Source organism: Schistocerca americana, chromosome 1, assembly GCF_021461395.2.
Source record: "Schistocerca americana isolate TAMUIC-IGC-003095 chromosome 1, iqSchAmer2.1, whole genome shotgun sequence".
NCBI lineage: Eukaryota > Metazoa > Arthropoda > Insecta > Orthoptera > Acrididae > Schistocerca > Schistocerca americana.
Genome location: NC_060119.1, coordinates 606,368,200 through 606,512,378, shown reverse-complemented (window position 1 = coordinate 606,512,378; position 144,179 = coordinate 606,368,200). Strand labels below are relative to the sequence as shown.

Below are 144,179 nucleotides of genomic sequence, written 5' to 3'. Positions count from 1 at the left end.
ATATTTACCCATACCTGCGAAGAGAGAGTATGCAGCCCTATGGAAGTGACATATCGTTACCAACAAAACCATTTCTGTCGTTTAAGAAGATAATGGGTCCAGGCACGAAGCTGTTTAAAGCTCAGAAGGAGGTCAAGAGATAGATGGTGTTTTTAGCATTGGAGGGCATGATGGCTGTCTTTGATAGCTGCAGCAGTTTCGTGGATCCACCAAGAAACAGTCTTCCACTAGCGAGAACCTGAGGAAGAAGGAATCGTCGAATCCATTGCCAAAAGGATAGCATCGGTCAAACTCTGTACTGACTCTTTAGTGTAATCATGTGGTGAAGTGGCTGAAATAGCAGATAAGGAAAAGGCATTCGAATCAGGATTAGTAATGGCCCACCTGGGAGTTATCCAAATGAGTGGCGCTGGAGAAAAGATAAGATGATCGGAAATGATTGCTGTCACACAAATCGTCATGAACTCTTCGTTGAACAGGGGGCAGTAATCTAGGGCTACATATGGAAAGATCAGTGGGCGAGAAAATGCAGTGTGCCTCACTAAATTGTATGGGGACTCCAGTGTTTAGGAGTTAGAGATCAAGCCTTGGAAGCAGGTATTCAAAAGTCTACCCAATCAGTGATCTCAGAGGATTATGGACATTAAAATCCTCAAGGAGAAGGAAGGGGAAGAGGCACTGAGGAAGATGGGCAAGAAAGACAGGAAGCATAGGAGGCCAGTCTTGGGGGAGATAAAGATTGCATTTCGTTACTGCAGAGTCTAAATTGATCCAAATGGCCACAGCTTCCAGTGAAGTATGAAGAGGAACTCAGGAATTAGCAATGTCTGTGCAGACTGACATAAAGACATGACCAGACGCTCGCAAAGCACCAACCTGGTTCTGACAGAAGGCTTGGAAACCATGAAGAGTTGACAAATAAGTATCCACAAAACGAGATTCCGGTAATACAACACAAGCTACAGAATAGAGAGACAGAAGATACTGGAATTCTGGAAGCGACATTCTACTGGAGGAGAATAGTACAAGAGGACAGATGGACACTGAGTGTCCCAGAATTGGTCGTTGTGCTGTGTCAGTGTCCATTGTCTGTAAGGATGAAGTGACATTCATTAATGTGAGATCAGACCCTGCTTGAGACGGAGAGGCTGGGATGTTGGGTGGACCTCGTCCCGAGACTTACATATAACCTTCTTCTCCTTCAGAGGGCGAGAGGAGGTGTGGTTAGGAAGAGAGAAAGTTGCAGCAGTATCAGGATATGAATGATGATGATGGCCATGAGGCCTACAGAGCGTTATTCATGCATCTGACTCGAAGTAACAGGCTTTTTGTCCTGGAGACTCTGATGACAGGGGATTCCTAGATGGAGCCTCATCCCCAGTGGATGTCAGACAAGAAGATGGTTTATTCTTGAACTGAGGAGAAGGAGTGGTTCCGTGACAGGGGGAAATGGAACTGCCAGGGAGGAGGAAAGGGAAGGGGGACAGGACAGAGGTAAGGAAGAAGAAGGAGGAGGAAAGGGCATAATAAAAGTAAAGGCAGGCCTTAAAGATACTGGGTGGAGACAGTTGAATGTCTGCCATACCTCAGAATACCATACACGATCGAGAGTTTTGAATTCCTGAAACTTTCTGTCCCTTTTATAGATCGGGCAATCCCGCGAGCGAGGAGAATATGGGCAGGAGCAGTTCATGCACTTGGGTGGTGGGACGCAATATCTCCCCACATGGAGAGAAAAGCTGCAGTCGCTGCAAATAGGATTCACCTCACATCGCGAAGACATGTGGCAAACTGGAGACACCGGAAATAGCGCATGGGAGGTGAAATATAGGGCTTCATGTTGCAATGATAAACCATAACTTTGATTTTTCCGGAAGAGTATCAACCTCAGAATCCAGAATGAAAGTACTGGTATCAACAAGATTATTCTTAGTACCTCTCTGAACTCTCTGGACGAAATGAACGCTGTGCCATGTCATATTAGTTTCGTGTTACTCGTCAGATTGAAAGAGGAGGTCCCTGAGGAAGATAATGCCCTGGGTCATATTTAAGGACTCGTGAGCAGTGATGCTCACTGGAATATTTTTTAAGAGTTCGCAAGCACAAAGGAAAGCCGATTGACTGGCAGAAGAGGTATTAATCAATAGGGTACCAGATTGCATCTTAGTGAGTCTACTTCACCAAACTTATTTTCAAGTTGTTCTACAAAAAAAACTGTTGTGGAAGGAAAGTAAGTTCGGGCCACGGCTAGTAATACCAGCAAAATTTGCAGAGGGGATTTCAAAGCAAGCACACGATGACGTGTTATGTGGTCATGGAGTGTGTGGAGCAGAAAACCGTAGAATAACTGAGAGGTGCTGGTGGAGAGAGGGGAAAGCGGATATGGATCAGTATGTGAGGAACTGCACACAGTGTACAGAATCTCACTTGAATCGAAAACGAGTACCGTTGCAAAGGCACCCGAAGCATAAAAACAGTTTTAAATGCTTGAGATGGATTTATTAAAACCATTAAGTTGTACATCAGAAGGAAACCGGTTTTGGTTGACAATAATAGATCACTTTTCTTGGTACAAGGAGATGGGTACTATGCCAAACCAGCAGGTAGTGACAGTCACGCAAGCAATTGTTAACAACTGGATGTTGAAGTTTGGAGTACCAGATACAGTAATTATGGACCAGGATACGAATTTCATGACAGACTTATTGAAGGAGTTATGTTGGTTACCGCATCTGAAGAAGTTAAGAACTAGCCCTGTTGATCCACAGGTCAATGGTAGAACAGAACAATAGGGAAAATGTTAAGTTACTATGTTAATGCACATATTATGGACTGGGATGCATATTTGAGGTATGCCGTGTCAGTGCATAATTCAAAAGACACATGAACACCTGTTTGTCCCCGTATGAGGTGGGCTATGATCGGAAAATGTCATCACCATTCCACTTAATAAAGGTTAAAGGTGAAGAAAGCTGGGGATGCGCTTCATGAGTTAGCAAGTAGCACGAGAAATATGGAAATGAGTGCAGAAGGCGAATATGAATGCATTAGAGAAGCAGGAGGAATCAGCGAGACGTACGATTAGTTTACCACATTATGAGGTGGGGCAATGAGTGATGTTGTCCAGTTACACACGGAAAGGGAAGACAAAAAGTAGTTCATCACAAGGCATCAAGAACCTTATGAGGTTCAAATGGCTCTGAGCACTATGCGACTTAACTCCTGAGTTCATCAGCCCCCTAGGACATAGAACTAATTAAACCTAACTAACCTAAGGACTTCACACACATCCATACCCGAGGCAGCGGTCGCGCGATTCCAGACTGTAGCGCCTAGAACCGCTCGGCCACTCCGGCCGGACCTTATCAGGTAGTGGAGACTAGTTGGCCAGTCAACGTGAAGCTCCGGTTGCCACAAGAGCAACAAAAAAGTACAAGTTGGGCGTCTAAGATCTTTTCAAGCCAGTCCAGAGCCAATTCCAGGAGCATCAAGGAGGAGCCGTAGAAGAATGCAATGAGAAGGAGTTGGAGTACAAGACAAGAAGATGTGGTTGTGCCTGTACACGAAGTGCCGGATGCATTAAGTTCAAGACGATGAGGTGTGTTGTCAATGATTTCTTTGGTTTATATGTTTGCATACGTATAGGATTGCAGTGAATATGTTATGTTAGTATGGAAAAATTTTTCTCTTATTCTATTGTTTGTGAGTAATATCGCTAGTGGCAGCAGCCTTCTGAGGAAGGATAAATAGTGATGGTTGTCCATGTCCTCAGTTTACAGTACATTGAGGGCAAGAATGGAAGGTACACGAGTTATGATATTATCGCATTTTGTCGCCTGGATCGGGAAGGAAGTGTTGTAGAACCGGCACCCGGAAGGAGGAATGAAGCTCTCAAAGCAAGAGGGTGTGATAGTCACCGGCAATCAGTGGATATTGAAAGTGGTTTTTAACGCATGGGAAGTGCGAAATGTGGTGAGGAGGTTGGAAGGAACATTCAGCAAGGAAGTTACAGAAAGCAACGAGCAAGCTTATGCTTGAGTTCAGTCTATTTATGGAACCCAGCAGACAAAACCTACCCTTCTACTACCACATGGCATCAGCAGATGTGAAAACTGACCAACCACGATTGTATACTCTACTTCGATTCCCGTTGAGATGATGACATGAAAAATTTAAGTGCTACGCCATTCACACGTAGCCAGTTAAGTAGGGAATTCTTGGAAAATCCATGCAGGATCCGTGGGGTGTTATTTACTTCGGGAGATGGTATTTGTGACTGCCAAATGGTTACTGCTGTGTGGTTGCTCTTCTAAACAGCAGTCCACACGAGCAAACCAGTTGCGACGTTGCCTGCAGTTACTCGAACTACAGGTACCGGGGCTATGTACAGCTCTGTTAAAAGAGAATGGCACGATGTAGTGGCAGGACGGGGCTGCCCATGGCTACTTTCATGCCCCGCAGCTAATTCGCTGAAAATAATAACCAGTAGCTGTGATCCTGCAGTCAAATAGCCCATATATTGGCTAGAATTGCGAGTTAATAAAACATATAGAAACACAAAATAAACCTTACATGAATAATTTAGTAACAAGGATTCTATTCTAGTGGCTGTAATTGATGTAATCCACAGAGAATTGCGTTGAATAATGTTTATTCAAGAAAGGACATCTTAGATAAACGTGAAGTGGTCCTACGTTTCTCAGTTAAAATACAGACAGATATTGTAGTAAAGTTACGCTGAGAGCATTAAGAGAACGGTAGCAAAATCCCCAAACTAAATAGTCATCAAAGACTCGCGAAAACTAAGCCCATTTCGTAATCACAGTATACGAAATATCTAGCAGCTCAAAACAATTCAGAATTCAACATGATGATTCACAAAGTGACACATGCGATACAATGAACAGCAACTCATACTTCGTCTATCCACAGTTCCGCAAAACAAGCGGCAAAAATTAGTCCTACTATGGATCACATTTAGATCTCTCGAAATATAAAATCCCTTCAGAAGCTAAAGTATAGACTCCAGCACATAGCCAACGGAATCGCACACGTTACTCTAGATAGGTATGCCTTCATCCTGAAGTCGCCAAAAATTGTCCAGAATCGCTCCGTTGGGCGCCACACTCGGAAGTCCCAGTCCCATTTGACTGCAGCAATGTACGCCACTGTCCAAGGCTCATTGGCTGAAGGCCATCGCCACCAAAAATATACCGTTCACAAGCCCTAAAGACATGGTTTCACTCAACGTGACAAGTTCCCAGACTAAACTAGTGTTACAATAATATTTAAATAAAGAAGTATCATGAACACTCGGTTACACTCAAATTATTCGCAATGATTAATAAATAAACGACACTTTTGCGCAAGTGCGCTTACGTTAAATGACAACAGACTGTCGCTGAAAACTGCTTAAACAATTATATATGCCTGCTTGACAGAAGCGTCTTCTGGTCCTCTTTTCAGTTGTGGTGTCCGCTAACAGATGCGACTGGCCACTCTTAACTAGCTTAGTTTCTTATATCACTTACAATCAGCATTTAAAGTTATTGGCACAATAGTAAACTATTCATTAAATAAAAACACAAATATGATAAAATATGCTGCATTCATTTGCTGTGTAAATGTGGAGAATACGATGTTCTGATAAACATTTGCACATTGAAAAAGGTATAAAAGACGTCGTAAATCAGTAAATAAAATTGATACAGATATGTAGCTTTCAGGGATGGTAGCTACAGGTCAACGCTATCATCTGAGATACCGTTTGTTGAAATCGCATGACGTGGTTGAAAGTTGTTAATTCCGACGTTCGCTGTGTAAATGTTTATTCACTGTGAAATATTAACTTCTGCAGTTTTAAAGATACTGAAATATTGTTATGTCTTTAGCCGCAGTGTAAATGAATTAGGTCCTGCAGCTCCGCCATGCCGTTAGTAAAACAGCTACACTACGCGGCAAAACGCCCGCTAGATGTGCTGTCGGCTGACGGGAGAACAGCCAGATCTCGTTGTGTTGCAGGAGCTGTTGGCGTAGTCGGTGCGGGTGACTGGGTAGGCCGGCTTCACTATGTCGATAGTCACAGTGGTACGTTTCCTGTTCAGGAGAATGTCCAGTATGCCATCTCCTCTACTGACAACCTGGTGTATACCAGTGTAGGCAGTCGGATAGCTAGTTTGATGCCGCCACTACGTAGCATCAGGTGAGAGCACTTCTTGTTTTGGAGCTGCTTCTACGAAATCACAGGGCGGTCTCAGCGCTTCCCCATATACTAGCTCGGTCGAGGAACTACCCAAGTTGGGTCTGTATGTGTTTCGAAGTCCGAATAGGACGATTAGTAAAGCCTCAGTCCACCTAGTCGCATGGCACATCAGGGCTACTCTTAGGGTGCGATGACATCGTTCAATTGCTTGCCGGGTGGTATCTAGTTGTCGGAAGGTGGTTCATGCTGCAAGGTACTGACAGTTTTGCGAACAATTGGGACTCGAATTGTCTGCCTCTATCGGTGGTGACGTTGAGCGAGCAGCCAAACCGCGATATCCAATGCGACACAAAGGCATGCGCCAAGGTTTCGGCCGACATATTATCTATTGGTACAGCTTCCGGACAACGTGTGAATCTGTCGAAGAGGGTGATCAGGTAGCGCTGGCCGTTCGAAGGCGGCAGCGGCTCGATGACGTCAACGTGAACGTGAATGAATCGTACTGTGACGTTGGGGAAATTACCTACTGGCGCATGTACGTGTCTGCCGATTTTACTGCGTTGGCGCTGGAGACAACACTTCGTCCACTCTCTACAATCCTTCTTTGTCCCCAGCCACACGAAGCGATCTAGAACCAGACGGAGTGTAGATCTCGTACCTGGGTGGCACAGAATGTGTAGGGATTCGAATGTTTGCCACCGGAGGCAGGTGTGGACGTGGCTTGGCCGTGGACCACAGTTGCACGCCGGCCCCAGGAATGTCTACGGGTTGTAGTTGGAATGATGTTCGTGCATCTTGTAACAGGTCTTGCAGATCTTGGTCTGTGCTTCTGCGAGTGCCGCTTAGTCCACTGTAGAGACCTACCGACGCGAGGGAGACAGTCCACCACGATGTTGTCGATCCTGAAAATGCGTTGAACGTCCTTGGTGAATTGGGCAATGTATAGCAGTTGATTGTGCTGCCTCGGCGAGCAGTTCAGATTATTTTGCCGGAAGGTGAATACCAGCAGCTTGTGATCTGTAAATATTGTGAAGGAGCGAGCATCGACGTGATGACGAAAGTATTTAACAGATTCGTACATCGCCAGCAGTTCGCGGTCGTACGCATTCCATTTCTTCTGCGAGGTGGTCAGCATTTTAGAGAAGAAAGCTAGCGGCTGCCAGGCCTCATCAATGCGTTGTTGAAGCACTCCACCTATCGCTGTCTTGCATCTAATACCACAGCCAACAGTGCATTCGGCTCGGAATGTGCCAACAATGCCGCGTCCGCTATCCCTGACTTTATCTCAAATGCCGCCATCCTGTCGTCCGTCCAGGTAATTGTCGAATTGTCTTCAGCCTTCGAGCCCGCTAGTGCGGCTGTCAGCGGCTCTTGAACTTCAGCTACATGCAACAGATGCCGCCGATTGAAGTTCAACAAGCTTAGGTTGCGTCTTAAGTCCTTGTATGTGGCCGGCTGGGGCTAGCCTCTGTTGTGTCCAGCAATGGTAGCGAGCTTGAAGGAGTAATATGGTGGCCTAGGACGTCAACTTGCGACTGTTCGAAGATACACTTCGTCACGTTCAGCACAGTTTCGTACTCACATAGTCTTCGAAAAATTTCGACGAGATGCTGGGGAAGTTCTTCTGGCGAGGCTAAGAAGACCAAGCCGTCGTCGAGGTAAGCCAAACAGAATGACAGGCCTCGCAACACTGAAACGACGAACCTTTGCCACGTTTGAGCCACATTCCGGAGACCGAAAGTCAAAAATTTGCTCTCAAATAAGCCAAATGGCGTAATAATGGCTGTCATCGATATATCTTCGTCGGCCACCGGAATCAGTGCTTAGGCTTTGGCGCAATCTAGTATAGTGTGTTAACTGTAAGACGGCAGAGTTGTGAGGGGAGTGCGGGGAGAGGAGGAAGCAAGCATTGGCTGGCGAGGGGAGAGGCTGGCGAGGGGAGAGGAGATTTTGGGGGGAGGACAAGGCACGCCTACCAGTTGCAGTGCTGGCACTACAAATTGCGCGTCATGCTTACACGAAAGCAGACGAAAGGCTTGGAAGTAAAACTCGCCTTAAATGTTGTTTGTAAACGAAACTGAAATCGTCATGTACATTAAAATCTATGTATATAAAAATGAATGTATGTATGTTTGTCTACTATGCGCTCACAAACCATTTATAAGAAAATGCCTTCTGCACTGCATGTATTTTTTGGATTTGGAAACGTACTGTAATATGAATGTGTTTCGAAATAATACAGTAACCAGTGGTGTTTCCATACAAAGGAATACGGTAGCAAGGAAAAATGAAATATGAGGTAATTCGGACGAAATATGGGGCTCCTTCAAAGTGATCGCGAACAATCTGAAATGGAAACTCACCTTTTCTTGCCAGGCGTTTGTGGTGATACGCCAGGATGATTCTTGGAAAATTGTTTGAATCTTCCAATGCTACGCATGCTTTGTCCTGTGTATGTAGCAGCTCTCACTGAAGATTTGTAAATGGGGTGAAGCAATTTTTTCTGCTCCCTTTCCCTTTCGCAGCATTCAATCACACGCAATATAATTTTGCGAGCATCGCTACGTAATACTGGTTTCTTTCTAACCGGAGGCCTACCGGTAGGGGTTGTTGGCTACTCCCGAGATGGGCCAGCAACTACCTCTTCACTCATTTTGATAATGTTTAGCACAACTGCACAATAAAAGCACGCAGAACAGTACAGAGTAAAACAATAACGAAGCAGACTACAATGGCTACGTTGTACAACACAGTCAGCTACGTAATGTTGGCAGCAGTTTACCGACTTCTACCGATTCAGGACTAGGGAGAGGTCTGCCATCTAAAAGTTTACACACTGTACACTACCCTGTATACACACAAGCGCCGCCCAACGCTTAGTTGAAGGTAGCCTACTCTACCGCCGGTCCTGGGAGCCGTTCGCGAGGCTTGCATGTGCAAAGAGATACAGAAAACAGAGCAAGCGCTCTCCGGATGTGGATGTGACTGGATACGCCTTGGTTACATTTAGAGACAATTTTACAACACAGAACGATAACTTATGTCGCGGTCGCATGGATGGATCTGACACAAAATCGAAAGAAATGCGAAAACTGATTAGCGCACAGATATAAACTAGCCTAATATAGACCGAAATGCGGTGAAAATGAGAACGTACTTGCTTATCTTCTGGTTCGCAGGGGGGAATTTGTACATGGAGTCAAGTATGCGGCAGCAAGAGGAATGCAAGAAAACGATGACTTCGAAGCGAGCCGAATAAGGAAGGCAGTCAATTTTTTCTCGTTGAGTTCGTATTATAGTGTATGTCTACTGAGGTAGCAGTGATACTCGCGAGTTGAATACTGTATTTGATGCTTTTCAGGAGGACAGAGAATCATTCACGTCTAAACGTACTCACATCTGTGTTAAATCATAACAGAGGGTGTACGGGATGATCGATTGAGACAGAGCTGCAACTAGGTACGATTCAAACGTTGACTCATTTATTCTAGAGAAGGACAAGTTGTTGAAGGTAGATTTTTTTTTCCAGTATTCTATTTGGATGCTTTAGTCACGTGATATAGCCAGCGTTCTAGTCATATGCGGCTACGTGTTTGGTATGTGGTTTAAAGCGCTGTCTACTTGCGATCGTTAACGGTGAACCCATCGGTGATTAGAGGACTTCCCTCTCATGTGTGATGAAGGTTGACACATTCCTCTAAATGCACTTTGATTTACGCGATCCCCACCCTGTCGCATGCTTGGTGTAAAATCGAGACTTCAGCGTCATAACTAAGTTAGCTGTGGGTATTTGTCAGGGCCTGTAATCATTGTGTACACACTTACCCGACAGACGGGTGTTTACAGAGTCGGTGACGGGATGACTTTTAATTTTCACATGTTGGACGCTGCTCTTATATGTGTCTGTTTGCTTGTAGGATGTACCGGCTGCTAATAACTATCATTTTTATATAGACCTGATGGAGTAATAGTATTATTTCTAATAATAATAATAATAATAATAAATGATAATCAATGATAATAAATAATGAATGATAATGAGTGATAATAAATGATAATGAATGATAATGAATGACAATGAATGATAATGAATTATAATAAATGATAATGAATGATAAATAAAAGTAAGGTTTTGCAGCCATTATCATGTTGGAATTTGAATTTGGAGGGAATTTTCTAGTGGAGGCAGGTCAATAATAATAAATGATGATAAATAATGAATGTTAATGAATGATAATCAATAATAATAAAAAGACAAGTACGGTCTTTGCATGCATTATCCTGTTGGAATTGAAACTTCCCGCCTTTTTTTCTTCTGGAGGCTTAGGTTAGTGGACGTAGCACAATTGGACTATTTTCCCCCAAAAATTCAAAATTCCCGCCATTTTTTCTAAATGCACTTTGATTTACGCGACCCCCACCCTGTCGCATGCTTGGTGTAAAATCGAGACTTCAGCGTCATAACTAAGTTAGCTGTGGGTATTTGTGAGGGCCTGTAATCATTGTGTACACACTTACCCAACAGACGGGTGTTTACAGAGTCGATGACGGGATGACTTTTAATTTTCACATGTTGGACGCTGCTGTTATACGTATCTGTTGCTTGTAGGATGTAGCGGCTGCTAATAACTATAATTTTTTATATAGACCTGATGGAGTAATAGTATTATTTCTGACTCGTGATCTGCTGTGATCACTGGACACTAGACGTGTCCGCAGGGCTATATTGGACTCGTATCATAGAAAGGAAAAGTTTTACGATTGGGGTAGAGATAGCTCAGCGTAAGGTGACCGGGGAGAAGGATGCATGTCCGACAGTACGGATAAGTAAGCGATCTAAGGTTGTTGCCCGTTTTTAAGTGCTGAACGTTCTAGTCTTAGGAGTGTGTGTGTGTTTATGTTCTCTCTCTCTCTCTCTCTCTCTCTCTCTCCTACCGGAACCTTCGATGCACCGATCATGGACTCTAGAACAATACTTTACACATGATAGATTGGATGATTTGCTTAAAAATCTATCGAACTACATTGTCTATAAATATCGCTCCGTTCTTGTTCTTCTTAACTGTGTGCTATTAAATTAAGGCACTTTGAGATCTGTTACTATAGATCGATATGGTGTGCTAAGCTCCAAGACTTGGTTACATTTCGAGAAATGTGGTGCACTTGGATGGATTAGGACTAGGAAAGCTCTATTCAGTCAAGAGAGGTGGAGTGTAGCTGTATTCGTCTGCTCGGTTGAGGAATAATTGGGTAGCGATGTTGCGGGGTAGGTAGGTCAATGCCGAGGTGAGGATGGTCTTTTAACGTAAGAGGACTAGATAGCTATGTGATGGCCATACGCAGGGAGACTGATCGAGTACTATGCGCGAGGTCTTAGAAATATGTATAGCGTTGTCTGGTATAATTTGGTCGTCTTTATGTGTTCGAGAATTAAGTGTGAATGGACGTGTTGAGCAATCATCTATGAATGATCGCAATGGTACTTGCAAAGTAGAGGATGTATGGTTTAGAATTAAGTGTGAATGGACGTGTTGAGCAATCATCTATGAATGATCGCAATGGTACTTGCAAAGTAGAGGATGTATGGTTTAGCTATGATACTGAAATTAAGAAAACAAGCTGTCACATGATTGGCCAGTGTTGGACTTACTGTAAAATTTTTCGCCATATTAGCTGTGATGGACAATATTACAGTAAATCGGTGGTGTCTTCTTATCCATCACATCTGTGCATTGGGCAGAACATAATGATTGACTGACAATGCTTGCTTGAGTTGGGGGAGAAATATTGTCATTGATGGACCGCAACTTCCAGGGTTGCTAGCACCGAAAACAGTGATCCTATACTTGTGTGCAAAAATGACCAATCACTAGAAATTGAATGCAGGGTTATAAACTATTCGGTCACTGCGACATATGAGTTTAAATGTAGAGGTGGTCAATCACTTTCGAGGGAAGTGGCTACAACGCCAGCAGGCTCTTCTATTTTACTTGTGTTGTGCGTGTCCGTTATTTAAAATCATTCAATGTTATGCTATCGACTGTAAGAATATGATTTATAAGGTGTAAGGTATAGTTTCCTGTGACAGACCGTGCATCAGTCCGTGTTAATGTCTGTTTAGAATCAGACAATGACTTCGAAGTCGCGGCAGAAAGACGAAATGCTCGGCAGTGTGCAAAAGCGTGTTAGAAAACACTGTTTGAACAAGGGCCAGAGGCAGCTTCTCATTCGCTTAGAGTATGGGTGATCAAACTTTAAAGGGCTCTCTGCAGAGTATGTGTATATTTAATATGATCTTGTTCATATAGGCATTTGTAGTTTGAGGTGTTGGATTTGGTGAGTTGTTAGGAATTCTGGGATGGTTGCACTCTGAGTTATTCCGGGGGGAGTATTGTGAATTCCGTTTGTTCGCACTGGAGGTGGATCGCATTGGTGCCTTCGTGACTTTTTCACTGTTTGATGGTAGAGGATAAAGATGACAGGGTGTTGAGGATCTGTTGTACTTGTACCTAGTTTGAGGCGTACAACATTGCGCGCATTCCTGGCGAATGGTCAAAACAAGGTCCTGTTGTAGTAACTGAGATTGTTCTGTTTATAGACAGGTTGCAGAAGGTAATAGATATGTCTTTCTCCGACTTAAATTGCAGAGGTCAGGGACCGGGCTTTGAATATTGTCGTATGTGCTTGATGCTTTGTATAAAAGTTTGAATCTTTAATTGGGTTTGGTATTTCTGGGTGTGTGTAAAATTAATTTTACTGTTGAAAGTGCGAGAAAGATGAGTTGATTGGTGTTTAGATAGGGGCTACGTTTGTAATTCGAAAAGAGAGGATGAGGATGGTAAATTGATTGATGGGCATGGTTTGTGGGGAGACATATGAGTATCAAGACAGGGTTGAGGACGTTTGCGTATGTTGATGGTGGGACGGGTGTGAGGTTAGGCGTGGTGGGAGGTGTAAGTTAGATCTTATTTTAAAAAAAAAGTTGTAAAGTAGGAATAATATTGAGAAGGTTTTTAGATGGCTGGTCACACGACGAGGTGAGAGCAGGGATGTGTAGTTATGTTTAGTTAAAGGCCTGTGTAATGTCTTGTATGGAGCAATGTGCAGTGTGCTACATGGTCAGAGGAGGTAAAGACATGTGCTGCTATGATGTGTCTAGCGTATGGAGGCTGCGCTTTGGAATTATGCTACGTTGATATAAAGTTGACTTTCACCCGCGTTCGGTGGTCGCGGCTCAGGATCGCGGTCCTGGACGGACGTATGTGTGTGCTTTGACCGCTGACGAGCGCGTTGACCGCGCCAACTCACGCTTGCGGAAGCCGAGCAGGGGCTGTGCGAGGTCTGAAATCAGACTTCACGATCCAGTGGGCAGGGTGCAGAGTGGGTGTACCTGCGCATGTCTGCTGAGTTATTTTGCGAGCGGATCTGCAGACTCTGCTATGTGTTATTGGGATAGTTTACGAGTACTGAGCGTATCTACACATCTGTGTGATGTATTATTTAGTGGCAGTTTGCTATAGTGTGTACTGAAATTATGATTGGGTGCATGTCTGTGGGCTGTGCAACATGGTCCGGGCCCATCTGGGATTGGTGTTTTGTGATAGCGTGATAGATACACTGTATGGTCAAATAAGTTGTTCGAAAAAAATAAATAGTGTTCTCAACGATAACACGTGCCTGCAGCGCAGTTATTTGGTTTTTCCGTCACTATCTCGGTTGCATGCGAGTAGTAAATGTTTTCCCGGCCGTGTTAATCGAGTGTGTCAACGAGCTGTGAGCTATTCTGAGAATAGACGTGAAGGCAGGTCCAGACCTGAGATGCCGGCAGTATACATGAGAAGAACAATGCCGCTTTCACATGTGTCGGCTGTCACGAGCGCTCGAAGGATGAACTTGGCTGGAGAATGCGAATGCGACTGTGTTGAAGTCATGTTTGGGGGAGGCCGAGCAGAGACTTTTTGGTCGGTTTGGCAGCTGGTGGTGTTTCGGCGCGTCTGTTGGACTATTTTGCGAGCATGTCTGTGCACTGTGCGGTGCTTTATTTGGAGAGTTTAAGAGTACAGAGCTCGTCTGCTGATATTGTGTACTGCATTATTTAAGAACTGTTTGGTATTGTGCGGTGAAATTAGGAGCTGTTTACGTGTTTGTGGCCTGTGTCAGATGACCACAGTGGGATCAGTGCGGGTGTTTTGTGACAAATATACTCCACGACTAAATAAAAGGGCTCCAAATAAATAGAGTGCAGCCCTTCCTTACTTTCCCGAGCAGCACAGCGCAGTCCGAGCTGTTTTTGCGCAATAACGGCAATCTGGTCAGAATGTGAGTGAGTAGACAAATAACTGGACAAATTTATCTGTAGAGGAGTTACAGGTCTGGAATGGAATGAATATCTTGATGGGTGTGGTTGTGTTGCCAAGTGTAGTGCACTACTGGAGTTCAGAAACTGCCTTAAATCAGCCTTACATATCGAAACCTATGAGAAGTAAAAGTTTGAAAAAGATATGTAGCAAATAAATAAAGTACACTCGTTCTTCCTTCCATCGGCCTATGCACTAAAATTATTTGCGAAAATTAGCAGTTATTTGGCTATTTGGAGGTAAATGTTTTGCATTATTTACGAGCGGTTCGCATGTCTGTAGGCTGTGCTATGAGTTATTTTTAACTGTTTACAATTAGCAAGCGTGTGTCTAGAACATTATAAATGAGTTATGTAGGAGTGTTTTGCAGGCCTGTATGATGTGGGACAAGTCGGCGTGATACATATACTCCATTCCAAAAATAAAGTAAATTCGTTCCTCGGTCCGTGGACCTAGTGCAAGGTGAGTCCATTTACCAGAAAGGTGTAGGAAGAGGTTGAGTGCTGGTGGCTTAGTTTGAAACAATTTTCTTAGGTTGGTGGCAGAAGCGCAAGTGAGCTTTGTTTACCGGCAGATTTCAAACTTGGCGCTGGTTCCTAGGAGGAGGAGGTGGCGTTCTGGTCCTCGAAAAGTAGTTGATATTAGGGAGTTGAACATGTTTGAATATGTATATGAAATTGTAAATGGAATTATTTAATATAGAGGGTTGTTGAGAGTGAATTAGCGAGCGTTCTCGCGACAAGCAAATGCGCTGTTATATGGTCATGGTGGATTCCGCTATTGGTCAAACTCTGGAGCCAAACGTATCCTTTGTACGGCATGCGGTCGACAGGAAACATCGCGTCCGGTATTAAGTGCTCGCGGGCGCGGCCGACCGTTTGTGGCAGGACCCTCAGGCGCCACTCGCCGCCGCCTACCTGTCGCGCTGGCCGTGGGGGTGTGCTTGACGTCAGCGGGCCAGGGAGCGGGCTCAGCCAGCCGCACGTACGTCAGCTGCGCTCTGGAGTTTCGCTGTGTGAGCATGGAGAGGTCAGTTGGGACACACCTGCATGACCGTAATGTCTGAAATAAAGAGTCATTTTCCAGGTATTTACGGAAGGCTATGTCCGTCGCGTGTATGGAGGGTGTGTGACGTGGAGTGGGGCAGCGGCGCAGCGATTGTACAGTTATTACGCGCGCGCGAGAGCGAGTCAGTTAGCGGGCGTTCTAGTGCGGTCCAATGGTGCTGTTATGTAGACATGGCGGATTCCACTGTCGAGCAAACTTTGCCTCCAAAAGTGTAGCACTGCGTTCTCGCTCGCACAGGGACACATGGCGAATGGCTGTGTGAGGTCGGCATCGACAGGTTTGAACGTGGCGCCGAAAGTGTTGCAGGGAAACGGCCGACCGTTGTGTGATTCAGCTCGGAGGGAGACAATTTTGGCGGGAAACGTGTGGAGGCGACGAATACACGTGGTGAGCGGACAAGGGGCTGCTGTGACGTCAAACTCGACAAGTTCCAAAGTGTCCAGAGAAAACATGTTTACGACGTGGGAGCGATCACTGGGCTCACCCCCCGCCTCACGTGACATGAGTAGCCAGTGTCTCCGCGCGCTGGTCAGGGGGTGGCGAGGATTTGAACTAATTCAGTTGGAGCGCGGACGTCGTGGTGACTGCACTGCGATATCAAAGATGTGTGTGCTGACTGTGTTGGAGAACAAGTGATGACCGTACTGCTTGAAATAGTCTTCAGTCCGTTCCAACCTGCAAAATCAAAGGACGTGAATTACGTTACTATAAGTGCAGTTTATTATTTGACGCGATTATGACAGGCTACCAGTGAAAAAAAAGATAAGTGGCGGAGAAAGCCTGTACATGTGATCAATTATGGTGTTGGGGATTTGAACTTGTGATAGATTTTTGTTATGGATGTAAGGAGAATGGCTTACTTACCGAGAAAATCGGACATCTTGAATAAATAATAAATGATAATAAAACATAGAAGTAAAGTTTTCGAGAGAATATCGTGTTGGAATTTGAATTTGGCGCAATTTTCTAGTGGAGGTAGCCTATAATAATAAATGATAATGAATGATAATAAATGACAATGAATGATAATGAATGTTAATAAATGATAATGAATAATAATAAACAAAAGTAAGGTTTTGCAGCCATTATCGTGTAGGAATTTGAATTTGGAGGGAATTTTGTAGTGGAGGCAGGTCAATAATAATAAATAGTAATAAATGATAATAAATAATAATAAATGATACTGAATGATAATGAATGTTAATGAATGATAGTCAATAATAATAATAAAGACAAGTATGGTGTTTGCATGCATTATCCTGTTGGAATTCAAACTTCCCACCATTTTTTCTTCTGGACACTTAGGTTAGTGGATGTAGCACAATTGTACTATTTTCCCGCCAGAATTCAAACTTCCCGCCATTTTTTCTTGAGGTTAGGTTAGATGAGGTAGCACAATTGGACTATTGTCCCGCCAAAATCCGCCATCTTGGATAACGTCATGTGTTGTTGCCAAGTCTACATGCCGCCATCTTGGATGACGTCATCGCCGCTATCTTGTATAAATTTGGCAACAAGGGAGAGTGCGGCGGCGCGAAGGTTGTCCCCTTACTTAAGTGTGTCTGCAATTTTACGCTGCACGGGATTAGCCGAGCGGTCAAAGGCGCTGCAGTCACGGACTGTGCGGCTGATCCCGGCAGAGGTTCGAGTCCTCCCTCGGGGATGGGTGTCTGTGTTTGTCTTTAGGATAATTTAGGTTAAGTAGTGTGTAAGCTTAGGGACTAATGACCTTAGCAGTTAAGTCCCATAAGATTTCACACACATTTGAACATTTTTTTGCAATTTTACATCTACTCCTTTACTTAGTTTTGCCTAGTGGGAACGTAGGATAGATGTTCTCTTTGTTACATTCGTTGACAGTTTCTTCATTTGTAACTGACATAGGTGATCCAGAATCGATTACTGCTGAAAATATGGATGATTCAGTCTTTACTTCAATAACAGGGTGGGAAATGGTTTTTTGTATAACTGGTTTTTCATGTAAAAGTGTGTCTCGGATGTCGTCAAAAGTAATAACATTTTAGTGAACAACATTCTGTGTATGAAAAGTATTGCTTACGTTGCTGGAAGGTGCAACCTGTACTGTATCTAGTCAAATTCTTTCTGACGTGCTGTTATTTGCGGGAGGATGCTGTGGCGTTTCAATTATCTGTACTGTTCTCTTACTTCGCCCTGACGTATTAGGTTGGGGATGATATCGACTGTCTGGTTCATTCACGATAATCTGTTGTTGTGGATGATTCTGCTGCTGACAAAACCTGGTGTTATTAAATATGCGCTGAAAACTGTGCTCATTACTTTTACATCTGTCGTGATAGTCATTACTATACGGCGCGTTGCAATAGGAGTTGAAATCATAGGTTTTCTGTACGTACTGGTTTCCTTGTTGCTGAGCGTTACTACTCGGCGGAGCCGATGCTGTACATGCAGGCGGCGAAACATTAAAGCTTGCCTGACCTTGTAAACCAGATTGTTGGTTAGGTAGGCTAGCTGGTTGGTTTCGTTGCTGTTGTGGGGAAAAAACCTGGACTGTTGCCAAAATGTGTTTGCGGTTGTTGAAAATTGTGAGGATACTGCTGTTATTAAAATTATGCTGGTAGATCTTGTCATTTCGGGAGATTCCTATGAAAACTGTCACTTTCAGGTAAAACTTGTCATATCAGGTTTTCTTTACTCATTCCTAATCCTAGATAGATCGATAGTTGAAGAGTTGTTTTGATAGATACACTACTGGCCATTAAAATTGCTACTCCAAGAAGAAATGCAGATGATAAACGGGTATTCATTGGACAAATATATTATACTAGAACTGACATGTGATTACATTTTCACGCAATTTGGGTGCATAGATCCTGAGAAATCAGTACCCAGAACAACCACCTCTAGCCGTAATAACGGCCTTGATACGCCTGGGCATTGAGTCAAACGGAGCTTCGATGGCGTGTACAGGTATAGCTGCCCATGCAGCTTCAATACGATACCACAGTTCATCAAGAGTAGTGACTGGCGTATTGTGACGTGGTAGTTGCTCGGCCACCATTGACCAGATGTTTTCAATTGGTGAGAGATCTGGAGAATGTTCTGTCCAGGGCAGCAGTCGAACATTTTCTGTATCCAAGAAGGCCCGTACAGGACCTGCAATATGTGGTCGTGCATTAGCCTGTTGAAATGTAGGGTTTCGCAGGGATCGAATGAAGAGTAGAGCTACGTATCATAACACATCTGAAATGTAACGTCCACTGTTCAAAGTGCCGTTAATGCGAACAAGAGCTGACCGAGACGTGTAACCAATGGCACCCCATACCATCACGCCGGGTGATACGCCAGTATGGCGATGACGAATACACGCTTCCTGCGTGCATTCACCGCGATGTCGCCAAACACGGCTGCGACTATCCTAATGCTGTAAACAGAACCTGGATTCATCCGAAAAAATGACGTTTTGCCATTCGTGCACCCAGGTTCGTCGTTGAGTACACCATCGCAGGCGCTCCTGTCTGTGATGCAGCGTCAAGGGTGACCGCAGCCATGGTCTCCGAGCTGATAGTCCATGCTGCTGCAAACGTCGTCGAACTGTTCGTGCAGATGGTTGTTGTCTTGCAAACGTCCCCATCTGTTGACTCAGAGATCGAGACGTGGCTGCACGATCCGTTACAGCCATGCGGATAAGATGCCTGTCATCTCGACTGCCAGTGATACGAAGCCGTTGGGATCCAGCACGGCGTTCCGTATTACCCCTCCTGAACCCACCGATTCCATATTCTGCTAACAGTCATTGGATCTCGACCAACGCGAGCAGCAATGTCGCGATGCGATAAACAGCAATCGCGATAGGTTACAGTCCGACCTTAATCAAAGTCGGAAACGTGATGGTACGCATTTCTCCTCCTTACACGAGACATCACAACAACGTTTCACCAGGTAACGCCGGTCAACTGCTGTTTGTGTATGAGAAATCGACTGGAATCTTTCTTCGTGTCAGCACGTTGTAGGTGTCGCCACCGGCACCAACCTTGTGTGAATACTCTGAAAATCTAATCATTTGCATATCACAGCATTTTCTTTCTGTCTGTTAAATTTCGCGTCTGTAGCACGTCATCTTCATGGTGTAGCAGTTTTAATGGCCAGTAGTGTATAAAGTATAGTAAATGAGTAGGCAGCAGTGCAGAAAACTAAAGAAGAAATAGCATACTACGGCTCGGGGCCCTTTGCACGCTACGGTACATATTCATCGAAGTGTAATAAATCACCTGAGGTCAAAAGCTGCAAATAAATTTTAGTTTCTGCGTTACAGGCCAAGCCGATGGAAATGCAAAAGCAAATTGTTGTATCCAATCCAAGGGGTGAATCTGTATTCTATCATTTTTGAATACCTAACGGACAGAAAGTGCTTGTAATCAAAATTATGGTCTCTGAATGTCTGAGCAGGTTCAGGATTGTACCAGAATCTGTTTGTCTGTGTCTCTTTGGAATCTAAGTCACGTACTCTCTGTAAATTACCTAAGTTATACTGGCTGTGTGAGTGTGACAAATGTTCAGAATGTGGAGTATGCTCTGACGTGTTAGAGGCTGAAACATTTTTCATTTCTGTCACTTCTTGCTGTAAAGATGACAATTTTCTGCGCAATGTATTATTGGACGTACCTATCTCACTGATTGCCTGCTGTATATTTTGGAATTCGGGTGTTTGACTGAACGAAACTGGTGACGTATCGTCTGATTTGGTGTCATTGTTATTTTCGATAACGTCAATACGACTGGCCAATTCATCAAATTTTAAAGTCAGTGCTTTTACCTGATCGTCATTTTTAGTGTCACAGGCATCAATTTGTTTTTGTATTTTACGTGTGGTTTTGTTTATTTTCTTAATGTCTGCTTTAATGGGATCGGGATCCTGTATTAATTCTAACTGCTCAAGTCTGCTGGTCACTGTCTGAAAGTCTACTGTGTATTTATTTTCCAAATCCTGAATATTAGTGTCTGTTTTTGTTTTTAGATCGAAGATTTCACCATGCAATTCATTGATCAACTGTTTGATAGTATTGATTTCGTCTCAAACTGTAGCAATGTTGGTGTCTACGTATATTTTTGCTTTCGTAAACAACTTCCCTTGTCTTCCTGTCTCTGTGTAGTAATTGTTTCCATGACTTGTTTCTTTACTTTGTTCTGTTCCTGCATGAATTTACGGTAACGCGTTTCACTGTTTTGTAGGTGGTGATTAAAACGTTCGTCAATTTGGCTGTTCTGTTGTTCAAATTTCTTGTCGACTTTCGCATCCAGAGTGCGTGAAAGTTCTGCTGACATTAATTTAAACTCGTCGCGTAACTGTGTTGCGTTTTCTGAACATTGTTTAGCGACTGCACTGATTTCATCTCTAAGTAATTTTGTTGTGGGTGCATGTGTATTGCGTTTTTCTTGTGCAACGGATCTAATTTCTTCACTACTATTCCTAGCATAAGCCTCAATTTTCTCAGTAACTGTTCTTTGGTATCATGTCATTGCACGGAAACGGCTGTAATCTGTTCACTAAGTTGTTTGTAATTGTTATCGTGTTTTTCATTAAGTTGTAGCAATAATGCCACAACTTGATCCATGCCAAAATTAGTGTCTCTATTCTCTTTGATGTATTATGGTGTATCTGCATTTGTCACTTTTTTGTAACCATTTGGTCATTGTCTGATTTATGAAAAGGTATGCTAATTGAATGTGCACGGTTGGTCACTACATCGGAATCAAATAAATCTGACGTATTTTGAGTACATAGTTCATCTTCGTTAGAAACATTTATCTGTTCACTGTGTAAATTTTGCAAATCAGGTGTGTCAAACTGGGCAGCGTTCATTGTAGCGGAACGCGCCGCGTCGTCAATTGTCGTTAAATTTACTGTGGACATAATTGAATTTGCTTGTTCGTCATTTAGATTAAAATCATTACTGGTGGTCGGCACGCACTGATTATCTATAATTGGAGGATTATCATCATGACACTGAATGTCGCTAGTATTATCAGTCAAATTATTCACGTCATCTTTTTCACTCATCACGCATCGCGATGTACTGTTGGCACTCTTTCGTGCCATTTTCACAAGTCAAAAGTAGGCACAAAATCAAACAAAGACAAAGCAAATATGGAACACATACAATAACAACAAGGAGCAATAAATTGTCGATGATCTGTGAAAGAAGAGTGACAAATTAGTAAATGGGTTGCGCCAGATACGAACTACATTTAACATTAGGTAAATAAGAGCAAATTTATAACTGAATACTTTCAGAAACTCACAAAAAATACGATCCTGACAGGCTGTCGACAAGTGCAACCTCCCAACAGATTATTTCCGTAACCTCGCAATAAAAAGGTGACTAACATCCCAATAAATATGTGATTCATATGACATTTCCACCTAAATCTCGTAATATAACCCTTCAATAATTAACTGATATAAGATGAGGAGGATATAAGATGAACATCAACAAAAGCAAAACGAGGATAATGGAATGTAGTCAAATTAAGTCGGGTGATGCTGAGCGAATTAGATTAGGAAATGAGACACTTAAAGTAGTAAAGGAGTTTTACTATTTGGGGAGCAAAATAACTGATGATGGTCGAAGTAGAGAGGATATAAAATGTAGACTGGCAATGGCAAGGAAAGCGTTTCTGAAGAAGAGAAATTTGTTAACATCGAACATAGATTTAAGTGTCAGGAAGTCGTTTCTGAAAATATTTGTATGGAGTGTAGTCATGTATGGAAGTGAAACATGGACGATAAATAGTTTGGACAAGAAGAGAATAGAAGCTTTCGAAATGTGGTGCTACAGAAGAATGTTGAAGATTAGGTGGGTAGATCACGTAACTAATGAGGAGGTATTGAATAGGATTGGGGAGAAGAGAAGTTTGTGGCACAACTTGACTAGAAGAAGGGATCGGTTGGTAGGGCATGTTCTGAGGCATCAAGGGATCACAAATTTAGCATTGGAGGGCAGCGTGGAGGGTAAAAATCGTAGAGGGAGACCAAGAGATGAATACACTAAGCAGATTCAGAAGGATGTAGGCTGCAGTAGGTACTGGGAGATGAAGGAGCTTGCATAGGATAGAGTAGCATGGAGAGCTGCATCAAACCAGTCTCAGGACTGAAGACCACAACAACAACAACCATTAACTGACTGTTAATCTAAACTGGTAAATCTGAACGTCAGCAGTGCTGCGTCATGGCCCCGAAAAATCATTTTGAATAAACTGAAAATTCTTGCCTCAATGATGTCGCCGGATAACGTGTATATACCTGCTCCTATAAGAAATTTTTCTGGCACAGCCCAGTGCAATGCTGGCAACTAGATTTTGTTATGGATGAAAAACAACTGATTTTCTTTACGATACACTGAAGCGCCAAAAAAACTGAAAAAGGCATGCGTATTGAAATAGAGAGATATGAAAACAGGCAGATACGACGCTTCGGTCGGCAACGCCTGTATAACTTTAGGAACGAATACATGGACATGTCTACAGTGTTGATGGTCACACTTTGGAAATTTTACAGGAAGATGAGCTGTATGAAATAAATTCGGGACTTAAGCTTAAGCAAGCTGTCACCGTGACTGCATTAAACTGCTTTACATGAAATTGTGAAACACTTCGACAGAGCAGGAAAGTTATCAATGAAGGAATTGTTAGCAGAGTTTGAGTACTTGTTCAATTCTCGTGAGCTTTTGGCAGCGACCCCACTGACACAGCATAGTATCCAAACTTTAAATGAACTGTCTGCATATCATAAACTGTACAGAATTCCGCATTATCTCCATAAAAAAGAGATGGTACAAAAGTATATCAGTTTTGATGCGATTACAGATATCTCAGTAGTTGTTCAATCTCAGATGCTTTTGCGATTCAAATATAATCGAAACTTTGGGTGATCTAGGACGGTGCAGGTCTTTCTCCACCATGGATCTAAGGAGCCGATATTAACAATTAGAAATAGTACTGAAGGATCAGCCAGAAACAGCATTTATGTTTCTTTCAGAACACTATTAATATCACCAGATCGTTTGTTAGATGGAGTGCTGCAAGGATTGAAAACGAGTGTATGGTAAATTCGGATGTCATAATTGTCTTTGTAGAGGATATGGAAAAACATGTACTATGGCTAAGGGAGGTGTTTTAAGAGGTTGTGCACACATCACCTGACACACATGAAGAAGTCTGGTCAGATCCTAGATTAGTAAAAGCTGAACAAGATTTTCTGAAAATGCATATGGAAAAGGAGTTACAATGTCTTTATGCCTAGAAAATTATTGTAGGAAGTCTGTAGCGACATTTGCAGAGATACCATGACCCGTCATCACCTGCTGAAAAAGGGAATAAAGTTTCATTTGACATCAATGCGCAAACATGGGTTTGATAAATTAAAAGAACTGTTTAAGACTAGTGCAAGGTTGCTTTTTCGAAATTACTAGAAATAATTCTTATCGTCATGAGAGACAAACTATCATGTGCCTTAGCTGTGCATTGAATCAAGTAGTAGACAGCTCAGAGCCTCATGGCAGCTGAATAAAGTGGGAAGTAAGTACTCTACGACAGAGGAGGAAATGCTGAGCCTCATACTGGGTACGTTTCTACAAGTATGATAACTCAAAATATTTTTTTAGACACCTAATATACTTCGATACGGACACCATTAGTGCACGACAGACATCTAATCTGTATTTCATTTCTCTCCAAGTGTTTTGTAGCATTGCAGGCGGAACATTTGCGATAGCTGCAGGAATGTATTGGTACAGATCTGGTAGATAACGAACTGGTGTCTGGTGCACTTGGTTCTTGATAAACGTCACAGAAAAAAAAAAATCAAGTGCTGTGATGTCTAGACTTCTAGGGGGCCAAGCAATCGATGGGCTAGCTCTCTCAGTCCAGTGATTACGTCAATAAAGCAATTATGCACAAGTGCACGTGGTACCAATAGCCAGACGCAAACACAGAAAACATTTTGAGTTGCATACTTGTAAAAACAAACCGCCAATAACTATCTCGATTACGTGCCAAGTTATTACATTTTAAAAAATGGAAAATTTATGATAGAATAAAAACAATGTTATGAAAAACATAGATTGCTACTCACCATATACCGGAGATGTTGTGTCGCAGACAGGCACAACAAAAACGCTGCTATAAATGTGCGCTTTTGGCCAAGAGGCCTTCTTTTAAATGTAGAAAAGACACACACACACACATATTCATACATGCTCCTTTCACATACGAATACACACAACCACTGATTGGCCATTGAGGCCAGACAGAGAGCAACTGTCACTGACGGCAGACAGTCTCGTTTTATATTGTGATATGTGTAACATGGACACACTGTATACAGCGTAACATGCTTTAGATGTTATCTGAACTGGCTGACCTAGGAGGAATGGGCAGTATTCAACAATATGATAGGAACACTCATTTCAAACAAGGAACTTCATATGGACATATACCCTACCACGAATGCTTCCTGCGATAGCACACATTTAATGGACATTTATGTTTGAGCTAATGGGGCACACATATGTTCTTACCTCTTTGACGCTTTATTCTAGCCCAATCTACCTCGCTGCTTTCAACCTCTTTGCTCTGGACGTCTTTCTGCCATTATACTAGTCCATTGAGTGCACATGTATGGTGATGTGTAGTGACGGAAGGAGTGAGAGGTACTGAGAGTCTATCAGAGAGAAGCATAGGTTAGCTGTGATTATCAACACACTGGCTAAGATGCCACACGTCTTCCCTAATGTAGAATATGCAGATGTGGTGTATGTTTACGGCTTCTGCAATGTTAGTGCTCCTGCTACTGTCGAAGAACACCATTGGCGCTCTCCGACATGTCGCTTTCCTGAGCGTAGAATGTTCACCAGACTTTTTAGCACAACGCGTGAAAGAGGTATTGTCCAAGTTCCCATTTTTCATCTGAACGTGTAATTTATGCAGGGATGAAACACAATGTTGAAAGGTGCAGCGTAGACCTACTACCAGCCCAAGGCGACTTTGTCTGTATCAGTGTCCTATGAACACATGGACATGGGCTTCGTTTCATATCTTCCACAGATTAATGATTAACCTGAGTCTTCATTGGTGACTTGTAAACAACAGATCCGGTTGCGAGAAAGGAACGCACCTGCCTCCAAAAGTTGAATGCGAACTTCATATGTTACTCCTCCATTGATTCTGTGCAGTCACATCAAGATAATCACAGCCAATCTGGCTGCTCCTGGTGATCCGTCACCTAAGCAAAGGCACTTCCACCATCCCTTTCCTTCTTCAAAATCTCGTACATACAAATAGTAAGAAATAATACATGACCATTAGAGAACTACACTAAAGCGCTAAAGGAACTGGTATAGGCATGGGCTGTTCCATTCGCTCCAAAGCTTTGGTATTGGCTCGTTCTACCGACTGCCATACTTCCTATATCCTTTTAGCAAATTTCTTAACTGATTCACAGACTGGTCTTAATTTAGGAATCAAGATATCAAAGTGGAGCGAAATTTTCCTACTATACATCACCTAGAAATTCGAAAGAACTGTATTGGTATGCACTTTAGAGTTACACACACAAACTATGTATTGCAAATACGTACCCCCGTCCGCATGAATGCTGCGAACTGCGAGTAATCTGTGAATGGAGCCGGCTTGTTTGTAATTCCAGAATATGTAGTACATGACATAACTGTTTCATCAAACTCAACTCAGTGTATCGTGACGTCGCTGCTGCAGGTCAGTGCCTAAGTTGCCTGCTATGCTGGTGACGGTGGTGGGCGAGGTAAGCGAGGCCGGCAGGATGTAATACAGTGGCGCAGATCGGCTAGTACCTCAGCACTCTCCGTCATGTGGTCCGGGATGTCAGTTGTCGTGGAGATAGGCCTGGTCATCCACATACATCGACCGAGACTGCAGCAGATGTTCACAAGTAGATCAGCAGGATATGTGGATGTGCCTCGCTTGGTCAGTGCGAGAATGCCCGTTTATAGATCAGCTGCGATGACTCAGTGGCAGAGAAGGACTGGCTGCTCACCAGTCTTCTCGTCTGCAGTGGCCTAGTAGGCAGCAATGGGAGGCCACGGTTGTGGTGTGCATCATGTTTGGCTGCAACAGTTTTTAAGTCAGTAACTAGGTAGTAGGCTGATCATCATCGAATAGATATTCGTGATTTTATTGAAACTCATTAGATGGTCAGTCTCTCTACTTCTAACAATGCACAGAATGGCAGCACAACAGAATGTGTCTTGAACTTCGAAAGCTGCGTTATTTATATGACTTCCTGCCAACAGTACAGCGGCTCTGAGTCCAAAAGCGTATTAGTTCCCATTTATTGGACTTGTCAGCACTCCTTGCCTCGCTGTGGCAACTTCACTAATGATTTTAGGTTGTCGAGCTCTGCCTTTCTGTCAATGATTTCTTAGTGGTGCTCAGTCACGGAGTTACATAGTGTTACCTCACAGTGCCGTGCTAAGTACGATAGTGTTTTCATTTCTACCTGTCCTGTTTTAATGTCTACTGCATTGGTGGTATGCCATGTTGAAGTAACGATTGTTACATCACTTCAGCTCTAACCTACCCTGTTCTGAGCTCGTTTGATGGAACCTTAACAAAAATATTTTAAGCCTGCACAATAAAATTATTCTGCTGTGCAACAATACATATTTTTAAATTGATACTTTTTCCACCCCATGTTTGCTAACTCATTTTTATTAACTGCTGTGCATGTGTAAACCTGACAATGTACTGAAAAATACAGAAAATAAATAACAACGGACATTAAACGTGTTTTACTTTGCAATCTGTTCAGAATGGGGCATATGTCCATATGACGTTCTCTGCGTCAAATTATCTTTCCTGTCATATCCCTGAATACTGGCCATTCACCCTGGGACACCATGTATGGTACAAAGTAATAACTGATCATGCAACATTAAAACTGCTATTAGGGTTGGAAGATCCACGAATCAGGTTAAAGTATTTGGCATTAAAACTGATTGAGTTCAGTTCTGAGGCAATCCATCACCCAGGCAGAACACAGGAATGCAAATAGCCTCAGTCAAAAGATTTGTGATCACAAGAAGTGGGTCACACCACTATGGAATGCCTGATTGTGCAAGCTCATGACATAAGGTACTGCAACACAGCCACAGTTTACTATACTCAGCACTCTGTTATACAAGCAAACAAAACTAGGAGCTCATGTTGTGGTTGTTGGCCATGGGGATCGAAGAACCATGGAATGAGATGTAGCTGAACATCGAAGGTGGTGAACATCTATGCAGGATGTAGAACAATATATAAAGATCTGTGTGCCATGTAAACAACAGTTTGAATTGAGCCAGCAGCATATTCCACCACAAACATCACTAGGTGATAGTAAATGATTTGAAAATATTGGAATGGACATCTTAGGTCCTTTTGGTCGGAAATCACTATGTACTGACAATAGATCACTACTTGGGAGAAGTAGCTACCCTGAATCAGCAGAATGACATAGCGGCTCAGGTCACGGTGAATAATTGCTCAGAACCAATCGTGAGGCTTGATGAAACAATTTTGTCATTTATTACATATTCGTAATTTAAAGACAATCATGTTACAACTATAAACAGATGGAAGAACAGGGAGAGTTAATGTAACAAGAAGGCTAATGCGAAAATCAGCCATCATAATGATTATGAGTAGTACTGGAGATGTATGTGTACATTAAATGTAACTTCAGCTTGGGCTCAGGAGTAATGGACAGCAGCTGGTCGATGAAATGTAGTAATACTGTACCGGCAGCAGTTATTTTCATGTTATTTTGTTAGGAAACTGGTTTCAACGTTCAATTATGTCATCTTCATACCTGTCACATGAATGACACTAAGTGCCACTCATGCATTTATAAGGCAAGGCACCAATATCTGTATCTGGTTTCGTAGATATACAAACTTCATAGGTATGTGTGCTCTTCACACATGTAACAGGAGTTGTGTCTGCCAATGAAAATTGAAACCATGTTTATCAAGTTGTGAATCATTCTTTGTGGGTGGAATGTTTAAGAGTTGGAAGAAGTACTTGTATGTACTTCACATCGATCTTAGAAGTTCTTGGGAGGTAACAATCAATATTCAGAAAGTCTACGCTTTGTTACCGATCGAAAAGCGAAAAATAATATGATCTTCTTATTTAACTATTAAAAACAACGTGTCTGGATGGAACGTTGCTTCTCTTATGATGGCCTTAGAAACTGCTATTGCCAATCAGCCAGAAGTTTCTTTCCTGAAACAGAGATTATGGGCTGAAGTTTAAAAAAAAAATGGTTCAAATGGTTCTGAGCACTATGGAACTTACCTTCTGAGGTCATCAGTCCCTAGAATTTAGAACTACTTAAACCTAACTAACCTAAGGACATCACACACATCCATGCCCGAGGCAGGATTCGAAACTGCGACCGTAGCGGTCGCGCGGTTCCAGACTGTAGCGCCTAGAACCGCTCGGCCATTCATTTAATGAATGTTTGTCAAAGAAGTTCAGTGTTGCGGCCATATTCCTCCCTATCAGGAAAACGAAGAAACACATTGTTATTAGGTTGATGCATAAGTTCGTAGCGTTTTTCTTTTGCATCTTGGTATTCCGGTTGCTAAAGGTTTATTTTCATTTTTTATTTGTAGTTTACTGTTGCTATCGGAGTTTACATGTTGCCAATTTGTCTTTTGAAGATAGTGAATGGAGCTGTGCACGCTAGAATATGGAACGCCAAGTGGAGACATCTGACTATTTCAGACGTATTCTTCTGTTTGAGTTCAATAGAGGGGTTACAGCAGCGGAGGCAGCCAGATATAGAGATGCGGCCCCTCCACGCCCGCACCAACGTGGTGACCAAACCAAAAGTTCTACTGTCACCTCCGTCAACATGTTAGTTATCTAGTAAGTGGATCACAGGATGCTGGGCTGTGATATTATCCGTACGTCTGGGTAAGACTACGCATTAACATGGTCCATCAGGTGATAGATAGTGGACGAAACGCGAGTGAGGGTAGCGATTTGAAGAGCAGAGTGAAAAAAGTGCCAAGGCCCGTGCCGTGGGAAAAAAACCTCTGCCACAGTGGGGTGGGTAGTAAGAGCAGTAGTGGCTTACTAGCTGCGATAGTTCATGCAAGGTTGGATTTGTTAGTATGGGTATCATGCATCATTACCGTGGCAAGCGATGGCGATGTATCCCAGTTGCTGCAGTCGCTACATTCTTGGAACAATCAAGATCGTTATACAATAGTGGGAGATCGGCCATAGATCGTCTCACTGTGTGGGGGATGTGTGGAGCTTGTCTGCATGCAGTGTACGGTACGGCTTCCCTGCGTGGTGCCAGTTATTCGGCAGTGTATTCCAGCTGGATATCCAGTAATGGCGTCTGATTAACAGGGGCTTACCTGTACCGTTGTGTTTGGGTGTGCTTGGCCATAGATGTTAGGTCCTTACAAGTATGTCTTTTGGTCTTTTATGTTTCCATCTGTGGTTGTGGTCGTAGTCCCCCAGATTCAGAATAAACGGGTTCTGCGAATGTCTGAAGTTTCTGTACAGTCTTGTGGTGAGTTTGTGGATTACCTCCGTGAGAGTCTCAAGTCGGTATTCCCGGTGAAGGTCCGCGATGCGTGTGTATCGTGGAGCATTGCTTATGATTTTGAGTACTTTGTTTTGTATGAGCTGCAGACGGCGCAGGCGTATCCCCAGACAGGAGCTGCGTACGTCATCACGGGTCGAATAAGTGTCATGTACATGGACCTCGACACCCTTCTGTTCAGTGTGCTACGCCTGCTGAGCATAGGGTAGAGCTGTTTGAGCCTCGCGCTAGCTCGGTTGGTCATGTGTTGTATGTGGTACCCCCTGAGTAATTTCCGGTCCAGCCAGACACCGAGGTATTTGACTTTCTCACGGAAACGTATTGGGCGTGCATGTAGAGTTATTGGTCTGCAGTATCGGTGTTTGCGCAGTTGCTTCGGTCTTCTAGTGAAGAGAACGGCTTCGCACTTGTCGACGTTTACTCTAACACTCCATTTCTCCAACCAAGGCTCAGCCACTCTGAGTGCAGTCTGTAAGCGTGACGTAATGTTTGGCGGTTTCCAATCTTGCGCGAGGATGGCTGTGTCATCCGCGTAGATTGCCATCGTTGTGTTGTGTGTGGTTGGGAGATCGTTTATGTAGAGGATAAACAGTAGGGGCCCTATGATGCTTCCCTGGGTACTCCCGCGTGTATACCGTGTCGTGTTGACTGTTTTCCCTGCACGTCAGTGTTGAAACTACTGTCTGTGAGGTATGAGTGTATTAGACGCAGCAGCCCGTCGGGGAATCCCGCGTCGCTGAGTTTGCGAATGAGGCCGTTGTGCCATAGACGGTCGAAAGCCTTTTCGATGTCCAGGAACACCGCCCCTGTAGCTTTGTTTATGTTGAAGCCATGTGTTAGATGTTCAACGACCCGTAAGAGTTGTTGTGCCAGAAATATTTGCGTCGTGTGTGGGGAGAAAGCCATTGGACAGAGCACGGCAAGAAAATGAGTTTCTCGTTTTAAGCACGATCATTTTGGCATTACCGACTCTCTAGTTCAGGAAGACCTTCAGGATTCGATGTAGATCGTTTAAACGCATTAATCTACAATTATACACGTCAGTGCACTCGAGAACTGGCAAAAGTCGGATGTATGGGTACTGCAACCTCTAAGTGAAAATCTCAAAAAATCAACGAGTGGTCAAATGTGCATCTCTGTTTGCTCGTCATCAATTGGCTCATGAACGGTGCCAAATATTCCTATCCTGTATCGTTACTGGTTACAGGAATTGGTGTCTTTATCCTGACATAAGGAAAAGAAAGGAATGATGAAGTCCACACAAATCACCAACGCCCCGTACAAAGACTTGCGCGCACCTGCAAAAGACAATGTTATGCATCTGGTGGAACAGCGACGGTGTGCTGTACTATGAATTAATTCCTCGATGTGTATCCATCGTTGCTGACATTCACTGTCGACAAACGAAACATCTTGCAGACGCAATCCAAGAACTACGACCAGGAAGACTGCGTGAAATGATACTGCACGATAACATCCATCTGCACTGTTAGACTGACAAAACGTTATACCGATATATAGTCCGATACCCTGTTCTATGAGCCACGCGCACCGTCGAACTTTGAAATCCTCGCATAGGGTAACATTATATGTGGCAATCGTGACAGGACATTCGTTAAAGTCTCACACAAAAAAAAAAATTTTTTTTTACTTTATTGTTAGTTTAAAACCTGTACAACAAGCAGGCTGTCAGCAGCACTCTACGCTGTTCTTCAGCCATAGAATACACAATGAGAAAAAACAGTAAGAAGACACATAAGTTACAGAACGGTGGGCAATAAAACAGTAGACACATAAAGACAAACACGGAGCCGTTCACACTCGACGAGAATCCACACCACACTAAAATGCATATTGTAACATAAATATTAGGTGTAAAATAACTGTAAGACGAGCATTGAATGTCCAGCGGCGCGAACTTGCATTAGATCGGGCAAAATAATTAACAGAAAACTTTACAGGCCTTTAAAAGATAAAATATAAAGTGTTAACAAAATTAAAATGGATATAATGACAGCAGTAGGTCAGAACGAGCGAAACGAAAAAGTACCTAGTGTACCAGGTGGCAGTAGTACACTAGATGAGAGCACAAATGACGCCATGGGACGGCAACAGGCTTATGTTGAGTACCATGCGCACGTCAGTGATCAACCTCAGGTTATGAGCCCGTCGCAAATATAAATGTGTGTGACTAGGACCTCCCGTCGGGGAGACCGTTCGCCGGGTGCAAGTCTTTCGATTTGACGCCACTTCGGCGACTTGCTCGTCGATGAGGATGAAATGATGATGATGAGGAGGACAACACAACACCCAGTCCCTGAGCGGAGAAAATCTCCGACCTAGCCGGGAATCGAAACCGGGCCCTTAGAATTGACATTCTGTCGCGCTGACCACACAGCAACCGGGGCCGGACTCAGTTGCAAATAAAACAAGGTATGAAGGACGACACGAATGAAGGCAGTGGTTGTGTTAACGACTACATGGATATGTTCAGTTCATCAAAAGTCAAAAGTGAGCCAAGCGAAACACGAGAAGTAGAATATGAGTATCAGGATACCTTAGAGGAAGATAGTGGAGAACCACTGAGCATGGACGATTTGTAAAAATGTTGTCTCCACAAACTGCAGCACAAGGTAGTATTAATAATCAGATTAAAAGACAAGGTGTTAAAATCAGTAAACAGATCGAAAAAGTAACCTCAAAAGTAGGTTTTGTGAGTAATGTAATCAAGGATTTAAAAACTGAAATAGATACTATCAATAACAATGTCACAACTATGCTGGGCAGATTAATGAAATCAACAATAGGTTTGATGCCGAAATAGTGAAAATTCAAGACACTGTAGAACCTCCGATTGTAACAAAAGTTGATGAAAAGGTTTTTGGCCTCAAAACCGAAATAGTGAACAAATGTAAGACCGAAATTTCTCAACTGAGTCAAACAGTGAATGATTCTGAAAAGGAACTGAGTAAACAAGTTTTTTTTTTTAATCGTATGGCTAGGACCCCCCCGTCGGGCAGACCGTTCGCCAGGTGCCGGTCTTTCAAATTGACGCCACTTGGCGAACTGCAGTCGATGAGGATGATAGGATGATGATGAGGACAGCACAACACTCAGTCCCCGGGCGGAGAAAATTCCCCGACCCACCCGGGAATCGAATCCGGGCCCAGAGGATTGACAAACCGTCACGCTGACCATTCAGCTACCGCGGGCGGTCTGTAAACAAGTGACAACATGCGAAAAGAAGTGTGAACAGAACACTTCCCAAATTAAAGGTAAAATGAGCGACCTTGAACGGAAAATAAGAGAAAAACCGAATTATGTCACTGTTAGAATAACGTGTAGCAAATTGCTAGAGGATGAAGAACAGTTCGATCCAGCAAAAAGGCATAATGGATGGCACCCGTTAGATTTTTTGAAAAACTGTGAAATGAATTTTCCTGATTACGTAATGGATCAGGAAAAGATAAAAGTGGTCATTAGCGCCTTAGCTGGCGATGCGAAAAGATGGGGCCTGAATGTGGAACAGAACAAATGTCGTTTGGCGAATTGAAACAGAAATTCATACAGGAATACTGGTTGGAGCAAAAACAGGACTGCCTATGGCGGGAGTTTATCATGGCCGGGTTATATGACAACTGAGGCGGAAACTCAATGAAAGAGTTTTGCAAAATGTGGTGTCTAAAACTTGAGAAACAGACGAACGGAATCCAAAATAGTGTGGGAACTATGGAGAAAGCTCCCAGAGGATTCAAAACATTACATGGGAAGTAATCAAAAAAGCTTCTCATCATTTTTGGAAGGGTCGAAGACGAGGACCACTGGAGAGAGAAGCGTGATTATCGTCAAAATAACAACTGGAATCGGGATAATCACGAGAACAATGAACAGAATGACAATGAACATTACCGCGGATATATGATGCAAAGAGATGTCGCGGGAACATGTTATTCCGCGGTAGAGGATTTGCACCACGAAACAATCAACACCAAAATGATGCGGAAAACTAAGGCCCGCATGTTTTACAAGCCAGATTCGCGGGGACAAATATTACCGGCCCAAACTAAAGAAATCGTACCAGTCAAAACAAAGTGAATTTAAGACACGAGTAAGCGGCAGCGCAGCGCCACAGCATTGTACACACAGAACAACAGGTGCGTGCATAAGTGAGTCACAGGTGACAGGCTATGCTACAGGGGCGAGCATGCGAACTGAGTAACCGCGTGCAATGAACTTGGCAGAGCGTTCAGTGTCCGTAGCGTGGCTGCAGTTGCGGCAGCAGCGAGAGATGAAATCACAAGGGAATTCAGTGGACCTGTTTCGCTGGGAAATATCACCGAAATGAGAAAGGAATCGGACATGTTAAGTAAAAGCGCAAGCATCGGCAACCAAGCAAAGACAGACAATTTGTGTGAAAAGGAGTCTTTAGGGATCGCGGAGGGGCGTGATGATTTGTATACAGTTTAAAACAGTGGGAAGATTTTAGAAAGCGTTACACGGCCAGGGAATTAATAAAAGGGAGAAACGAGAGTGGAAACGTCGAAAAGAGGGCGTTAGTAGTAGTTAGCGCCGCGCAAGGTGCACAGGCAGCGATTTCAGATAAAGTGGTTGGTAATGGAGAGGAAGGTGCCACACAAAGCATGCAGGCTGCCGATGTTAAAGAAACTGGTGCTAGAAACAGAAAAATGGTGAGTGTAAATAGGGGTCGGCCGGAATGGCCGAGCGGTTCTAGGCGCTACTGTCTGGAAACGCGCGACCACCCCGCAGGTTCGAATCCTGCCTCGGGCATGGACGTGTGTGATGTCCTTAGGTTAGTTTGGTTTAAGTAGTTCTAAGTTCTAGGGACTGATGACCTCAGATGTTAAGTCCCAAAGTGCTCAGAGCCATTTGAACCATTTTTTTTGTAAATAGGGATCTGGGTATCGATACTGCCGATGAGGCGATTTTAGCTGATGAAAGACTCGTACAATTAGCTGATGTTGATGGTCAAGAGAACATAGATTCAGATGAGTATGTGCGAACCGCCGAAATCTATGAAGATTATACTAAATAGGAAGTTAAGGTTGATGTCATCGGAAGTAATACTGAAGGTAGTTTAGATGAAGAACCGCCTGTGACTGAGAATGAAATAGAAATTTTAGGAAAGAGTCGAAATTTTGAAAGTACGAAAACTGATGAAAGGTCAAAAGAGGAGCTTAATTGTTGTCTAAGAATAGCGTTCATATTAGAATCAGAAAGTGAATATGAAAAAATGATAGTTCAGATGAGGAATATGTAGAAATGCAGCAAAGGCAACAAAGTATAACGGAAGATGTGTCTGAAAAGCAAAATGAAGTCTTATCCAAGCAAAATCCGGCAGTAAATACCGAACCGAAAAAGAAAGAGCCACCAGACAATACGATAACGGGGGCAAGAAATGATTAGAGTTGTGAAAGACGTCGAAATCAGAAAACCGAATAAGCCCCCAGAAGTATGTGATTTGCCAGTAAATAACATATCTTGGAGCTATCTGATGGTCGAACAAGATTTGTTATGGGAAGAATAAGAAAATTCAGAAAATAGGACTATCAGACAAAATACCATCCCAGTCGAAATTTACAGTATTAAATTGCAAGTACTTTTTGACACTAGATCCCATATTAGTGCCACTTCACAATCTTTCTTTGAACACATTTCCAATAAACCTGTGTTTGTTACGATATCAGTAAATGGTGTGAAAATTGTAGAGGTAACTGGCAAATCAAGCAAGCCTATTCGAAGATAAGTGTTGGTGGAATTTGAAATTAATGGGTGAAAATTTGAACGAAACTTCCTGGTCGTGCCTGAATTGAATATGAGATGATTTCAGGAATCGATGGGTTAGATAAGAGCAAAAGTATAATAGAAGAAACCTTACAATTTCCACCCTGAGTGGAACTAGATCTGAGGGACAAAAAAGACTTAGTAAGAAAAAGAATAAAACAAAAAGTGGAAGCCAGATTTAAAAGGCATGAGAAGGTCCTTAAAGTGACCAAATTCAAAATTGGGGATTTTGTTCTAGTAAAAACTCACGAAAAATCAAGTGAAATAAACCAAGAAATTTCTAAATTCAAATATATTTGTAATGTTCCCTTTGAAGTGCAAGGAACTCCGCACACTAACCCATATTATGTTGTTTACCATAAGTCAAAGAAGACATTAGGTGTTTGTAACATTATAGATTTGAAACCTTACGTCCATAGAAATGAGTAATAAGGGGCAACATTAAAAAGTGTATATAGAAGTAATCAAATAGTATCTTACTCTGTATATTCTTGTTCACGATGTTGTGTTATCAAGTGTTGTTATGGTGGAAAACTTTTCTGTTATGAGACTACTGATACATGTCTGTAAGTTTCAGATTCTGTGTAATATAATTGGCTATACAAATTATATGTAAACTCCAGGCTATAACATACATGAGGACTGCATTGATGGAATACTTGCAGCATAATCAGGGGGACTGCCAAATACGTCAATAGGCGGACAAGTGTTGAAGATGAGAATAAAGTAGGACTGCCAAATATGTCAACAGGCAGACAAGTGTTGAAGTTGAAAATAAAGGTGGACTGCCTAGAATATCGAAGTGGCAGTAATGAAAAGTTTATATAGTGTACTGAGTGTTAAGTTTTTTATGATGAACTGCATGAGTATTTAAAGCAGACAAAACATAGTTTCTTAATGATTATACAGTTAAAATAGGTATGAACTTATCATGTGAAAGGAAAGCACTAAAAATATTGATACATCTTATCATCCAAATGAAAATATTGTGTAATGTAAGCTGTATACGTAAGCAATATGTAAATTCCTATATACGTTTTCACAACATGGACACATTAATAGAACAATATATATTTTCTGAAAATGACAAAAATTCATGTTTTGGTACTTGAAGAAACAGTGTTTTATGTAAACATTTATGTGAAGTCTTTGCTGTGTAATGTATCTGCAAATTTTTTCTGGTCGCCCAACACTGTTTTGAAGTGTTATTGATGTTTCATTGATGTATCCCTTCCGGGAAACCTCAATGAAGCATGGGGCATGTGTAACACGTATATCGATTAGGAGTAGGTTTATTTTAAGTAACTGTATATCTGCAATTTATGAAATGTGCATTCTGCGTTGATTGAACTCCATGATGTATGGCAAGAAAATTAGACTTTTGTAATGTATACATGGAAAAAAAAGCAAAAGAATATGCTGAAGTTTTAGAATGAATATGTTTATGAAAGAAGTATGTTTGTGAAAAGCTGGTTCATGCTTAGGGCACTTGTCTTTGTAACATGTAAACGCTGCAGAGAAGTCCCTCCGCAACCAAAGTGGCATGACGCGATGTAAAAGGTGGGTTTGGCTGTCGAACTGAGCGGGTGCACCTCCACAGTACTAAGAGAGGCAACTGGAAGCTGCATTAGAAGGGATTTGCCGTGGGTGTGGATCTGGCTATTATTTGGTATTCACGGAATAATGGAATGGCTCTAATATGTTGAAAATCCGACGCCAAGAAGAGATTTTATAGAGCATTCGCACATCAAGAGCCGTGACTACAGTTAGCCGCCATTTCGCCTGCCACTAATCTTCGCCACTACTTCACAGTCTTCATACATTCAGTTACGTAATGTATATTGGTATGGACCAGTTAATTTCTTGTGTTGTTTCAATAATAATCACATAACATGTCAATTCGTCTTCGAAAACATAACTTCAATCCTGATCACGAACCTACGTAGGATCCTCATCCAAATGCTACTGAAACTGAGTATCATGATTTAAATGGGCAATTATGGCATTCATGTGTTTAAAAGTGATTTTTGTCCACTACTCCAAGTGAGATTGTTAAGGTAGGAAGTTTCAGTACAAGAATTTAAAGATCAATCAATAGGAAAGTGAAAACCTTTAAAAACTAAAACCATAAAAATGAAGTTGAATAGGATTTTACTAAAGTATCCTTAGTTTATTATAAATTATAGTTTCGTAGGATTACAGAGAAGGATTGTGTAAATTTTATTGCCAAGAATACCTGCTTCAAAGGTGATTAAAGTACAAATATACATAAATCTTTAATGAACTGATTTGTGGTAGTAATGTTAGACATGCAGTTATTCACATTTTTTGAAGATAGTGTAATTATGGTACCCATCATGAATGGTCCCTTTTGAAGTTTATTAAGCCCAGTGTTGCATTTTATTACCTTGCAAAGTAATTTGAGTGAATGATTAGGTTTTAGAGATACTTTATACTTTTGCAATAATTAAAGAACCTTGGCTAGTGAAACTATCCCAGTTTTTGGATCCCCATCATATTGTCCTCCTAGTAAGAAAAAAAATGAACTATCAATGTTACTAAGGAAAAGTGCTATATGTAGAGGAGATTAAACAGTGTATTTAAGATGTTATTAATCTTTATTCATATCAGTCAAGAGAGAAGTTTCCTCGTGTCCAAAATTAGTTCTGCACTTCATGCAGTGATGTTTCAATATCTTGATTAAGTAATGATATTGATTGTGGCCGTTATTAGTATGAGCTCGGTGTAATTTTGCTCCCCATAATTTACTGGTGTGTGTGTTATTGGTAAATGCTGCTACACACAATACAGAGTACACTGTGTCAGTTTGTATCCTGTTTGCTATTCAAAGGGAGCCGACCGGTGTGGCCGAGCGGTTCTAGGCGCTTCAGTCTGGAACCGCGCGACCGCTACGGTCGCAGGTTCGAATCCTGCCTCAGGCATGGATGTGTGTGCTGTCCTTAGGTTAGTTAGGTTTAAGTAGTTCTAAGTTCTAGGGGACTGATGGCCTCAGATGTTAAATCCCATAGTACTCAGAGCCATTTGAACCATTCAAAGGGAAATCTCTACAAAAGTAACTTCAATAACTAATATCCAGTTATCTCAAATATATATTTTCAAATTAATGTGCCTAATTAGTCTGACGACCGTTCATTTTTTTCATTCACTTATAATTTTACCACTTCTCTTAACTCTCAAAGTTAAGACCCATCAACATCACATAGCTGCGCTAATCGAGGCTGCCGACGGGCTTCAGCAGCAGCAGCTGCGGGTTCTGCAGCCCGGTATTGTTCAACAAGCAGCATAAAAATTAGAAAGCTCACACTGGTTGTACTGAAACGTTAATTTCACAACAGGCTTCCAAAATATTGCAATAACTAACGTTGTCAAATTACACTCCTGGAAATGGAAAAAAGAACACATTGACACCGGTGTGTCAGACCCACCATACTTGCTCCGGACACTGCGAGAGGGCTGTACAAGCAATGATCACACGCACGGCACAGCGGACACACCAGGAACCGCGGTGTTGGCCGTCGAATGGCGCTAGCTGCGCAGCATTTGTGCACCGCCGCCGTCAGTGTCAGCCAGTTTGCCGTGGCATACGGAGCTCCATCGCAGTCTTTAACACTGGTAGCATGCCGCGACAGCGTGGACGTGAACCGTATGTGCAGTTGACGGACTTTGAGCGAGGGCGTATAGTGGGCATGCGGGAGGCCGGGTGGACGTACCGCCGAATTGCTCAACACGTGGGGCGTGAGGTCTCCACAGTACATCGATGTTGTCGCCAGTGGTCGGCGGAAGGAGGTGCACGTGCCCGTCGACTTGGGACCGGACCGCAGCGACGCACGGATGCACGCCAAGACCGTAGGATCCTACGCAGTGCCGTAGGGGACCGCACCGCCACTTCCCAGCAAATTAGGGACACTGTTGCTCCTGGGGTATCGGCGAGGACCATTCGCAACCGACTCCATGAAGCTGGGCTACGGTCCCGCACACCGTTAGGCTGTCTTCCGCTCACGCCCCAACATCGTGCAGCCCGCCTCCAGTGGTGTCGCGACAGGCGTGAATGGAGGGACGAATGGAGACGTGTCGTCTTCAGCGATGAGAGTCGCTTCTGCCTTGGTGCCAATGATGGTCGTATGCGTGTTTGGCGCCGTGCAGGTGAGCGCCACAATCAGGACTGCATACGACCGAGGCACACAGGGCCAACACCCGGCATCATGGTGTGGGGAGCGATCTCCTACACTGGCCGTACACCACTGGTGATCGTCGAGGGGACACTGAATAGTGCACGGTACATCCAAACCGTCATCGAACCCATCGTTCTACCATTCCTAGACCGGCAAGGGAACTTGCTGTTCCAACAGGACAATCCACGTCCGCATGTATCCCGTGCCACCCAACGTGCTCTAGAAGGTGTAAGTCAACTACCCTGGCCAGCAAGATCTCCGGATCTGTCCCCCATTGAGCATGTTTGGGACTGGATGAAGCGTCGTCTCACGCGGTCTGCACGTCCAGCACGAACGCTGGTCCAACTGAGGCGCCAGGTGGAAATGGCATGGCAAGCCGTTCCACAGGACTACATCCTGCATCTCTACGATCGTCTCCATGGGAGAATAGCAGCCTTCATTCCTGCGAAAGGTGGATATACACTGTACTAGTGCCGACATTGTGCATGCTCTGTTGCCTGTGTCTATGTGCCTGTGGTTCTGTCAGTGTGATCATGTGATGTATCTGACCCCAGGAATGTGTCAATAAAGTTTCCCCTTCCTGGGACAATGAATTCACGGTGTTCTTATTTCAATTTCCAGGAGTGTATTTGCACGCAATAAATTGCAAATCTGAAATTTTGTTGCCAAAGCGCATTAGTTTACTACAGAACAGAGCAAGAGTTTGCTATTGTTTCGTTTAAAATTACTACCGAAAACCGGTAAACTATATGGAAATGTCTCGGCAACAGAGAAGATAAAATGGAAAGTAGGCAAGAAAAACGATTTAATACAATATCAAGTATGCAGAAAATAGAACTGAAACTATAGTTAATAGATACCACATTTCACCAGTTTCAGATGGCAGGGGAAATAGTGTGAGTAGTCCAAGATCGCTTTAAATGTTTAATGTGGTTAACTGTTAAAGAAAATGGTATTACAGAGGTAGTGGAAGTGTATACAGCCATGACTCTATGAAGGAAAGGAAGGCAGAGAGAAATGGTAGTGTTTGAATAGAAATGTTTAAAGTTGGAGCCAAACTTATACAGAAGAAATTTTCAAAAATAGGTGCTGAATACCTGCGGAGCAAGACAATTTCTCGCAGCCGGTACAGTATTCTACCTCACAAGACAGGAAACAGCCTAGGTATAAAATTTCAGTATCCATGCTGCAATCATATAGAAATATATATGTACACTCCTGGAAATGGAAAAAAGAACACATTGACACCGGTGTGTCAGACCCACCATACTTGCTCCGGACACTGCGAGAGGGCTGTACAAGCAATGATCACACGCACGGCACAGCGGACACACCAGGAACCGCGGTGTTGGCCGTCGAATGGCGCTAGCTGCGCAGCATTTGTGCACCGCCGCCGTCAGTGTCAGCCAGTTTGCCGTGGCATACGGAGCTCCATCGCAGTCTTTAACACTGGTAGCATGCCGCGACAGCGTGGACGTGAACCGTATGTGCAGTTGACGGACTTTGAGCGAGGGCGTATAGTGGGCATGCGGGAGGCCGGGTGGACGTACGGCCGAATTGCTCAACACGTGGGGCGTGAGGTCTCCACAGTACATCGATGTAGTCGCCAGTGGTCGGCGGAAGGTGCACGTGCCCGTCGACCTGGGACCGGACCGCAGCGACGCACGGATGCACGCCAAGACCGTAGGATCCTACGCAGTGCCGTAGGGGACCGCACCGCCACTTCCCAGCAAATTAGGGACACTGTTGCTCCTGGGGTATCGGCGAGGACCATTCGCAACCGTCTCCATGATGCTGGGCTACGGTCCCGCACACCGTTAGGCCGTCTTCCGCTCACGCCCCAACATCGTGCAGCCCGCCTCCAGTGGTGTCGCGACAGGCGTGAATGGAGGGACGAATGGAGACGTGTCGTCTTCAGCGATGAGAGTCGCTTCTGCCTTGGTGCCAATGATGGTCGTATGCGTGTTTAGCGCCGTGCAGGTGAGCGCCACAATCAGGACTGCATACGACCGAGGCACACAGGGCCAACACCCGGCATCATGGTGTGGGGAGCGATCTCCTACACTGGCCGTACACCACTGGTGATCGTCGAGGGGACACTGAATAGTGCACGGTACATCCAAACCGTCATCGAACTCATCGTTCTACCATTCCTAGATCGGCAAGGGAACTTGCTGTTCCAACAGGACAATGCACGTCCGCATGTATCCCGTGCCACCCAACGTGCTCTAGAAGGTGTAAGTCAACTACCCTGGCCAGCAAGATCTCCGGATCTGTCCCCCATCGAGCATGTTTGGGACTGGATGAAGCGTCGTCTCACGCGGTCTGCAAGTCCAGCACGAACGCTGGTCCAACTGAGGCGCCAGGTGGAAATGGCATGGCAAGCCGTTCCACAGGACTACATCCAGCATCTCTACGATCGTCTCCATGGGAGAATAGCAGCCTGCATTGCTGCGAAAGGTGGATATACACTGTACTAGTGCCGACATTGTGCATGCTCTGTTGCCTGTGTCTATGTGCCTGTGGTTCTGTCAGTGTGATCTTGTGATGTATCTGACCCCAGGAATGTGTCAATAAAGTTTCCCCTTCCTGGGACAATGAATTCACGGTGTTCTTATTTCAATTTCCAGGAGTGTATAACCACTGCATGCAAGAGGAAAAGTACCAATAAAAAATGTAGCCATAGAACCAGTTTATGAGATTTTATAATTTGGGTAGTGGAAAACATCTGACAATGTCTTAAAAACTATGGTTCAGATGCGTGTGAAAGGAAAGTCTGCAATGAAAGTGTATCACTAAATTAGACTTACGGCAGTAAGGCTCGCACCATAACGGACAACTGTTCAAAAACGGAAGGTTTCCAAGCGATCAGCGGAAAGAAGAAAGAAAAAAAAAAAGAAAAATAGCAAACAAATAAATGGATCACGAGACTGTCTGAAGTAGAAGGTACAATTGTGGACCTGCGAAATTATTTGCTGTATTTCTCTAGGTAAAAAGAGAAGGAGACGGCAATCTAATGTGAGATGCGGAAATGACATTACAAAGTGTGCACGAGAAATATACGTGAAGACCATGATGCTTGGAACTGTCTAGTGGAGGCCATATTCAATAGTGGTTATAAATGTCTGATGATGATGATAATGATGATGATGACGCGAAGATAAAAGCAAGGCTGATAAAAGGCTTGAAAAGAGTCAGACTGACAGTTATACCTCCCCTCGTCCATAATGACAATGGGTCCAAGAAATTTATTACGTATTACTCTGGGTACACTTGCCGTATTTCTAGAATTAGATAACTGAAGATGTCCGCGTCACTTACTGTAACTTATTGCCTGTACAATAAAAGTCAGTTATATCTAATGATGGGCGTAGGACTCAAGCAGTCTCATGTCATATCGAAAAGAAAATAGTACAAAGTAACAATGAAGTCATAGAACCAGTTTATGACATTTGCGTTTAGGGCAGATGACGATAAAATATGGAAATGACGTAGTGGATAACGACGGAACTTCATGAGACTTGGGACGATGCTGTTGTATACAAAGAAGGCAAGGCTAGAAAATTGTAACGAAATGCATGCAAACCTGCAGAGGACTGATACATGATACAAGGATAAGCAGTTGACACTCAGTACAAACAAATGCAACATAAATAGGACCAGTGATCCATAATTATGATTACAAGATTGCCACTACGCAGTGGAAGCAGTCACATCCAGATATGGGAGTGTGTATATGAAGCAGTTTAAAGTGGAAGTACCACATAAAACTAACCTTAGGAAAGACAGATGTCAGATAGGCTCATTGAGATAATTCTGAGGTAGTCCCACCAGCAAGAAGGTAACTTACGACAGTCTTGCTAGAGTGATGCTTTAATATCGCTCTTGTGGAACTCGAACATGTATGGGACTGACAGTAGAAATAGAGAACATTCACAGAAGAACAGTGCATTTTCACAAGTTCGTTTAACAACCACCAAAAAGTCATGGAGATGACCAACTCCAGACAAGAGCGCTCTGCCAAACACGTTGCGCGTTAGGTATAAAATTCCGTGGGCCTACATTCCTGGAAGAGTCAACCTATGTATTGCTTCTTTCTACAAACACTGACTGAAAAGGAACCGCAACAACAAAAAATAATTAATGCAGAGTAATCACATTTCGGGAATACATTCGTCTAGGTAACGTATTGAAGTGATTAACACTGCAACAGCACAGGTTAATGTAAGCGCGAGATAAGGCATAACAAATGTGACATGCTGTTACGTTAATAACGTTGTAACCGCCAGAATGTTGAATGCAAGCACGCAGCCGTACATACATTGTGATGTACAGGCGCCGGAAATCAGTTTTTGGGATAGAGTTCAATGCCTGTCGCACTTGGTCGGTCAATACAGGGACAATTAATGCTGGCTGCGGATGACGCCAGAGTTCTAGTCCTATGATGTCACATATGTGGTCGAATGCAAACAGATCTGGGGAGCGAGCATGCCAAGGCAACATCTCGACACGCTGTAGAGCATGTTGGATTACAACAGCGGTAAATGGGCGAGCGTTATCCTGGTGTTTTCCAACAGGATAACGCTCGCCCATATACCGCTGTTGTAATCCAAAATGCTCTACAGAGTGTCGAGAAGTACTGTTAATGAATGGCAGCACAGCGAAGCGAATCACCACACTGATGATCAAATTTGTAGTCAGAGTGTGTGAGATAACACCGAGAGTGCTCCTGTTGTCGTACAAAATCGCAGCACAGACCACAATTGCAGGTGTAGTCCAACGTGTCTAACACGCAGGCAGGTTCATTGCAGACCCCCAGCTGATCTCTTTCTAACCGACACACGACCATCACTGCCACCGAGGCAGAACCAGCTTTCGTCAGAAAGCACAACAGATATCAACGTTGCCCTCCAGTGAGCCCTCGCTTGAGGTCGCAAACGGCGGTCCTTTCGCGATCACTCGATTGCATGCTACAGGGCGTGTGGCTCGGAGTTGTCCTCGAAGTAATCGATTTGTAGCAGTTCGTTGTGTAACTGTGGCGCCAAATGCTGCTCAAATTGGTGCTGCCAGACGCAGCCAGAGCAATACGCTGAACACGACCGTCTTCATTCTCGGTACTGCTACATGGTCTTCCGGAGCCGGGTCTTCTTGCGACCTTACATTCTCGTGACCACTGCTGCCACAAATGATGTACAGTAGCTACATTTCTACCAATTCTTTGTGCAATAGTTCAAGAGGAACATCCAGCTTCTCGCAGCCCTGTTACACGACGTCATTCAAACTTAGTGAAGTGTTCATAGTAGCGTCTATGTTGCCTTAAAGGCATTCTTGACTAAAATCAACTCACAATATCCATTCCCAAAAGTAACTAACGCTCACGAATGTTACTGAGTGTATTTGCATCCTCATAGCGGCGCTTCCAGCGCCACTCCTATGCGACTGGCTCGAAACCTGAAAAGACGTCATCTTTCAGATGTGAAAACATGCCTAGCAGCTTTCGTTTATATCGCACAAGTCCTTCTAGGTGATGTGATTTTTATTCTTCAGTGTGTATCTCGCGAAAAAGCCTCCCTCTATTATCCGCGACTGGAAAAAGAAACGGTGGCAAGTGACGGAGGTACAAACAATTAATCCCTCCCCCCCCCCTCCCCCTGTTCGCCGTAAGGTAACTTGTGGAGTGGTACAGTCGTAAATGTACATGTAAATAATGAGTGGATGTACATGTATAAACGAAAAAAACTGAAGACTAAGCTAAACTGGACCAAAAGTAGGTGTACAATGACCAGTGTATTAACAGTTTGAAGTTAAGGCAAAGGCACAGGGACGTTTGACAGAAAATGGAAAAGTTTGCTTTGAGGGACGAGGTGCGGTACTTGAAACGTAACAGCCCATTGAGGCATATTTAAAATGAACATTTCCCAGTCTAATTCAGGATCGCACATGTGAACAAAATATGTAACTCGTCTAGAAAATCTAATAACTGAGAAAATAACTGTTTAATCTATTTCAGATCAAAGTGTAGAAGCTCTGTAAATGAAGGTAATAATTCCCGTGAAGGGAATCTCCAGTAATTAACAGAAAATATAAATGTATCATTGTAATTTCTTATGTGAGAGTTTATTCTCGAAAGAAATAACATACATGTACTAATATCATAGTGTACTTACTGTACTGAGCAGACCTACGTTTATATATGTATTTTCAGTTATTTTGTAAAAATTTTAATTGTTGATTAATCAAATGTTCATCTTAAACAATGCTGAGGATTGTTCAGGATTGTTAAGAAAGTATAAAGGGTGGCTGCCATGTTGGCGGGGAGAGTCAGTCTGGTTTTGAGTTTTGAGCAGTGAGCGTGTAGCTGCTCCTATTGTATTGTATTGTATTTTATTGTAAGTATTGTCTGCCTTTGTAATAACACTTTAATTTTGTTTTTATGGTGTAATAAATGTGTTTAAAAGACATAATACAAGATGATTTTTAATTTTAACTTTTCCGAAGTTAAAATTTTTCTACAGTTACTGAGAACTTAGGACTTCAGCTGCGACAGATCTGTAGGAAGGATGAGTACACAAAAACCCCAACGTATAAATCCTTAACCCAAGAATAGTTACGGTTTAATAGGTACGTAATACACACTGTACCAGTGTGGAGGACCCCTTATATCATGGAGAGTGTCCAATGTCAGGTACCTTTCTGCAAGTCGCTTGAACAAGTTACTTCCGCAAGTTCATTGGGCATGGAAACACACGCACAACAATGTGGCTTCCGTACATTTCGTTATGTAAAAGTAGCTTCCGCAAGTTTGTGTAAACAGTTTCTAGTTTCTTGAAGCTTGCTGAATCAGCTGCTGAACTTGCCAGTTGCTGCAAGTTTTTGTGAAACGTGCAAAAGTGTTGTGTCGACAGTGCAGTGTTGAAATACGTGTGGGCCAGTGAAAAAATTCGCGGTTATAGCAAAGAGTCTAGTGCTTTCCTGTGCTGCGGGTGAAACGTATCACTCACTGTCTGGTCGTTAGGATAAGTATGAGATGAACCGTTGACTCCAGGTGTCAGTCTGCCACATTTACAGGCTTATATAATTTTTTTAACATTCTTATTTCATTTATCTCATCATTCAAAGGCTCGATTTATTATACTGATATTAATTCCGTTACATCTCTGCTCTGGTTCGACTGTTACTAATCGGTACTTGAACCTAAATCACCGACAATTCTCATTTTGTAATTCCAGAATCCTTTCACAAGAAGCGAAACTAGCTTATCGTTAGTATTTATGTAGAGAACACATGTACACTTTAGGAACGCTTTCCAACTAACAATCTTCATGATATAAGCAACTTTACAAAAGGCATTGTTGATTAACTGATTTTCGAATTTCAATTCCAAAATGCCAAAAGCCGTGTAAAACTTTATGTTCCGATGTGAGAGGAACGAATTAACACGTAATTCCGTGATGTTACTCTGCATATACCAGCAAGTTTTTGACTGTAATCCGCAAAATCTTCCTTTTTCAGTAATGAAGGACGTAACCAGTGGTTGTTAAAACAATACACAAGTAGTGGCGAATCAGCCACCGGAATCCAGTATTCCGATAGATTTTGTGAGCCGGTTTTGTTACACTTTTGTAACCGTATTAAGGAATAAACATACAATTCTGAAAGAGAAACATCTTGTCAACCTGAATTTCTTGAAATTTCTCTTGGCATTACCAGATCATTAGCTACACTCTCAAGAAATCAGCAAATTTTAGTCGAGCGGATACTCACATATTCTTTCGCAGCAGCTGCAGCATAGGAAGAAGATCGGCGAGAAAGGAAGATGAGTATCTGCTATTTGACTGTTACGCCTGTAGTCATACAAATGCACACCCAGACTACTGAATATGCTGCTTGGTATGATGGATTTGGATATAGGTGATAAAGTATTTACTAAAATTTAGCACACCCTGACGCCTAAGTAAGGAGAAGTAATTCGAGGCAACACTGGTCGACGCCCATTGAACTGAGTCTGTATTCTGCTGAGGTGTTAATCGCAGCATGAACTTCATAAATGTCCAGTGTAATAACGTCTTCATGAATTTTGGCTACAGAATTGTAAAATAAAAATTAAAAAAAGAAACAAATCGCATAAGTACCATTGGCGGCAGCACTTATGAATACCGTCACAACTCTCCTAATGGAGGTATACAAGGACAGCATTTGTTACCTGTTCTACTTCAGCACTTCCTCGCCTCATCTCTCTTCATGTAACTGCTCTCCCTAAGAAGAGGAGTAAATGGAAGATTCAGTCTCAGGTGTCACTATTTTCTCTTACCTGATCACTACACAAGTTGTTTTACATGCATAAGAAACAGTTTCAAGAACTGACGTGTGATGAGAATACCTTAAAGAACTTGAGGAAGTAGTGAAAAGCTATATTTAAAATATGCGTGTCCTTTCATTCATCACATTTTTCGCCACTTTAATATTGCCATGTAATTATGTGCAAGAGTAGTTTAAAATGTAGGGAAGAATGGAAATTTTCAGAGAAGTTGTTTTTTAATGGTTTCAGGCTTTTATACCAAATATTCAAAAGTCTTGATTGTAAAAAACAGAGAAATAACTAAGATTGTCTCATACGATATAAAATCGGACAAAAGTGTGAAGTTAACTGTGTTTGACATGTGTATAAACATAATTTCCAGTATTCCGATGTTTCATCTAATGACCAAACTTACTCTAAAATCAATATGTCACAAACGGAATAAGCGTTCTAGACATATTTTGTGCAATTGGTAGGAATAACTTTCGGATAGAGGTCGAATGCTTAAATCAAAAGCTAAGCTAATCACTGAACACAGCGAAATACAGTTACAGATGAATCAACATTGTACGTTCGTTAGAGGGATCGATAGAAGCACTGAATAATGTGTTCGTCTCGTGTGGCGTCCATGCGATATCCGGAGATAAGTGTGAAGTGTCTCCCATCTCGGAGTGTTAGGTAAGCAGAGAGTTGACGCCGAGGCTGGGTGCGTCGGCCACGGCGTTCTTGAAGTCTGCGTACTCGCAGCAATACGAGTAGCCCTTCTCCTGGTCCGTGGCCTTCCAGGATATCCAGCTGATCTTGCTGCATACGTCTGTGCAGACGTAGTAGTCAGAGCCAGGGTTCTCAATGTACGGATTGTTTACGCCCACGAACACCACAGCTGCCTTAGTGTTAGCGTCGTACACGATCTTCCAGAAGATCTTTGGAACTGGAATGTACTTGCTGCCGTCAGCATAAAGATACAACTCCGTCTCGACATTGTTCACGTCCGGCAGCGTCGTGATGCCGTGCGTACCCGTGTAGATTTCCAGTTCTACCTCGTTGTTCGAAACGTAGGAACGTACATTGTTTTCCAAGGTGTTCCAGTTGCCACCGTTGAACGTTTGCCACTGCGGCGCAGCATTCACGTACAAAAATGAGGCATACTCCAGCGCGCCGAGAATGAAATCGGCCTTAGCACTGAGGTGTCCCCTGGAAAGGAAGTAGTCACTGGTTTCAGAGATGTACTTGGACCCCAGTTGACTGGACCCCAGCAGCGTGCCGACCGTCTGAATCTGTGTGGCACGTTTGTACTGGTTATCCACGTCGATGTCGCCGAAGAAGCCGCCGTCCAACCAATCGGGCCGGTCAAAACCGCTCTGCCTGCCCCCCATTTCGGCGATCATCGTGGAGTGGTCGTACACCGTGTTGTAGGAACGATCGTCGAAGCAGGCGTCGATCAGCGTGTAGAAGTCGGCGCCGACCTGGAAGCCTAGCTGGATCACTTGGTACTGACCGCTGCTTCCGCACGAGCTGCCCGTTTTCTGGCCTGACGGCTTCGGCTGGGATCGGCAGCTGAGGTCGGCGAAGTCGTACGATCGCCCGTCGATGGAGAAGGTGGAGCCCGAGACGCAGTAGGCCGTCGCCTGCGACTGCCCGGTGGCCTGGAGGCTGTTGTCGGGGCAGGCGACTACGATCTGCTCGTTCCGGCTGAGCGAGATCACCCCCGAGGAGTCCGGCGTGACGAAGCCGTGCACGTCTTTGCTGCCGCCGGGTTTCAGCAGCAGCGGCTGCGGGTCGGGCATCTCGGATCCGTTCACGTCCACGGAGCAACCTGCCAATTTGAATACACAGTTTATACTGGTTGCATCCATAGGGTTAGTTTCGCAACAGGCTACAAAAGGATTACAAAAAAATAACTCTGGCAAAGTATTTGCACACAGTAAATCGTAAGTTGGAAAGTTTGTCACCGAAACGTATTTATTTGCTTCAGTTAAATATTAAAGTCAGAGCAAGAGTCTGATGTTGCTTAATCTACCATTACAGAAACTGACTACTGTAGTCTATGCAAGAGGAAGCGATAATACACTACTGGCCTTGCTAAAAACTTTCTAAATCGAAGATCGTACAAGTATTTATTTATTTCAGTTTCGGCAGACATTGTTGTCATCTTGAGATCTTGTAAAAAACTTTGTTAGGAAACGTGTTCATTTTTAAGTTGGACCTCCCGCCAAGTTGTCATGTGGATAAAAAAACAGCACATTACAAAAGGTTTATAATAACTAAAATATTTAAAAACATAAAGCACATCGCGGACGAAGATCGAAAGTAACTTTACCACTATACGGCCCAGTGCTGCGCATGCGCAAATCATGGGTCGCAACTCAAGAGCTGCATAGGGTTACATCAGAGAGCATCCCAGGATGCCCCTGAGAGCTACAACACCAAAAAGCGCTTCTCAGCTTTTGGTAAGATAAATGTGCAGCTTTTCTTCTAGGTCTCACTTTATTGATGAAAATATAGTCATATCACAAACATAAAGGGTAAGTACTAATAATTTGCTGTGCATCTCATATATTCAACAGTTTATGGATTTTAAAATTAAAAAGAAAAATTACTTTCAAGCTAATTCGTACTTGGATCGTAGCAACCATTTCATTACTGCATACTTTGAGCACAGTATTAGTTACATCAAGTTTTATTTTGTAAAAGTTTCTGATCACAATATTTGAGAACCCTTTAGTAACTAGCTCTTGTTACTGGTGGTCGAGTATGTACAACAATCACTGCACACATTCTTGTACCATCGCTACACATTTTAAGTATCGGTATCAATTTTAGTTTTGTTGTTACTGAAAACATAATTTTCATGTTATCCACTGATTTTGCGTGAAACAAGCGTTGTGCTACATAGTCATGTAGCATTTTCCTTATGTATTTTTAAGTATGAGAGCATTAGCGTCATTCAAGTAGCGAACACTCTCAAATCGCTTCAGAAATCCATAACCGTGAGTGATTATACGATGTAGAGAGATAGGCATTTGATCACCGTTTAGGAAATACCTCCTATTTTACCCATAAACAACTAGTGAGACAATTCGGTCCATTCTGTAGATGGATTCTGCTCAGTGTGTTTCATAACTGTCAGTGTCAATATTGTCGGCACAATTGAACATCAAATCAGTTCCACATATTTTTTGCCGGCCGTTGTGGCCGAGCGGTTCTGGGCACTTCAGTCCGGAACTGCGCTGCTGCTACGGTCGCAGGTTCGAATCCTGCCTCGGGCATGGATGTGTGTGATGTCCTTAGTTAGGTTTAAGTAGTTCTAACTCTAGGGGACTGATGACCTCAGATGTTAAGTCCCATAGTGCTTAGAGTCATTTGAACCACATATTTTGCTTCCCTTGCAATGTTGTGTTGACAGTGAATTTAAACTTCAGTACAGGAGTAATGTGACTGTTTTCAAAGCGAACTCACAATTAGGAAGGCTGGTCGCCATTTTTGGCACTACTACACTCTAAGAAAAGAAAACGACGCACCACGAAGGAATTATCTAAATGTTATGGAAGTCGGTAAATGTGACGTACATGTACAGACAATCAAATGATTACAATTTCATAAAAAATGAATGATTTATTTAAGAGAAAGAGTTTCAGAAACTGGGCAAGTCAATAACGTGTTGGTCCACCTATGGCTTACACAAGCGATTATTTGGCTTAGCACTGATTGATAGAGTTGTTCGATGTCCTTCTGAGGGATATTGCGCCATGTTCTGTTCAATTGGCGCATTAGGTCGTGAAAATCGCGAGCCGAGTGGAAGGTCCTGCTCCAAATGTTCTCAGTTGTGGAGAGAGCCGGCGACCTTGCTGGCCAAGGTAGAGTTTGGCAAGATCAAAGACAAACAGTAGAAACTCTCGCGGTGTGCGGGTGGGCACTATCTTGTTGAAATATAAGCCCACGTTGGCTTGCGATGAAGAATATCACCTGCGTACCGCTGTGGCGTAAAGGTACCGCGGATGACAACCAAAGGGTCATACTTTGAAACGAAATGGCATTCCAGACCATCACTCATGATTATTGAGCCGTATGGCGGGCGACAGTCAGGTTGGTATCCCACCGTTGTCCAGAGCGTCTCCACACACGTCTTCGGCCTGGAACCTCATTTACTAGAGTACAGTTGTCTTCAGTCCCACTCTGACCGAACGGAGCCCCGATGACAAGTGCCTAGAGACACCCCAGACAGCGGTGGGATACCACCCTGACTGTAGTCAACCGCACGGCCCAACAGTCACGAGTGGTGGTCTGTCTTCGTCCACAGTTTTTGCCCTCTACATCTCCCTCTAGTACCATGGAAATCATTCCCTCGTGTCTTAACAGATGTCCTATCATCCTGTCCCTTCTCCTTATCAGTGTTTTCCACAAGTTCCTTTCCCCTTCGATTCTGCGCAGTACCTCCTCATTCCTTATCAGTCCACCTAATTTTCAACATTCGTCTGTAGCACCACATCTCAAATACTTCGATTCTCTTCTGTTCCGGTTTTCCCACAATCCATGTTCCACTACCATACGATGCTGTACTCCAGACGTACATTCTCAGAAATTTCTTCCTCGAATTAAGGCCGGTATTTGATATTAGCAGACTTCTCTTGTCCAGGAATGCCCTTTTTGCCATTTCTAGTCTGCTTTTGATGTCTGTCCGTCATTGGTTATTTTACTGCCTAGGTAGCGAAGGTATTCTACGCTCCGTTTTGTGGCCCTTCGTGGCAAGCCATCGTGGGCTTACGTTTCAGCAAGATAATTCCCGCCCGCAGTCGACGAGAGTTTCTACTGCTTGTCTTCGTTCGTGCCAACCCCTACCTTGGGCACCAAGGTCGCTGGATGTCTCCCCAGCTGAGAAAGTTCGGAGCACTACGGGCGAGATCATCCAACCAGTTCGGACAGAACCGATTGGACAGAATATGGCACGATATCCATCAGGAGGACATCAAACAAGTTTATCAATCAGTCCCAAGCCAAATAACAGCTTGAATAAGGGTCAGAGGTGGAGCAACGTACTATTGACTCACTAAATTCCTGAAGCTCTCTCTGTTGAACAAATCATCGAATTTTTCTGAAATTGAACTCTTGGAATCGTTTATAAGTGTGTACAAGTACATCACACCAACCGCTGTCCGCCCCAATTTCGTTAGCTGTAGGAGATGCTGACGATGTGTAGTTGTAGACACGGGCATGACGGCGGGCCGATGTAGTATTGTCGACAGCACTGTCCGTAGAGTCCACAGGCTAGTATACAGAGCGGACCCGCTGTCTGTCACTATCGCCGACTTCCGCAACGAGCACAGAATTCATTATCCATCGTTTATCAGCGGTTTCTGTAGAAATCATTGCTGCCAGAGCTGTCACTTCAGAAATTTAATATTTAGAATTATTTGAAGTAAAATTATAATACGTTGCACGTGCATTTGATAAAATTCGAAGATCAAATACCTGTGCATGATGAAGGGAATTAGGAGCGGCACTTTGATAACATAATACCGTGAGACAATTGTTTGAATTAGCAAGTGTCAAATCACGTCCATAATCAGTATCAAGTGCGGACGCTGATGCAACCCATCAAATTTACATCCGACAAAAATTCGTGTTCTGGAGGTTGTCATCAGCACCGAAATAATTAAGGTGATATAAAAAGTACATAGTACTGTCTTGCTTGAAGCAGAACCACACATTATTTCAAAAGTCATAGCTGTTTTCCCACGCGTACTACGTTGCTATATAATTATTTTCCCAATTACAATATGGTTGACGAAGGTCGTTACAGAACTTTAGATTCGTAATTGAAGAAACTAGTTTATGTAGGTAGGAGAAACTGGAAAATTACGGGACACAGTAAATAGTGTGAATTAAGAAATGTTAACTTTACATTGTACCAGTGGCCTTTTCTCTGATTTTCCTCTATGCTCAATTTAAGATTTTAGAACCTGACTCTGAAATCTATATAAAAGGATACAAACCGTACCTTCTCCGACTCCGTGTGAAACGCTGACTAATATTCACACATATGGCCACGTCGTAGCGAGACTCATACATTTTCGTCGATCATGTTTAGTCTTAGCATAATGTACTGAAGACGGACCAATACGCTGTAAGTTCGTAATAGGATAAGAGAGGGTTACAGCTTAACATTATGGTATCGTTTCTGCGTCGAAGAAGCTATGAAGGGAGCTCAAGTCAGATTTGCCAGTGGAATAAAATTGCACACGGTGCGGCTACCAAAGCTCATAGACTTTTTAATCTTTCATCCCAAACTACTTTGCACAGAATGTGGGTTAGGTATAAAGAAAGCTAAGACGTATGTGACACTGAGAAGTAGAAAGTACAACCGCTTGTTTACCAACATAATTATTAATTATGACAATAGAAGAAGGTATTGGATTCGCCTATGTAAGAAGATATCAAAAGTAGATTGGCATAAGCGGAGAAGACTTGTGTTAGTAAAAGAGACCTTTTGATGTCACGTATCGATATGGAACAGAGAGGAACTTCTGTAAAGCTCAGTAGTGAGTGAAAATCAAATGTGGATTAAGGGAAACATGCAGGCATTTGAAATGTGTAGCTGTCGAAGAATGTTACAGATAATGAAGAATTACAAAAAAAGATAGGTGAAGACAACGAAGAAAGATGACTACCGACGACCCTTATCAAAGAAGGCACAGGCTAGTGGGAAGGCACTGCGGCATACAGGAATAATAAATGAGGTTCGGGAAGAAGCAGTAGTGGAGAAAAATTGGAATCTGTAATTCACGTCCTGTTTTTTTTTCTTTGCCTTAATTCTGAATCAATGAAGCGCTTAAGAAAAATAGCCGAACTCGATTTCCAAATCAACAAGTTAACAGTCACGGAAAGCATTTGATTTTATGATGTTGCTCCCACATGTCTCGTACACGCTACTACCCACGTAAAAATACGTCTAAGGAAGAACTTCAGTGATGAGGCTAATTAGAGGGAGCAGTCATCACCTGTAAGAGCGGTGCACTAACCTTTGTGGATTCACGTTAAGTCTAATGCGTCATCAGATAGTTCTATAAAATTAGCGTTTAAGACAAGTGTCAATAATTAAATATGGGAAGTGGCATATGGTTTCTGTAGCGAAATAATAAAAAATTGTAGGAAAAAATCGAATAATAAAGACGTAGTGTACGATGTGACGATCTGTAATCACTTTATAACTGCAGTTGACTATGGACTCTTGTTGCACAGTGTAAACGTAGATATGAAGGTAGAAAGAAACGTTCAGCAAACCAAATATCCACATTGCGAAATTTTTTTAAGCGTAGGGGAGTATACCAGATCAAAATAAGCAACGAGTTCGGTATATTATAAACCCAAGGATGTATTGACAGAAAAATGGAGAAACTATTTAACTGGAAATAGCAAAGACGTTGGAATTACGAAGGAAGTAAAACAAAAGAAAATCTTAAATGCAAAGACGTAGCTATTAAAGATGGGCGAGGGTGGTGGGCCCGTGAATACAATAAGAGGAACTTAATACCATTTGCTGAATTAAATAGAATTCGGAAATTTCTCGGTGAGACAGAAGATAAAATGAAAATTTAATGACAGAAACAACTGAAGGCAATCTGAAGTGTGAAAGCAATACGGAATATGAAGAAAATGAATCAGAAATTTAAGTTAACAGACACCGCATTTTATCAGTTAAGATGGCAGGAGAATAGTATCAGCTTTACAAGATTGGTTTAAATGATTTCGTATCTCAAAAGATGAATTACATACACAGAAACTATTAATGAAAGTAATGACATTCCAGAAGTAATGCAAGATCAGGTGTGGAAAACCGTTCAGTCTATGAAGCAAGAGAAGGTGGTGAGAAATGATAGTGTTTCAGTAGAATTGTTTGTAGCTGAAGCCAATATTACACAGAAGGAATTTGCAAAACTAGATACTGAACATCTGTGTTAAAAAAATCCTACCTATTACAGGCAAGGGTAATAGATGTCAGCATCCACTCCGTAAAGAGAAAGGAATATGTATAAACACTATATCTAATAAAAAGTAGTACAGATTAAAAATTATTAGTTGAGCCAGTTTTTGAGATTTTCCCTTCAGGGCGCATGAAGACAATGGAGGGATAAAAAAATGAAGATATTCGACATACTAAGACCAATCTTCAAAACGAAGCTTCCGATATATCTGAAAAGGGATGTTTACAATGAGAGTGTATTGCTACTTTTGATATACGGCACTGAGACACATACGATAATGGAAAACTATTCAAAAACTAACTATTTCTCAGCTATCAGCTGAGAGAACTTAATTATCAAGTACAAGAAGAATGGGAAATCAAACGGATCATCGAACAGACTGAAATGAAACAGATAATTGTGGACCTACGAAATTGTTTGCTGGATCCCAAAACATCCTGGAGGAACATGGAAGCTTTTATGTGAAGACCATGAATCATGGAAAAGTCTAGAGGAAGCCTTTGTCCAGCTGTTCTAAGCAAATGGATGATAATAATGATGATGATGACGAGAAGATTAACACACGGTTGGTAAATGATAGTACCAAACCAGACAGACAATTAGTTGTTCCTTCACTGGCCAATAATGGCAGTGGGTCCAAGAAACTTAGTTTGCATGTAGAATTAGCTCACTGGAGATGTTTGCATTACGTAACTTACTGCATGCATAAGAAAAGTCACCCGCGCAGGCTGATGCCATATCAAAAACGAAATACTACAAAGTCATAAAGCAGTTTATGACTAACGTATTGAGGCCAATTGACGATAACATATGCAAATGATCTCGTGAATAACGTCGGAAGCTCCAGGAGACATCGCGGATGATGTTGCAGATAGAGAAGTCGCAACGCTAGAATATTGTGTAGAAATGCAAGTAGACCTGCAGAAGACCGATGCTTGGTGCACAATTTGGCAGTTAATTCTCAATATAAACGAATGTAACGTATTGCGTTTAAACAGGCGAAATGACCTTTCATTATATGATTACAAGGTTGCCGAACATGCACTGGAAGTGGTCCACCAAAGCAGTATCTGGGAGTATATACACGAAGCAGTTTAAAGTGGGGCTATCACATAAAGCTAATCGTAGAAAAGGCAAACGCAATACCGATTCATTGGTAGAATATTGTAATTCCGCCAGAAAGGAGGTAACATACACAATCCCTGTTAGAGGCTTCAATATTGTTCGTCAGACTGGGATTTATTGTAGGTGTACCAGAAGTGCCATGCCAGACATGGAGAGGTTGTAGAGGTTACCTTGAGGAACGAATCGAGGATAGGAATCTATGTCATCCAAGGACGCTAGAGACTGTCGAAGTTATAGGCACCGGCACCAGCTATTAGCCGGCCGTCGTGGTCGAGCGATTCTAGCCGCTTCAGTCCGGAATCGCGCTGCTGCTACGGTCGCAGGTTCGAATCCTGCCTCGGGCATGGATGTGAGTGATGTCCTTAGGTTAGGTAGGTTTAAATAGTTCTAACTCTAGGGGACTAATGACCTCAGATGTTATGCTACGGTCGCAGCTTCGAATCCTTCCTCTGGCATGGATGTGTGTGATGTCCTTAGGTTAGTTAGATTTAAGTAGTTCTAAGTTCTAGGGGACTGATGGCCATAGATGTTAAGTCCCATAGTGCTCAGAGCCATTTTTTGAACCTCAGATGTTAAGACCGATAGTGCTCAGAGCCATTTGAACCATTTGAACCAGCTATTCGATCGTTCCGTCACCAGCAAATGTGACTTTGTACGCTGACGGATCGAAGGCAGAAAGACTGGCAATGTTGTTCTTTATTCACTGATAGTGACTGTTTGCCACGATCGCCAGAGGAGGACATGGAACTAGTTGTTGCGTAGAAACTCCTCCGCTCCTATAAATGCGATGCTCTGTTGGCTAGGTGAATGACCGTTTCGGACAATGGTTTCCATTCACAATTTATTTTTCTTCTGCAACCGTTTAAAATCTCCAGTGTTTGACGGTACACAAGAGAAAAATAAGCTGCAAATGGAAACTATACAGGACAAAAAGTAAACTGCAAATGGAAACCCGTGTCGGAAACTATCGCCCACCGAGACGACAGAGGATCCCATTCATTAGAGATAAGGCCTTTATACACAGCAGCTAGCTCCATCTTGTCTACTGGCGACATTGCCAGTCAGTCGTGGTCATTGAATAACAAAGGTAACGTTTTCTGCCGAAGGAGTGGCCGACTGGCAGGCGCCGGCTCCTGTAACGTCGGCGCTCTGTAACGTCGTTCGACTAAGTTGCGGAAACAGGTCCCTATCCTTGATTTGTTCTGGAAGACACTCTGCAACACCTTGGAGATTGTCGCAACATTTCTGGGACAACCTGCAGAGAATATCCTTAGAAGCTCAGCGCGTTTGGTCACCGGTTCCTTTAATAATCGCCAGAGCGTCGCGGAGACATTAAATTGCAGCAGCAGACGCTGCAACCATGGCTTTGTCAAGCAGAGTATGGGTTACAGTTAAAATTCCGTGCGCATACTGTCCTGGAAAGGTCAACCAATATATTGCTTCGTCCTATGCATATTTCGCGCAAAGGTGCTGAATATGAAAGTGGAGAGAGTAAAGCTGACGCGGAAGCTTAACGAACAACCCTTCTTCCCGCGTACTGTCGCTGTTGGAATCTGAAAGGAGGGAAGTGGCAGTGGTACATGCACTGAGGTGACAGAAGTCATGGGATAGCGATACGCACATATACAGATGGCGATAGTACTGCGTGCAGCTGTCATTTGTACTTAGGTGATTCATGTGAAAAGGTTTCCGACATGGTTATGGCGGCGCCATGGGAACTGACATACTTCGAATGCGGACTGGTAGTTTGAGTTAGATGCATGGGACATTTCATTTCGGAGATCGTTAGGAAATTCGATATTCTGATACCCACAGTGTCAAGAGTGTGCCGAGAACACCAAATTTCAGGCACCACCTCTCATCACAGGCAACGTAATGGCAGACGGACTTCAATTAACGGTTGAGAGCAGTGGTATTTGCGTAGAACTGTCAGTGCTAATGAACAAGCGATACTGCATGAAACAAACGTTAACATCAATGTAAGGCGTACGACAAACCTATCCCTTATGGCACAGTGGTGAAATTTGGCGTTAGTAGGCTGTAGAACAGACGACCGACACGAGTGCGTTTGCTAACAGTAAGACATCGCCTGTAGCGTCATTCCTGGGGTCGTGGCCATATCGATTGGAGCCTAGACGACTGGAAAGAGTGACTTGGTCACAGTCCAGGTTTCAGCTGGTAAGAGTTGACGATAGGGGTCAGGTGTGGAGCAGATCCCACTAAGCCGTGTACCCAAGTTTTCAACAAAGCGCTGTGCAAGCTGGTGGTGGGCCCATAATGATGTGGGCTGTGTTTACATGGAATGGACTGGTTCTTCTGGTCCACCTGAACCGATCATTGACTGGAAATGCTTACGCTCGAAAACTTGGAGACCATTTACAACCAAACAACGACGGAATTTTCATGGATAAAAATACGCCACGTCACCGGACCACAGTTGTTCGCGATTGATTTGAAGAACATTCTTGACAATTCGAGCGAATGATACGCCCACTCAGATCGCCCTACATGAACACCATCGAACGTGCACAGCACTTGACCGAGAGGTCAGTTCTTGCACAAAATCCTGCACCTGCATCACTTTCGCAGTTTGAACGGCTATAGAGGCAGCATGGGTCAGTATTTCTGCAGGGGACTTCCAATGTCTTGTTGAGTCTATGCTGATGACTGGGTGTTGTGTGATGTTCTTAGGTTAGTTAGGTTTAAGTAGTTCTAAGTTCTAGGGGACTGATGACCTCAGAAGTTAAGTCCTGTAGTGCTCAGAGCCATTTGAACCATTTGAGTCTATGCCACGTTGAGCTGCCACCTTACGCCGAGTACAAGCGGGTCCGACACGATACTAGTACGTATCCCACGACTTTTCTCATCTCATTGTAAGGTATCCTCCGCGACACACCATCACTTGGCTTTGCCGACTACAGACGTAGGCAGGCAAACAGAAAATGAAGACTAAGCTAAACCTGGTTTTCAAGTTTATGATGAGCATGTACTACCAGTTTTATGGCGAAGAGACCTGGGCGTTTACTGAAAAATGCTACGGTTTGGTTCGCGGGACGAGGGGTCGTACCTGCGCGAGGCAGCGGTGAGGCGTGGCCAGCCGTGGCCAGCAGCAGTGCCAGCAGCAGCGGCAGCGGCAGCGGCAGGGGGGCCATCGTGTTCGCACTGAGGGGACTGCGGCCGCCGCCCGCTTATATTACCTGCGCCGATACTCTCGCTCTTATCTGCCAACCATTGGAAGCTCGTTAGTCGCTGCACGTGCCATAAGAGAACCAACGAGGGGCGAAAGGTTCAACTACCTGAAACCTGTATTTCATTTGGGTTAAACCTCCTAAGAGATAACTACTGAAGCTGTGATGGGGTTAGAATTTATGGTCTCGGTGACATTGACTGACTGAAGGCGGAAATCTATAGTGCGATATAACGTAGCTGGCGCTCGATCACTAATAGGCTAGACTGCGTCCCGTAGCAGCTGTACTTGCCTTGCAGGTTACAACTGGATCGTCAATTGCAAGCATTGTGTTTGCCACTCCTCAGTTAGCCTTGCAGTAGGATATTCCTTTAGCGTTTAGTCGCACGTGCGTTTCAGTGTAAAATGGCTCTGAGCACTATGGGACTTAACATCTGAGGTCATCAGTCCCCCAGAACTCAGAACTACTTAAACCTAACTAACCTAAGGACATCACACACATCCATGCCCGAGGCAGGATTCGAACCTGCGACCGTTGTGGTCGCGCGGTTCCAGACTGTAGCGCCTAGAACCACTCGGTCACAACGGCCGGCTCACTGTAAAATGAAAATAGATGAAAGAGAGGCATAAGGGAGACACTATAGCGATCTACACCATAAGTCAATTTCAGAATGTTACCGCATTTTTGTAGCAGATACAGGCTTTGAACTTTATGCTTGTTGCGAGTCAATTATTGATAAAACTGCCATAAAATGGCCATAGTCGAAGTTTATAGATATTAAATGCAAAGCGATTAACTAATCAGAAAAGATCCATTGCGAAACGAGTTCTTTTGTAATCAACAACAAAAGGTATTCCTGTGTCCTCTACAGTTATCGAGATACAGAGTTACAAAAACAACTCTGGGCCAAAGTAAAACTAAGAGCATGTTTTCGACAAGCCTAGAAACACTACAGAGATTTTTACCACACGTTTAAGTGATTTTCCCGAAAGATAAACTTTACAGCGATTTTCGGTGGCAGCGGAGAGCACAGTGATGTGGTGCTGCGACAGCTGCCTTCAACAGCGTCGCTGCTTTGGGACCTACAACTCAGATGCCACCTAATTTAAGAGTGTAGTTCATTGAAAAAGGTTTAGGGAGAAGGGGGCAATAAAAAGCTATTTGGGGAATCACACTGTCGTACCGATACAATATGTCAGGGAGAACATGAAACACGAAAAATCTGGATTGTCGTGCAGGGATCGGGACCCTACTCCATCTGAACGTGAAGCTGTTGCCCCTCCCAATCCGCCACATGTCTCGCTGCCGTGCGAAAAAGCAGCGTTTTCGTCTTTCCACGTTTCTATAGATATTGAACTTTCCGGAACGTGGTGAGCTTTTAGAACACAGTACAAACGCCTCAGCTTTTAGCCATAGCAGTACGACTATAGAAGTGTGGTGCCATCACCAGACACCACACTTGCCAGGTGGTAGCCTTTAAATCGGCCGCGGTCCGTTAGTATACGTCGGACCCGCGTGTCGCCACTGTCAGTGATGGCAGACCGAGTGCCGCCACACGGAAGGCCTAGAGAGACTTCCTAGCACTCGCCCCAGTTGTACAGCCGACTTGCTAGCGATGGTTCACTGACAAATTACGCTCTCATTTGCCGAGACGATAGTTAGCATAGCCTTCAGCTACGTCATTTGCTACGACCTAGCAAGGCGCCATTATCATTTGCTATTTATCTTGTGATGCATGTACCGTCAGACCGATGTTCACCAATTATTGATTAAAGTTAAGTATTCCAGCAGCTACGTACGTTGTTGCTATATTCTTTACCTTGTCCTGTTTCAGACCACACGCCAGCCTGCGTGAGCTTAAACGCGTGCCTTTCGGCTTCACCTCCTAGTGGCTTGGCTGTCTTGCCAAGTCACAACAAGAAGTCGGCAGAGAGCAGCACATGTCAACCAGATGTTGTTGTAATTGACTTGTAGTATCAGAGCTGTTGAAGCAGCCAAAGAAGATGTGATTGGCATCTTCTTTGTTGCTGAAGTTTGGCGGTCGCTGTAGCTTCATCATATTGAGCAAGGTGTTAGGGGTATAAGTGCAGATACTTCTGTTGATCACTGATGTTCGTGTACTGAGTAACATTACATTAGCTTTTACATCATTTGCACACTAGTAATTCTAGTTTTGAGGTTGCTACGCGTAGCAGAAGCAAGGCATTAATGTATATTTTCCCCTGGGAACAAGTCAGTTATTCAAGTATGGACAGAAAGCAGACAGTCTTCACGGGGAAGGTAACGACTGCGCAGAAAACATAAGGTGGTAAGCAATGTAAAGGGTTTTCGGGAAGACTGTTAGACACAGTGAAAACACACTATACCAATTACCAAAATATCTGCACCTATGCCCTAAACGCCCTGCATAGTCACTGGAGTCTTACCTGACGCATTTCTTAAACATGTTACCAGTTATTATCTTCTGGAAACCTGAAAATTCGGCGCCTAACTTAAGCTTGAGATTTCATCAACGTGCACTAACTACTTTTCAAAAGCAATGAGAAACCAATTCAACTGACTAGACGAAGAAGCATGTTTTAGTCTTTACATAATTTAAGCACAGCGCGAGGATGACCAATGTATTTGTCACTGGACTTACTTAAGGCATTTTCAGGATGGTTCCTTGCCGAAGGCCATGGCCGGTTCTTTTTCTCATGGTGACCGAATCGAACCTTTTTGTTGGTGGAATTCAAAGTCCCTATATTCTTTGTTAATATCTTCTTCTTCAGGAACGAACAATATAGAAGTTTTTGAAGTTTAAAAGTAAATATATGGCTTCTTCATAGGCACCGATTGTCTATGGGATCCGGTACGGTAGCTCAGCCTTTAATATATAAAAAAAAGTGGATGAGATATTCATCGACGAACTTGAAGGAGTGTCTTATAACGTTTACCCAGACAAAATAATGAGAACAGTTACGAAAAAATGGAAAATAAAGGGTAGAGCCTATGACTAGTAACTAAAACGGCTTCGAGCCTCGCCACTGTTTAAATTTTCAATAAAAATGATCAACAATGCCGGTCGAAAGACTTCTGTCATAAGGAGTCGCCGTCGTTCTACCAACCGGCTTGTCGTAGAGGGCAGAGGAGTGGACAGGGGTTAAGGGCACTCTCTTGTCCTTCGGTTGAGAAACTGCGCATAAAAGGCGAAAAAATCAGCAATGATGGTGTAGAAGGCAATGGAAACCACTGCGATAAAGATACATAATGTGTATCCACAGGACATATGGCCTGTAATTGAAAAAGCGTCGTGATGTGTTCTCCATTGGCAAAAGATTCCCCTATTCGGATCTGTGTGAGGCGACTGCCAAGTGCGAGGTGACTATGTAAAAAAGACTGAATAACCAACGAACCCGTAACGGTCTACGAATCGGGTCGTGAAATGTCACACGTTTGAACATCGTAGGTAAGATCGAAAATTTGAAAAGGGAAATGCTAAGGCTCAGTCTAGATACACTAAGGGGTCAGTGAGGTGAAATGGAAAGAAGACAAGGATTTCTGTACAGACGAGTATGAGTAATACCAACAGCAGCAGAAAATGATATAGTGGGAGAAGGATTCGTTATGAATAGGAAGGTAGGGCTGAGAGTGTATTACTGTGAACAGTTCAGTGATAGCATTGTTCTTATCAGAATCGACAGTAAACAAACACCGACATTAACAGTTCATGGGGGGACTGGGTTGCAGTTGTAGGGGAGGAAGTAGAAGGAAGGGTTACATTAGAACGTGCACTGTTGAAGAAACAGAAAAGGAGGCGGTATACTTGGAAAAGACCAGTTGGACTGCATCGTGGTTAGTTGGAGATTCCTAAATCAGATTATGGATTGTTAAGCGTACCCAGTAGCAGATAGATACTCAGATCACAATTTAGTAGTGATGAAGAGTACACTGAAGTTTAAGACACTAGATAGGAAGAATCAGTGCGGAAAGAAATGGGATACGGAAGTACTGAGGAATGAAGAGGTACGCTTGAAATTCTCTGAGGCTATAGATAGTGCAATTATGAGTAGCTCAGTAGGCAGTCACTTGTCAGGCCCATGTGAAAGAGTCACGAAATGCTAATGAAACTGTACTGATAGACACTTGATGATTAACGCAATCCTGTGGAAGTTTACGAAGTTTCAAGAGAGAAATATAGGAATATTCTCGTAGTGATCGCGGTACATGACAAAATTACGTCAATTGTAGCTCACGGGGCTGTCATCCTCCCGCTCCAAACTCGAATACAACGGGTAGAAATCCTCCTAACTGGTACAATGGGAAGTACCCTCTACGACCCATTTCACAGGGGCTGCAGGGTATAGATATAACCGTACAGAGATGGAACAGAGTGTCGTGGAAAGCTTGGGAGAACAGGTAGCACAAAATTTTAGTGGTTTGCTCAGTTCTAAAACAGAGTGAGAGTGACTATCAGACTGCTGACAGGGTTAGTGCTTCGTGGTAACTGCCTGTATTCATGTCATCGCAAAAGGAATGTCAAATGATGTACACACTAGACTGATCTGACATGTGCGAGCTACGTCGGTAGGGTGTACGTTGTTATTGAAATAGTAAGAGATGAAATACAGAAGTGACTAATGCTATCACGTTGCCGCGTTTTTTTCTCCTCCTCAGTGTGTCAGTAACATAGGTAAGTATGCACACCGTAATTCGAGATGATAAAAACTGATGTAGATAAAATCTTTCATTTGCCATCTACTGAAAGTTTGTGTATCATCCGTATAATCCGAAATATTCTGAGCGCTGACAACGTGATAATCTGCAGATACTAATGTTGGAGTAATCCGCGACAGATACCATTCACATTGATGAACATTCTAGTTTTCCCACTACAGTACCACGATATGTACCTAGCAGCTGCACATGCGACCGACAGCGTTACATTTTTTCCACACACTAAGGAATTTGTGCTCATATAACAGCCTTACGGGAGGAAAAACGTTGCTTTCTTTGTTCCAAGATATATATAATGATTACTATTTCAATGTCATGTCTAATAAACACTTGAAAAAGTTATCTTCATCCTATGTTACAAATATTATGACCTGACATTGCGGTTACTTGAACATTAATTACAGAAGTCTAACATGTTCCACACACGGAAAGGGAAAAAAATCAGGGAAATTTTCTGTCTTGCTGTTAATATTCCCCTCGTTGATTACACTTAATACTTAAATATCTTCAGTTTCCCTTCGTTGCTTACAGTTACGACTACGTGTTTATATACACTCAGGCGACAAAAGTCATGGGATAGCGATATGTACAGGTATAAATGGCGATAGTATCAGGCACACAAGATATAAAAGGGCAGTGCGTTGGCGGAGTTGTCATTTGTACTCAGGTGTCTCATGTGAAAATATTTCCGATGGGACTATGACCGCTTGACGGGAATTAACAGACTTTGAACGCGGAATCGTAGTTCGAGCTAGATGCATGGGACACTCCATTTCGGAAATAGTTAGGGAATTCAGTGTTCTGAGATCCAAAGCGCCAAAAGTGTGCTGAATACCACATTTCAGGCATAACCTCTCTGCACGAAGAATGCAGCGGCCTGTACTTAACGACCGAGTGCAGCGGCGTTTGCGCTCAGTTGTCAGTGCCAACAGACAAGCAACAGTGCTTGAAATAACCGCAGAAAACAGTGAGGGACGTACAACGAAGGGTTTTCGTTAGGACAGTGCAGCGAAATTCTGCATTAACAGGCTATGGCAACAGACAGCAGTCGCAAGTGTATTTGCTAACAGCTCGATATCACCTGCAATTCCTCTCTTGGGGTCGTGACCATACCGGTTGGACCCTAGACGACTGGAAAACCTGGTCTGGTCATATGCGCCCGGATTTAAGTTGGTAAGAGCTGATGATAGAGTTCGACTGTGGCCCAGACTTCACGATGCCATAGATCCAAGTTGTCAACAAGGCATTGTGCAAGATAGTGGTGGTTTCATAATGGTGTGGGCTGTGTTTACATGGAACCGACGGGGTCCTTTGGTCCAAATGAACCGATCATTGATTCGAACATCTCTGTTCTCGGTCGTTAAGTGAAGGTCGTCGATCGCTGCGTTGTGTGTGGTGAGAGGTAATGCCTGAAATTTGGTATTCTCAGCGCAAACTTGGCACTGTGGATCTCGGAATACTGAATTCCCTAACTATTGCCGAAATTAAATGTTTCATGAGTCTAACTCCAAGTTACATTCCGTGTTCAAAGTCTGTTAATTCACGTCATGTGACCATAATCACATCGGAAACGTTTTCACAATAATCAGCTGAGTATAAAATGAGAGTTCCGCCAATGCACTGCCTTTTTATACCATGTGTACGCGGTACCACCTCCGTCTGTACGTTTGTATATTGCTATCGCATGACTTTTGTCACCTCTGTGTATAACAAGTCACAACAACGGAACGAAAAGGATGAGTGACACAAGGAACACAATGCTCTAACTACTTACTGTGAAGAAGATGGACTATGTGTATTATGATATTAGAGGGGCTAAACACCTTGCTTATGAGTCCTCGTTCTTTGGAAATTCATGTAAAATGATATGAAAAGAGACTGGATTAGTCACAGTGAAACACGAGCACGTTTTCATTGAGAATCAACCTTAATGAGACGGCACGAACTCGCGTTTTGGAAGATCGGGGTTCAAATTTCCGACTAGGCGTGCAGATTAAGTTTTCCATGGTTTATTAAATATATGTGAATGACAGGATGTTTTCTATGAAAAACACACGTCCGATTTCTTCAAAAATTCAAATGGCTCTGAGCACAATGGGACTTAACTACTGAGGTCATCAGTCCCCTAGAACTTAGAACTACTTAAACCTAACTAACCTAAGGACATCACACACATCCATGCACGAGGCAGGATTCGAACCTGCGACCGTAGCGGTCGCGCGGCTCCAGACTGTAGTGCCTAGAACCGCTCGGCCACTCCGGCCCGCCCCTATTTCTTCCTCATAATTTTGATTTCTGAGCTGGTGCTCGGCTCTGACAACATCGCTAGACCTAATCTTCCTCCTTCCTTACTTTCAACCGGAAGTTTTATTTAGACCAGTTATGGACCCCTTTGGTAGTATATTTACATCTTCATCCTTTCGCTGATTTATGGACTTTGTTCTACTGCGTAAATTCTTATTTACTGGAACTTCCACCAGTCCCCTGAAATCCCTTGGACGTGTTTACTCGTTGTGTAGATCTACTTATGGAGTACAAGCTCTTTTCTTAACATGGCGAAATCAATCGTTACTTGCTGAAATCATTCTGAGTAACGATTACTCTTGTCGTTCGTTACTAACAACTGTTAGTAAAACTGTGGCATCGTTTCCCATCAGTGTAACCATTCATTCCGTCTTGTGGTATAATTATTTATTAGATCTAAGAATACTCTTTTCACCTCTCATCTTTAGTCCAAAATGTTTCGAAGCATTTGTCTTTCTACTTTTTCTAACTCCAATCTTCTCTTTCGTGTAATATGCAATGAATGCCAGCGCGCTGATGTGACAACCGTATCCAAATGCTTTAATTGCGATGTATGTGGCAACAACACCTTATCGTTAGTTCGTAATTGATTTTCCCTACAACTCATCGGTAGTAAAGTTCTCCCACCAGTTGTTTTGTATTATTCTCCCAAGAGCTTAAAATTCTATTCTTTTCCATCTACTAAATCCAAAATGTGTAAGATATCCTTGATGTTCACCATTAAGCCAATTTCATTGCGGACTAAAACTTTTATTCGAAATCGAGAGCGTTCTAGAGGGCGTTGTTTCTCAAGACAAGTGCAACTCGTGTACCCATCCACGTTCTTCGAAATGTAGGTATTTTTCTGTGCTCAATCTGTATCTACACTCAAAAACGGTGTACTGGAAGCGGAACAACAGCACAGCCAGCAGCGGCGCAGCAGTAGGTACAGTGGCGGCCCCGATCGTAGCGGAAGGTGAGGCCACGGTTCCCCCGATATCCGAACTGGTACGCTCCGAGTTACGTGCGGCGCTTCACGATAAAGACAGTCTCTCTCGGATTGCTGACGCTATATCAGACGCAGTATTTACTGCAGCAGCCAGGAGTAAGTCGTGAAATAGGATAATACTGCTCAAATTATCGCTTAAAAAAATCTGAGTACGAGAAAAAGACATGAGATTTGGAAGAAAAACTGGCGTAGCAGAAGATATGGCGGAAGCTACAGCCAACCTGCTTGTACAGGGTGCACTGCAATACTAGGCACTGCATTAATTGATGCAGGAATTGACAGGAGCCATCGGGTTGGACGAAGAACCTCGTTCAATTATTGTGAAGTTGGAGCACACCAAAAAAGGGCGGAGATTGCGCGGTATCAAATAACTACGCACCCTCCGACTCAGAGTTGAAATATTAAACGTTTTGGCTGGTTTCGTTGTCTAGGGGCTGGGATACGTAGTCGCCGCATTACAAACCAAATACTGCTGAGTCTACAGTATACAATATGAATAGACTCATGAATCGAATGGTCAAAGGTTCCTATCACTCGGCAATTGCGAATTCTGAACGTAACATAGACGCTTATAAATGAAAGATTGCAATTAAATAAAATCTGCAGGTACAATCTTAACGACTTTATATGATGAGTACGAGAGTAGAAGTACTTTTGAGAATGCGGTATATTTCTGCAAAACACTTATTGGTGTCGATGGTCCAAAATGAAATAAAATACGAGTTGAATTACAGGGAAACAATAGATTCCTACTTCACGTAATTAGTTGTGAACAACAACATAGCTCGCGAGATATTCACTTCTAAACGCATACTACGTCTTCACTGTAAAAGCCACGGAAATCACACAAGAGCACAAGTCGGCACTACGAAATATTTCTATCTCGCGCGACCACGCGCAAATTGCTCCAAGTCTTTCCCTCGACTCCGCCTCCGTCGCGCCGTCGCGTCCAGCACTTCCCGTGTCGTGTGCCGTACTCCCCAGCACTCCCGCACTGCTCATAACTACCTCGTGTCCTCCACGGAGACGATCGCTGTGATTGACTAGAACACTCCGCCCTGTCTTCAAGCCAACGCTCACTCACAAACATAATGAAACATACGAAATAGTGGAGTTACATTTAAATACCTGAAATTAATTAAATATTCCTTACGGCTGGACCATAAACACGCTCTAACACACATTATTAAATACATAAGCAGTTAAATAAACATACATCAAAAGAAAAGCAACACTAGGTAGGACAGTAGCCTAATGTTTCTGTGCTTTCTAAAACACAGTAAATATTTCACCAATTTCTTCATGAATAGTATATATCGGATATAAACAAAGACAGAGATGAATAAATATATTTATAAGCATGCTGCTACAGTTTTCTCCTGTAACTGTGGAGTACTTATGGCATGACGCGATCGATGGTAATCGGCCACCTTGACCTCCACTAACTCATATACTATTTAAGTTACAATTCCTGTAATTCATACCAATTTGGGTTTACACTAATAGCTTTCTAAAGACACGGCGATCGACAAAATCGGATGAAGTGTTTATAATTTGGAAACTCGTTGCTGGGTGTTACTTGTATAATTTACCGTCAGATACTAAATTTTAAACTAATAAAGATATTGAAAATTTGATTACACCATCAGAATCGTCGTGCAAATAATAGTAATGCGCATGTTTCTTTTTGAGGTATCATGATTCATCTGGCTACTATTAATTTCTATACGAACTGTGAAATGTCTGCTATTATGGTTTCACGAAGTCCGCTATCTTTGGCACTCCCGGCATAGACTACTCCTTCACCGACACAAAGCACCGTCGTCGTCACAGCGGAATTCCCAGCCACGCGGTCGGGCTGGACCCCTCTTGCTTTGGCCAACGTTCGCCGCTACGTGTTCGCTGCCGGGCCGCGGCTTTGGCGAGCGTCCTGTGCGGCCGCCCCAACTCCCAACGTATAATATTTCCAGGGCACCACAACTCGCCCGTTACCTCACAAGATCTTTAGTCACAAGAAAAAATTAGCAAGAACAAGGCTTATAATAAGAGAAGATGTTACACTGTAAGACTAATGATTTTGAAAGATGTTATATTCCATTTCGGCCTTCATAGTGTGTGGTCTCAGGTCCTTAATGGAAAACAGTTATAACATGACAGAACTAAATAGCATTAAATGAAAGAATGAGAGCCAAAATGAAAACTTGAACACCTCTTGCCTTGGTTTAATTGTAGCCTATTGTAATATCTCTTGTACTGTAAATACATCTGAAAATTGTATTAATTCTGTAAATATCTTTTATCTTTTCCATTCCTTATTGTTCTTGTAACTGTAACCCTGTAATTATCTTTGTACTAGCACCTTCACTTACCGCTCTTATATTACCCCTGACACTTAATTTTAGTTATTGCTAACACTAAGTGTTTTCCTGAGTTTTCTCTACTTTGTGCGTAATAGTAGCATTGTAATTATTATTCTTTTCCTGATTACTTTATTGACTCACCTTCTTGGATTAAACTACCAAGAACAGAATCCCAATTAATATTATTTTAGTAATGTCTAATATAATTGTTAACTTAATATGTTAATCTTGTAGTTATCCACCCTATGTTTTATATACTGGCAGCATCGGCCTTGTAAAGAAGCCCCTTCTCGTCTCCCAACTGTACAAATCACTAACTAATTTTCAAAGTTTAATACAAATCGTTTTTACAGTCGCCACGTTTCTCAACTATATTTCCTCATAACGAATACCCTCTGTTTCCTAGTCCTCTGCATTCGCACCGAATGTCTTTAATTGCAGCCGGAGATGTGTTCAAGAATTTTCTAAACAATGGCCCTTCCGCATCAAAATTCAGGCGTGTACGTCGCTACTCATACCTTACACTCTTGGTTGAACTTACCATACAGCAGACACACCTCTACCGATATATTCGCAACCAAGTCTCTAAATAGAGTTATTCACACTGAACAGGTCTCAGCACCTGGGACGGCCGGAGTGGCCGAGCGGTTCTAGGCGCTTCAGGTTGGAACCGCGCGACCGCTACGGTCGCAGGTTCGAATCCTGCCTGGGGCATGGACGTGTGTGTCGTCCTCAGGTTAGTTAGGTTTAAGTCGTTCTAAGTTCTAGGGGACTGATGACCTCAGATGTTAAGTCCCATAGTGCTCAGAGCCATTTGACCCATTTTTCAGCACCTGGCTTGCCTGCTCGTGATGTAATAATCATGACTTATTCGTTGCAATTTCCAAAGAACAAGCCGCAAATGGAAACTCTCAGAGATTTTCAGCGTTTCAATACATCTGTGCTGACAGCTGACGCCTGTTGAGACCTTCGATCACAGATGTAACGTCCAACGAAGGGGTCAACTCCTATTCCTAATTTGCTTCCAACCACGACATGATGCTAAACATTGCACGGAAAAGTACTCCGGAAGGTAAACAAGTCTTCATCACTGGAAATGGTGATGCATTCAGGCCATCGGATTCTGGAAAGCCTAGAACGTAATGCAAGGAAGTGTCGGAGCTTCCTAGAACTTCTTGCATACGCTCTACGGAAAACATTTGGTAGGCTCACTAAACATCAACACTTTACTAAAGACTAGATGTATTAAAGACGAATGTATTAAACAGACGTAGCATATTCATACTAGCACTTCAGGAAACCAGATACCGAGGTGGGAACACATTTGAATCAGAGAGTTACAGAATTTATAAGAGGAAACAGGTCATAAAGAATAAACAGAAAGTCACTATGCTTGGATTAGCTTTCATGGTCAAACGGAGTCTAATGGAAACCACAACAAATTTTGTGACCCCCATCGGAGTGAATATAACTTGTAGATCAGCAAACAAGGGTCATATCATCATAAATGCACATGGACCTGCCAATAATGACAACAGAAAAAATAGTGGAAAGTCGAGCAATCTTGGGAAACAATAGAAAATGAGACATCAAAAGTACCAAAGCACTACATAAAACAACTCGTAGGAGACTTCGACGCATCGGTCGGCAGAGGAGAGAATTTTTTCTGCGCAATAACGCGCCAATAAGAACGGATTAATGCTCATTCGACATAAAACTAATGTCAGCCATTTACAGAAAATTCCCAAAGAGAAAGAAAACCTGGTCTTCTCCTAATACACATTTAGGATCAAATCAACTGGATCATGTTGCAATAACCAAATAAAACCACAGAGAAATCAAGAACATACGGGTCAGCAGAGGACTAGGCACAGATTCAGACCAGTTTCGAACAGAAATCAAAACCAAATTGGCACCGATTCGGACCACTTTCATCCAGAAAATTCTACCTAAAAAACCAAACTGCAATATTTTAAAAATCCGTAGAATTGACACAAAATTGTTGTCATACAATAAGAACGAATTCGTTAAAAAACTTTAAACAAAGAAAATGGGTAACTGGGATGAGATCAGAGACGTATTGATGGAAACGGTGAAAGAACTAGGACAACCACGAAGAAGAAAGAAACATAGGTGGTGAAATAAGATATGTGACGAAGCGTTAGAGCGAAAAATGGAACTCCTGTAAAAGGAAAGAGATCAGAAAACAGATATCAACAATTATTCGAACAGAGAAACGAAAATATTACAAAAAAACACTAGAGAAAATATATGCAACTTTCAGACAGGACAGCATTATGGACCTCTACGAAGTTTTCAAAGAAGAAATAACAGAGTACCAGCCGGTGAGTCTTCACTTCAAAGATTCAACAGGCGACCAAATTACCAACAACAAAGGCAATTTGAGGTACTAGCAAAATACTTCAAAATCTTCTAAACTAGGAGGAAACAACATAAAGACTCATTTTCAGTCACCTTCAGAACCACGGTCATTGCATCAAACTGAACTACACATTGGCCATTTGAAAAAGGACGTGTAGCCAGGACGTTAGCGAAGATATGGACACTGGGCAGCTGCAACCATTTATGAGGTTATTAAAGATTGCTGGGAGAAAAGATGAATATCCGACGACTGGAAACAAGCCATGATTCATGCGCCACATAAGAAGGGTGACAGGACTGACATCAACCATTAGCGAGGCGTAACTCTGCTTCCAGTCATCTACAGAATTACATGCACAGCTCGCTGAATAATATAGAAGATCAAGCAGAGCACACGAGTGATGAATACCAATCGGGGTTCAAAAGAAAAAGAACTTGAAAACAGTCCTCAGGATCAGATCAGTGCGAAACCTTAACACGGTCGTTACACTGATTTAAAAAAGCCTACGATTATGTTGACACAGACAGACAGTATTCTAACACTGGAAGATTTAGGTATCGACAAAAACACCAGACAATTAGTCGAACATATACCCACAGACACAACTTCAAAAGCTAGATTCGTAGGAGAAGTTTCTGAACCATTCAGAATTAACGCGGGTGTTCGGCAGCGCGATGGGATCCAACCGATTCCCTTCAGTTTGGTCTTAGACAATGTCTTGAGAGAGTGGGACAAAGAACTACAAGAGAAAAACAGCGAAAGAATCCATCTAGTACAAGGAAGAAGAAGACTTGATGAAATGTCTCGTTTCTGCTGACGGTATTGTAATAATTTTTAGGACAAGACAGATGTACAGATAATGAGAGGAACATTTCACGAAATTCCGACTAAAACCGGATTATAAATACCGTATGAGAAAACGGAGTACATTCAACATAAACACAAAAGGGAAAAATGTATACAAACACAACAAAAAATATATACAACACAACACGGGAACATCGAACGAGTTGATAAAATGTGGGTATTTTGGAGAATGGCTACAATCAGATAAATTAGATAACATCGAGTAAAGAAAGATCGAAGAAAATGGAATTAGCATACCAGCTCAGCCAAAATCGATATAGTAAAAAGTCATTGTCATACTAGGCAAAAATTAAACACTGTGCAACAGTAATTAAAGCGGAAGCACTTAACGGAACTGAAAGCCTAACACTGAATAAAAAAGGTGAACCAGAAGAACTGGAGAAGAAAGAAAGAAAAATACTCAGAAAAATTTTAGGACCGCAAAAGAAGAAAGAGAAAAATTAGATGAAGAGGAGTAATGAAAATCTATGCAGGCGCAATAAGAAAGAGGAGTTTAAAGTTTTACGTTCATATGTACAGAATGAATGATAGTAGGCTAATGAGGAAAATTTTCAATTTCATTTACAAGTTAGAAACATCACGGGATGGCTGGAAAGACAAGAAGGGATATGAGAAAACTTCAGAGGTACAGCATTTGTAAAGCATTCGCCCGAAGTTAGAGAACTATATTGTCAAGTAACTGATTTACGAACTACAATGACAGCAAACTGTCACGACTTTGACTTCATATTTCACAGAATGTGAAATCACAGTGTGTACTCATTATCATAGGAGTTTCTCTGAGAACTCAGGTTCACTCACGATGGGTATGCAATTGTGTAAATGGGAAATCCCTCTCTTTCAGTCGTTTCTTCTTGCGCTCAGAAAAGGTAGTCTTACTTTTTTATTAGTGCAAGATAATTCCCTTTCTGTCTTGAACTTGGTTTGTCGTTATAGCTGTTGTCTCACAAACCGTGGTCTCACCCCTACAGCTTCCTGTGATTTCGTGATTTTCCTTATTACATTATGATGATCGTTTCTACCTATATATATCGGCGTCAACAAAATACTTTCACCTTCAGAGGAGAAAGTTGGTGATTGAAATTTCGTGAGAAGATTCCGCCGCAACAAGAAACGGCTTTGTTTTAGTGATGTCCATCGCAAATCCTGTATCATGTCCGTGACACTCTCTCCCTTATTCTTCGATAATACAAAACGTGCTGGCCCTATTTAAACTTTCTCGATGTATCCCGTTACTCCTGTTAGTAACAATCCCACACCGCGCAACAGTACTCCAAAAGAGGACGGATAAACATAGTGTAGGCAGTCTCTTTAGTAGATTTGTTGCCTCTTCTAAGTATTCTGCCATTAAAACGCAGTCTTTGATTTGGCTTCCCCAACAACATTTTCTATGTGTTCTTTCCAATTTAAGTTTTTCGTAATTGTAATTCTTCTGTATCTAGATGTCACTGATTTACCGTGCAACCGAAGTTTAACCATTTAGCATTCATGTGGATGGACTCATACCTTTCATTATTTAGGATCAACTGTCAATTTTCGCATCATATAGACATCTTATCTAAATCGTTTTGCGATTGGTTTTGATCTTCTAATGACTTTACTATACGGCTGCTCGGATTGTCTCTTAAATCGTTTATATAGATGAGAAAGAGCAGAGGGCCTATAACATTACCTTGGGGAACGCCAGAAATCACTTCTTTTTTTACTCGACGACTTTCCGTCAATTACTACGAACTGTACCCTCTCTGACAGGAAATCTCGAATCCGGTCACATAACTGAGACGATATTCCACAAGCACGCAATTTTATTACAAGCCGCTAGTGAGATACAGTGTCAAAAACCTTCTAGAAGTCTAGAAATACCGAATCAATTTGAAATCCCTTGTCGAAAGCACTCAGAACTTTGTGTGCGTAAAGAGCTAGTTGTGTTTCACAAGAACGATGTTTTCTAAATCCGGGTTGATTATGTCAATAGATCTTCTCTTCAAGGTAATTCATAATTTCCGAACAGAATGCATGTTCCAAAATCCTACTGCAAAAAAATGGCTCTGAGCACTATGGGACTTAACTTCTGAGGTCATCAGTCCCCTAGAACTTAGAACTACGTAAACCTAACTAACCTAAGGACAAACTGCCTGTTGGCTTCTGTCTTGGGTTCTTCGGCCGACGTTCATCTAATGATTTTTCTGACGTTTCGCCAGCACGAGTGGCTGGCATTGTCAAAGCTTCACCCATCACCACCGGCAATGGAGGGTGAAGCTTTGACAATGCCAGCCACTCGTGCTGGCGAAACGTCAGAAAAATCATTAGATGAACGTCGGCCGAAGAACCCGAGACAGAAGCCAACAGGCAGTTTGTCAACAAGTGGCCACGAAAGCCTCAACAATTTTGTAACCTAAGGACATCACACACATCCATGCCCTAGGCAGCGTAGCGGTCGCGCGGTTCCAGACTGTAGCGTCTAGAACCGCTAGGCCACTCTGGCCGGCAATCCTACTGCATATCGACGTTAATGATGCGGGCCTGTAAGTTAGTGGATTACTTCTACTGCGTTCCTTGAATATTGGAGTGACCTGTGAAAGTTTGCAATCTTTGGGTACGGATCTTTCGTCATGCGAGCGGTTGTATACGAGTGTTAAGTATGGGGCTATTGTATCAGCGTACTCTGAAAGGAAGCTAAGTGGTATACAGCCTGGATCGGAAGACTTGCTTTTATTAAGTGACTGAAGTTACTTCGCCACTCCGAGGTTAACTACTCTAAGTTAATCGTGTTCTTGATTCGATTGGTGAAGAAATTTCGGAAGGCTGTGTTTAGTAACTCTGCTTTAGTAGAACTGTCATCGATAGTATTTCCATTGGTATCGCGCAGAGAAGGTATTGATTGTGTCTTGCCGCTATCATACTTTACGTACGGCCAGAATTTCTTTGGATTTTCTGCTAGGTTTCGATACAAAGTTACGTTGTGAAAACTACTTTCGGGATTCTGTAAAAGATAGCCAATTTTGGGTGTTTTGCGTTCGTTTTAAGTTGACATGCTTTATTGCGTTGTTCTGACCTGTTTTGTGTACCATAGGGGATGAGCTCCATTTTCATGTCACTTTATTCTCTGAAAGGTAGCTGAGAAATTTGTAAATATTATTTTTGTAGGTGCGTCATGACCCCCTTGAGACCACCGCCGCTCCCCCTACCAGTTCTTGGATCCGCGTATGATAACAGAGCGCGGGAACGATATATTTAGTTCTTTCGGATCTCCGTACGCAAATGGAACGGGAAGAGACATTAACAACTGATACAGCAGGAATTACCTGCATAAAATTCACAGTGGGTTTCAGACTGTGTATATGGATGTAGATGTAGGTGCCCGAAAGTACCTGTCACGAGCATCTGCAATATGAGGTGTACAATAAGCTCGAAGTGAAACAAATACTAAGGTATGTTTACTGAAAAGGACTTCAGCAGAAGCTATTAAAATGATTTGTAAATGCGCTGCCAGAATGTTTATCGATGCACAGGAAAAACAATTACAGGAACTTCGGGGCAAGAGGAGAATACAGAAATGAGTTTTATAATATCTTTTCGCTTTCAATAGACACTTTGTTTCTTTAGTATTTGCGACAACTATTTGTTTACTGGCGACAGGTATCTTTAAATAAGTTTATGTCTACATCTCCGTGATTACTCTGGAATTCACAATCAAGCGTTTAGCACAAGATTCATAGAACTACTATCTGACTACTTCTCTGGCGCTGCACTCCCGAAGAGCACGGGGAAAAATGGAACCTAAATTTTCTCCAGGGAGCTCTGAGTTCTCTCATTTCATCACTAAGTCATTTCTTCCTAGATAACCAAGAATCAACAAAATATTTCTCCACTCGGAGGAGAAACATACCGATTATAATTCGCGAAAAGATGCCGCCACAATGAAAATGCCTTTGTTTCAACCATTACCACCCAAACTCGCTTATAATATCATTAACACCCTCTCTCCTGTTTTGTGATAGTACACAACGAAGCGCCCTTCTTTGGACTTTCTCGACGTCCTCCGTCAATCCTATCTGGTAACGACCCAACACCGCGCTGCGACTCTGCAGATCAGTTGAAAAGGCTTCGTCCGTGATACTGGAAGTAAAGAGGAAAGTCATAGGAACTCGTAATAGAGATGAATGTAATAGAGAATTTTGAGCCCTGGTCCTCTCGAACGCGAAGCCACTATTTTAGCTAGCTTATCGCCTCACTGTACGCTCCCGGTAGCTGAGTGGTCAGCGTAACGGATTGTCAATCGCCTGGACCCGGGTTCAGTTCCCAGGTGGGTCGGGGAATTTTCTCTGCCCAGGGACTGGGTGTTGTTCTGTGTTCATCATCATCCTCTCATCCATCGCAGGCCGCCGCAGTGGCGCTAAATTGAGAGACCGGCGCACAGTGAACGGTCTGCCCGGCGGGGGGCCCTAGCCATACGATTAAATTAAAAGAAAAATCGCCTCATTGGAGTGATCATCTGCGATTTTTATTGCTTAATACAGGTATATAATGAATTTATATCTAGAGACAGATCACGGCGGAACGCTGTACGAATAGTTGGCAAAACATATGGAAAACGGAAATGGACTCGCTGTGAAAGGTCTGACAATCGTTTCTTCTCAAAGGAAACGTTATGTAGCGTGTATTGATAGTCTGGCAGAACTCCATATAAATGCAATCCTTATAGCGGCTATTTGCCAGAACACGACGAAAAAACATGTTTCATTGCTGAAACAGCCAAGATAGTGTCGCTGCTAAGGAACATGGAAAAATATATGGGGACGTATATTACAGTGCCTGCAAAATAATCAACACCTTTTTCGTAGACAGCAGTTTTGATACAACTGCGTGTCGACACTTCTAAGAAAAGTAACTTCTATCAGAAGAAAAACTGCAGGTTAATATTGCTGCACTTATCTCTGTCCCTCATCTGCGTTGTATTTAACTGAACCGAAGATAACAAAGGTTTAAATGTAATCCAGCGCATTATAGATGTCACTTATCTGGAAAAAATCTCTTATTTCGCAGAACAAGATATCTTAAACTGATTCTTAAGATTTGTTAGTAATTACATTACTCCGTCTTTGTGAATACCTACATGAATCGCTGCGTCAGGTGACGCAGGTGACCCCGTTGCATTGTTTCCCTCTCTAATGCTAAAAACTTGAATCTTATGGTAAGTAGAAATTTATTTCTGCATGTTAGTTGTATCACAAATCCCGAAATTAACTTTTAAATTTAAATTTTTGAGATGATAGTTATTACGATATTGCAGTGCCTGTGTTGCTCCGAAGTACGGCGGTGACAACAGCCTTTATGAGATACGTGAAATGTATTCGTATTTGTGAATATGGCCAACCGTCAGCTGTATAATGGCGTGACTAGAATGACAGTTTTTCTAGATGCAATAATTTACCAACAGCCGTATGACTGGCCACCAAGAGCTGTTGCATAATTATTTGATTCACGGATCCAGCTATATGGCTCCTTCCGTGTATACTGATTTTATCACTATGACGTGTGGGGCCTGAAGACGGCATCAATGTAATGCCGAAACTGGTAGCGCATAAGAAGTTCATGAAATAAATTTCTACAATTCATACGGCTGTTGGTAAATTATTGCATCAAGAAGTACAAGCCAGCCGTTGTCTTATGGTCAATAATGGATCAACGAAGACAATGAAAGTTGGTGCCGGTCCGGGACTCGAACCCAAATTTCTCGATTGTGGTGAACTGTCGCCTTTACATTTGGCTACCACGAGAACCGCTCACGGACAGACCCAAACTTCGATATGTCTTCAACCATGTGTCAACAACCCGTACTCGTACATTCATTATCTTTACTCCCGTACAGGGAAGAGATTTTAATTCGAAGTTGCTTTCCCAGTGTCGGCGGCTAAGTAAGATGTTGCATTAACCGTGTTGTTGATAAGTACGATGCAATGTTTCTTCGGACGTGCATGCACGCCCGGTCCAGCACAAATTGTCATTGTCGTCATTCCATTATAGTTGTCCATTATCGGAACTGCGAATACATTTAGTGTATTTCATAATGGTTGTAGTCGCCATAGTTCCTGTTCCTTCGGACATTTATGCATGTCTGGAGGAATATTGCCTCGTACTTTGAAACAACACAGCACTGTAATATCTGAATTTTATCCATAGTGGATGCTGTCGAACTCCGTGACTGTTCGTTTATGGGGTTGTAGAAAAATATCAGCTACCAGTCACAATAAAAGGTTGTTTATTCATCACACGACCGGTTTCGGGCTTGCGCCCATCTTCAGGTGTTTATACATTCATTTACATGTTTGTACTTTGGAGATCATTGTATAAATACAAAAAAAATTATTTGCTGGTGACTACACAAATATATAAAATATGTGAAGATAGGATTTGTTTGCAATAAATATTCAAAAACAGAAAATAATTATCATCTGATATAATAACAAAGTAATATTCTATGGAAATTTGATGTAGCGGTCATACAACAGTCCAAGGGTCATTATCACAATTTGTAATAGTCATATTGTAAACACAAGCTACACAAGCTGTAACTGGCATTCTATAATGTGTAATAACTTTCAAAAATTTCATATATGTAACATTATTGTACCTCCTAGATCTAAGTTCTTTGACAACAGTGTGGCTTAAAACAGTTCTAGCTGACATTTTTTTTTAAATTTTTTAATTTGTAATAGCTTTGAGTAATTTCATATATATAACAACATTGTTCTTTCTAGATCTAAGTTTTCCGTCAAAAATGTGAACCAAATAATTTCATAATGTGTGTCAAGAAACGTAGCAGTCTACAATAGCTTTTTAAATTTCTATATATGCAACACCTTTGCACTTAATGTGGCTAAGCTCTTTGACCAGAACCTACGAGTTTCTGTGTGAGCAACATCTTTACATCTGCTACATCTAAGTTCTTTGACCACAGCCCACATGTTTGTACGTAAACATAGTGTAATTCACGAGTGCACACCATAATAGTGTAATATGGAGCTATACCTGATATACGGACGTGAAAATGACCATAAGTGTGTAACAAAGTGGCAAAACTATCATCGCAGCATAACTGTAATAATGGTGCTTCATCTATTTGTAAGCACAGATATATTTTCGTCAAATGCTGCCTTATCACTTACAATTGTCCGACTTGTATTTGTGTAGTCACCAGCAAATAATTTTTTTGTATTTATACAGTGATCTCCAACAGTACAAACATGTAAATGAATGTATAAACACTTGAAGATAGGCGCAAGCCCGAAACCGGTCGTGTGACGAATAAACAACCTTTTATTGTGCCTGGTAGCGGATATATTTTCTACGACCCCAACTGTAATATCTGATTTATCCGCCGACAACAGGCAAGCGGCTTTCATTTAAAATGTCTCCCCTGTAAGATACACTACTGGCCATTAAAATTGCTACACCAAGAAGAAATGCAGATGATAAACGGGTATTCATTGGACAAATATATTATACTAGAACTGACATGTGATTACATTTTCACGCAATTTGGGTGCATAGATCCTGAGAAATCAGTACCCAGAACAACCGCCTCTGGCCGTAATAACGGCCTTGATACGCCTGGGCATTGAGTCAAACAGAGCTTCGATGGCGTGTACAGGTACCGCTGCCCATGCAGCTTCAACACGATACCACAGTTCATCAATAGTAGTGACTGGCGTATTGTGATGAGCCAGTTGTTTGGCCACCATTGACAAGACGTTTTCAATTGGTGAGAGATGTGGATAATCTGCTGGACAGGGCAGCCGTCGAACATTTTCTGTATCCACAAAGGCCCGTACAGGACCTGCAACATGCGGTCGTGCATTATCCTGCTGAAATGTAGGGTTTCGCAGGGATCGAATGAAGGGTAGAGCCACGGGTCATAATACATTTGAAATGTAACGTTCACTGTCCAAAGTGCCGTCAATGCGAACAAGAGGTGACCGAGACGTGTAACCAATGGCACCCCATACCACCACGCCGGGTGATACGCCAGTATGGCGATGACGAATACACGATGACAATGTGCGTTCACCGCGATGTCGCCAGACACGGATGCGACCATCATGAGGCTGTAAACAGAACCTGGATTCATCCGAAAATAGGACGTTTTGCCATTCGTGCACCCAGGTTCGTCGTTGAGTACACCATCACAGGCGCTCCCGTCTGTGATGCAGCGTCAAGGGTAACCGCAGCCATGGTCTCCGAGCTGATAGTCCATGCTGCTGCAAACGTCGTCGAACTGTTCGTCCAGATGGTTGTTGTCTTGCAAACGTCCCCACCTGTTGACTCAGGGATCGAGACGTGGCTGCACGATCCGTTACAGCCAAGCGGATAAAATGCCTGTCATCTCGAGTGCTAGTGATACGTGACTGTTGGGATCCAGCACGGCGTTCCGTATTACCCTCCTGTACCCACCGATTCCATATTCTACTAACAGTCATTGGATCTCGACCAACGCGAGCAGCAATGTCGCGATACGATAAACCGCAATCGCAACAGGCTACAATCCGACCTTTATCAAAGTCAGAAACATCATGGAGCGCATTTCTCCTCGTTACACGAGGCATCACAACAACGTTTCACCAGGCAACGTCGGTCAACTGCAGTTTGTGTATAAGAAAACGGCTGGAAACTTTCCTCATGTCAGCACGTTGCAGGTGTCGCCACCGGCGCCAACCTTGTGTGAATGCTCTGAAAAGCTAATCATTTGCTTATCACAGCATCTTGTTCCTGTCGGTTAAATTTCGCGTCTGTAGCACGTCATCTTCGTGGTGTAGCAATTTTAATGGCCAGTAGTGTACATAAAGGATGTAAGAGTACAGGTTTTAGACACGTCGTTGACGACATAGAGAAGTTTGAGCCTGACCGGGAGTCGTGCTGAGATGGCCTAATGGGTGCCGGCACGGTAGCTCAGCGTGTTCGGTCAGAGAGCCGGTTGGCCTCTGTAATAAAAAAAACTGAGTGGAAGGATCAACAACGAACTTGAACGGATGTTATCGCCGGCACGGTAGCTCAGCGTGTTCGGTCAGAGAGCCGGTTGGCCTCTGTAATAAAAAAAACTGAGTGGAAGGATCAACAACGAACTTGAACGGATGTTATCGCCGGCACGGTAGCTCAGCGTGTTCGGTCAGAGAGCCGGTTGGCCTCTGTAATAAAAAAAACTGAGTGGAAGGATCAACAACGAACTTGAACGGATGTTATCGCCGGCACGGTAGCTCAGCGTGTTCGGTCAGAGAGCCGGTTGGCCTCTGTAATAAAAAAAACTGAGTGGAAGGATCAACAACGAACTTGAACGGATGTTATCGCCGGCACGGTAGCTCAGCGTGTTCGGTCAGAGAGCCGGTTGGCCTCTGTAATAAAAAAAACTGAGTGGAAGGATCAACAACGAACTTGAACGGATGTTATCGCCGGCACGGTAGCTCAGCGTGTTCGGTCAGAGGGTTAGCTGCCCTCTATAATAAAATAACTGAGTTAATGGATCAACGACGAACTGAAACGGCTGTCTTGCGACGTCCGTACCGAGCAGGTGAAACGAACGAAAACGAACAAAATGAGATTTATATAAAAAAAAAAAAAAAAAAAAAGTGAAGACGACCGCTGGCGGCAAGCGGGGAATCCTGATAGTCCCAGTGCAGAACAAATTTTTACTGTCATCATACCATTATACAGGTGATGGTTGCGCATATTCGCAACTGCGAATATGTTTCGATAGTTATTGTGTGTATCTTACAAGAAAAACTATCCAATAATTTAAGAACATCACTGGCAGCTCAAATCTAGGATTTTTCTACCATCTGATAACACTTTCTCTGCTACATTGGCCACAAAGATAATTATAAAATATAACTACTTCCGTTTTGCGAGCGTTCTGCGCCACTGCCGGGGCCAGCATTGTGTTAACAAGAAACTTACACGATGTGAACTACGGTACACTGTTTCGTGTACTTTGCAGATATCTGAGCATTCCGATGTGTCTGCTGAGGTCGACAAAGGGCGAACTCATTCTCGAAATTAAGTGATAGATAATTTAACCTTGAAAAAAAAAAAAAAAGTACTGCGCAGCTGTTAGAACTAAGGCCGAGCCAGTACAAATCTGCTGAAACCACGAAAAGAAGCCAGCCACTGACTCGAATGTGCATGTTACGTTTAACATTAAGAATTTGTGCTAAAGGAAGCTTTCGGACGCTGGTTGGCGATTTGTTCTAAGACATGTAGCAACAGCTTGCAGAGTTATCCTCAAGGCGTCGGTCTGCACTGCCTGACTGAAGAGAGAATTCATCAAAATACTACAGAAGGATGCAGCGTTGTTTTTATCAAATATCATGTTTTCCTGCTATTTTAGGCGCGGTAGACTGTACCCAAACCCCCACCATATCTGCTGGTGACAAAAGTGCAGAAATATGTAGGAATCGTCACTGATGGTTTTCGTTAAATGAATCACCAATCTCGTACTCTAAGCTTAACCAGAGCGTATTTAAATGTGTAAAAGCATCGCAAGTAACTTCAGGACGAAAATCTTTCCACGAAGACAGCCCAGAACCAACAGAAAATGAAGCTAACAGGAGTTTACAATGCAATGAGTGTGGAATTTGATAACAACGTATTTATATATATAAAAAAAAGCTAACGTCTTTTCCTTGTTGGTCGTGGTAACTTTATCAGTTTTTTGAATTCTGTTGTGTCATTTTATTGGCTCAAAACTATTTCCAGTAAAAAATCTCTTTTTACGGGGAGACGTTCGAAGACGTTTTTTATCTGTTTACTTTCCTCCATATTCATAACACGACATTTTCGTTTATAAGTACTATATATCTATTATGTACTATTAACATATGCGTTAGATGCGTGATAATCGTGGCGATAGCCGATTTCTGTGGTTTTGCCAAGCAAGTTTGTTTGCATCTTAGATCAACACTGAACCACTTTTGGTGGATCCAAGTTCAGTGTTATACAATGGAGTGGAGTCCTGAACAGAGTTCAATTTCTGAACAAACGTCAAAATTGATCTCCAATCAGCGATGTTTATACAATCGGCCATTAATGAGAGATCGTGGTCATTTTACTCACGACTGACGCCAAATGGCTGGCTGGGTGGCGCGAGAAACATAGCTGCCGTTTACGTAACTATCCGTGCTTTAGCAGCAATAATCGAAACTTTATCGTCTCTCTTGTGGTTTGTATATTTCCAATTTATATTTCATGACATAAAATTATGTTTATCTTTTCGAATAACCCTGTATTTCTTGTTGCCCTTCGTACTGTTTTCAGCGACTTCTACTTATTGTACACACTACACATGGAACGCGCCTGAGAAGAATTGTACACTTCACAGATTTTCCGACTACTTATGAAAACTACACGAGAACTTAAAACTTTCTGGCCTTTTGGTTATCCTCTTCATAAAGTACGCTATGGGCCGGCCATATGCCTGCATTTGCTTTCGTTATTCGCCCATAATATTACAAATACGATTCAGTCCTCGATTTGTAGTTACATTCACTATCTCCATATAGTTACACCTCTGACAATTCTCGAAGAAAACCAATAGCAAAATGTCCTCACCAAGCAATTTTCGCCGCGCGGAATTAGCCGAGCGGTCTAGGGCGCTGTAGTCATGGACTGTGCGGCTGGTCCCGGCGGAGGGTCGAGTCCTCCCTCAGGCATGAGTGTGTGTGTTTGTCCTTAGGATAATTTAGGTTAAGTAGTGTGTAAGCTTAGGGACTGATGACCTTAGCAGTTAAGTCCCCTAAGATTTCACACACATTTGAACATTTTTTTGAAGCAATTTTCGTAATAACACTGTGTGAGAAGCTACACTTTACCATGCAGGCACTATCTACTGGGACTCATTGCCATATAAACAACAGTTCCACTAGTGGGTTATTTTACTGCAGTCGTGAACATATACTCCATAAATATGTATATATCAATCTTTATTTTGGCAAGACGGGAAGTGAATCGTACTACAATTGTCACGTAGCATAATTATCACTGATCAGCGATTTATGTCAAGTTTGGGTATGTTGTCAAACGAGTCGTAGAGCAGTTATTCGTTGTTGAGCTAAGGTAATGATATCATTTCTCATGAAACTACGATCTGAGAAAACGGAAATTGGAAATTTTGCATTTTCGCTTAGTTTAAATCGTTAGTTCTGCCTGTAGCTAATTAACATCACTCAAGTAGATGCTACAGCGAAATAAGAAAATTAAAAGATAAAAATTGATGGTGTATTTACCGAAAAGTACTACATTGCCCTGATCCCCATTACGTCACTTGTGAAGAACAGCAGAGCAAAATCTCCGATATCGTTGCCGGAAAGATGAAAGGGCTCTGATATATCTCTACTGATATCTGATATTCTTATCTAAATGCGAATTAGAGCGATTACAGACGTGGAAAGTAAGCGATTCACACCTCGTTACACGGAGAGAACTCTTATCCATTATATGTTATCACATCACACCGCCGGAGATCCGGATGTGATAGTTGTATGTGCTTGAGCACTCAGGACAGAAGGGTTTTCCACCAGCGAGTCCACGAGTTGGTAACACTAAAAGAATAAAAAGAACAACAGAGGGATGTAGAGTGTACCGGAGGATGCCGTTTCTGGCGAGTACGTGCTCTGTGACCAGGCTGCTTCTGCAACAAAGGAGTTATCACTTTCTCTCCCATTGGAATAAACGCTGCAAAGTCAGTCTTGACAGACTTGTTGATAACAGTTTTTGACCTGCTTTAAGACACAAATTGTAAGTCGTCCATTCCAGGTGCAAAGACACACTATGCACTTGTTTCGTCTGCTATGATTGCCGCGGTATTTGGCTGCATAACGAAGGTACACTGTACGCTAGCTGTCTGACCAGTGTGGTATCAATGTGGCAGAGTTTTAATCAGTGTACCTGAGTAGATGGCCAGAAAAAGCAGGCTAATGTTTCGGAGATCGACAGGACTAGGTGCCTCCACTAATTCGGAAACTGCGTCTCATCTTTCACTTCGATGGGCATTTCTGTGCTGCAACATACGATATTTTATAGAGATATCATTGCCTGAAAGTGCACATTGGCGTAATATTTCATTCGTAGAGTTTTTATCTTCATTAATCTAAACGCCGTAAATTGAAATAAATACCTAGGAATTACAATTACGAACAAGTTAAATTGGAAAGAAATGTTGTGGGGAAGGCTAACCAAAGACTGCGTTTTATTGGCAGGACACTTAGAAAATTTAACAGATCTAATAAAAAGACTGCCTACATTACGTTGTTCGTCCTCTTTTAGAATAGTGCTGCGCGGGATGGGACCCTTACCAGAATGGACTGACGGAGTACATCGAAAAATTTCAAAGAAGGGCAACATGGTTTGTATTATCGCGAAGTAGAGGAGAGAGTGTCACAGACATGATACAGGGTTTGCGATGAACATCACTAAAACAAAGCCGTTTCTTGTTGCGGCGGGATCTTCTCACGAAATTTCAATCACCAACTTTCTCCTCCGAATGCGAAAATACTTTGTTGACAACGATCTACATAGAGAGAAACGACCGACACGATAAAATAAGGGAAATTAGAGCTCTTACGGAAAGATACAGGTGTTCGTTCTTTCCACGCGCTATAAGAGATTGGAATAATAGAGAATTATGAAGGTGGTTCGATGAACCCTCTGCCAGGCACTTATGTGTGATTTGCAGAATATCCATGTAGATGTAGGTGTAGCGTCTTTGAGTCCAAAGTTAAGTTCGTTGTTCGAGGTGAGAGGCTCTGTTCAATGTTCAGGAGTGAACGTCGGTATTTCTTTCATTTTACGTTAATGAAGGTCAGGGCTAACGTTACTGTCGCACTTATTAGCACGGGAGTTTAAGATTATGTGGGGTTCCTTTTTGTCCTGGTTTAAATACTTTGTGGAATTTTAGTCCATGTGATCCTTTAGAAGACAAATGTAATCCTCTTACTGCATTTTACCTCTTGTTTATTCAGTAAGTAACTCTAATTTTCTCTTTAATTATTTCGATTCCACAGTCATATCTGAAAATTATTACGTTCTCCTGGGCTGCTTCCATGTGTTAGTGTACTAATACTGAAATGGGTAGCTGATGCGAGCACAATTTACTAGACCCGCTCTATCTTCAGCAGAATCGTGTCTGAGATATGCTGCCATCAGCAGAATTATTTTCAATTCTTTGCAGGCACTTTACAGCAAATATAAGGTACATTTGTGTTTCTAAGAACTTCGAGAACTCCTACTAATCCTAACTGTATTCTGAGTGATTATTGTTATTCATCTTCATAGTGAGTGGGCGTTAGAGCGTAAAAAGTAAGGTTTTTCATTTTCATTGCACATATTCTTTCTACAAGGGAAGATCAAAGTATATTTTCAGATCGTATCGGGAGGTTAGAGTGTACTGAGAGTAATGTTGCGTTCACTTAAATACATCTTCCAAATTATTGTTTCCCGTATGACACTCTTTCATAAAAAAAATGGCTCTGAGCACTATGGGACTTAACATCTATGGTCATCAGTCCCCTAGAACTTAGAACTACTTAAACCTAACTAACCTAAGGACAGCACACAACACCCAGCCATCGCGCACTCTCATATTTTTGAGTGTTAGTCGGATAGTAAACCGAGCGAGGTGGCGCAGTGGTAACACACTGGACTCGCATTCGGGAGGACGACGGTTCAATCCCGCGTCCGACCATCCTGATTTAGGTTTTCCGTGATTTCCCTAAATCGCTCCAGGCAAATGCTGGGATGGTTCCTTTGAAAGGGCACGGCCGACTTCCTACCCCATCCTTCCCTAATCCGATGAGACCGATGACCTCGCTGTTTGGTCTCTTCCCCCAAACAAACCAACCAATCGGATAGTAATCAGATCGCATTATTATTCATTCATGGGTTAAATTTTGGAAAAAAAACGGGAAATTTTTCAGGGGTTTTCACTAAAGGCATATAAGTTTTGGACTCAGCTTAGTTACAAAAGAAGTAGGAGGCTTTCAAATTTGGTTTTCAAAAGCCCTCCTGCATTATTTTGAGTGACCAGCATCAATCTCCTGTTTAAAAATTCACAGTGTTGTTTGAGTGGGAAACGTAGTTTACTACGAACTTCAGGAACAGATGAAGGATATTTAGAACCGCCGACGAGGCCAGAGCGAGTGTACACTACTACACGACAGCAACGTGTCGCTGTTGTTTGCCTGTTTCACGTTGTTGATGCTCGCGTCTGTTACACACCACAATGGAAAGCCTAACGGAATTTTAGTATCCGGTCTGAGGGGCCAGTGCAACCCTCGTGAGAACATGAACGTATAACGATTCCGTGTTACGTATTTTGTTATGCTCGGAAAAGAACAAATGCAAGATCGTTCCACTTCCGAATAATATCGCATGTGACGTCTGTTGGGGAAGACCTCTAGGTTTTTAGAAGGAATGCTTAATTCTTTGTAAACTACTAAGATACTTTTGATAGAGAACAGGCCAGAGTAAAATGTTATTTTAAATTATCAAAAACCTACGATAAACACCTACGGTAGCCGTATGTAATAATTAAGTCCTTTAATTATGATTTACTTCCATTTTCCCGAGTAGCACATAACTTAAAATTGAGAGTAATCCAATGAATTAAACATGCTTTCAGCCACAATTCGTGTGTTTCACAAATCATTCTCAGTCATGAAAGATACATCTTACCCCAACGACACAGAGTAAGTACTCCTACTAGAGAAAAAAAATTGCCACGTGCGATTAGGACCCGCGCACTGAGGGTTCGGTACAAACTTAATTATGTACGTATAGAGACAAGTTCAGCCATTCCTCGAATCGAGAATCTCGACCATTTTTGCCGGTTATTAATACTGGCAAGCTATCGGTCCCAGGGATTTCAAGATTTTCGAGATTGTTTTGAGTTCAATAACATAAACGTGACATAAAGTCACCTGCAGGAAGCAGGGGACCATTTTTATAATAATCAGTAATTCTCCATTCAATCTGACCGGGTCGCAATGTCATAAGTCAGACATCAGCTAAGGAATGACTTTATTGCTCATATGACGCATTTCGGAATTTATTCATCAGATATCCAGAAGCGATTAATGCACGTATACAAGGCGTTTCAAGTTGTATGTGAAACAAATATTTGCAGACTGGTCTGCCGTATCTATATACGGCAATCGCTTCTGCTTTCTGATGATACATAAATTCCGAAACATGTTACATGAGCAATAAAGTCATTTCTGGCCTGATGTTTGACTTTTATCATTGCGACACAGTCAGTCTGAAAGCAGAATCACTGACTGTTTCAGTTTCAAGTTTGAAGCTAGATAACAAATGGCGAACAAAACTTTTTTTCCTGTGATATGATTACAAATTAACAATTTTCGGATTTTTTCCTTTTCTTGCATCTCGAAACGTTACTTCTTGCCAATTTTCATCATTTTACGTAAGCGGAAAGTACCCTATAGATTTTGGACGTGAGTTTTGCGAGTATGAATATAAGTGACATACACTATGCGATCAAAAGTATCCGGACATCTGGCTGAAAACGACTTACAAGTTCCTGGCGCCCTCCATCGGTAATGCTGCAATTCAGTATGGTGTTGGACCACCCTTAGCCTTGATGACAGCTTCCACTCTAGCAGGCATACGTTCAATCAGGCGCTAGAAGGTTTCTTGGGGAATGGCAGTCCATTCTTCACGGAGTGCTGCACTGAGGAGAGGTATCGATGTCGATCGGTGAGGCCTGGCACGAAGTCGGCTTTCCAAAGCATCGCAAAGAAGTTCTATAGGATTCAGGTCAGGACTCTGTGCAGGACAGTCCATTACAGGGATGTTATTGTCATGTAACCATTCCGCCACAGGCCGTGCATTATGAACAGGTGCTCAATCGTGTTGAAAGACGCTATTGCCATCGCCGAATTGCTCTTCAAAAGTAGGAAGGAAGAAGGTACTTTAAACATCAATGTAGGTCTGTGCTGTGATATTGCAACGGAGAACAACAACGGGCGCAAGACCCCTCCATTAAAAACACGACCACACCATAACACCACCGCCTCCGAATTTTACTGTTGGCACTACACATGTTGGTAGATGACGTTCGCCGCGCGCAGTGGACGCGCGATCTAGGGCACCATGCACGCATTGCGCGGCCACTCCCGCCGGAGGTTCGAGTCCTCCCTCGGGTATGGGTATGTGTGTTATTCTTAGCGTAAGTTAGTTAACTAGTGTGTAAGTCTAGGGACCGAAGACCTCAGCAGTTTGGTCCCTTAGGAATTCACACACATTTGAGCATTAGATGATGTTCATCGGGCATTCGCTATCGGATCGCCACATTGCTACATTGTGTACTGTGATTTGGCACTCCACACAACGTTTTTCCACTTTTCAGTCGTCCAATGTTTACGCTCCTTACACCAAGCGAGGCGTCGTTTGGCATTTATCGGCGTGATGCGTGGCTAATGAGCAGCCGCTCGACAATGAAATTCAAGTTTTCTCACTTTCCGCCTATCATAGTGCTTTCAGTGGATCCTGAAGCAGTTTGGAATTCCTGTGCGATGGTCTGTATGGATGTCTGCCTGTTACACATTACGATCCTCTTCAACTGTCGGCGGTCTCTGTCAGTCAACAGACGAGGTCGGCCTCTACGCTTTTGTGCTATACGCGTTCCTTCACGTTTCCATTTCACAATCACATCGGAAACAGTGGAACTAGGGATGTTTAGGAGTGTGGAAATCTCCCGTACAGACGTATGGCACAAGTGGCACGCAGTCACCTGTCCACGTTCGAAGTCCGTGAGTTTCACGGAGCACCCCGTTCTGCTCTCTCATGATATCTAATGACTACTGAGGTCGCTGATATGGAGTACCTGGCATTAAGTGGCGGCACACCGCACTTAATATGAAAAACGTATACTTTTGATCACATAGTGTAAATAGACGTACCTTTTGACTGCATTGACCTAGAAGCTAACGCTTATTGTATGCCGCCAAGGGACCGTAGACCTTACTCTGTGACATAAATTTCAACGTCTACCCATTGCTGAAACAAAGGGTCCTAACAGACGGACAAACGACAATCAGATGACAAATGACAAAATATTTTTTTCGTGTGATTTCGTTACAGATTTACAGTTTTTAAATTTGTTGTTTTGGTTGTAATGTGAAACCCCTCTTTCTGCCAAATTTTATAATTCTAGGTCAAAGGCCCATGAACCATGGACCTTGCCGTTGGTGGGGAGGCTTGCGTGCCTCAGCGATACAGATGGCCGTACCGTAGGTGCAACCACAACGGAGGGGTATCTGTTGAGAGGACAGACAAACATGTGGTTCCTGAAGAGGGGCAGCAGCCTTTTCAGTAGTTGCAGGGGATGATTGACTGATCTGGCCTTGTAACATTAACCAAAACGGCCTTGCTGTGCTGGTACTGCGAACGGCTGAAAGCAAGGGGAAACTACAGCCGTAATTTTTCCCGAGGACATGCAGCTTTATTGGCACAGGATAGAGTAGCATGGAGAGCTGCATCAAACCAGTCTCAGGACTGAAAACTACAACAACAACAAGGTCAAAGGTAAGAACCCCACAGGTTTTAGGGGTTGCGAATGTCAAAACAGGTGACATAAATGGCCACATTTTGACCATATTGACTAAGAAGCTTCAATCCTGTACACCGCCAAGGGACAATAGACCTTAGTATAAGACATAAGTTTTAATTCAATATGTCTAACCGTTCCTAAGAAAAGTGAGTCTTTACAGACGAATGAACAGAGAGTCGAATGAGAAATGACAAAAAAATTTCACATGATATACATATTTGCAGTTTTCAGACTTTTTCCTTTTTTTGAGGATTCTAGGCCAACGGGAAGTACCCTACATATTTTGATGAGTGAATGTGCGAGTATTAAAATCTGTGACATAATTGGCCGTATCTTTTGATTGCATTGAGTAAGAAGCTAACCGTAGACATCAGTTTCAACTTGATATGTCTAACCATTCCTGAGAAAAATGGTTTTCAACAATCGGACTGATAGACGGACAAAAAAGCGCTCTCACAATGGTCGCCGTTTTTACCGATTGAGGCAAGGAACCCTAAACATGAAAACCATTGGCTTCAGTTCTTTTTCATAGATAGTACCTCCTTCTCATTCAGAGGTACACTCGCAAATTACTTAGACAAAAGCACAAACCTGTTCCTTGATATGCGTCAGAGACGAAAGTAATTCTGAATTATTATGTGGGGGTCTTGCCCACTCGTCGCTAATATGGGGCCTGCGGGATGCAACGTTCTCAGAACGCTGTACAACAATTTCAAACGAATAACTTCAGTAGTTTTAATTTCAGAAAGGAAACTGACAATATTTAACTTTCTTTTCAGCAAACGTCGTTAGCGTGAGGTTACGCGAAAACAGTACATTTCTTGGTAGGCACAGAGTCCAAGGAAACACTTGATACTTGTAAATTATAGATTACAGCAATCAGTGGTCTTTCTAAATTTTATTGTGCAGAATAGATTTCGGCTAGAAGCTAGCCATTCTCAGTGCACTATTATTTTCGCTCAGTGCATGTAATTCCCTGTTGGTCGGGCTTCATCCACAGTTCATTGAATATTACACTTGATACTGACAGCGTAGCACTAATAATCACTTAGCAGACTCGGGCAGATAATGTGCGGCCGAGGCTAGCAGGAGCTGCATTTATATGCAGCTGTCGCAGGGGGAGCGCCTGGCGCGGCGCGGTCCGATTCCACGCACCATTGGCCGCCGTCTCGTCACAGCCTTCAATGGTCTTTCGTTTCGCATCTTCGTTCCGGCGTTTGTGGTTACGCCAGAACATATTACTCGCTTAATGTGCAGGAAACAGCACAATTGCCCCAGCTGATGTTGGAGTGTTAATTAGAATAAAATGAATACCCCTAGGCGTTGACATAAGTCAATGGGGACAATTGAAAATATGTGCCCCGACCGGGACTCGAACCCGGGATCTCCTGCTTACATGGCAGACGCTCTAGCCATGTGAGCCTCCTAGGACACAGAAGATGGTGCGACTGCAGGGACTTGTCTCTAGCACGCCTCCCGTGAGACCCGAATTCTCAACTTATTGTCCCGCACTATATTCATAGTTCCTCTGCCAATTATACTCATTACTCGCGGCTTTACTGCCGATTCCCGGAAGAGTTCGGGCACTGCTTGTGCATCCGCACAGAAGATGATCAAATGGCCGGTGAGCCTTAGCTATTTGTATATGAAGATGGTATCTGTTCTTTCGGACATGTCTTTACAGATGAACCGCTACAGCAAACATTTGTATATCAGCTGTTGCTCTGTGTAAAGGGAATCGAATATTCAATACAAAGCTCAAAAGATTACAGACATTTGGTGTTTGTACATTTCTTCAGCATCGTGAGAGAATATATTTTATAGGATACATAACGTCCGTGAGGAAAGCTGCATACTACATTGCACGTCAGTAAAACATGAACAAAATGATTGACATACGACCTTCACTCTTCGAGGACTTAGTGCATGTATTTACTTTATTTGAGTGTTTGATACGTAGGTTACAGTGATGAGGATAATGATTTCTGCTGTTTATGTTACTTTACAATAGAGTACAGTTCACAATAAAAAACAATTAACTTCAACAGTGTTTGCAAAAAGACATATAAATAACCCAACTTTGGTAAGAACAAGAAAATCAACTGTGCAGTGTGATTACTATCTTTAGATGGATTTACATAAAAACGTTTTTATTCATCTTTATTTCATGTAACAGTTAGCGAGCAAATTTCGTGATAGTGAGTCTTTACTTTGAAGGAGTCACTTTGTTGGTAAATGGCACTGTTTAAACTTTTTTAAGGTATTGGAAACAGTTCTAGAATGGTGAACTCAAATTGGAGCCGTTTTTGCTTGGCGTGGCATCAAATGGGACAGCGTTGCCGGCGGTAGCAGTAGTGAATGAAAGTGCCGGAACACAGTGGCATGTTCGGCAGTTATTCGCCTTGTGTCATCGACCTCAACCCTTTCAAGATTACTACGACCGGCGGTTCCACAGTGTACACAGGACGCAAAACGCACTACTTGCATCTCCGACAGGTAAACTGCTACACATTTAGTATTTTATCTTCCGTAGGAATCTTCATACAGCGATTCGCCTTATGGCCCATCACACACGTATGTCTCAGTTAATCCACTGCCGTGCATCGTGTTTGTTTTGAGTCACTGAAGTTTGACATACTTCGTTCTGTGATTAATATTTTGGTACAGTACCCTAAACACCCGTTTCTGTCCTCCTGCCTCAACGACCAGTTATTCTCTTAACGCCTTTACATTTACGGTAGCTTGAACTTTCGATATACAGTTTTCTATTTCAGTAATGATTTTCTGTGGACACGTATTTCCTTCGGTACACTCCGCTGATGTACTCGTTTCAATTACTTTTATATTGTAATATATATTTCCTTGGAGGCTTATATTTCATTTACTTATTAGTACGACAACCGTTATCAAACATTAAATAAGTCCTTAGTCCACAGGGAGGATTCACGATTCGCGCGCGATTCATGTCACATGAAACATACCATAATTACGAATTACGTATACGACCCGAATAGTCTGCAACTAAATCCAACCGCCTTCTCTGATAGAATATAGACTCTACTCGGTGGCCAGGATTAGTTACCTGAATACAAGCAAAATCTCTGTAGCATATTTCTTACAAATAAAGTGAAAATAGCTAATTCTACAGCAAGAAGAAACATATGGAATCTATAGCAAAGGGTATGGGCCCTAATAGTATCTTCATGTAGGGCTGTTTCCAATTTGCGTGCACGTGTTTATTGTGTCCATGTTTGTGTTCAACAAATGTGCTCATTCAAAATCACTTACTACTTACCTCCTACGTTCGCTACTAAGATTGTATAAAGTTATATCCAGAGTGACACAATTCATCGATCACGCTTGCTTAAAGGCGGTGTCACACCAGACTTGAGCTAGTTCTGTTACTTTGTGTGTGTGTGTTTCGTATTTATCTGCCTTGCGTAACCTACGTTTATTCTAACCTTTACTATCCACAGCCGCCATAAACTTAATCAAAGTTCGGTCGAGTACTGTATAAAGTTTGAAATTCGGTTTAGTCCCCTTCAAGGAGAAAATTTTGTTTTAGTTCTACGTCCTACCACATCTCTGAAATAATTTGCCCCAAAACTTCTCTATTAGCCTATAACTACAAAATGCTTTGTTGGCCTAGGTTTATTTACTTGTATGTAAAGAAGAAACATGTAAAGTTTCTCCGCATTTGTTTGTTTGTGTGTGTGTGTGTGTGCGTGTGTGTAGTGGAGAATATACTTCTTACTAACAGATTATATTCACTTTTTTTCACATTATTAATTTCACGCTATCAGATCCGCACTTGACACTGAGTTATTGTGTAAGAGTTTGCTTGAATTGTACTTTGCATCACAATTTTCAGTCATCTTATGAAAATCATACCTCAAGTAACAAAAATGTATAGTCTACTTCAATGTCGTATGCTGTCATTACTTTATGTAAGAATATAAATAGTCACTCCTCCAAGGGTAGATGAGAGAATCAATCTTCTTGAACTTTAGAATTCCTTAGTAGTCAGTTAAAGCATAATCTAATGCAGGGCTTCCCAAGCTTTTCAGCTGGCGGACCCCTTTTTCAGTCGAAAATCCATGGCGGTCCCCTAGCCAGTCAAGAGCACAGTAACTTTAAATTTCAGAGCGAAACCCATGGGAACTGGAAACTTCTTAATTCACGTGCCATGTTCCCAACTCGTCTAGCATGCAAGAAACAATATCATTAACACACGGCTTTATGAGATTTTCTGCAATGGTATGAGCTTTGCCTGTTTTTGCCACTCGATAACTAACCAAGAAAGAAGCTTTTAATGAATTTTTATTAATTGTTTTTGCATGGGTTTTCATGCACTTCTGAAAAGCAGCTAGTTCAGCACTCTTCCTTTTGAAAAAAATCGATGTCTTTAGCCTGGAAATCCGGGTGAGTACCTTCAAAATGACTGTGCAATTTAACTGGAACCATTGAACTGTTCGGAAGGACTCGTGCACAAATTATACATTGAGCTTTACCCTTTTTTGTCTCCATAAAGCCCATTTCTATATAGCTTTCGTTGTACTTACGCTTCTTGGTTATTCCACTTCCACAGGATATTGCAGCCAATGGAGTACTTGCAGCGTTTTCACATAATAAATCCGACAAAGCTCGCTCCGCACATGCGTAAAAGGTTTGAGAGCATCTAGCGCCGTGAGCCGGCGCACAAACGACCCCCGTATTGTTGCGAAACAGTCGATCAGAGAAGCCGCATTCTCCGGCACTAAACTGTGTATTTGTTCTCACTTAGGAGCCGCAAAGACTGCTTGGAAATACGACCTGAAGTAAAAGTACATATGTTTTTCACAGGAAAAAAAAGAAATAATGGTGAATTTCATTTTCACATTTTTATTCAATAATTTTACTCATTATTTTACACGATTTGGTGAAATGTGGCCGCGGACCCCCAGAAAGAGCCGGTGGAACCCAAAGGGGTCCGCGGACCACACGTTGGGAAGGCCTGATCTAATGAGCCGTTGGTTACCCCATGTCTAGGTCATAACCCTTTGATTCACCAGAAACGCCAGGATAACTTTGTGTATACTTCAATTTGACTGCATAGAGAAACAAAGCAACATTACTTACCATATTCTTTGTAGCTATTACTCATGTGTGCCTACTTCCTCCACCAACCTCTGTAAACTTTCTTTACACCTAGTCGTGTCCCTTGTGTTTTATATTGTTTTTCCCCATTTTGACGTTCATGAAGCATTACTTCCTTGCCTACTAAGGCGTTAAGCACTTGTGGTTTTTGGTTTGTTTACCTTTAAGGTCTTCCTTACATTCTGCAGAACGGTCACGTAATTTGACAACATGGGTTTTTGGAAGTGTTCTCTTTGTATTTCTGTTTCCGTTATAATATTTTTGTCACTGGTAATTTAACATTATATTTTTTTTTGAAAAAAACTCTCGAGGAAAACCATCTAGCTGTCATTTTATTCCTTCTTATCTTGTCTTTTATGAATTTCCTAGTTTATAGTTTACATTTTAGCTACAGTTTTCTCCTTGTTCTATGATCTATAGATTTTCTGCTATATGCACAGCACATTAGTTCGTTTCAAGGAAAGCATCCTTATTTTCCATCAGTATAATATCAACTGGAAAAACAATTATTTCATTCCAGTTGATGATGGATGAAACGACGGAAACCGGTCAAGAATGAATATAATTTATGCAGTCGTTGCCAAACGAAAATACTTTTCTAAAATATGTCGCAGCTGTAGCTAGTTACCTACAAAAATTCTAAACTGTTCATTTTCTTGCAGTGTATATAGCATTCATACGCACCTGCACCTTGCGAATGCGCAATGATATGGAGCGTAATGAGAGGCTGTGCATCAGGTTCTGGATTTTTGAGTAATTTCATGCTTCCATGATCTTTAGCCAACGTCAAACTTCACCTTTGCTTGTACTATAATGTGTCTTTAGTTTCGAAGGGAATGGTCATGGACTTTATGAAGGGAATCGGAATGAGGCTACCACATTATCGAACACCACTGCACAATCGTGCCTTTCGTTCACGGCTTATTCGAACGAAGGAATGTTAGTGTTTAAGTGGCTTCAAATGGCTCTGAGCACTATGGGACTTAACATCGAAGGTCATCAGTCCCCTAGAACTTAGAACTACTTAAACCTAACTAACCTAAAGTCGTCACACACATCCATGCCCGAGGCAGGATTCGAACCTGCGACCGTAGCGGTCACGCGGTTCCAGACTGAAGCGCCTAGAACCGGTCGGCCACACTGGCCGGCTGTTAGTGTTTAACATCTCATCATTATCGAGAGCACTTGCTGTATGGCAGTAGGGAAATGAACTCGACAGTGTCTTTTTTGAACGTCGGTATCGATCTTTTAAAAGTCACAGAATGACACGCTCTCATTGGCCAGACGCAACTCCTCCCTAGACAGAGGCAGGTGTCCACTATATTACAATAGATTTCGGGGAGGGATGCGATGAGTTCAAATCTGACGCGTTGGGGGACAAGTACATCAATTGGAACTCGCCACTGTGTTTTTGGAACCACTGCAGCACACTCCTGGCCTTTTGACGTGGCGAATTATCATGTTGAAAAATGCCACTGACTTCAAGAAACATGATCGTCATGAAGTGCTGCCGCCAGCTTGTCTCCGTCCTGCAGTACTGGTGTCAAGAAGCTGTTCCCCTGGAATGTAACGGATTCGCGCTCTCGCATCGTCATGATGGAGCAGGTACCGGGATTCGTCAGACCATGCAATGCTCTGCCACTGCGTCAACGTCCAGTACCGATGGTCACATGTCCATCTCAGTCATAGTTTCCGATGTCGTGGTGTTAACATTGGCACTTCAGGGGTCGTCGGTTGGAGAGGCCCATCGTTAGGACTGTTCAGTGCACTGTGCGTTCAGACACACTTGTACCCTGATCAGCTGTAAAGTCTAATGTTAGTTCCGCCACAGTACACCGTCTGCGCTTTTTTAGCAGTCTGCCTAGCTTATGACGTCCGACATCCGTAATGAGCGGTAGCCGCCCACCCCAAGACGCCTGGACGTGCTTTCACTATGGTCTCGCCACATTTTGAAGACACCCCTACAGCACTCCCCGAACATCCAAATCCTGCAGTTTCCGAAATCCTCGTGCCGAAATTACGGGCCATCACAATCCGCTCTCGGTCAAACTCAGATAGATCGCGCGCCATCCACATCGTACACATGGACAGCACGCTCGCTGATACTGAAACGCCCCCTTAGAAAAATTAATGAATGACTGTGCTGCTAAACCTCTTACATTATTTGCTTTTCAAACAGCTGAGCAAAACTGAACGTGCACAGACTTTTCTCTCTTTACTTATTCAGATCATCTCTAAACTGACACACAATATTTTTAGCGCAACGCAATCTGACTTTCAATAATCCCTACAAAAGACTAACCATAACCTACACCTTTCATGAATCACTTACCTCACAAACATCTTCGTTACTCGAACTACTGCAATACAGCGAGCGCCAATACTGCCAGCTAAATAAAAGATTCTAACTACTGAAGGCACTAACTACTGATAGGCATACTTAGCAAATGAAAGATTTTGATAGAGAACAAACAATGTATTTACCTTAATAGTGTAGTTGCTGAACTGTTAGCTCACGCATTGTCAGGTTTATGACTAGAGAGTAGGCAGTGGGCTGACGCTGATTTCTGGCAGCGCGGAGACGACCTTCTGGAACTCACTGACTTCACAGCAATAGCTGAAACCTTTCGTCTGGTCGTTGGATTCCCAAGTGACCCAGCTGAGTTTGCTGCACACGTCGGGACACAGGTAGTAGTCGTCTCTAGGGGCGGAAACATAGGGATTGTTGATACCGATCAGAGCCTCGCCCGCGTCGTTGGCTGCGTCGTGCACCAACTTCCAGTACAGCTTCGGCACGGGGATCTGCTTGGTGTCAGCCACCAGGTACAGCTCTGTCTCCACGCCGTCCACGTTGGGCAGTGTGGCGACGCCGTAGGTTCCAGTGTATACTGTCAGGTCGGCACCTTTCTTGCTCGCGCAGTAGCGTACGTTGCTCTCCACCGTTTCCCAGTTGGTACCATTGAAGGTCTGCCACTGAGGTGCCGCGTTGAGGAACCAGAAGGTGGCGGTCTGCTGCGAGCTGAACATCCAGTCGGCCTTGGTAGACAGATGGCCTCTCGCCATATTGAAATTACCGGACTCGAAGTATTAGTCTCCCAGGTCGCTCGAACCGAGGATCTCCGACAGAGTCTCGCGCTGTTTTTTGTGTGTCTACGCCGTGTTTACGTCTATGTCGCCGAAGAAGTCGCCTTGCTGTAAACACAAATATTTGAAAAGTTTTTAAAACTAGTTTGACAAGACAAACGACACATTTTGTGATTGTACCTAATAAGTAACGTTAGTGAATACTATCTATTCCTAGCTATACGAACGGCACTTTCAGTGGTTGGTCATTCTTATCGTCTATTTCTGACCAAACTTTGCATGATCTCTGTCCAGAATGGAATTCAGGTGTGATTAAATTTCTATACATTATAGCAGTAAAACGTGCTCCTGCTATTAGGATGCGGAGTGGATAGTGCAGGACCGCAAATATTGCATTACAGATTGCACAGTTCTTTCTCTTCGCTTGCACGTCTTTCCCTGTAGGATGTTATTAACAAGCTGGCATAAGTCACCAAGAGTAGAGTCGGACTCCATATGGCATTGTAATGTACAGGAAGTGTCCTAAATTTGATTCTCAGTCTTATTAATCTGTTACGCAAATAGATAAAATCAAACAAAGACTAAATATACTAAAATTGCGAAGATCATACCTCATGCAGAGATCGATTGTACACTCTGCAACACTATTAAAGGGTCACTCAAAAATAATAGTAAAACCTTGTCATTTTCTCGCATTGTGACGCACAAGTTCGAAATTTGGCTCGCATGCGCCTACAAACTTCCTCTGTACATGTGGTAAAGCGTGGCGCCTGAGGCTTCAGACATTAAGCTGTCGACACATACGGAAAAAACGCCAGACCTCAGAAGTTTATGTGAGTTCCAAGGTGAGTTAATGATATCACATTGGAACCAAATTTCACCACAATTCTGCCCAGCATCACCGTAGATGTGTCTCACCATGGGAAGGTCGTCACACCCCCTGTTACCCACATCTCACCCCTTCTCTGACGCTTCTGTGATGGGCAGAACCACGACTCCCACCGCTGAAATCACGCAGTTTTCTTATGGGTGGCCTACACTAAAACCTCCAGAGGTGATACAGAGGATATCAATGAAATCATCTTTTCCCTTCGGGCGTTCATTTAGCTTATTTCGTAGTCAGCATCGACAGTTTGCAGACCGATATGCTTGACGATAGTAGACGCTGATAACACACCCCAACCGTTCTCTAAAGACATCGTGTGGCTGCGGACCCATTGAACATGATCTGTCCCATTCGTTGTGGAGTGCGACGGCAATTTTTGTTCTCTTATACAGGATGGAATATACGGATCGTTCAAAACCATTCGACGAAATTTTAACATAATCCAAAGCAGCAACGGGCATTTATGCTTGTTCACTCCTCCTCTTTCGCTCCCTCCTTTGGCATGGCCACAGTGGAGTGCAAATTTGACAAGCACATAAATAAAAGGGCAAAGGTGCCCTCTAAGCCCCCCCCCCCCCCCCCGTTTTCCACAGTGTCCCCGCTCACCTCCACTGACGTTTGCAAAACGTCTCTGTACAGAGACTTGAATATTCCACTGACTATACCCTGTCGACACAGCCTCGGCTGAGCGCCACTACATCGCTGCATTAGCGTCTCCTTGGAGCATGCGAAATCCGAGGGTGTCGAAAGTGTTGGCTATCCCCTCAGCGCGTAGTCCCTGGAGAATGTTTCCTCTGCAGCGGAAAATTTTCAAATTGCTCAGCAAAAGTGCACGGGTGCCATTGAGGTACTGCCGAACTGAAGGGGGAAGGGGACTTTAGAAGGACCCTTTGCCGTTTTAATCGCGTACATTTCAATGTCGCATTCCCCCGTGATCATACCACAGAAGGGCTGAAAAAGCATAATCACCATTTGCTGCTTCGGATCAAGTTCCAGTTTCGTCGAATGGTTTTAATAATGGTTTCAACCAATGTACCAGAACAAAAATTGCCGTCACGCTACATTCCAAAGGGGTTAGGTCTCGTTCAGTGGGGGTTTCAGCCCCAAGACATCTTAGGTTTACTCGCCACTGGGATTGTCAGCATTGTGCAAGGTTGTCAAGAACGTTGTTCTGTTGCACATCGCACTGCGAACTGTCGGTAAATGAACATCTCTTGAGGCCTTCTCGTGCAAATCCTGAGCGGTGGTGTCCAGAAATATTTTCTTCGACTACGCTTAAGAAAACCGCTGATTTCAACGCTGAGCGTCGCAGTTCTGACCTCCATCGCAGGCGTCAAGAGAAGTGGTGAGATGTGGGTAGGGAGGAACGGGAGGACCTTCCCATCGTGCGAGACGTCCACGATGGCAATGGGCAAAATTGCAGTGACATTTGGTTCCAATGTGCCATCAGTTCCTCACCTTAAACCTCACATCAAATTCTGTGCTATGGCCTCTTCTGCGCACGTATACCTTGCTGTTTGAAGCGTCGCCTAGCCCGAAGGTGATGTCGCAGGGCGCTTCGGTTTTGTCCCTTTACAGAGGAAGGTTCTGCGCACCAAATTTCGGACTTTTGAGTCGCTGTAAGGAAAAAAGGGTTTCAAAAGAGTGACCGTTTAATTGTGTTGCGTATTGTATTTGTGATGTAATATTGAACTACGAAGCAGGTTTTCACTCGTGTGAGCAACCAATGTACGATATAAGGAAAAGGAAGGAAGACATTCATTTAATAAAGCGTCCCTGTTTCGGGATAGGATCACTTGGTGCAAAAGAAACTGGAGAATATGAGACAGTGGGGGGGGGGGGGGGGGGGGTGGAGGCAATCATTCATGTGTCAATAAACATACACAATGAAATTAAAGCATCATTATTCACCACAACTAGTCACCAGGCATCTGTATCAAGCCCACCAGAGAGTGTGTCGTCATTTCACAAGCGTGCAAAATGTGTCATTTCTGTTAAATTCTGTTTTTGTCAAATGGAGAAGAATTTTACGCTCATATTAATCCGGCGTGTAATGCAGTGTTTTATTGCTAAAATGAGCAGATGTAAGTAATTACTGCCGAAAAACATTGCCGGGCAAAAATTATTGCGCTCTTTTAGACGTTTCCATTTCACTCTAGATTTTTGTTGTAACAGTGCATATGTAATACCTGAATGATTACATTTACAGATTAATAGCACAAGCTGCGTCGAGGACCGGCTATTGACCCACGCTGAAATAACAATATTAGTTAAGTGATGTAGAATCCACGGCCGGCAATGCAGACGCTGGCTCTGGCATCCAGTCGACTGTACAGATGGCGAATACTGTCGTGGGATACGTTATGCCTCGCCTGTTCGACCTGCCCACGTACTCCTGTAAGAGTTGTTGATTGACGGGGATTAGCCGAGCGGTCTAGGGCGCTGCAGTCGTGGACTGTGCGGCTGGTCCCGGCGGAGGTTCGAGTCCTCCCTCGGGCATGGGTGTGTGTGTTTGTCCTTTGGATAATTTAGGTTAAGTAGTGTGTAAGCTTAGGGACTGATGACCTTAGCAGTTAAGTCCCGTAAGATTTCACACACATTTGAACATTTTGATTTTGATTGACGGGTCTCACTGTATTTCACACATGCTCGACTGAAGACAGGTCCAGAGATCTTACTAGCCAGGGCCAGGGAAGTTACTGCATCACTTGCAGGGCATGTTAAATTTGACAGACAATGTATGGGTGAGCATTACGTTGTTGGAACAACATATCACCTTCCTGTTACAGGAACGGAAAAAGAACTGGTCCAACAACGTACTGCAGGAAGCGATCGCTAGTTAGCGTCTCCTCCAGAAACACCAAACGTGAGCGAGAGTTGTAGTTAATCGCACCCCAGACCATAAGGCCCGGGTGGGGCCAGTTTGTCTTGACGAATACGCTCTACGAGACGGCGCTCACCAGGTCTACGTCGTAAGAGCAAAGGATCATCACTTGCTTACACGCAGAATCTACTTTTGTCGCTGAAGACCATGCCGCACATTCAATTTTCCAAGTGGTCCTCTGACGGCACCAGTCAAACCGTGCAAGTTGATGCCGTGGCATGAGTGGAAGACAGGCTAGAGGTGGGCTTGTAACCCCAATGCAAATAACTGGCTTGCAAGAGTTCGTGTTGATACATCTGGGCTCACAAGCACTCTTATCTGTGCTGCGGTAGCTGTACCATCTGCCACTGCCAACCTTACAATACAACTATCCTGGTGGGCGTCTGTGCTGCGTGAACGTCCATAACTTCGTCTACAGGTGTGAGAATGTCTGTGTGGCCACCGGTACCGGCATCGTTGCACAACTGAAACTGCACTTCCAACTTCTGTGGCAGTTCTCTGAACGGCGTTCGATACAGTTCCCCACAATAGTTTAATGAACAAAGTAAGAGCATATGGACTGTCAGACCAATTGTGTGATTGGATTGAAGAGTTCCTAGATAACAGAACGCAGCGTGTCATTCTCAAGGGAGAGAAGTCTTCCGAAGTAAGAGTGATTTCAGGTGTGCCGCAGGGGAGTGTCGTAGGACCGTTGCTATTCACAATATACATAAATGACCTTGTGGATAACATCGGAAGTTCACTGAGGCTTTTTGCGGATGATGCTGTGGTACATCGAGAGGTTGTAACAATGGAAAATTGTACTGAAATGCAGGAGGATCTGCAACGAATTGACGCATGGTGCAGGGAATGGCAATTGAATCTCAATGTAGACAAGTGTAATGAGCTGCGAATAAATAGAAAGAAAGATCCTTTATCATTTAGCTACAATATAGCAGGTCAGCAACTGGAAGCAGTTAATTCCATAGATTATCTAGGAGTAGGCATTAGGAGTGATTTAAAATGGCACATATAAAGTTGATCGTCGATAAAGCAGATGCCAGACTGAGATTCACTGGAAGAATCCTAAGGAAATGCAATCCGAAAACAGAGGAAGTAGGTTACAGTACGCTTGTTCGCCCACTGTTTGAATACTGCTCAGCAGTGTGGGATCCGTACCAGATAGGGTTGATAGAAGATATAGAGAAGATCCAACGGAGATCAGCGCGCTTCGTTACAGGATCATTTAGTAATCGCGAAAGCGTTACGGACATGATAGATAAACTCCAGTGGAAGACTCTGCAGGAGAGACGCTCAGTAGCTCGGTACGGGCTTTTATTGAAGATTCGAGAACATACCTTCACCGAGGAGTCAAGCAGTATATTGCTCCCTCCTACGTATATCTCGCGAAGAGACCACGAGGATAAAATCAGAGAGATTAGAGCCTACACAGAGGCATACCGACAATCTTTCTTTCCACGAACAATAAGAGACTGGAATAGAAGGGAGATCCGATAGAGGTACTCAAAGTACCCTCCACCACCCCTCGTCAGGTGGCTTGCGGAGTATGGATGTAGATGTAGAGGAGAATCCCTGCACTTTGAAGGCCACAATTTGAACTCTTTCAAACTCGCTCCGTTGGTTGTAGGAAGCACGAGAGCGTCTCTGTGGTGTGATAGCCTGCTTACTTCAAGTGTTTGCACGACACTGAACATTTTGGGTATGAGCGTTCCCTATTAAAAGGCGCTATGTAGCTATGCCACTACGCTGTCTGCTGGCGGACGACGTTAAAACCATTATCAGTACATTTATTACCCTCCAGGTGGCATGTGCCATCATCGGATCAAAACCGAGATCGTCTCTCCAGGTAGAGTAGAAACACATGAAATCGTTCTCCGTGGAGATATCACACGTAAAATGGGAATCACGCTATCAGATTTCAGCATAGAGGTTAGTACACTTTCTTTTCTTTCTTTCTTTTTTTTATTTTTTATTTTTTTATAGTACAAGGAGACAAGGAACATACTCATGTGGTGATTCAACATTAAAACAAAAGTGAGTCTGATGAATTTATGATCATAAATGCTGTCCGCGACCCCCATAAACAAGAAATATTATTTTTTTTACAAATATCCACAATATTCAAAATAAAAATTGTTGGTGAGTGTGTGATGGTTAAGATATATTCCTGTAACATTTTTCCCTGAATTATCTAATGTGGTGCAATACTACAGTCAGGGCCTAAAGATGGATACTTTCATGGCTTTTGCGTAGTAAACTGAAACAGAAATAGGGTCTGAAATAGGGAGATGCGAGAGTCGCTAAGAATGTACAAGAAATCAGTCACTGGTGCGCAGTTAGGCAAATTTACACAGTACCTCCGATTTCTTTCACGAATCGTAAAATGTTAAATTTACGGTATAATGGTTTTTAGTAACCACTGACTGTACTTGCAATGGCGGCAGAACTTTGAATATTAAGTTTCCCACCTTCCTTCCTCTCTTACTCCCATCACACATCGTCGTGGGACCTCATGGCTAAACCTCTATATCCAACGTATGAGATGGTCAAACGAAGCTAGTAGTGATCAGGAAACCGTGTAGCACTTTACGAACCAAACATTGTCAACGAAAATTTCACCTAGCACCACGTTCGTTAGACATCACAACTTCAGAATCAGATTGTGTAAACAGTATTGTGTAGCTCACCCTCCAGCTGGGTCTAGGAAAACCACTCTGGTAGCCGCCGATGCCACCACATAGAGCGAAGTCAGTCGCGTATCATCGAAGCAGATGTCGATGAGCTTGACAAAACCGGTAGATAGCTCGAAGCCGATCTGCAGTAGCGGGTAGACGCCGGCAGAGGCGCCACAGGTCTGCTGTGCGCCACGTTGCGAACTGTCTGGGAGGGAGCTGCACTTCAGGTCGCTCAGCGCGTAGCTGCGCCCGTCCACCGAGAACGTCGTGCCGGACACGCGCGTCGCTGTCACCTGCACACACGCAATACAGCGGTCTGTTTAGTATAAACCTCATATGGTCGATGTCTGTTGCAAAGACGAGTGTCACATCTCTGCGTTCCGAGTTCTCTTGTCGGTTAAAATATTGAAACGTAGAGAAACATTTAACAGGCTGGGAAATGGAAGAAATAGGGGTCAATTGTCGCCATAGGGTTCAAAATAATGTGCTGACAGTGCTAAGAAATGATGACCCTATTAACTACACTACTGGCCATTAAAATTGCTACACCACGAAGGTGACGTGCTACAGACGCGAAATTTAATCGACAGGAAGAAGATGCTGTGATATGCAAATGAGTAGCTTCTCAGAGCATTCACACAAGGTTGGCGTCGGTGGCGACACCTACAGCGTGCTGACATGAGGGAAGTTTCCAACCGATTTCTCATATGCAAACAGCAGTTGACCGGCGTTGCCTGGTGAAACGTTGTTGTGATGCCTCATGTAAGAAGGAGAAATGCGTACCATCACGTTTCTGACTTTGATAAACGCCGGATTGTAGCCAATCGCGATTGCGGTTTATCGTATCGCGATATTGCTGCTCGCGTTGGTCGAGATCCGATGACTGCTAGCAGAATATGGAATCGGTGGGTACAGGAGGGTAATACGGAACGCCGTGGTGGATCCTACGGCCTCATATCACTAGCAGTCGAGATGACAGGCATCTTATCCGCATGGCTGTAACGGATCGTGCAACCACGTCTCGATCTCTGAGGCAACACATGGGGACGTATGCAAGACAAAAACCATCTGCACGAACAGTTCGACTACGTTTGCAGCAACATGGACTATCAGCTCGGAGACCATGGCTGCGGTTACCCTTGACGCTCCATCACAGACAGGAGCGCCTGCGATGGTGTACTCAATGACGAACCTGGGTGCACAAATGGCAAAACGTCATTTTTTCGGATGAATCCAGGTTCTGTTTACAGCATCATGATGGTCGCGTCCGTGTTTGGCGTCAACGTGGTGAATGCACATTGGAAGCATGTATTCGTCATCACCATACTGGCGTATCACCCGCCGTGATGGTATGAAGATGCCATTGGTTACACTTCTCGGTCACCTCTTGTTCGCATTGACGGCACTTTGAACAGTGGACGTTACATTTCAGATGGGTTACGAACCATGGCTCTACCCTTCATTCGATCCCTGTAAAACCCTACATTTCACCAGGATAATGCACGACCGCATGTTGCAGGGCCTGTATGCGCCTTTCTGTATACAGAAAATGTTCGAGTGCTGCTGTGGCCAGCACATTCTCCAAATCTCTCAGCCATTGAAAACGTCTGGTCAATGGTGGCCGAGCAACTGGCTCATCACAATACGCCAGTCACTACTTGTTGTGTATATAGTTCCGCGTAGTCAGCGCGTACATAACTTTCCCAATAGAGCGCACCCTGCTAAGCACAACAGCGCAGGCGCAGCGCTCGCCCGTCTCCACACTACGAGACGGTGCTGTCTTAGAGACGGACCAAATTCGGCTTCCGCCGATCCGCTTATTAATATGTAACGCAGCCAATGAGATTGCTGCTAACGTAGAACCTTTTCTCCTCACGGATCACACTCGCGCAGTGATACCTGAATGCGCGAGGTATTATAACAAGTGTACAGACCTCTGATTACTCAGTCTGCATTTGTCTGCACCATTCTGTACCAGTCTGCACTAGTCTGCATTAGTCTGTACCAGTCTGCATTAGTCTGTACCAGTCTGCATTTGTCTGTACCAGTCTATAGTCAAGTTTCAGTCTGTGCCCAATAAGATTATCGTATTCCTGTACATAGGCATGAAGAGAAGTGTATAGACACTTTGTCAAGTATCAGAGATATGTGAGAATAAGATTAACGTACCAAGACCAAAGGAACTTCAGATTGTCCGTTGTAAACAGCATCCAGAATCAAGTTACGTAATATCTATGCCTTTTTATTATTTTACTAAATGTGTGTGAAAATTAATCAAGCTCTGTTTAAAGTTGGTCACCGTCAATCTGCTACTCTAAGCGTGCAAGTGGCATTTATATCGTCTGACCTAACGGCAGAAGATAAAACACCACAATAAGACCACGAGACATATTGCTGACACTCGCCTACTTCGTTAGAGCGACAAGTCAAATAATCTGATGGTGTGTGTACCGAAGGTCTTACAGTACACACACCACACTACTCTTGATGAACTGTGGAATTGTGTTAAAGCTGCATGGGCAGCTGTACCTGTACACGCATCCAAGCTCTGTTTGACTCAATGCCCAGGCGTATCAAGGCCGTTATTACGGCTAGAGGTGGTTGTTTTGGGTACTGATTTCTCAGGATCTATGAACCCAAACTGCATGAAAATGTAATCACATGTCAGTTATAGTATAATATATTTGTCCAATGAATACCAAATTATCATCTGTATTTCTTCTTGGTGTAGCAATTTTAATGGCCAGTAGTGTATTTACATGTTGCAAGACAATGGTTATCAGTATGTACACAACTTATCAAAACCGAACGTGCTATAAATTATGTATCCTAACATGTCTCATTCAGTTCATCCGACGTCATTGCTGGTAGCCTTTCTGCAACCTGAGCAGCCTCTTTCAGTACCAATATCGGCAGTTGAAATGAATAGACGAAAAAGATTTTGTTTTAACAAAGCTACGTAAAATGTGTAAGCATCTCATTAATCATTGACAATCTGAATGTGTAGGGGCGACCTTCTAGTAACAGAAACAGGGAAAATCGATATGCCAACGCAATATTTATATGGGGAAGAATAGATGTGCTGATGCGAACACCCATAAAGCTATACTACGAGGAGAGAATCATTTTTGGTTTCGGTTTATGATGTGTTGTTTTGATGCTTCTGTATCCCCTGCGTATCTCCTTTGCCCTTACTTTGTCCTTATAACAACAATACAACGAACTGTGCTGCATGCCTTATGGAGAAGCACTTAGCATCGCTATCTGACGGGTCGCCAGTTCAAACCCCGTCACCAGCAATTCTTTATAATTTAGTATTTATCATTTCTAAAAGAACATGGTTTGGTATGTAGGAAATCCACAACTCAGAAACACCAGAAATTAATTTAATGAGACCCACTCCAGTTGTATTAATGTTTCTTCCGATCTACTAACAGTCGTCATTGGCGTTCATAGCTGGCGGACACTTGCCCCCTAGGATGATTTGTAGCCCTTTGGTCTGACGACGTATTATGCATGGCCAAATACAATAATTGTATACACTTGAAAATGGGGTTTTAATATCCCGAAACCGACTGTCGATTTAATAAATCATTAGTGCAAATGAAGTGAAATCTTTAAACTAATCATTTCTGAAAGTATCTCGAAACTCCTTACGTTTCTAACGTTTATATATTCTGGAATATTCTATGTATAAATAGCAGCATTCTCGGTCTAGGTGATCAGTTCTGTTTTGGCTGTATCTGAGTCCACAGATGTGACAAATTAAGAGAAAATTGTATGAAATAGTCACCAAGGAACTTGAAAATTTATGTCATGCGAAATCTGGAAGGTATAGTCTCCAACCATCGTTTGATATGCCGAGTTACAGATGACATTTTTTTTTTGTTTCCGTTTTTCAACATTGTAATGTTTTTAATGCAGAGATCTCAATATGATTTGTAATTCCAAGATTCATATTTTTTTACCTACTTGTGAGATTGTTATCAGTCATAGGTTTGCTAATCAATCGTAGCATAGGGTTAGCCTAAATGATTCTTTGTGTTTCGAAGCACTGACTATTGACAAGTATATGACCTACAAAGACGTGTGGTACGTGAAAGAAACACACACTCATCGAGTTTAAACATCTCGCCTAGTGGCTCGCGTGCACGCTAGATGGCAGGCCTGTGACGGCAATGCAGCAAAACAAGTTTTGTGTGTTAGATTATGCGAAATGTTCGTCAATTACGAAAGTTTAAAGTACATTCGCACGGAAATACAGAAAAGTTGCACCTAGTCACCAGAAAAATTGTGTGTTGATTTCGCCATTTTCATGATTTTGGTTGTCTGTGTAAAGGGAAAAGCTCGGGGCGACCACGTGTCTCAGAGGAAATCTTGGAGCGCGTCAGGCAGAGCTTTACATATATGAAGATGGTATCTATTCTTTCGGACATGTCCGAAAGAACAGATACTTTCGGTGACCTTGCAGCTCGTTAGAATGAATTTACAATTAAATCAATACAATGAAATGAATACTCTTAGCTGCATACAAAAGTTGATATACGTCAACGGACACAGTTGAATATGTGTACCCCGACCGGGACTCGAACCCGGGATCTCCTGCTTACATGGTAGATGCTCTACCCATCTTTTAATTTTATTTTATTTTGTTCTGTATTGTTCGTTGAATTTGTTCGTGGCGGACGTCCGATGACAGTTGGTCAGGTTGTTCGTTGATCCGTTCACTCAGTTTTTTTATTACAGAGGGTAGCTAAACCCTATCCATGTGAACTACCTAGGACACTAAGGATAGTGCGACTGCAGTGACTTATCCCAGGCATGCCTCCCGTGAGACCCACATTCCCAACTTATTGTCCGCCACTGTATTCGTTGTGCCCCTGCCCAGTACACTCATTACTCGCGGCTTTACCGATTTCCGTAAAAGTTCGAGCAATGTGTGTGCATCCGCACAGAAGATGGCCGGTGAGCCTTATATATATATATATATATATATGAAGATAGTATCTGTTCTTTCGGACCAAATTGCAGGCATTAAAGTATTACCTCTCACCACAGACGACGCAATGTCCTACTTAAGACCGAGAACAGCGGCGTTTGCATAGAGTTGTCAGTGCTAACAGATAAGCAACACTGCGTGAAATAACCGCGGAAATCAATGTGGAGCGTACGACGAATGTACCTCTTACGACAATGCGACGAAATTTGACGTTAATATTCTAAGGCAGCAGACGACCGATACGAGTGTCTTTGCGAATCGCACGATATCGTCTGCAGGGCCTCTCCTGGGTTTCTGACCATATAGGTTGGACCCTAGACGACTGGAAAACCGTGGCCCTCTCGGATGAGTCCCTATTTCTGTTCGTAAGAGCCGATGGTAAGGTGCGAGTGTGATGTAGACCCCACGAAGCCATGGACTCAAGTTGTCAACAAGGAACTGTGCAAGCCGGTTGCGTCTCCATAATGGTGTGGGCTGTGTTTACATGGAATGAACTGGGTCCTCTGGTCCAAATGAATGGATAATTGACTGGAAATAGTTATGTCTGGCTACTTGTAGACTATTTGTAGCCATTCATGGACTTCATATTCCCAAACAACGATGGAATTTTTGTGGATGACAATGAACCATATCATCGGGCAACAGTTATTCACGACTGGTTCGAGGAAAATTCTGGTCAGTTCGAGCAAATGATTTGATCATTCATCGAACTTTTAAGGGATGTAATCAAGAGGTCCATTCGAGTACAAAATCCTGTATCGACAACATTTTGAGGATTATGGACAACTATAGAGATTGCATGGTGCAATATTTCTGCAGGGGTCTTTCAGAGACTTGTTGAATCCATGGCAAGTCGAGTTGCTGCACAACGCCTGGAAAAATGAAGTCTGGCACAAAACACGATATTATAAAGTATCCCATCCATGACTTTTGTCACTTCAGTGCATGTTAAGGACAAAGTGTATGTATTACCCCCCCCCCCCCCCCTCCCCCCAATACGAACAATGCTGGAAGAACTGGAGGAACGCATCATTGATGCTGTGATGGACATTGACGGAAACATATGGACGGAACTGGATTACAATTTGAATGTCTGCCAGGTGACCAAGGGCGCACACATTGAACTTTGTAAAATTTACCAGGCAACTGGTAAGTGTATCTACCTTTTCGTGTGTCATCTGTCTTTGTACATTGTATCTACACAGTGCTGTGAACTCTGATGAATCGTTTAGGCTAATCCTGTACATGTCTCAACTGTACATCGACTGTTAAAACTCGCTTTGAAGGTAAGTGAAACACAACTGAACTGCATAGGAACAGTAATGAAGTGATTCGTTGACTCTTTTTAAGACGCAAATCTGGGTTAATGTTGCATCCCGAGTGTCAATTACACCAGGAATCATTTACAGGAAGTAGGGCGAGGAGCAAGGCTGCTAGTTGCCCAGCTTCTACCTCAGCTCATCACGAAGTCCACCATGTGAGTGAAGCTACTGGAGTGGACAATGGAGTGAAGCAGTATTTAGTGACTCTTTTAGTGTCAGTGATGTGATTTGAGAATCCACAATATATAAAGAGAACAGTATCCACTGGTATGTTTCTCAGTGCCACACTTTGGGGTGGAAAGCCATAGCACATAATTGACTGTTCTTATCTAGCAATAAGTGATAGAAACTTGGACAGTGCAGCGTACATCCAAGATACGAGGGTTGTCCAGAAAGTAAGTTCCGATCGGTCGCTAAATGGACACCACAGTGAAAACCTGATGATCCTTTGCACAGATGTGTTGGGTAGTGTCTCTAGTATGACAGTCGATCGCATCGAGACGCTCTTTTCAGTTGTGAGCGCACTGTGAGCGAGTTAAGCTGCCTAGAACAACGATGTCGCCCGCCAAGTAGGAGGGCCCATTGAGAGGCTTCGCCTTAATGAATGCAGCCCACCTGACACAACTGCCACACATTCCTTCTTCATAGAAATTCTCAGCCGCACTCTTCAGGGGCAGTGAAGACGCTCCTACAGCCTTTTCGATGGGAACTGTTCAATCACCCACAACACAGCCCTAATTGGCTTGTCATGAGTATCATCTCTGTTCACATGAAACGCTGGATACAAAGACAACACTTGGGCGCAGGCTACGCGCTATAGACCAGTGTAGAGAATTATCGGAAAGCACAGGCGGCTGCCTTCTATGACGATGGTGTTGAAATTTGGTATAACACTCCGACAAATGTCAAAGCCGGAGCGGTGACTATGTAGAGAAGTATCTGGAAAGTGTATCTAACTCTTGCAAATAAAATGTTCTGAGTTTCACTGTGGTTTCCATTCAGCGACCGATCGGAACTTACTTTCTGGACAACCCTCGTATCACCCAACACATTCTGTTACCGAAGATATAATGTCAAGGCAACGTTCTGTGAGCAAGATAATTCCCACGCAGACTCTTGTCCCTTTATCTGTTGTGTGCTCTCTTAGATAATTGTAGGCTTCCATGTCCGACTTGATTATCAGGCCAACTCCTCATTGAAGACGTTTGGGATATGATGGTATTACGTCTGATTCACTGACTAGGAGAAACAACATGTGAAAGTAACATCGAAGAATGTCTCCTACATGAGACTTGACTTGTTATGTATCGGTCTTCCTCCAGTTGCAACGTAACTTTTTTTGTTTAATATCGTGGTTTTATGTGGCTATTTTCGTCTTACTTTTTCTCCTCAAGTCGCTTGTTATTGACTAAGGGCTCATCTGAACGTTTTGATCTCTGGCACCGTCTCGTTTTCAGCCGTCTTGAAATGAAGGAAAATAGTGAGTGGTAGATGCTGACTGGCTTCTCGTGCGAGTTGTGAAGCTGAGCGGGCGCAAAATGGACAGCGCTCACGTTTATGTGACAGATATGCCAAAATAAACTGAGAATCTCAGTATATGTTAGAGTGGACTTTATTAATTATTGATCTATTTAATTATTTTACATCTATGTTTAAGAAAGACAGAGGAGTAGAGCAATACAAACTAAACAACAGAAAACTAACAGCAAAAATCATATAAGAGATATCACTATGATCATTTCCAAGTAAGATTACTGGAATGCGTAGCGGATTTAGTAGAACATAAATCGTCGTCGAAGATGATCAGTGAACAAAACAAAGGTATTATACTGTGGCTATTCTTGTGCTGCATACGAAGTGCCATAGAGAAATTTCCTAACCTATGTCTGCTATAAGTTTTCAAAAAAAATTTAAAAAAATGAGTATGTAAATAAAGAAATTACAAGAAAACATGAAATTAATAAAAGATGGATTTCTAAATGCAGAGAATAAATTATCATTGAAATAGGGACAACGAAAAGAAAAACATGTTATCATAGCGCAAGAAAAGGAACAATATGGTTCAAATGGTTCTGACCACTATGGGACTTAACTGCGGTGGTCATCAGTCCCCTAGAACTTAGAACTACTTAAACCTAACTAACCTAAGGACATCACACACATCCATGCCCGAGGCAGGATTCGAACCTGCGACCGTAGCGGCCACGCGGTTCCAGACTGTAGCGCCTAGAAAAGCACGGCCACTCCGGACGGCCAAAAGGAACAATAAGCGCTTATGACCTTTGAAGACTTTTTTTCCAATAAAAGTTAATAATAACTTTCTGAAGTTGCACTTTACGTAAGACGAGACAAAAATTATCATTTTCTTTCACCTTAAACTTCTGTAATTATTATATCACTGTGCCTCCCTTTTCAACATTCTCGACTGTTGTTTGTGAAAGAGCGTCACCTATATTACTAAACTTTTATCCTGGAACCCAACACCAATTGCAGATTTCCCTTCTAATGGCTTACAGGGGCAACAAAAATTTGATTTTCTATACTTCACGTAATTACTGACCGGACTTTTGTAGAATGTGTGAGAAAGCTGGTGAGTGTATCTATCTTTTCACGTATTACCCGCCTTTGCACGTTCGGTTATATACTTGTAAATAAGCAGTACTTTGAAACCCGTTGAATCATTTTCGCTAATCCTGTACATTTATCAGATGTATATTAACTGTTAAAGTTCGCCGCGCGGGATTAGCCGAGCGGTCTTAGGCGCTGAAGTCTTGGACTGTGCAGCTGATCCAGCCGGAGGTTCGAGTCCTCCTTCGGGCATGGGTGTGTGTGTTTGTCCTTAGGACGACGAGTCGGCGTTCCCGGATCCGCAGCCTCTGTTCCTGTTGCCGGGCGGCAGCGCCGACGCGAAGGGCTTCTGGGAGCCGGAGGTGTCCAGCGAGCTGCTGACGCTGCAGGAGGGCGACCAACTCAACCTCGCCTGCACGGGCTCCGGCAACGTCCTCACTGCGCTGGGCGTCGCAGAGGTGAGGCGGCGAGCGCGTTACGACCCAGTTATACCGCGTGGACACCCGCTACATCACGTGCCCGGTTCTAGTACAGTAATCAGGTTTTCAGCAGGTGGCTGCACGTCAAGATACGAGCTTTATCAGTAACATTTACATTCTAGCAAGAAATCGAAACGCCTATTTTCTTATGGTATCCGTAAACACCGATTCGTTAAAGAATCGAACTCCCATCTGTAAAACAACTTCAAACGTGTGATTACAAATGAGTTAAAATTTCAAATAGACTCTAAGAATAAGAAAAAAAAAGATTCGTCTCGAAGCAATCATCCGAATGGGACGGAAATCGACAGATGTACATGTTTTTGTGCAGGCAAACAAATGATTACAATTTCAGAAAAAAATGAATGATTTATTCAAGAGAAAGTGCTTCTCAAGTCGAGCAGGTCAAAACCGCATTGGTCCACCTCTGGCCCTTATGCAAGCAGTTATTTGGCTTGGCTTTGATTGATGGAGTTCTCGTATATCCTCCGGAAGCATAACGTGCCAAATTTTGTGCAGTTTGTGCGTTAGATCGTCAACCCTAGATGGTTAGATGGCCCTGACCATAACGCTCCAAACGTTTTCAATCGGGAAAGATTCGGCGACTTTGCTGGAAAATGCAGGGTTTAGCAAGCTCGAAGACAAGCAATAGAAAATCTCGACGCGTGTGGACGTGCATTATCTTGCTGAAACATAAGCTCAGGATGGCTTGCCATGGAGGATAACGAAACAGGGCGTAGAATATCGTCGACGTACGACTGTGCTGTAAGAGTGCAGCGGGTGATTACCAAAGGGGGTCCTATTACGAGAAGAAATGGCACCCCAGACCATCATTACTGGATATTGGGTCAGATGGCAGGTGATAGTCAGGTTGATATCCCACCGCTTTTCGAGGCGTCTCCAGACACCTTCTCAGCTTGGAATCTCATTGCCTGCAGTCTAATTGTCTTCTGTCAGGAGTCTCGCTTCGAAATGAGCCCCGATCACTGGCAAATACGTCTCTGAAGACTCCCTGGACGCCGGTGGGATACTAGCCTGACTATCACCAGCCATACGGTCCGACAACAACTCTGCACTTTGACGCTCTACCGTATCAGTTGGATAGAATTTGGCACAATACTCTGAGAACGACATCCAACAACTCTGCCAGTCAACGTCATTTCGAATAACTGCTTGCAAAGGGCCATGGGTAGGCCAAAGCTCTATCGATTTGCTAAATTCGTGAAGCTCTTTCTCTCGAATAAATCCTCCAATTTTTCTAAAATTGGAATCATTTGTGAAACCTGATACTAGTCAAGGAAAGGCAGGATTCGGTTACGATTGTGGACAGGGCAGTAATCAGTTACTATTGGTTGCCTTTTACAGTTACACACAATTTATTTTAAACCAGTCATTCCAGACTCAACAATAAATAAAAAATACCGCACGTCATTAATGAAGGAATAAACAACAGCGTAAATAATAGTGTTTTCAGTGAGCTACAATTTAGCAAATCACCATTAAATACAGATACAACAGATAATGTTTTAAAAACAAGCCTCTGTGATCTGGGCAGAAGGCCTTATCCGCCAGGAATGGCAATAAATTAAGAATTGTTTAAAGCTCGCTGCAACTTACAAATATTAAAGGCAAGTCGCCACAAACACAGCAGATGGCATCAGACGCAAGAATGGCAGTAAATAAGGTTTTAAGGCTTACTGCTAAAATACAAATACCAAATAAAAATTTTAAGGCAAATAACCACAATCACGGCTGAAGGCCTTACAAGCCAGGAACGGCAATAATATTAAAAAGAACTGGAAACCTGCTGTAAAACAGCAAACACAATAGCAAAAGTTGATTAAAAAAGCGAGCAACTGATCCAGACAACGCTCCAGTACTTGACCTCTTGAGAACGTCCGGCAACAAACACTTTCGCCAGCTATGAGATAGGCAGCCAAGTGTTGCATTCACTTCACAAGATGGTACCTCAGAGTAGTGCCAGTCTAACGAATGACTAATGATAATCTTGCTGAAGCTACCTAACGTCCGATAAACTAAATGCAACGATGGGACAATACGCCAAGCCGGCTGGCGTGGCCGAGTGGTCCTAGGCACTACAGTCTGGAACCGCGTGACCACTACAGTCGCAGGTTCGAATCCTGCCTCTGGCATGGATGTGTGTGATGTCAAAAAAAATGGTTCAAATGGCTCTGAGCACTATGGGACTCAACATCTTAGGTCATAAGTCCCCTAGAACTTAGAACTACTTAAATCTAACTAACCTAAGGACATCACACACACCCATGCCCGAGGCAGGATTCGAACCTGCGAACGTAGCAGTTCCGCGGTTCCGGACTGCAGCGCCAGAACCGCTAGACCACCGCGGCCGGCTGTGTGATGTCCTTAGGTTAGTTAGCTTTAAGTAGTTCTAAGTTCTAGGGGACTGATGACCTTAAAAGTTAAGTCCCATAGTGCTCAGAGCCATTTTGAGTCAATACGCCAAAGCCGGAACTGGCGTTCTGCACTACGTCCCCAGAATACAGTGTTTAGAGCGCCCGGAACGAGAAAGGAACCACTACCACCAGAGCAGAAAGCACTCCACTCGCTGCTCTTTGCCTCGGCGACACTACGAGCAGAAACACGAACCCAAGTGACTGGAGAATCGCGAGATATCACAATGATGGAAATTTCTCTACTTGGATTGAAATGCACTCATCTTAAAGCTTGCTGAATCCGGTTTACGACGAAGTCGTGCACCCTCGTGACCACATCCCTTCCATCCGGCAGTCCATGCATGCCGCCAGCAGTCCTGGCGTGTTTCCGCACTGTGCCGACCTGGCTCCTCCTGAGTCCCCAACCGAACTCGCCACTCACACGACCCAGCAAAACAACGACGTCGCCCCAAAGATAGGGCAACAGTTACTACATATCGATAACTGGCGTTGCTGCCACTAGCGGCCAGGCAACGCTTGTGAAACCGAGTGGCGTCAGTCAACACGAGAAGAAGACAAACAACCACAACCATGTCAACTAAACGATACCGGCTGGCCTCCAACAGAGGGCGGAAACCTACAAACAGCAACAACGCGAGCCGCAGCACGGCTCTATTTTCTTGTCTGTAGATGTACATCACATCTACTGATTTCCGTCCCCTTAGGATGATTCCTTAGCAGTGAGTCTTTTTTTTTTTTTTTTTAATCTTACGGTGTATTTGACTTTAGGTATGTAAACGAGAAAATTTTTAGGAAAGTTTTGAAATTATGCCTGTTTTGTTAGGAGTCGCCAAGTGCTCTCATTATGAAACACTGGATGAGTAAAGCCTGTGTAATTTGGGCTCCATTTTAAGCAAAAGCTTGTTTCTAACGTATCTAAATTCTTATGAGATCATTTTAACTGAAATGCGTGTCGTACAATGACATAATTTTGCAGGTTCTTTCAGTCCTATATGTGGATACTACCTGAAAAGTGTATTGCGAATATTGTTGGTAACAAAGAAGCAATAAATTAAAACGTCATGCGTCATGCTGAAGTCTGTATGAACAGCGAAAACGTAGTGAGTGACAGTTTCTTCCTTGCATCATTTTGTAGGGGGTAGTCAGCGGGAAAAAGTTCTGTAAATTATGTGTGAAATTTGTTGGGAGTCGCTAAGTGCTGTCGTTCTCAAATATTGGTTGAATCTGAGCGTCGTTAATTACGCTGGCTCAAGACAAAAACACAGTTTCTGAGCGTAACACTTGTCGTGTTGTGTTAAACTTTTAACACACGATTGTACCTCTTAATGACTAAATTAATTAATTCGGATTTCCGTTGCTTTCATTTCCCTTCAAAGTGAACTTTAACATGTGTGTGTGAAATCTTATGGGACTTAACTGCTAGGGCCATCAGTCCCTAAGCTTACACACTACTTAACCTAAATTGTCCTAAGGACAAACACACACACCCATGCCCGAGGGAGGACTCGAACCTCCGTCGGGATCAGCTGCACAGTCCAAGACTTCAGCGCCTTAGACCGCTCGGCTAATCCCGCGCGGAGAACTTTAACAGTTAATATACCGAGCAGCCTCCAGCTCGTTCTGGTGCATTGGAGAGGCTCGTCATTCAAAGGAAAACTAACCGGAATATTTACTGGCTAGATTGTAAAAATACACATAGAAATCGGCTGTATTTTTTTATTGTACGGGGTGGACATTATTGATAGTGGCGGTACTCTCAAAAACAACACAGAAACCGATCATATCTTTTCATTTGTAGAGGGTGGACAGAAAATACCTCCCTTTTTTATTAACAGAGCCACGGAGGTTCGATGCTCTATGGAGACAGTACCATGGCGCTGGCTGTATCAACTTTATACTAGCCCGTATTACTTCACGAATCGTAGTGAACACATTCCCACAGTTATTTGCCTGCTTCTGGCAAGTGTTGTTGTGACGGTACACTTATCCTAACAAAAAAATGGCTCTGAGCACTATGGGACTTAACTTCTGAGGTCATCAGTCCCCTAGAACTTAGAACTACTTAAACCTAAGTAACCTAAGGACATCACACACATCCATGCCCGAGGCAGGATTCGAACCTGCGACCGTAGCGATCGCTCGGTTCCAGACTGTAGCGCCTAGAACCGCTCGGCCACACCGGCCGGCTACCTATCCTAAGAGAAAATCTTCATAAATGTAACACACATAAATATAACACACATAAATGTAACACATATGTACTTGGTACGTCGGTGAAAATTTGTCTTCAATTTTTTTTACATATTCTTACTTTTTGCATAATGAAAGAACAGAACAATGAATAATGTTTTCCCTAAATTTTAATAAGTGAGATAAAAAGGTCAGTCTCGCAATCGTTCATCCTGAGATTAATGGATTTACACATTGCTTATTTAAATTACTTTTTATCTTTGTATACCACTCTGTGGTTCTTTGTGGATTTCGTCTTTTTTAAAGGTGCCGTTAAAAGATGGTATAGAAACATGAACATGTTCCTTCTCAGATTCAAGGCTTCCAAGCCACTGGAATGTCTAACACCAAAAATGGCTTAAAAACTGGGTGTTGATTCAAAAATCGTTGGACATTACTTTAATAGAGCTTTTGGTAATGTTAGTGACAAAAACAGGGTGAAACAGAGTTGGATGACTGACAAAACTCACAACAAACACTAAAGCAATATCATACAGTATAAAATTAGCGTCTGTACTTGGGCAGTTTACAGTCGTCTGTGTTTCTCAGAAGACTACCAGCAAAGACAAAAGACCAGCGGCAGGACAACTGTAAGAGACTTTGTTCGTAGAAAATCCTCCGGAAAACATGTCAATGTCCAACCAAAAAAGACCATGCTGTCAGAAAAATATTGATGATCGTCAAGCGTTCTGTGGAACGCCTGATGGTTTCTGCGATGGCAGCCCTGAAGGGAAGAAGAAAAGGATGCACCTTTCGGCTACAGACGAGTCTCCAGTAGAGCTTTATCCAAACTCAACAAATAAAATTCCCAAATCCGTAGAAATCAACCACAGAAAATTTCCGCAGCACACAGAAGAAAACAAGGATTGAAGATAATTTTGGCTGTTGGCATCTGTGACTACGACATAATTGAAATGCATGTTGTTGACACAAAATGGGCCATCAGCGGTGACTACTATCGGGAAAGGATGGTTCCTGTCTATAAGACTTTTATCCATTGTGGATGTGGAACACTGCGACTGTGGTGTGAAAAGGTTTTCAGAAATTACTGCAACCAGTCGCCTTTTATGTAGATGTATTTTATTTAACCATGACCGGTTTCGAGCTGCCTACCTGCAGAAAGATTTATCTCCACAGATACTCAACCACCCACACAATGGGTACAAAAAAGCACTAAATGTATATACCATCTGATGATGAGTTGCTAGGCAGCTCGAAACCGGTCATGGTTAAATAAAATACATCTACATAAAAGGCGACTGGTTGCAGTAATTTCTGAAAACCGGTTCCTGTCTATATTTAAGCAGTCCTTAATGATCTTTTCCCTTATCCAGACAATGCTGTTCGTATGCAAGATGAAGCAACATCTCACAGTCAAACCAACGATTGTGATTCTAAAGATAACATTCCCTGTTGCTGGGGCTGACTGTCCTGGAAACAGTCCAGACTTAAACTCAGTAGGGTACCTGCGGGCCCGCATCTCGTGGTCGTGCGGTAGCGTTCTCGCTTCCCACGCCCGGGTCCCCGGGTTCGATTCCCGGCGGGGTCAGGGATTTTCTCTGCCTCGTGATGGCTGGGTGTTGTGTGCTGTCCTTAGGTTAGTTAGGTTTAAGTAGTTCTAAGTTCTAGGGGACTGATGACCATAGATGTTAAGTCCCATAGTGCTCAGAGCCATTTGAACCATCTTTGGTACCTGCGGGCCAGACTACAGCATACAATCTCCCAAGATGCAATAGAGAATAGCGTATTGCACGTGTTCACTAGAAATGGACTCCATCACCACTGAATATGATGATGTTTGGTTTGTGGACCGATCAACTGCGCGGTCATCAGCTTCTGTACAAAGTACCACCTTTTACACGGTCCAATTTTTTTATACAATCCAATCTAGCCACAGTCATGGATGATGATGATGATGATGAAATGATGATAACACAAACATCAGTCCCCGGGCAGAGAAAATCCCCAACCTGGCCGGGAATCGAACCCGGGACCCCATGATCCAGAGGCAGCAACGCTAGCCACTACACCACGAGCTGCGGTCCATCTCCACTAAAGAGACAGGAGTGCCTGTAGAGAGTTTTGTCAGACTAGTTGGAGAATGTCTTCATAATCGTGGATGCATTACAAAATACTGAAAAACTGACAGATGACTAACCATATCGTTCATTCAAATGTAGAAGCGTGTTTCTGGTAAAATAGTTCTGTGTAGCAAAAAAATTATAAAAAATGCTTGAGGCAAAAACTTTCAGTCCACCTTGTAAGGCCGCGCGGGGTAGCCGAGGGTCTAAGGCGCCTCGTCACGGTTCGCGCGGCTCTCCCCGTCAGACGTTCGAGTCCTCTCTCGGTGATGGGTGTGTGTGTTGTCCTTAGCGTAAGTTAGTTTAATTACTGTGTAGGCCTAGGGACCAATGAATTCAGCAGTTTGGTCCCATAGAGTCTTAACACAAAAAAAAACACCTTGTAGGTCCTCAACCAATAGAAATTTACTGCCAGACAACACTACGCCACGTCTGTTTGATTTTATAAGGTGCTTTCATTTGCTGTTCTCATATTATTCAGCCTTGAAGGTGCGACGCTACTTTCTCATGTCAGTAATCTGTACTGTTTCATTTTCGCTGCTATTTCATGGTTATTTTATGGAGAGTATTGGACATGTGGGCTTGGGAAGTAAGCTTTGTCTTTTTCTCACTGGAATGGTACATCCAAGTGTGGTTTCAGGCTCCTACTGTCGACAGAGGGCAGTCAGTGGATCTCATTATGAGAGGCGAGCTTCCCCATGGAGATGTGGAAGTCAGGCTGCAGCCAGCTTCGTGCTTTTGTGGACAGAGATGGCACCTGGCCTAGCTGAGGACAGGGGACACCGTGCCACCACTGCCGTCCCCGGAGAATACTTGAATATGACATTTTTGCCTTTTCTGCACAAACACCGAGGTTGAACTGCCACAGCGGCGTCTGTCTGGCGTTAAGAAAGACGAATTAAGTCGCCCACCATCATGCTTGTTTTCAAGAAGCCGAAAAACTGAGGAGACATTGTTCTACACGAAACCAAATATCTTGTTACTTAGTATACATTTTGCACGCCAAAAGTGTCGGTCAGTTGTACGATTTAGGGGTGGGGGTGGGGGGACCAAACAGTGCGAGGTCATGGGTCCCATTCTATTAGGGAAGAATGGGGAAGGAAGTCGGCCGTGCTCTTTCAAAGGAACCACTCCGGCATTTGCCTGAAGCGATTTAGGGAAATTACGGAAAACCTAAATCAGGATGGCCGGACGCGGGTTTGAACAGTCGACCTCCCAAATGCAAGTCCCGTGTGCTAACCACTGCACCACCTCGCTTGGAGCCAAGACTGGGAAGTTTCTGCTGTGTTGCCCTATTTATTCATGACATAGCGATATTCTCGTCAGTCACTTACCAATAGCGTTGAGTTTTTAAAAGTAGAGAATTGAGTAGAGAGAAGTAAGTCTGAAGGCATTCCTGTTCCAGCCACCATCTGCTGCTGCTGGGTGCACATTTTTGCTGATTTTGGAGCAATGCAATTTTCGTAATCTGTGGTCGTGCAATTCATATTCCAAGCAGCTCACTAATTACTCGTTCTGGCACGCAACGTCAGATGCCCATTTGATTACAGTTTGTGATTTTGTCTCATTAACGTGGAATTTGCGAGCTACCCAAATAAGGATAAATTGTTGCGTTTGTCCATGCACTCTTCCATACATTTGGTGGCTCCCCATAGTTGTGACGTCATTATGAGTGAATTCAATCTAGCTTACTTACAAAACTTTTCTCTCTTTTAAATAACTGTGTACTGTGTGTTGTGTCCACTAATGAGAGTAAATAAAATTTATTACTTCAAGAATTGATTTAACAAGATCCATTAAGTTATGCTACAACTTTTCCAAGGTTATGCGACTCACTAATAATAATAATAATAATAATAATAACTGGCAGCAACAAATCAACAACTCAACCAATTACTAAAGATAACAGAAGTATTCAGCAATGATATAAATATGGCTTTTGGAACAGACAAATGTAAGAAAAATAGCATAGTCAAGGGAAAACACACTAATCAGGAATATTACATATTGGATAACCACAGCGACTGCATAAAGCGATGGAAAAAGCAGATGCCTATAAATATCTAGGATGCAGACAAAAAATAGGAATAGATAATACAAGTATTAAAGAAGAACTAAAAGAAAAATATAGACAAAGACTAACAAAAATACTGACAACAGAATTGACAGCAAGAAACAAGACAAAAGCTATAAATACTTATGCTATACCAATATTGACCTACTCATTTGGAATAGTGAAATGGAGTAACACAGACCTAGAAGCACTCAATACACTTACACGATCACAATGCCACAAATATAGAATACATCACATACATTCAGCAACAGAAAGATTCACATTAAGCAGAAAGGAAGGAGGAAGGGAATTTATCGACATAAAAAACCTACATTATGGACAGGTAGACAATTTAAGAAAATTCTTTCTAGAACGAGCAGAAACTAGCAAAATACACAAACCAATCACTCATATAAATACATCGGCTACACCACTGCAATTTCATAACCACTTCTACAACCCTTTAGATCACATAACATCAACAGATACGAAGAAAGTAAATCGGAAAAAGAAAACACTACATGGCAAGCGCCCGTATCATCTAACACAGCCACACATCGATCAAGACGCATCCAACACATGGCTAAGAAAAGGCAATATATACAGTGAGACGGAAGGATTCATGATTGCAATACAGGATCAAACAATAAACACCAGATATTACAGCAAGCATATTATTAAAGATCCCAATACCACAACAGATAAATGCAGACTTTGCAAACAACAAATAGAAACAGTAGATCACATAACAAGGGGATGTACAATACTAGCAAATACAGAATACCCCAGAAGACATGACAATGTAGCAAAAATAATACATAAACAACTTGCCATAGAACATAAACTAATAAAACAACATGTCCCACATACAAGTATGTACCACAAAATGTGCTGGAGAATGATGAATAGAAATTATACTGGAACAGAACCATTACAACAGATAAAACAACACCACATAAGAAACGTCACCAATAAAAAGAAGAAATAAACACAACTAATCGAAATACCCATACCCAATACAACAAATATACAGAAGAAAACAGGAGAAAAAATTGAAAAATACATCCAACTGGCTGAGGAAGTCAAGGACATGTGGCAACAGGATAAAGTTGACATTATACCAATTATACTATCAACTACAGGAGTCGTACCACACAATATCCACCAGTACATCAACGCAATACAGCTACATCCAAACATATACATACAGCTACAGAAATCTGTAATTATTGATACATGTTCAATTACCCGAAAGGTCCTAAATGCAATGTAACATATACCGTACAGTTAAAAGGAAGTGACGCTTGATCAAGGTCCGCGTCACTTTCCATTTTTAACCAGACCTAAGGTCTGAGAAAGGAAAGAAGATAATAATAATAATAATAATAACTGTAACCTACTGCGCACCTAAGCTTATTGTTCTCACTATGACGATGTTATCGTTGTACACAGTGGCCGAATCCAACCATCACTCTCTTGTTATTCAGTGAAGGTAAAATCATTGCACTCGCTCAGTCTTATCTATACAGGGTGTTACAAAAAGGTACGGCCAAACTTTCAGGAAACATTCCTCACACACAAATAAAGAAAAGATGTTATGTGGACATGTGTCCGGAAATGCTTAATTTCCATGTTAGAGCTCATTTTAGTTTCGTCAGTATGTACTGTACTTCCTCGATTCACCGCCAGTTGGCCCAAATGAAGGAAGGCAATGTTGACTTCGGTGCTTGTGTTGACATACGACTCATTGTTCTACAGTACTAGCATCAAGCACATCAGTACGTAGCATCAACAGGTTAGTGTTCATCACGAACGTGGTTTTGCAATCAGTGCAATGTTTACAAATGCGGAGTTGGCAGATGCCCATTTGATGTATGGATTAGCACGGGGCAATAGCCGTGGCGCGGTACGTTTGTATCGAGACAGATTTCCAGAACGAAGGTGTCCCGAGAGGAAGACGTTCGAAGCAATTGATCGGCGTCTTAGGGAGCACGGAACATTCCAGCCTATGACTCGCGACTGGGGAAGACCTAGAACGACGAGGACACCTGCAATGGACGAGGCAATTCTTCGTGCAGTTGACGATAACCCTAATGTCAGCGTCAGAGAAGTTGCTGCTGTACAAGGTCACGTTGACCATGTCACTGTATGGAGAGTGCTACGGGACAACCAGTACAGCGTGTGCAGGCACTATCAGCAGCTGATTGGCCTCCAGGGGTACACTTCTGCGAATGGTTCATCCAACAATGTGTCAATCCTCATTTCAGTGCAAATGTTCTCTTTACGGATGAGGCTTCATTCCTACGTGATAAAATTGTAAATTTTCACAATCAACATGTGTGGGCTGACGAGAATCCGCACGCAATTGTGCAATCACGTCATCAACACAGATTTTCTGTGAACGTTTGGGCAGGCATCTTTGGTGATGTCTTGATTGGGCCCCATGTTCTTCCACCTACGCCCTATGGAGCACGTTATCATGATTTCATACTGGATACTCTACCTGTGCTGCTAGAAAATGTGCCTTTGCAAGTACGACACATCATGTGGTTCATGCACAATGGAGCTCCTGCACATTTCAGTCGAAGTGTTCGTACGCTTCTGAACAACAGATTCGGTGACCGATGGATTGGTAGAGGCGGACCAATTCCATGGCCTCCACGCTCTCCTGACCTCAACCCTCTTGACTTTCATTTATGGGGGCACTTGAAAGCTCTTGTCTACGCAACCCCGGTACCAGATGTAGAGACTCTTCGTGCTCGTATTGTGGACGTCTGTGATACAATTCGCCATTCTCCGGGGCTGCATCAGCGCATCAGGGATTCCATGCGACGGATGGTGGATACATGTATCCCCGCTAACGGAGGACATTTTGTACATTTCCTGTAACAAAGTGTTTGAAGTCACACTGGTACGTTCTGTTGCTGTGTGTTTCCATTCCATGATTAATGTGATTTGAAGAGAAGTAAGCGTTTCCGGACACATGTCCACATAACATATTTTCTTTCTTTGTGTGTGAGGAATGTTTCCTGAAATTTTGGCCGTACCTTTTTGTAACACCCTGTATAGGGAGAGCTGCGTCGATTACCCCTAGAATTATAAGTTTGCAGTGTGTTGTTCATGACTGTTTGGCTATCGACCTTGAGGTATTCAGACGTAATAAACAACAACATACTTATAGCAAAGTATTAGCATAACGTAAGTTCAGGGTCATTGCCCACGCAAACAGCTTAAGTTTTCAAAGCCATTATCAAACACCGAAAATGCACACCAGAAGACTAATATGTACTATTATATCTCTTCCTTTATCTACAAAATTAACGAACAGTAGAGTGGAAACTCATAGTACTTACATAAACTGTGAATAAACAAGTTGCATCATGACAAAATTTTGTGAAGAGTACATAATCTCCTACGTAGAAAGCAATTAATTTTTGATTTTTGTATTTCACCCTTGGAAGACGTGATGGAGGGCGGATGGAGGGGGCGTGTTGATTCCGACCATGTTGCCGCTCTTGATTCTTTGATTGAAACAATAAAATAAAATTACGTTTAGAAGAAGAAAAATATTATTTTACTCATAATGACATGGTGATATGTGTGATCATAAGATCGATAAGGAAGCTGAATCGAGGTCGGCTCCTCGTACCGTTTCCTATATGGGAGACTTGGATAACGATGGAGTTGGAGACGATGTGATATGTGAAATTTTAAAGCATTTCCGTGTGGTGGATGGTTACATGGCTCCATAGCTGTGTAATCCTTTCTGCGGAAGAAGAAGCTCCGCCAAACAGCTGCAATTTTTCCTTGAACTTTATTCGCAGACCGATTTTGGAAACCTGTATTTGCATTAACAGTGCTGAACGATGAAAGAAAAAGTTGTGTTAATAATGAAACGAAAAAAATTTACGTATAATTTTTACAAAAATATCTTTCTTGTACCGTACAATATGCGTATAAATTCATACCATGCCAAGTCCTAAAGTAAGTGGCACATTATGATACATTTTGGATTTTGCACTTATCACAATTGAAATATTCTAAACGTGTACTTCGTTTTGAAATCGGATGCATAAGTTTCCGCAACTGGTCTAAGAACGATGATCAAAGGAAAACTGTACGTCTTCGATGGATCAACTTTCACTAAAAAATTACATGAGAAAGGTTGTAGGATCATTATATGGATGGTTCATAAGACGGAAAGTAAGTCTGGATACAGACTGTATTGTAGAGAAAGCGACATGACAGAACTGTAGGATCAGTAGTTGGATGGGTCAAGAGACAGAATGTAGATGGAAGGGGGCGTATAAGACATTTAGAAAGAGTGTGTTACGCTTGATTTGAAAATGAAGAAAGAGGTTGAGTAGCCTGTAGCTGATATGTTGCGTAGATCTCAACAATCACTTATGGATTGAGAGAAAAAAGATGTTGAAATTATCCTGACAAAGGACATGAAGCGAGTGGGGATGAAAGGAATGAATAACATGATGATAGAGGCGAAGCAGCTGTCCAGGATCCTCGAAGTTGGAGCATACAGTGGGGTGCTTGGTTTCAGTTTTCCAGGACAATTAGGACTGACAAGAAAGAGTACTGTGATCTAGGGGATAGGCAACATGGTGCGTAGAAATTTGCAATTGATGTAATACAATGGTTAACGTTCCGAAGCAATGTAGGATTTTCTGCAAGAAATGCAAAAAGCATAAGCAGCAGATAGCAACTCATTACAAAAAGTCTATGACGAGACAAGCGTTACAAGGACGACGCCATTACGACAGAAAACAGCAAGGTTTCGGTGGACAGACGAAACGCATATTCAGGAAAATAAACCACGAAGAAAATAATTATGAGAATGGAGTGCACTGAATACAAATACAGGAAACAAATTCCTTTAAAATGCTGCAAACATTTTCAGATTAGTGGCGACAAAAAGAGGAAGGGCCAAATGATCCAGTTCCTACTATTTGTAAATGTTGTTTATTAAATAAAATTATCAAATCATAACAAGTTCCTTTTATTTATATACGTTTTCATTAGTTCACTAGTCACTGGCTTCAGTGTCAGACTCAGCCTCTTCCCTCACTTGTAGGCCCTACTTTGGACAATACTCCGTAATTGCTGAAACTGAAAAAAGACAAATTAGGGCATTTTAATATGAGCGCTAATGATGGAGAAAATAGTTTTCAAATTTAAGAGTGTTAAAATTGATTTCTGTTGGACCGTGAGGTGTGCATGAACAAATGACATCCATGTAACCAAAGTATGTGCCAGTTACAATCTACTCGTATTACTGTTCAGTAATACTTAAGATATAGTAATCCAAAACAAATTAACATTTGCGTCGTGAATTCAATATTAAATAAATAGACAAGAAACTCAGCTGGTAAAATTACACCAAGTCAATGAGTTGAAGTAAAAAATAGGGGACTTTTCGTAATGAATGAGGTTTAATATTCATATTATTTTGATTTAGTCATTGAAATTGAGTATATTTTTATAAATTATTACCTGGAATAACATGTATTTACTCATTTACAAAAATGTTTAATGTAACATCACCAACTGTATTTTCATTTGACGTTATTTATTAGTCGAGAATGAAAACTGAGTGGAAAATATGTTTAAAATTACTTTGTAAACGCAAATACCGAGCGAGGTGGCGCAGTGGTTAGCAGACTGGACTCGCATTCGGGAGGACGATGGTTCAAACCCTCGTCCAACCATCCTGATTCAGGTTCTCCGTGATTTCCCTAAATAGCATTAGGCAAATGCCGGGATGGTTCCTTTGAAAGGGCGCGGTCGACTTTAGTCTCCATCCTTCCCTAATCCGATGGGACCGATGAAATCGCTGTTAGGCCCCTCCCCCCAATCAACCAACCAATCCTATGGAATAAACACAAAAATTATAACAGAATCTGCCAGGGAGAAAACGGGGTAGCGTTTTGACTAGTAATAAAAACGTCCTGGGGCGCGGGTTCGAGCACAGTAACTGGTTAAATTTTGAATAAAAATCATCAGTAATGGCAGCCAAAGAGTTACGACATAGGTAGTCACGTTTGTTCTGTCAAAGGTCTTGCCAATGAGGGCGAAGGAGAGAACAGAGGTTAGGGCACTCTTTCGCCCTGGGGGTGGGACAATGCCCGTAAAAGGTGGGAGAATCAGCAATAACCTATGGCATGAGGATTTACAAGGCAGTGGAAACCACTACATTAAAACACATAACGTGCAGCCACAATATATGTGGCCCGTAAATGAAAAAGTGGCATGAAAACCGCTCCATTGACAATAGATTCCGAATCAGTCCACCATTCGAGTCTCCGTTAGAGAATTGACAAGGGGGCGGTAACCATGAGAAAAAGTTGGAATAACCAACGAAACGCTAACATTCTAAGAATCGTATCGTGAATGTTTGAAGTTTGAACGTGGTAGGGAAGCCGGACAAAGTGAAAAAGAAAATGCAATGTGTAAATCCAGATATAATGGGGGTCAGTGGAGTGAAATGGAAATAAGATGAAGACGAACATATTGTCATATCAATGTTGTTGTTGTTGTGGTCTTCAGTCCAGAAACTGGTTTGATGCAGCTCTCCATGCTACTCTATCCTGTGCGAGGTTCTTTATCTCCCAGTACCTACTGCAACCTACATTGTTCTGAATCTGTTTAGTGTATTCATCTCGTCACATCAATAACAAGATAAAATGCTATTACGGGAGTAGGCTTTGTTATGAATACGAAGATGGGGGAAAGAGTGAGTTACTGTGAACAGTTAAGTGGTAGGTTTGTTCTGATGAGAATCGACAGCAAGCCAACGAACAATGTATCGGATACGCATGCCAGGGTCACAAGTAGAATACGAAAAGTTAGAAAAGTATATGAGGATCAGAACGTAAAGGGAGAGGGGTATTGAACCGTGGAGGTGGGGGACGGAATATAAGACAAAGTTACAGGAGAATATTAGCTCCGTGTTACAAGGAACAGTCAAATGAAATCAAGAAAGGTGGAAAATTGTTAATTATTTTGAAAATAATTGCCATAACTGTTAATACATTTATCCCAGGATTAGACAAGACTTCATGGAAAAATGTTTGCGGTGGCCTACAGAACCTTGATTACAAGAATGCATTGACCATCTTGCCTCGCAGTGGCCTAAATGTATTAACAATTATGGCGATTTCTTTTGAAATAATAAAAGGTTTACTTACCTTTTTCTGTCTGCCTCGTATTCACTTGGCTGTCCCTAATAGGAATGAGAGAGGTGAGAGACTGAATTCTGCAATAAATATCAGCTAGTAATAGCGAATACACTGTTCAAACACCACAAGACGAAGATGTACTCTTGCAAAAGGCGCGGAAACACGGAAAAATTCTCGTTGGATTACATTATGGTCAGACAGAGATTCGAAATTAGGTACTGACTTGCGAGACCCATGGAACAGATGGATCACAATTTAGTAATGATGAAGAGTAGCCTGATGTTTAAGAGAATAGTCAATGCTGAAAGATGTGGGATATTAAAGCGCTGAGAAATGTTGAAATGCGTTTGAAATTGTCGAAGGCTGTAACTGCTGCGATAATGAGCGTCACAGTAGGCAGTTCAGTTGAAGAGGGTTGGACTTCCCTAAAACGGGCAATCACAGACATGGATATAAGGAAGGCAACTATGAAGAACCTATGAGTAGCAGAAGAAACACTTCGACCGATCGACGAGAAAAAAAAGTAAAAATCATTTAGAAGTGTAAATCACTTAAGAATGAAATAAATCGGAAGAGCGAGGAAGCCAACGTCAAATGGCTACGGAAAGAATGTGAAGAAATCGAAAAACATATGATCGTTGGAGGAGCTTATTCAACACAAAGAAAAGTCGAATCAGCCTGCAATGAAATGAAAAACAAGGGCGTCATTTTTATGAATGCAAAGGTAATTCCACTGTTAAACGCAAAAGAGAGAGCAGATAGGTGGAAAGAATATCTTGAGTGCCTCTACAAGGGGAAGAATTTGTCTAATGACGCGATGGAACAACAAATGAGAGACTACATGGAAGGCTCAGGGAACTGAGTATTAGAGTCAGAGATCAGCAAAGCATTGGAAGACTTGCAATCAAATAAGGCAGAAGGGCTACATAATATACCTTCTGAGTTTCGAAAAACATTGTGGGAAGTGGCAACCAAACGGCTTTTCAAGCTGATGCATAGCATCTATGAATCTGGAGATACACCGTCAGACTTTCAGAAAACGTCACCCATGCCATACCGAAGATAGCAAGGGCAGATAAGTGAGACGACTATCGCACAATAAACATAATGGATCAAACACCCAAGATGCCAACAACAATAAACATACAGAAGAACGGAACATAAAACTGAGGATCTGTTACACGACAGTCAGCTTGACTATAGGATAGACAGATCTGTCGTTGCGACTAATAATGGAAGCAAGACTTAACAGAAGACTTGTTCATAGGATTTATTGTTTTCGAAAAACATTCGACAATGTGAAATGGTATTAGGCGTTCGAAATACAAAGGAAAAGAGGTGAAGTCTATAGATGAGTATGATTAATAAACAATATGCAGAAGAAGGAAAAAATAAGAATGGAAGACCAAGAATGAAGAACTCTGATTGATAAATGTGTAAGACAGGGATGCAGTCTTTCGCCCCAACTATTCAGTCTATATATCGAAGAAGCAATGGCGGAAATAAAAGATATGATATCAACGATAATATTCACTGATGATGTTGAAATCCTCAGTGAAAGCAAAGAAGAATTACAGGACCCATCGAATGTAATTGACAGCCAAATGGGTACAGAATGTGGAGTGAGAGTAAAACGAAGAAAGCGAAAATAATGATAGGTGTCGGAAAAGGAATTAGCAGTAAACTTACATCAGAAATGGTGTCAACGAAGTAGACAAGGTGCAGGAATTCTGTTATTTTGGAGGCAAAATAACACTAATAAATGAAGTAAGAACGACGTAAAAAGCGGACCATCACAGGAAAAAAATGCATTCCTGGCCAAAAGAAATCTGTTAGTATAATTTTAATTTCTTTATTGTAATTTCATTCCCCTGCCCCACACGGACCAGTGGCACAGTCCACTGCTCTTCAGCCAAACGGCTTTATAAAACACAGAAAGGAGGATTCATACATAAAAAGGGGGATTCATACATAAAAAGGGGGATATAAAAGGGGACATAAAAACACTGAAAATGGAGATGAAGGGAGTTAAAATACACACTAATATGAGGACATACACTGGGGGACAGTTAAAGTTCGACACAGCTGGCACTTTTAAGCGCACTTAAAAAAACACTCAAAGAAAAATAACGTAAAAGGCGGCCACAGTATAAAAAGCACATGAACAAGCATGGACTATATACAGATCGAGCACAAAATTAAAACCACATCACCAGATGACACTGTATAACGGCACAGAACACAAGACTAATGCAGCACACTTGATAATGAATAAAAACCTGGGAGAATCTGCCAGGGGGGGGGGGGGGGGGAGAAGCGAAAAGGAAGTGAGAAGGAGAAGAGAGAGAGGGAGGACGAGGTGAGGGGAGTGCGCCAAAGGAGGGTTGTGGAGGGAAGGGACAGGAAAGGAAAACAGCAGAGGAGGGGGTGCAGCGATTCAGGGAGGGAAGAAGGAAAATCTGCTCTGGAAGAAGGAGGGGAGAGGAAAAAGGGGGCCCTGGGGAGGGGGGAACAAGGCCAGGTTACAGTTGGGAGGAAGGGTAGATGTCATGGCGAAGTTCAACATCCGGGAGGGGGAGGTGCTGGAAATTGCCCTGACGAAGGAGATGGAGGGTGTGAAGGTGGAGAGAGGGAGGGATACAGCGATAGAGGCACGACGATGGGCGGGGGGTGGACAGGAAGGAGGAAACCAGGGGGCTGGGGGGATCAAGCCTGAAGACAGTGTAAAGGATGTGGAGACGTTGGAGGAAAAAGAAGAGGTGGGGGAAGGGTATGAGGTCATACAGGAGTCATGTGGAGGGAGGAAGGTGGATACGGAAGGCAAGGCGGAGTGCGTGGCGTCCAAGGATTTGGAGGGCCTTGTAAAAGTGGGGGGGGGGGGGCGGAGATCCAGGCAACATTGGCATAACAGGAGATAGGACTGATGAGGGATTTGTAAGTGTGGAGGATGGTGGAAGGATGCAATCCCCAAGTCTGGCCAGGCAGGAGATTCAGGAGGCAGAGGTGGGAATGGGCTTCCTGCTGGATGGTCAGGAGGGTAGGGGTCCAGGTGAGGTGATTATCGAGGGTGAGGCCAAGGTATCTCAGAGTGGGGGTGAGCTGGATGGGACAATGATAAATGGTGAGGTAGAAATTGTGGAGATGGAAGGAGCGGATGGTGCGGCCTATGATGATTGCCAGGGTTTTTGAGGGATTAATACAAAGGAGCCGCTGGTTACACCATGTGGTGAACTGGTCTAGGTGGGTTTGAAGGGTGTGTTGGGACCGTTGAAAGGTACGACAGAGAGCCAGGAAGGCGGTGTCATGAGCATACTGGAGGAGGTGGACAGGAGATGGCAGCGGTGGGATAAAAGATATACGGGAGTTGGTGTTGTGGAAGGTGACATAGGTAACATGTCGTGAAAGGAAGGAAGCAACCAGATAGACAAAATTGATAGGCAGGGCGTAGGTCTGGAGTTTAAAGAGGAGACCGGGATGTCATACGTGGTCAGAGGCATTTTGGAGGTCGAGGGAAACAAAAATGGAGGAGCAATGGGAGTTAAGCTGGAGGGAAAGAAGGTGGAAGAGTTAGTATCAAACACTGGCCGTAATTTGAGGAAATTCTAAGAGTGTACATTTCGAGCACAACATTAAATGATAATGAATCACTGAGTATGAGAAAACCGGGAAAAAAATCGGAACGATTAAGCTGTGATACTATAGAAGGAGGATGAAAATTAGATAGAAGAATCAGCGAAGAAATGAACATATGCAAAACACTGACAAGAACAAGGAACAGGACGACAGGACATTTGTAAACGCATCCGGAAACGATACAGAGGGCGCTGTTATGCGCTGGATCTTATTCCCCACTTTCGGGCGGCTAGTGGCTTTTGGGGATTTAGTCCACAATGGGTCTTTTTCTAGATGGTTAGTAGGTGGGGATACAAATTAGCTTTTAATGGGGTGTTAGTTCAAGGCACTATTTGAATTAGACAAGTTGTGCGATTGCAGACTGTAACGTAATTCTGTAACATAGTTCCGCATAAGGTGGAAAGTTAGGGTAGATATAATTATTGCCTGGATTTTAACATGGTTGTTGGAGAAGTAATAAAACACCAGAAGATAAAAGTTGTACGAGGGGCGTTCACTAAGTAATGAAACACTTTTTTTCTGAAAGCAGATAAGTTTTATCCAGGATTCCAATACACCATATTATTCCCCACTCTTTTGGCTGCAAAAGTCTATTTTTCAACATAACATCCGTTCAAGGCGACAGCCTTAACCGCCTTACTGGGAGGTCGTGTACGCCCGCATGGTACCACTCTACTGGTCGACGTCGGAGCCAACGTCGTGGTGCATCAATAACCTCGTCGTCATCCACGTACTGCTTCCCACAGAGTGCATCCTTCATAGTGCCGAACAGATGGAAGTCGGAAGATGCGAGACGCCGGATGTACGGTGGACTAGGGAAAACAGCCCAGTGAAGTTCCGTGAGCTCCTCTCATGTGCGCAGTCCACAGCTGGCGGTCTAATGTCTAGCGTTGCTGCCTCTGGATCCCAAGATCCCAGGTTCGGTCTCTGGCCCGGTGGAAGATTTGCTCCGCCCGCGGACTGGATGTTTGTGTTATCCCCATAGTTGCATCATCATTTGGGAAAGTGACGAGACTGGATAGTGAAGAGAAAGGGAATTTGTGTGGGCGCTGATAGCACGCAGTTGAGCGCCCCACAAATCAGATATCATCGTCATCCGGTATGCAGACTTGTGTGAGGCCTTGCGCTGTCGTGGGGAGAAGTTCGTTTATATTTTTGTGGCGACAAAGACGCTGAAGTCCTTTCTTCAATTTTCTGAGGTGCCACAATACACTTCAAAGTTGACCCCTGCACAATGTTGCATGACGTCAAGCAGACTAACCCTCTCCGAGCCCGAGAAGACCGTCACCATGAGTTTATCGGCTGAGAGTGTGGCTTTGAACGTTTTCTTATAAGGATATGTGGTTTGGCGCCACTCAATTGATTGCCGTTTTGTTACTGGTACGAAGTTTCATCGCCTGTGACGATGTTCGACAAAAAAAACTGTCACGATCAGCCTCGTAAGGCGCAAGCAACGCCACACTGAAGATCCTCCATTGCTCTTTACAGTCTTCTGTTAGACGGCGAGGAACTCAGGAGGTACACAACTTTGGGTACTCGCACTGGTGGACAGCGCTATCAAGAGAGATGTTCAACTGTGCAGCGAGGTCTTTGATTTTGTCGCGTCGATCACCTCCAATGAGAGTGTCCACGCATTCCCACATTGGAGGAATCACAGCCGTGGGGGGTCGGCCGGAACGCGGGGGATCGAATAAGTTTGCGACAATGACAGACGCTTCGCCCAATGAGTCATCGTGCTTTTGTTCACTGCCAGGTGGCCGTAGACATTCTGCAGGCACCTACGAATATCTGTAATGCTCTGGCTTCCGCCAATAAAAGCCCAAAGACAGCTCTCTGCTTGTAACACAGCTCCGTTACAGGCGCCATGTTGAACGAGAAATATAGAGCCGCCACCTGTCGGAACTTTATGACAATGTATGAGCTAAAGAGCGAATATTCCACGATTTCTTTCCACAAATTCTGCATTTTTCAATCGATACTAACAGAGAAAGAAATGTGTCTTACTTAGCGCCCCACGTATAGTATGTCAGTGGGTGGCAGTGCAACTACACATGATTTGCTTACATCTGATGACACTGTGAAGAATTCGAAATTACAGCGTAACTCACAGTGCGTAAAATTATAACAATAGTCGTGGGAGCAACGCGGAGTGTTATACACTGAAATTATTATATAACTTTCATCCATGTGAGGGTTCTTCGTATGATCCCACGTGGTAGAGGGATAGCGGGTCTGAGTATCAATCAAAATGTCCTCGGTCCGTGTTCGAACACCCTCTCGCTTTAACTTTGAATAGTAGTCAGCATTGGCGGCCGAAGACTTACGGCATAAGAAGTCACCCTCATTCTGCCAACGGCCTTGTTAAAGAGGACGGAGGAGCGGACAAAGGTTCAGGGCACACTTTTGCCCTTGGAGTGGGAAACTGTCCCTAAGAGTGGAAGAATCAGTTACGATCAACGGGGTGAGGATACAGAAGGCAGTGGAAACCACTGCAATAAAGACACATAATGTATATTCACAGATCACGTGGACTGTAATCGAAAAAGTGTCATGGTCATCATGAAACTATACAAGGGCAGTAACAGTAACAGTGCAATCCGAATTCCGCTGTTAAAGGCAGAGGAGAGAGATGGAAAAATACATTTATGGCCTCTATGTGGGACAGCAATTGTCTCATGTCGTGATAGAAGAAGAAGCGGGAGTCGATATAGAAGAGGTAGGGGATCCAGTACTAGGATTTGAATTTAAAAGATCTCTGGAAGACTAAAAATCCAATAAGACGGAAAGATAACATTCCATCAGAGTTTCTAAAATCATTGGGGGAATTGGCAACTACTCAAGTTGGTGTGTAGAGTGTATTAGTCTGGCTTTCGAAACAAAAAAAATCATCCGCACTATTCCGAAGATTGCAAGAGTCGACAAGTACGGGAACTATCGCACCGTCAGCTTAACAGCCGATGCATCAAAGTTGCTGACAAGAATAGTATACAAAAGAATGGTAGAGGGAATTGAGGACGTGCTAGATGAGGAGCAGTTCGACTTTAGGAAAGGTAAAGGCACCAAAGAGGTAATCCTGACGTTGCGGTTGATAATGGAAGCAAGACTAAAGAAAAATCAAGATACGTTCATGAGACGTGGCTGCTCTAATCTTGGCAGTATGGCATTCCACTGGGGCAACTAAGTTCTTAGAATGACGAAATCGATTCGACCGTGTGTCGCGAGCTAAGGTCTTTGGTCGAGGTGTGTGTGTACGGCTGATTTGGCGGGGCCTGCAGAGTCAGTTGGCTGTGGTGCACGTGGCTGGCACGTTGTCGCTCTTGAGGGTCTCCGGCAGTCCGGAGCGGGTCTCTAGAAGCGGTGTACGGTTAAATCGGTCGGGGGCAACCCTGGCCGGCTCGCTTAAGAATTGGTAGCCGCAGGCAGCCCGATGACAGACTGAGATCACATGCAATCTGGTCGGCAAGTTCCAAGTTTACTTTGCAAACATAAGGTTTACGGCAAGTCGACGATCGCCTGTATGGGCTGGAGGCAACAACGCCCTGACTGGAATCCTGCGAGTCGCGGCTCCTTCACACCTGAGTGGAGTTTAGTGTTGTTTTCTTATTTTGAGTACATGATATTGTTAGGCCATGTCTGTTATATGGAACCTGACCTGTTACATTAGTGCGCCTACGAATGGTTGCGTGCATGACCATGGGTCAGTGTTACTAATTGTAATTTGTGTTCTAGGCCATATATCGTGAAAATGTAAGAGTATTCCCTGCAGTAGGTTCTGTGAAGCGATAAATTGTAACAGGACCATTGTGGGAGGCGAGGTGGTACATCTGTATGTTTGTGTTAATGCAACAGCAGGCGCTATTGTGATCACTTGTGAATACTAGTAATCTTAAGGAGTGTTAAATTTAGCCTGTATAGATACTTGCTTTGGCATTAATGTATATTTTATTTTCTACACCCCGACCGTCATTGTGCGAGGCTTTATTTGGGCAGATCACTGTTCCCTTTTCATGTATGTTGGCAGGGTAACTTCGGCAGCAAAAGGCACATTCCTGTTCCCCGGGCCCGGAGCACAGTCGTGTTGCAACACACACCATAATTTACACTCGTTTCGAGAACTTCGCTCAAAAATCGGTACACACGGCGAAGGTACAGAATGGGTATACGGTGAAGTGTAGGGCTTTTTCAGTCAGGACGAAACCGTAACAAAAATGAGTCAGCACCAAGGAACTGCTGCAGTAGCTGTCTGATAGCAAGCGTTTCAAGACGAATCAAGAAGTGTACTACTTCTTCACACTATCATCTTTCACAGTGACTCTTGGGCAGGAAAAGAAGTTGGGGCTTATATGAAAAGGCACAGCCAGTTGTTTGTCGCGCACACCAATCGCATAAGACTCGAGGTAGATAGGATGTGGAGATTAGAGCTCATATACCATCTCCCCTCAGCTAAACACCGTATTATGAGATACAGATTTCCTGAGTGTAAATGTACCTATAAAGCTAGACCGTGAGAAAGAAAAAAATCGCTAGAAGAAAGTCATATGCGCATAAATACCAACTGTCTTGTTGAAAACAGATGTACAGAGTTGATGATTGTTGAATGTCCGTTTAAGGACACGATTCGGGCGTTGATGTATACCATTCATGTCCCATTGCTGGGTTTATCTTCTCTGCACGAAACAATACTCACATACGTGTGATCACATGATATCTTTTAAGATCGCCAACGACTTTTCTAATTAATTAACGACTTTGAGAAAAGTTCGTGGAACGATGAAGTGAAACCTGAAAAGTGAAGCGAGGAGAGGTACATAACTTGAGTATTTCAAAACTGTTGGTCTTGCTGCCTTAATGTGTGGAAATGAGACGTGGCTCCAGGGACGAGGACAAAGAGGCATCACACGAACGGCAGAAATCCGTATCCAGAAGTGATTTGTAGAGAGATTGCGCAGTGCAGATGTTTATGACAAATTAAAACTAAAAGTATTATTGAAATGTGATGCCGAGTATAACCAATAATGAAGGACCATATTGTACCAATACCAGGAACGTCAGTAATTCTAAATCCACTGAGGGAAATGGTGTGTATTACACAATGAACACCTTGAACGACGATACCAAACTGGTACTTCGCAACTTCTATGTCTTGGAATATGTTACTTAAACGTACATCCTTATGCGAGCCTTTTTTTCAGTATGGGCAAATGGCCATTGTCGCAGTTGAAGAAAAGTATGAGTGCATGATGGTTATCGCTAGTATCTAACATTACTGGAACTTTCCGGGCGAATATGTTTCGATCTGAGAAAGGTCGAGGCATTGGAATGAGGCACACTGGAGTGTCACACCGACAGGCAGTTGACTGCATCGCAGTAAAATAACTACAAAACGAGTGGTGAAGAGAAGGGCTCAGAAGAACATGGCGGCACGGACAGAGGGAGGGGCGAAGGCAGCTTTCCACACTCGTTGACCAGTCTGGTGTGGAAATAGAAGACAACAAAAGGGAAGCTGAAGTGTTTAATCTCGCATTCAAGAAATCATTCACGCAAGAGGACCACATAACGTCGTTTGACCGTCGTACAGAGGACATAGTAATAGGCGTCCCTGACGTAGAGAGGCAACGGAAAGAGTTAAAAATGCTCAAGTCACCAGGTCCGGATGGAATCCCAATGCTGTTTTATAGAGTACTTTACAGCTCTGGCCCCGTACTTAGCTCGCATTTATCGCGAATCTCTTGCCCAGCCCCAATCCCAAGCGACTGAAAAAGAAACAGAAAGCCCGCAGGTGACTACTACATATAGGAAGGGTAAAAGAACAGACGCGCAAAATTACACAAGAACTTTAACATTGCTTTGCTGCAGAACTGTTGATCTTTGATTTTATCCATACTGGATGAGAGGTCGTGGTTGTGAATGTGGATGTTAAAAAATATATCGGCTCAACTATAAACAAGTGGTTGAGCCGCTATATTTTTTAGCAAGAACTGTTGATAATTTTCTCAGTCTCACTGTAATTAAGTTCCTTGAGACGGAAAAGCTCTTGCGCACAAATCGGCACGATTTTAGGAACCAACGCTTGTGCGAAACTCGGCTTTCCAGGAAACCGTGTGACAGTGCCCCATTGCACAATGTTGACTAAGTTACGAGCATACAGAACAGGCTCCCAGATACGTTAATGGCTCGAAGACTTCTTAAGTAACATAACTCAGAACGTTGTCCTCGACGGCGAATTTTCATCAAAAGCAAAGTAATGTCCCAGATAAATCATCTGGCGGGCAGCGTGAGCAGCATTCTGCGGCGGTTTGCTGATGATACTGTGCTGTACGGCAAGATGTCGCCGTTGTAGGAAGATACAAGTTGAATTAGACAAAATTTCGTGGTGGTGTGATGAATGGCAGCTTGTTCTGAATATAGAAAAATATGTCAGTGGAGATGAGGAGGAAAAACAAAGCCGTAAAGTCCGCATACAGCATTAATACTGTACTACTTGACAGGGTCACTTCGATTAAATATCTAGGCGTAACGTTGGAAAGCGATGAAATGGAATGAGTGTGGCTATTTTCTTATGTAATTTCTTAGTTTCGAATTTTATGCAATTTTTATTTGTTAGGCATCTTTTACATTGTGAATCTCTGTAAAGGAGCCGGCCGAAGTGGCCGTGCGGCTACAGGCGCTGCAGTCTGGAACCGCAAGACCGCTACGGTCGCAGGTTCGAATCCTGCCTCGGGCATGGATGTTTGTGATGTCCTTAGGTTAGTTAGGTTTAACTAGTTCTAAGTTCTAGGGGACTAATGACCTCAGCAGTTGAGTCCCATAGTGTTCAGAGCCATTTGAACCATTTTTGTAAAGGGTAAACAATGAAATTGTCTCCACAGGGGGCATGCTTACCACTGCTGGCCGCAGATAATCTGTATTTAAAGCCCAAATACTGATCTTTACTTTTTGTATTTGACACACCCACTTGGGAAGGGTTCGTGACGACTGCGTGCCAGGGGATGGCCTGAAGATGCTACTGTGTACCGAAACCGGTGGCAAGTGAGCAAAATAAAGAGATTGCGACTATAGACTAAAACATATATTATTTCTAAAATGGAACGAGCACGCAAGGACGATAGTAGGGAAGACGAATGGATGATTGCGGTTTATTTGGAGAATTTCAGCAAAATATGGTTCACATGTTAAGGGAATCCGAAGTACAGAGTTCCCTAAACGTGAGACACTAATGCGGCCATACTTGAGTACTGTTAAAGTGTTTTGGACCCACACCATGTCGGGTTAAAGGCAGATATCGAAGCAATTGAGAGACGAGCTACCAAATTTGGTCCCTGCAGATTCGGTGAATATGCGACTGTTGTGAAGATGCTTCGTGAAGTGCGAATCCTCCGAGGGAAAGCGATGTTGTCTCCGCGGAACACGACTGTGAAAATTTGAAGAACCAACATTTTCAGCTGACTGCAG

General features: G+C 42.9%; 1 protein-coding gene across 1 annotated transcript; it reads right to left on the bottom strand.

Annotated features, from left to right (window-relative positions):
* Window positions 1-49,215: 49,215 nt before the first annotated feature.
* Window positions 49,216-115,221, bottom strand: LOC124581360. The gene is made up of 4 exons (XM_047131290.1): window positions 115,117-115,221; window positions 107,795-108,028; window positions 100,807-101,284; window positions 49,216-50,357 (listed from the first exon to the last, which is right to left on the bottom strand). Exons 1-4 carry the CDS (start codon window positions 115,219-115,221, stop codon window positions 49,216-49,218), a joined length of 1,959 nt encoding a protein of 652 aa, XP_046987246.1.
* Between the last annotated feature and the right edge of the window lie 28,958 nt (window positions 115,222-144,179).

Excerpts from the sequence above, each read along its gene's own strand:
- LOC124581360 (XM_047131290.1), bottom strand. The coding sequence starts at position 115,221 with ATGGAAGCCTACAATTATCTAAGAGAGCACACAACAGATAAAGGGACA. Across the intron at positions 108,029-115,116 it reads GCCTTGACATTATATCTTCG|GTGACAGCGACGCGCGTGTC; the intron begins GTAACAGAATGT and ends GCGTGTGTGCAG. Across the intron at positions 50,358-100,806 it reads CAGCTATTGCTGTGAAGTCA|GTTGCTCCGTGGACGTGAAC; the intron begins GTGAGTTCCAGA and ends TCAAATTGGCAG.